Genomic DNA, 121604 nt, shown 5'->3' on the forward strand with positions numbered 1-121604 from the left:
GGCAGAAAAATCCTGAGACTGGGTCTGATAACAGAAAGGCAGCATATTGCTAACACACAATATGAGGAGGTGACGATGGTAGAATGCACTCAATTCCACAGAGCAGCTTCAAGATTGCACATTGTCCTTATGGTACAAGAGCTGGTTAGGAAACGATGCTTGCTGCTGACACTTTTGATGATGGGATGCCCATCAGCATCGCTATTCTTGCTCTCACAAAGCAGATGGAGTACTCCAGCTCTGCGTGGTACCTATCTGTGAAGATCCTGGAGACAGTAGCAGTGATCATAACCAGCTCTTCATGCGTGAAACTGTCAGTGACTTGAGCAAAAATTGGTCTCCCCATTCCTAAAACATGGATTAAGGAAACCTTGCATTTCTACACTGAGGCCAGACTTTGCTAGAAAGCACCTGAAATGAAGTAACAGGGGAAAGAAAAGTTTCTTCCAAATGCCTGAAACATTTAAGCAGGACACAGAAGTACAAATATGTAAGGTAAGGAACACTTAGCTTTGAGGGCAAATTTTCCCTTCCATACTTTGATGCAAATTGAAAACGATGTTCTTGATATCCATTCATGCTTCAGTTGTGTAACTAGGAGCAAACTTAGTGGACTATTAAGAATTATATATCAACTTTTATAAACACTTTTTGGTTGAAACTGTCTGAATGGGCCACATTCTTAGCCCTGTGGCACGGTTGCACAGCATTGGACTCCAGCAGAGCTGTATCACCCAAAATACACCTAATCTGCATGCTTTGTGATTACCTAATCCTATGCAAACTGGAAAACTGGCACCTAGAGAAAAGTGAGAGTTTTCCCAAGTGCATTTCAATTCAGGTTTGTTTACCGATTGGCTTTAACTGTAGGAATCATTTCAGGTTGTATTTAATAGTTTATGTAACAAATGAAATTGTTCGCTGCAAACCATACATTTACAGAGATGAGGCTGTGGGCTAGATTCAGCAGAGACATGCACAGAACTTAAGTGCTGCAATTATTTTTAAATACTCAATCCTTGCAAAAGGTTTATGTTATATCTTGTGGCTACTGATAGAATATGCTGGAAGTCCTTGGTGCCTCAGACTGGCAATGCAAAACACCTGCATCACAGAGTCACAAAAAGCAAGCCTTGAACACCGAAAACATGTGAAATGTCATCCCACTCCAGAGGCTAAGTCTGGGTCAGGATTGCCAGAATCTACCGTCCTGAATCCTCCTCCGAAAAACAGTTCAACGTGGTGCCCCTTGGCACAGTACTGAGATTATGTACAGTATAGAAAACAAGGCAGGAGCTAAGCCTTGGAATAAAACCTGGAAGACTGAAAACCTGAGCTCTAGACCTTGCTCCAGAGGTTGCTTCTGTGTATGACATCAGGAACGTTAAAGCACAAGACTGGGATATGGAGCCTCACCAGTAGGCTACTGTTATACCCCCTCTTGAATTCCCTCCCTCTCGTTCTTGTTCTGGTTTAGATACAGATGTTAAAGGACTTTTGGTACATAAAACCACTTTTTAATCCTGGTCAGAGTCAGTTCATTGCAAAAGTCTAAACTGGGGCAAAGCGGGGCAGAAAAACCACTGCACATAGGAAAAATACAGCCCTATGACTGACTGACCTGGACGTGCTTGGTGGAGGAACTGTAGCCGGCTTTTGACTCTGAAGCTGAAGACTGTTCCTCAGGTGTATGCAATTGCACTTGTGCAGACAGCAGGGATGCCTCAGAGAGTCAGGTGGCTCTGTCTGCTGACACATCCCATGAAATGCCTGGGATGTCAGCTGAATGCAGGACTGTAGTGAGAGAAGCTGATTTCACAGAAGCAGAGCATTCAGTAATTACAAATAATACAGGATTAGCTACATACGTTTGCTTCAGAACATGAAAAGGGCATGGTCTGGAGGCAAGAAGAAGAGGATGAATCAGATTTCACTAACAGGCCTTGCATTTTACAAAGCAGCAAGCAGCCCAATCATGGGACTCACCGTATTTAATAAGTAAAATGAAAGAGACCTGTTTAGTGAGACTTTCTACAGTAGTGCTCTCAAATAATTATGCAATGCTCCTGGCAGCCAGAAAGATGTGTTTTAACTTGTACTTTGGCCTCTCTCACATGTCATGTTGGTATGCTGTTGTCTTGACAAGCTCCCATGCTTTACCATCTTGGAGCCAAACCAATGTGTGGTGCAAGCAGGTTGAATTCCAGCTCAGCCATTGCAGAGATGGATTTGGCATCCAGCACTTAGAATTGTTCTTTTCTCAAGCCTGCTCTTGCACAGCCCTGAGCACCGACTTCTCAGTGATTGTAATGCAAGCTGAAAATCCTCAACCTTTTTTAGGATTGGACTTGAAGTAATTAAGATGATCTTGAAACCACCAACCTGACCTGACAAGTGGGTTTTCTCCTTCTGATTTCAGGCTTGGATATTAACTTTTTTGCTGATGATCAGATTATTGACTACGTTAGTAAGGCTTCTACAATCCTGAGTATACAAACAAACCAGTTACGCTTTTGGAAGACATAGTTAAACATTGTCACAGTTGTTATAAAACTAAAAATCTTTGCAGTTTAGACATAAGTGATGTAAGTATACAATAATATGTTTTATTACAGGGAAGGTTGTAGAAAATAATTTATTATATGAAAGGGTTCCCGTAATAATGCAATACTGGGTACAATCAACTTCTGGCAGTTCTTGCATCCATGTGCTAGCCTAAAATGTTTGAAAAGTGTAGAGACACTTAAAGAATTGAATGTTCCTATAAGATATTAGTCATGTCAAGCTGTCTTTCCCAAAGCATTAGCTGACTTCTTCTGGTCATAGAAGTGGAAGTATAACAATGTACCTGTAAAAGAAACCAGTCTGTCTTAGTTTTCATGCAATTGTTCATTGATGAGAACATAACTGAACAAATAGTTGCCTGACCAATACTTTTCTCTCTACTTCTCTGACAGTCTACAAGTTACTGAGGGTAAATAGTACTCTAACACAAGCCACAATTTTTCCCAACGGGACACCGCTATAGGTACTAACAGTAACTAACAGGGGTGTGGGAAAAAGTGTCTGGGATTCTTTATTTAACCATATCAGGGATCTGGATAAATTAAAGCGAGATTTGCTGCAGGTTAACATACCATCAAAACAAAACAAAAAAAATCTTCAAAATAGAGAGGAAAGATCACTTTGCATTACTCTCACGGTACTAAAAGCTTGGAAGGCTGCCGTAAAAGCAGGGAATTTCTGGGGAGTGTACGACTGGCACAATGACTCTGTGCTACACGCCTCTCTGGACTTTCTTCTGCTAGGGGGCACATTAGAATAGGGGAAGAGATGAGAGGAGGTATTTCCACATTTCCAGCTGCATTGCATTACAGGCAGTTGGCTTCTGTGAGAAACGGGTATTTTGAAGTACTGAATGGAAGTGTCTGCATGTGACATTTTGAGGCATCTCTCCAGGTTATTCCTAAACCGGAGAGGTCTTTGCAAACTGGAATCCGCTGTGCTGGGAAGAGCTCCAGGTGGTGAGAACTGAAGCGGCTCTGCAGAACTCCCTGCAGTCGTGGTTCAGACCTGCACCGGCACCGTGCAGCTAAACCTCACCCCAGCGCAGCGGCCCACTACTCGCTTGCCTTATTACTCACATAATTAAATGCCAAGGCTGTAAGTGGGCCAGAAGGAGCAGCACATTGCTTGACACTGCAGATGAGAGGCTGTCCACCCCAGAGGCAGAAAAAGGACATAGTTAAGCGTGTCCTGACAGCCAAGGCCCCAGTGAGAGGGAAGGAAATCCTGGTGAAAGCACCAGGACCTGAAAAGCAATACAGGAAGGAACACAGCCTGTAGGTGCAGTGGCTGCATCCTGGGCTGGTGATGGACAACTCTTCCAGGCTCCTGCAGCCAGACCAGCTGCCAGATGCTGAGCCAGACCATCAAGCCCCAACCTGCCGCTGCTGCAGCGCTGCCCTTCAGCCTCACCGCGCTGTGCCCTGCCAGGGCAGGCGTGCCGCGCCAGCCTGCCGGCTGCAGAAAGCCGTGCCGCCACGCACCCTAAATCAGCACAGCACCGGGGGACAAACCCCTGCCCCACCACACGCTTTGCCCAGCTACAGCAGGGGACAGGTCCAGCCAGTGGCGACAACCACCCCTGCATCGACCTCAGCACTGCCACCCTCAACCCTGTGGGACGGCTGGGACAGAGCCAGCTGCAAAAAACATGATGGAAAAGCTGTCCGAAGGCTGTGTGAGCCCTGTGCCCTTGGCACACTCTCCCTGCAGGGCAAAGATCAGGTTTTCCGTGATGTTTAAGTAAGCTGTAGGCACTGTGTTAGTCTTTCAAAGTCATCATGATGGTCCATTACTTAAATCTGGATTTTGACATGTGGGACAAACATTGCGTGTGAACAAAATCACACCCTTTCCCTGGCAGCTAAATATCCAAATATGTAATGTGCTCAGGTATAAATATGTATGTCACTGTATGCCTCATAAATATGTTGAAAACAGGTTGGAACTATGAGATTTTCAATTTTTTTTTCTGCATTACAAGCCTTTAACGAGTGATAATTCAGCACTGAAACCATGTAAAAGCTTGCTTTTTTTACTTTGTCAATTACAAAATAAGAACACAGGACAGGTACAGCCAGAACGTAGACCCTGAGCTCTGAATCCCACTTCTTGCTAGCAGACCATGTTACTAATCACTGTTATCAACTCAGGTAACCATAGGAGGGACAGCACAAGGTAGGGCTGCTGTCCTCATGCAACTCAGTCTCCTCTGGGATGCTCCAGTGGCAGGCGTATGTTCCCTTTAGAAAACTAACCACTCGTGACAGAGTGGGTGTATGACAATGATAGATTCTCTTATCACTGTAATTATTATCTTCAAGAGAGGTGGATCCGTATCAGACTTAACTAAAATAAAGAGGCATATTTTATCCTGACAGACACCCCTTTGGCTGGGCCAGCCGTCTTTGAAGTCACTAGAAGGACTGGGGACCAGCTGGGGATCCTGCGCTGGCCCCTTTGATCTCAGCAGCTCTGTCACACGGTAAGGCCATGCATGATTCTTGTCTCCAGAAATTTTCAGCACCTTCTGTGGCTGCTGGCACGAAGGAAGGTGTCCGGGTAGCCTCCCCCATGCCAGGGAGCTGGGAGTGTCTCAGCGATGAGGATGCAGCTCCACACCATCCTTGCGAGAACCAGGACAAGCGCTGTCCTTCAAGGAGTGAAATTCACATCTAGGGTGGCGGGGTCTACCACCCTTCTGGATGCTTTCTGGGAGGTGATCTGGCTGGCATCCACAGCTGCTGCTTTGCAAACTATTTTTATATTCCCAGTCCTCACACTTCTCTTATCTTTCAGACTGTCCTCTGCCACCTTCCGTCTTTTCAGCTGGTGTTTCTGTTTTCTCTGGCCATTTCCCAACCTGTGAGGTCTTGGCAGCTTAGGTGGACCTGAGCTAAAGCCCTGCCCTGGAAGGGGGACGGCAGCAGGGAGAGAGGGAGGAGGAAGGAGTGGATGCGTTTTGCGATGGTTTCAGGAAGGGTCGGTCAGGAGCGATGAGACCTGCGAGGAAGCGCTGCCCAGAGTGGCCACTGAGCGAGAATGCCTGCACGTCCTCCTCATCCATGCCCTGAGCCTGGTCTGGTCCCCATAACCCTCCCCCGAGACCGCTGTGCCTGCCCCCTCCCACAAGTTCTTGTCCCCCATCCACAGCAGGATGGGTCCCCCCCGGAAAACATTGCTGTCAAGTGATTTTCTGAGGCGGTTCCTCTTTCCAGGAGGCCATGGCCCCTTTTACAGTGATTATGCAGCACTGTAGTGAAGGCTGCTGAACTTTTCACCTCCCGGGTCACTCATTTTTACAAATCACGGCACCACTGCAATTCTGCATATTGCACAACCAGAGTTCTGACCAAGGGGCTTGCTTCCAGCATCAGGGAGAACAGAAAGAGAAATCAATATTCTAAAGGTTAAAACAGTCCTCAAAGGCCAAACACTCAGCAGCTATAAATCAATGCAGCAGTACTCACTATGGGAAAGCTTACGTCGGTGTAGGATCTGGCCAGGAAACAATTCAAATCATAGAATTGCAGCAACAAGATGGAAAAGAACGATTAGATCATCTCCTCTGTCCCTTTGGGCAAGGCCATCAGGCTATACTGAGTGCTTTGTGCCGCGGTCAGTAAAGCTGTAGCCGGTTCAGCCTCTGCTAAGGCTTTCCACTTCTGTTTTCCTAGTGCTTCTGTTCTTTGACAAGTGTGTTTTGAGTGAATAATTTATGCTTGGGATATTTAAAGAACAGAAACCTAAATCCTCTATTTACTGAATTCAAGCAGAGCTAGCCTAGAAGGAAACAGCTGCAATGCCTCATTTCCCATAGCCTCCTCCCTGCTGACCTGCTCAGGACCTTCACCCCAACCCAGAGACACTATCCACTCCAGGGGAAGCAGCTATTAAAAAAGTAGCCAAAATAATTCATAAATGACTGTGTTAAAAATGGCTTGTTTAACATGTTAGGGGTCCATGTGGGCTACAATATGTTTTGGTTCTTTGCGTGTTTTACAACAGAGATTAAAGACATGCTATATCCTCAAAAAAAAGATCAGAACTGTTGTAGTGAGTTCACATTATCAATTCCTGCAGCTCAAGCCTTGCCTCCCTTTCAAGCATGGACTCCAAATTATTCTGTCTGATGCCATCTGGTGAATCCACAGGGGATGAGTAAACAATACCAAACTGATTTCCCTGTGCACCAAAGGAACTTGGCTTGCATTCACATTCCCTTGGAGGTAAATAATTATTATTCTGATTGCTAACTCCGATTCCACTAAGAGAAGGAAAGGAAGGGAAGTGATAAAGGGATCTCCTTTTGCTGCATGGATGCAGTGGAGATCATCAAGACAAGGTGCAATAATAAAAGCAACATGATAGGGGCTGCTCTTTTGATGTGCCGGTGAATTTCAAGCCTCAATTTAAGCAAATAGGTCTGCATGTTCTTTGCAGATAAGCAAAGGGAGAAAAGTGTGGGTGAAAAATCTACTGATTTTTAATAAGGATAGGCAGCCAGTGCTACATTTTGTTCTCAGCTAAATTGTCACATAGTAAAGAAAAAAATAAAACAAAAGATACAAACTTGAAAATTAGGTGAAGCACATATAGAAATTTATCAAATTGGGGAGGGGGAAGGGATTTCATTTAATACATACTATATAGTCAAATTATTTCCTTTTGTAATTAAATCTTTGTGAACATTCATTTTTCAATCTACCAAAACTGTGCAATAACTTTATAGTGAGAGAGAGGGAGAGTTTTGGCTATACTGGGGCCTAATGGTGCATAAAGACAGGCATGTCCATAGGTGTCCCATCATGTAATTGGGCAGCTATAGCATTTTCAGAAGGTAACACAAAGCACAGGTATTGGACCACAGTCATGCAAGAGGTAATGGAGTTGGAAGGATGGGCAGAAATGTTTTCTTTATACCATACACATTTTCAGGTGAGGTCACATCTGATTTTCATTCATTCCATGGTTTAAGATATTAGTGCAGTGCTCAGGGGTGAGGTTCTCATCCAGCGCCTGCTGCAGACCTCCTGAGCAGTTTGGCACGTCACTTGGCTCCTGCACCTCATTTCCTGTCCATACTAATTGCATCTCCCTGACAGACCTACCGATGCTGGCAAGTCTGAGAGCAGTGACTCCAGCATGCCCCACACCCAACTAGCTGCATCTCCCCAACAAGGCCAGCACACCCCAGACAGCCCAGAAATGGTGCAGGCACAAAGGGGCTCTGCACCACACAACAGAAACAGATCCTGTGTAGGATACTGCCCAACAGTTGCGCACCACAGGCCTTGCTCTCAGCATGTCCAAAAGCACTTCTTCAGGATGGCTGCCCAAAGCAGCAGATGACAGATTGCTGCTTAGCACAGTGCTCTGTTGTCAGAAGGAGAAGGGTTGTGAGACATGTCCTACTTAGGGGATGAAAAATGCACCATCTATAGACACAAGGACTATATGAGTCATTATGGCAGATGTAGAATGAAACAAAAGTGTTCCTTCTTATTGCCATATTATGGGGAAAATGTGGAGAGAAAAAAATAAAAAGGTTGCTATGTCCTTGTAGGGACCATGCAAGCATCTACACGATTATTTTGGGGAGAAAGGACAACTGGCATTGTCCTGGAGTGCAAACTCCAGGTCATTGTGGAGACAGCAAGTAAACTGTTGGGCTCCTCACTAAAGGAAAGACATGGAGGTGCTGGAGAGAGTTCAGAGGAGGGCAATGAAGCTGGTGAGAGGCCTGGAGCACAAGTCTGATGAGGAGCGGCTGTGGGAACTGGGGCTGTTTAGCCTGGAGAAAAGGAGGCTGAGACCTTGTCACTCTGTACAACTACCTGGAAGGAGTTTGTAGTATGGAGGGTGTTGGTCTCTTCTCCCAAGTAGCAAGTGGTAGGACAAGTGGAAATAGCCTCAAGATGAACTAGGGGAGGCTTAGATTGGATATTAGGAAAAAATTCTTCACAGAAAGGGTTGTCAGGCATTGGAACAGGCTGCCCAGGGAAGAGTTTGAGTCACCCTCCCTGGAGGTGTTTAAAACATGTGTAGATGAGGTTCCTAGGGACATGGTGTAGTACCAGTGTTAGGTTAATGGTTGAACTTGTTAATTTTGAGGGTCTCTTCCAAGCAAAATGATTCTATGATTCCATGAAAGGGATGTTTCCTCAGTGTACCAAAAGAAAGCACTCAGAATGTGGGATTTTTTCAGCTAACCCAAGTGATAACAGTAATAACATGGATGAGAAAAAAAGAGTGTTTGGAGGCAGGAATGAAGAAGGTCCCTTACAAGACAGCAGGGCTAACATCCAGGAAGGACCGAAAAAATGGACGTGCTAAATCACCCAGGCAGCAGATACCAGGGAAAGAAAAAGAACCCTTGGTGTTCCCTCCAGCATTCACCTGCATCTCAGGTGGTGGCAGAGGGAACCAGTGAAGATAGGCCAGGTCTCCTGTCTCCCATCTCCAAGGGGGAAGGAGGAGAGGGGCCAGGATCAGGCTCCGTCCCCTCCACCACCCCGTGGGGAGCTGCTGCAGGCAGGGGTTTGGCAGCCTGTCCAGACAGGTCCTGCGAAAGGAGAGTTCTCCTGTTTCACTCCGGCTTTTTGTTTGTTTTTCAACACCAACAGTATTTCCCAGTGATTATACCCATGTTTGCACTCATTAGCAGCAGTTAAAACAGTATCTTTGACTTGATACTTGTGGATTCGTAACTCATCAGCACACCAGAAGCTTCCTTAGCCGTAGGGTGTTTGGTTTGCGCAATTCGGTTTAGGAAATCTCCCTGGATTTTCCCAGGTTTTGTATGCGTTTAGTTTTATTGGTGGTTGCACGCAGCACTTCAAACCCCTCTTTGCTTTTGATATGTTTTCGTGGCTCTGTTCTACGGCACTCAAAGGCCAGCCGGGAAACAAAAGGAACCTATGACATCGAAAAGCTTTCAGCTGACACACCAGCTAACGTGTGACTCAGCCCTGCTATAGACTTAGAGGAAAAAAAAAAAACAAACCTACCTGTTTCTGAAATATTTTAAGGAGAATTAAGTGATTAAGGATGTAACCTATATTTGCCTCTTTTTCACAATTTTTTTTTCCCTGCGTGTTGACAGCCTCCAATTAGAACAACATGTGTTAGCTAGGCGTGATTAACTTTAGGCTCTGGACATCACCAAGGCCTGCTAACATCTTCTAAAGCATTACTGTCCGTGGTTACACTTGTGGATTTGCATCTGATTATCGGCTAGGTCATGTTTTACATTTTCATTTTAGTTAAAACATTTAGTTGATATGGAGTCTATACATTTTCTAACGCAATGCTTCCCCACATCTCCTCCCCAGTACGACATTTATGCAGTTAGGGAGGCTTTTCAGTTAGTTCTTCCATAGAGAGAACGAGCAAAGTCCACGCTTCTGCCAGGGCTGTATCGGCGCGGTCTGGCTGGCTGCACAACAAAGGCAGGCAGCGGGCTGCTATGTAAAAACAAATTACAGGCAGGCATGGCTCAAATACAGAAATGGCTTGTCCGCTTCGCTGTGGCTCACCCGGCCTCCCCGCCGCCCGCTCCGCCGCATCCCCGCGGGCTCCGGCCGCCGGCGGGACGGGGGTCGGGGCGGGGGGCGGCGGGGACAAGGGGAGAGGTTTCCCCGACCTGCCCGAGGGCTGCAGGCCAGAGGGTATCCCCTCCTCCATTGTAACGTGCTCCGGGAGTGCTGGCTGTACCTGAAAATGTGCGTAAATTGGTGCCTGATTTCAAAGGGAAGAATTTGGTGCGGAATATGCATAACCATTAATCTTAAATGCTAGGGGAAACTGCCTTTTCACATGCAAGCAGACCGGTAACAGACAGGTCCACGTACATGCCGATGCCCTTCTAAAGCGGAGAGGATGTCACCATTATCAGCCTATCCTCTCCTCTTTTTTGTAGCTGGAAGTTAAGCTTTGATGCTTTTACAAGCCATAGCCGCGGAAGATTTTTGGCCATCGGAACCCTCACAGCATTGTTGCGTAGACTAAAAGCTTCATTGAAATTCAGACTCTCAGTTCTACCTGATTGTTCCAGCAGCAACCAGCAGAAGGTCTAACAAGAGCCAGGCAGGGGGCAGTCCTTGTCACTACCAGGTTAACACCTTTGTGTTTCTATGCTGCCTTTTTGGAAAGTGGCCAAGACCAGAACCAGAAGCACCAACATTCGGAAAACTGCAAATGTAACAAAGATATTTTTGGAAAATAAAAAAGCAGAAGCACTAATATTCAGACAATGCAGAAGCTCACAAAAGCAATTCTGAGGGGCCTTCTGGGCAATCCACATGCTGGAAGTTCCACAAATATCGTTTGTCCCAGCAGCTTGATCTCTTGCAGAGATTAAGTTCTTGGAGGGAGAAAGGAAATCTTCCCACTCTTCTCCACAGACTACATATACGTCCGAATGGCAGCCAGACTGACAATAGCACAATGTAATGCACATCTGTCTTGGAGATGTTTCTTTCTCATTTTGGCTAAAAAGGAAACATGTTTTGCAAATGAAAGGGCACTTCACCAGGCAGACAGAGCATCTCTGTGGAAATTCAAGGTTTCTATGTTGAACCACTACTCCAAAAAGAAAACTCCCCAAACCAAAATGTTATACTTTTTAAATGGTAGGAAAAGCTACTTTTTGCCACATCCTTCCTTCATGAAAATGGCAAAGCTGAGGGCAGTATTTTCTGCATGTTGCAGTGCCTCCTTCTTTAACAGTCTAAGGTTCATGTAAAAAACACTTTTGTCCCCAGTAACTGACACTAGACTCATGCAGCATGTAAGAAATATCATATTCATTCCTAAGGAACAGAGCTACATACCTCCTCTTCAAGAGTTAAAGTGCTTTTTGGCTGCTTACCACTTACTAGCAATTTATGTAGTTAACCCAGTGGGGACTGAGGAGTCTGGCTGGGGGTTGTGGTATGTTTGCACATGTAGGATGGAAGCCTGGCATTGTATAAAGAAAATTAAGATGGAGTAATGCAGAATGCTTATTTTAAGTAAGAACTTTATCCCTTTTAAGCAAAAAGGATCAAGAATGTTTATAAATAATAGGAAAGCAAGAATTTTAGACTCCAACATAACAGGCCAGCAATAAACAGAGATTTCTGTAATGTTAATTTCTGGTTCAAGCAGTAATTACACACATATGAATGCTGAGGACAATTAAATGATACCAAAATACTTTGTGTGGGGGCAAGTAATTCTTACCATTTTATGGTGGTGCATAAATAGTAAGTAATATTATAACATAACAGCTTTCTACAAAACCTGATCACACATCATTTCCCTCAATTTATCGTCATGCTGGTTCATACCAATAAGTTCCCAAAGGACCAGCATAGTTATCTGCAGACATTGATGTCTGAGCTCAGACTGCATCTTCCTACTATAACATTTCACTTGAGCAATGAAAATGCTTCTGGAAACTGGCAGTGGGGTGACACTCCAGCTTCCTCGGAAGACAACATTATGAGGCATTTACTGCTGTCAGCACCAATTCCATTTACAAGGCTGTAGCACATGGGAAACTTTTCTGCATTACTAATGAATAACACTTCTGAAAGATGGGAAATTAGTTTGATAAGCCACCCAAGCCCTTGCAGAGCAGGATAAAGGTACCCAGGAATGCATAAATAGGACAGCTGAGTCAGCAAGGTGAAACAGGAGAGCTGTCAGAGGAACATAGTCTCACAGGAGCAGGCTTTGGTTTTCCAAGAAGCTCCTTACGGAGCAGGTTTCCTGGGCCCTGCATGCCACAACACCAGGAGGGCACTGATTTCACTTCCAGCTTCATCTTCTTGCCTTCTCCACACAGCCCTGCACACATCCCTACAGTAGCAGTAGGTCTGGCAAGAGCCGGGAAGGTATCAAGAGCTTCAGACCTCCCTAATTAACTCCTTAGTCATCACAGCCGTTGATCTTTCTTGTATGGCCTGTCTTCCTTGTACTAATCCATGAAATCAAGGGAAGTGCTGACAAAAGTATAACTACTTGGGCTGTCGTTTCATGATAGGGAGCATTTGGCAGCAATACTGCCCGGAGGTGTTTCTGTTCCCCTTGCTCGCCCACTGCCTGCTCCTGGTGAGACGACCATCCAGCAGCCTTGCTGCATGCTGCCTGAGGAAATGGCCTAGCTCTAAAAAACCCAAAACCTGAAAAAAAACAGACACCACACCTAGGAGAAAGTGTTGTCTGTGGGAGAGACTGGGAATGAAGAGCTGATTTCAAGAGAGAGAGCCAGGAGAAGAGCTGTCTCAAACTTGGATTGTCACCAGACCCTCGATAGCCTCGTAACACACGAATGTTCAAGGAGGTTTCTCTTCCAGGAGGAACTCCCTGTATTTTGTGTGCTAGGAGACAGTCAGCATGGCTAGCAATAAAACAGCTACCAAGTGTGATAATATTTCCATTAAGGAAGATGCATTTACGTCGGGGTTCAGCAAGTGACCAAGTGCCTATGATAGCTTCATACCTAAAGAGTTAACAGTACTCCTTGCTTTTTATTTTGCACTCTTGAGTTTGATTGGTATTTTTATCTGTGAAGTTAGAGCCAAAATTATTGTTCTTTCTTTGTAATACCATGAAAGCATTGACATTTTGGCTTTGTGAGACGATACTTTATTTAATGAAAAAGGAAAATAAGGCATTTTATTATTACGAAGTCTAGCAGGAGGCAAGAGCTGATATTACCAAGCTTTGAGAACAGTTGCTTTCAGGAAAATCATTCTGCAAATGGGGGCTGAGGGCACTGACCATGGCGAACTGATCTGCGACATGTAATTTCATTACTTTGACTGGGCTAAGATGCATAAGCTTATTGCTGCCTTCCGCAGCAGAGCACATTGGTGCGCATTACTGCAGTTCTGCAGTGGAGGGATGTGAGAGGCTGTGAGGGTTGCTACAATTTTCTCAAGTGCTGTCAAAAAGTGGCCAGTTGGTCATTAGCTGGTCACCCTGCAGTTTAAACAGATCACATGCTACTGAGATCTGGAAAATACGCTGGTTAGCACTCAGGGCAGCACTGCTGTCAGGCTAGCTCTTGTAGAATTACCATGCATATAGGAAATCTGTTTGATTCCCACATGTGTTTCGTTTTCAGACTTACAGGCTCCATGGCAGGGTGAGGGGAAAACCAACAATCAAACCATCATTCCCTTGAGCTCTGTGGTGCATTATTTTATTGTATGCGATCTTTTTTTGTTTATGAGGCTATGTGTCCTAGGACAGCATTTCTTGTCCTTTCTGGTGCTTTGAAAGTAAGAGAGTAAGATGAGTAGCAATGTTGAACAGTGAGTATGTATATCTGTCTGTATACATTTATATGTGACTTTCATGTCTGTGAATTGTGCTGGACAGATAACCATGAAAACTTGACGGTCCCTCCTTCAAAGCAGTACTGTGAGAAGCAATTACATGCACTTTGAATACCAGCCAGATAAGCTTCCCACACCATAAAACACAATATTTCATTTTGAACCTGGAAGAGGGAGTCACATCCTGCCATCTATACTCTGTCTTCAAATAAGATTACCTGTACTGTGCTCCAGGAAAAAAAAAAAATGCTGCTTATCATTTGCACTAGCTGCAGGAAACCCCAGCTGAAATTCGCTGACCTCTGAGATACAAAGGGTGAGACTGAATGATCAATCATCTTTAATCCTTAAAATCTACGGACAGAAAGAGGCAAGTGAGCAGCTCGCTGCAATATGAGCTGTTCTGTTATCTATGGCACAAGCCCTAGTACATGAGGCTCTGCACTTTCTAAACTTCCTCATAAAATCCTGCATTTATAATGGGTGTCGGTACTGGGTATAACTAAACCAGTATGGAGAGTGGTTTAACAACATGTATAAACAAGACCAAGCAATGCAAATCACAATTCCTGTAACTCCTTTTGAGCTGTTCTTAGAACAGGGAGGAGCAATGGAGAATAAAGTGTGAAGAATCATGTTGGTTTTTCCCTTCTTTAGCTTTTCCTTCTCATTAATTAATTCATACTGTGAATTAGTTCTTGTTGGTGGATACATTTAGTTGTTTTGTGAGTCTGAGGGCATGTCTTACCTCCATTTAGATTATGAAATAAACACAACAAACGTGTCTATTGACTGGGTATCCATATTGCATTCGATCATTTAAGAAATCTGGTCCCATAAAGGTCAAATGGATGTCTGAGGACAGCAGGAAGGTGGAACTATAGAGGCTCACACATTGCACAGGGGTTGTCAGGGGACAGGAGGTGTGGATGGGCTGGTTTGGCTCTCCTGTCAATCTATTGCTCCACAGATTGGTGACAGCAATGTATTTACCTTATTTATTTATTTGGTTGGTTGGTTTTTTGTTTGTTTGTTTATGTATCAGGGAATATACCTGAATTCAATCAGATTCAAGTTGTCATTAATTGGCACTCCAAAACTACCTTTAAGTCTTCACGCACTACTTGCTGTAAGTCAGTCACCAGGGCTGTCTGCAGAACACAGGAAAAACTTCTTGTGTGATTTCTTGATTTAATTTCCTGGGCCTGAGACATCAAAAGGAGTGTTAATTACATGGACAAAAATCCTATTTTGATTTCTCAGGGTGTTAATGCAGGTTATTAAATTTGTCTTTTTCCATAAGTAGATTTCTAGCTGGAACAGGTAAAATTAGGGAAAAAAACCTGGGAACTTTTAAAATTATGGCATTGTCTTGTGTTGCTTCCTTCTGTGCAAAACCTCAGTGAAGAAGGCTGTCCTTGCCAAGATTTTTGCAAATCCTGCTGAGAAGGGAGGGGTCACCCAGGAGGAACAGGTGGTCATCCACATCTGTGATTTTTGCCAGAGGTGAAGCAGCCTGCTCTGAGACTTTGTTCCTCAGGATCAGGTCAGGATTTTGCTCAGCTTGCTCTGGTGCAGATGCCCCAGGAAAAGGGTAGAGGGGCTGTGATGCCCTGAAAACCTGGGAGAAGGGGAGAGGAGTGACGACACTGTGGGGCAGAGAGGTCTCCCTCACACCTGTAAGGCTCAGCACGGCAAGGGCAGGTTGTCTTGCACTGCCCCCTGATCTAATCTGGTTGATGCTCAGAGAGCTAGGAGCAGATGAGACCCTCCTACAGAAATTGTTGGCCAGGCTAATGTGTGAAGACCGCGGAGAGGAAGGTCTTTCCGTTCTGATGAGATCAGCAAATGCCATCACAAGGCCCAAAAAGGGTCCTTCTATAATACTGCTACTGTTTGCCTTGTCATTTCATTGAAAACAAGATAATTGGGCATGACCCAACAAGGACACAATAAAAGACAATGACGCCCCACAATTAAGACACAGTATTAATAGGCTTAAAATCCTGAGAAACAGCTATTGGTTAACCCTTTTTTTTGATGTGTTAAATAATTAGATGACATTAAGCTTTAACAAAAACATGGTAGAACTGGCAGTTGTGCCACTAGTCCATGGCACTGATGTTGGAGATAATGTGGCTTCTAATCTTGGTCCCTTCCAACACAAGCTATTCTATGACTCTATGTTTTGTCCAGCTGAGAGGTCAAAGCAAAACTGGGCATGGAAAGCAATAAATACCATTTTCTTATGTTTTGCTATAGGGTCGTGTACTTTTTTTCCAATAAAGGAGTGTATACAATAGAAACAAACTGAATACACAATGCAAGAAGACTACGAGTTACTCTAAAAAGCATTCCTTTAAAATGCATGGCCCTAGGCATATCACGCAACAAATCCCAAAAGGTGGAAACTCCAGGCCTGCCCTAACGCTGAAGACAGATATAATAACCAGAAACAACAGGCCTTGAAAGCAACTTCAAAACCCTAGAAAGTCTGGGAGTGAATTTTCTTTATTGCTCCTAAGTACAGAATATTCCTTATCTTCCTCTTCATGTCAGTGCAAAAACATATTTTATATGTGAGAAACATATAAAAAACTGGCACAGCCGAGCCATTACATTTTTCTAATGTTTTTCTCTGATCATTTTTTCTCTACCTCTTTTTTTTCCCCTTTCTCTTGGCCATTTTTTAGTAAAGTTGCTTGCTTTCTGCTAAATTATTTTTTCTCCAGCTATTTTCATTCCTAAAGCCAAAACAAACAACGGTGATTATCAGCTGATAATGTCCTTCATGATCCGTTTGTTGACATTTTTATAAGCCTTTTTCTTATCTCTGTTATCCTGAAATAATTAGAAATTTAAAACATTAATCAAATAAAAAGAGTAAATATTATGTCACCCGTCCTTCGGGGTTAGTCGTGAGGTAACTATAGTCAGAGCACCTGACTGAATTTAAAAGAGGCAGGGTGTCTCAGCAGTTTCATTTTTGTCCAGCAAATAAGCCCAAAGGTGCAGCAAAGCTTTCCCATGCTCCTTCCTGCCTCCTTCTTTACAACAACGCTACAGCAGCTCTGCAGCACAGCAGGTACCAGGACTGGTCCAGCTGGCAACCAACCCACATTTTCATCCAAGGAGATTTTCCACCAGATCAGTTCCTCGACCTGAGCTGCTGTGCAGCCTCCCAGGTGTCAGTGCCAGCACGAGAGAGGTGTCGGGAGAACGCTGCAGAGGGAAGAGGGAACCGGCTGTTTGGGTGACAGACCATTTTAATGGCATAAAAAAGGGATGGAGAGTGTTGAAGCAAAATCACTGTCACAAAATCATGAGATGAAAATGTGAGTGATGAACAGACTTTTATTATTTGCTATCTATCGTGCTGTATTACCCAGACGACTACTATGAATCTTGCATATCTACTGTCTTGCCATAGAAAAGCTTCATTGATTTTAAAGCATTACCAACCCAAAACCAGAAAAAAAAAAACCAAACCAAACCAAAAAAAACAGGAGAGGAGAGGAGAGGAGAGGAGAGGAGAGGAGAGGAGAGGAGAGGAGAGGAGAGGAGAGGAGAGGAGAGGAGAGGAGAGGAGAGGAGAGGAGAGGAGAGGAGAGGAGAGGAGAGGAGAGGAGAGGAGACGACGTCCCTTCCAACCCAAACTGTTCTATGACTCTATGATTTTATTAATAATTGAAACTGTTTCTTTGTAAACGGTTTTGATGTTAACCAATGGAGAATTTCCAGGATTATATAAAAAAATATCCAAACTTGTGCTACAATAAAACTTTTGCTTCCTCTTCTTCCAAGACCTTTTTTTTTTCCTTGTCTTTTTTTTTTTTCTTTTTTTTTTTTTTTAAATTTCTCCATATGGTCGGGCAGTTCTGCAGAAACACAAACAAATAACTTCTAAGGAGGATGATGTTTTAGACAGCCAAAAGACATCTTTTGCAGATAGCCAGACTGCCTAGCACACATTAAATGCAGTAACTTTAAGTTTTCACCTTTGTTGTCTTTCCGGGGGGACGGAGACGTACAGATGTGAATTTTGATATTGTGCACTTCTACTGGCTGGGATTGTTATGCAAAGCCTAGAGAAGTTAGAAAATGTTCCCAATTTCTGCATGCTTAAAGTGATCTTTTCTGTCTCTGTAAGTCTCTTGTCAAAGACTGTCCTTGGGCCCTTCCACCCAATCTTTTATTTGCCTTTTTGTTACTCTCTGGAACGGACAGCTGTGTTCCCAAGGGGGTTTTGTTAGTTGCAAATTGCTCATATCAGCTTAGAAAATCCCATCCTGTCCTGTACTGTGTGTCCTTTTATTTAATTTATAATAGGGAGGCAATTGGATCTTTGCTTTTGTCCTCCATACAAAATAAGAGAAACCTAATAGGAGCAACTGGTAGTAGGGAAAACCTTACTGTAGGGCAGGAAAGAAATGTCCCTGTAACATCACACTGGGGAATCATGACCTCATTTAGCTTCAGCAAAAGAGTGGTTATTAGGGCAACTTAGTTCAAGCAGTAAGTTACATCAGGTTTCTGCATTCTTTTGGAGTGAGAAGGACAAGGGATGTCAGCACAAAAAACCAAAACCAAACAAAACACCACCAACAAAACACCACAAACAACAACACACTGAAAAAAATAAGAGAGCATGCAAGGAGAGGAGTCTGCTTTCACCTTTTATCCATGGTATATTTCTATTGCTGTGTTCTCATTTTGCGGGTTCGTGGTTGACTAAGCATTGACAGGAATTAATTAGCTTGTGCATTAGTTGAGGCAGGTGCCCACAAGAACAGCAGCAACTACAAGATTTTTCTGTAAAGCTAATATTTTCTTATCAAGGTCCAAACTTGGAGTCCACATGATTTAGCTGGATAATTCAGCTGAAGTTACAGGCATTTGTACAACACCAAGAATCTCACCAGTCTTGTGATCCTCTTGGAGTAGTAAACTGAGATGTGTGGAAAGAAATTGGATTAACATGCTATGCTACATGACAAAAAGTCAAATTCCTCACTCATTACATTAAGGAAACAGGTCTGTGGCTATTAACTTTTACAGTCAAGTTTATCACCAGACTAATCCCTTATTATTCCATTTCTTAATTTGTGTTTGTGAAGTATGATATGAAGTTACTAGTCTATAAAACTGATTGTGGAAAATGTGAAAAAGTCATAAGGTCTTGTAAGGGTGCAGGCAATAAAAATGTAGGGCTCATATAGGAAGACTGCGAGCTTAGTATAAAGTTCATAAATGTCTCAATCCGTTACTGTCAAACCCTACACTTGCTTTTCGTGCATTCACAACAAAACATATTTGTTACCTCTCTGGTTTCGTACTTCTTCATGACTAGCACAGTTACCCCAGACCAATAGTTTGATACTGACTTGCATGAAAAATAGGCAATCAGAAATAATTTCTGCGATTAGTGATGATTCCATTTAAAATTTTTCATTAACCTTGATCTTTATGGAAATGTAATTGCATTTTTAAAAAAAAATATGAAAAACAATATATTGAGTTTTTGTTTCTTCATTATTCTTCATGTACTACATTATTAATGTTGCCTCATTGACCTTGTCCCTTGAGGCAGGCACTGCTGACACCTTTTTTATTATTTTTCTCATTAATAAACATGTTGTGCCTCCTCCACTAGCCCATGCGCTTCTTCCACTATGTAGAGTGGATAGTGTCTTTTATCATTCATTGATTGTTGATCTTATGTCCCTCCATGCCAGCTTCTGATGAAAAGACCACTGAAGTGGTTAGAGTCTTCATTTTACACCCACACACATAACTTAGCTGTTTCAATAAGAACTATAGGCTCCAAGTTTGGACACTGATAAGTGAAAACTATGAACATAAAATAGTTGTTCCAGTTGTTAGTATTTTGTCTAGGACTAAAGCATGTCAGTAATGTAATCTCCTAGTGAGTTCTCATTGCAAAATGTGAATTCTTACACAGAACAAGAATGAGGGTAACTCCTAGCAGTTTTGCCATCCTTCCCTAAATTCACCCTGTCCCGCATCCCTTTAGCACTTTTAACAGCCTTTGCTGGGAGATTTTACGGAGACTGGACTGCAGATATCTGTTTTGTCCAGTGGTTAGACACTAACCTACAGTGTAGCTCCACTAATCTTCATTCCAGATTAGGAAGTAAAAAGAAAAGAAAAATGTTCTCTGTGGCCTTTACGGGATTCTTGGTGACTAGATCCACCAAAAGAGGAGAAAGAGATCCTGCTGTCCCATGACATCCAGCCATGCACTTCCTCTGCACTACATCATCCAAATCCAGATGTCTGTGCAGCACCTACTTAGCTCTCTCTCTTTCTATCTTAGACAAACAAACAGACACATGGTAAATACAGGGAGAGTTTTAAACTCTTGGAGTGAATCCTCTACAAAATTGCCATGTTTATCCATAATGATATAGGAATAGTTCAGACAAAAAAAAGCCAAAAAACACAAAGTTAGGAGATAACGCCCCTTGACTATTATAATTTAGTTCCATTGCCTCTGTAATTGCAAAAGTGAAGGCAATGCTTTTTCTCTGCCTGATGGGGAAGATACAGAAGCAAAAGGTCAAGGTTTTATCTGTCTGTGGTTCTGCCACTGACTTACTGTATAATCTTGCACAAATCACTTTGAGCTGTTGTGTATTATGTTTCTAGCTAGGATAAAAAGTTAATAATATTTTCCTACTCTGAAAATAATTTTAGGTCTATGTTATTTCAGCAGTTTAATAATGTTAATCAACATTAATTTACTGGGCATGGCTTTTAAATGCCTTTCGTATGCTTATTTTACTATATTAAGGTTTCAAAAAAGTTTTTATTGTCATGACTGTAAAGTGCATTTAAAATTTGTATTTTTATCATGCTGTTTTTCCTCAGATTGTTAGTTGAAAGAGGTTGGGGTTTGTTTGTTTGTTTGTTTGTTTGTTTTCAGGAATGCATGTTGTTTTCCTCTAGCACTGATTGATATCCATGACAAGTGATCTGAACAGCTATGCCATCATAGGAGTATAGCAATAAAACAATGTAGCTTGAAACTTTGGCTTTGTTCAGAATTGTTCACATAGTCACATTCATTCAAGCCAACTGGTTTATTCTTTTATCCTCTCATCCATTCATTCTCTCACATATTCTGCTACTGACGTACTCATTGCATTATATATTGGTCTGCCAACCTCCGAGCACGTTCACTGCCCTTTTCACCGGCTTACTAAATACCTACCACCTGTTCACTCACTCAATCTTGGACTGATCTGCCCTCAGCCTCAGACCTGGCTTCCGGGCCAGCTTCAGTCTTACTCTCATTCCCTACTCTCCTCTGGTATCTTCTACTCTGCAGCTTATTTCTTCCTGAGTTTAATTAAGGACTTGAGGTTTAAGAACACAGTTAGTTGTTACAGCTTTCACTTTTCCTTGCTTAATTCCCTTTATTTTTTTTTTCCTGGCACAGATTTAACACAGCTTGCCTAGGCTTAAAATACCCATGTGTATATTCATCCCTCAACATGATTTCTGAACGACATATATTATGACTGAGGCAGCCTTTACATATTATTACTTCACAGAATGCATTAGGTGTACTTTCAAAGATTATACTTTATTATGCTTATGATGGAGGTTTTTAAAAGTATGTTTCATGCATATCTTTGGAGTACCCATTATAGAGTTGGTGTGGACATGTATCAATAGTTGTTCATTATATGATCTCATTGCCACAGCATGTAGTATTTGAAACATTATAATAATTTTTAGCAAAACAAATTCAGTTGTAATTACTGTGAGGACCAGTGTCTTTAGCCCTACACCACTAGTCCACATACAGTCCAGGCTAATGTTACAGACCTTTGGAAAACCTCCCAAATTTGTTTCTGTCATGCCTCAGAGGACATTTGTTTTTAAATCCTGCAGAAGATCTTATTTATAACGAGAACCGATAGGAATCTTCAGTTGTGCAATTTATGTTACTTGCTACGTGTTCCCAACACCGTTACTATCAGGGCATTTCTTTTTCTCAGCAAATCCCCACTGGTAACACATTTTACTGGAAAGAAGATCCTGAATGGGACGGAGAATCTGGTATTTGACAAGGTCCACATATCGGTTCCTTGTTTTACCTCTGACCTTTCAGTCTGCAATACTCCACAGGTTTTACTGAGAATGGAGATTGAAAACTATGCTATACAAATGAACAATATAATTCTTAAAGGTCACGAAATCTAACCCGGATAGAGACAGCAGAAGTAATGGAAATTTTGTCTTGGTGCTAGCCTTTGCTCCAGTTCCTTTGTGCCGCTCTGGGTTTTTGGAAGCTTGTGCAGACCACAGGCTCCCTGGGGAAACCTGACAAAACTCCTGTGATTATTCCAAGCTGAGAACTGCTCTAGCCTAGAAATCGCACAATGCAAAACAGATTTAAAAAAACACCTTTGTTTCATCCCTTGGAATATCATTTCATACCTGTATCCCTCAGGAGATGCTTAAAATCTTGTCTATGCTAGAAAGGTTTTGCTGGTATATTAATACCAGCAGCTAGCCCCAGTGGAGATGCAGCTTATTCCTCTGCTGTAAAAAAATTACAGCAATTCCCCAAATAAAATACTATTTTTTTAATCCTGCTTCTCTTTTTGCACTAGGGATTTTCTGGCATTAGTTCAGCTTTTGATCCATTTTCATGCTCCTGGCAGACACAGGTAAATCGTCGTAAGTGGTTCTCCCCCTTCCCAGCAGACCCTGGGTCCTCGGCTCCTCCTGCTCTGCGTTGCAGTTGCTTCCCAGACCCGTCTGCTCGTGTGACTACTGGCTTCTCCACGCCTCACATCTAAAGTTTTGATGGTGTGTGACCCTATTACATGTTAACAGTGTGATGGACACTGGTGGCACAGTGTTAAGCCGGCCTAAGTTAAGTCACCATTTTGAGAATGAAATGAGGGGACGTGGATTTCCCAGTGTTTTCCACACAACAACAAACTTCATTGGCTCTGCTAATATCCTCCTTCAAACCCTGCAGTCTTAAATACCCTGAAATATCAAGGTAGCCAGGTCTTGCCTCACATGTGAACTTTCTTCACCTGTGGTTATCATCATGACTCTATGTCTCTAAGAGACTCTATTTCCTCAATATTCGCATTTTTACAGTAGTTCTTAGCTATAGTTAATGTGAATTACAGATATTAGGAATTGACTGTCATGTTATTGTTTCAATACATACATGTTGTGTAATGCTGGAATTAGAAGGTCAGCCAATAAAGCAAATGCCAGCATCTGATAAACTAAATATTTTGTTCAGTCTTGCTTAAATGGCTCCTGTTAACTGAGGTATAGCAATGAAATGACATTGGATGTAACCTGTTCCACAGTAATAAGAAAACCCACAGCCATCCATGTGTTGGTTCCTATCATTCATCGGAACAGTCACCACAGGCACGCACAGACATGACGGCAATCAATAACTCATCAGTGACTCAGCAGAAGCATCCTGGGTGAGTTCTGTACGCTCGCTGACCTACTTTCTTTCCTATGCCAAGCTGTTAGTTTGATATTACCAAGCAGTAACCTACGCGGGCCTCTGCTTTCAGGTGCAGTAATTCCACTAACGTTTGCTTTCAGTATAAATCATTCATATTTCCGCGGTGCCCAGAGGCCGCATCCCGGGTGCAGCATGTGCTGCGGCCGCAGCGAGTGGCTCCGTCCTGCCCGGGACGAGACGGAGCAGAGGAGCGCGGCAGACGGCAGCGGGGGCGAGGCGAGGCGGCTGCCGCGCGGCCCGCTTGCATTGCGGGGGCATCGCGTCTGCTTTCGGCAGAAGCGCCTCGACACCCCTCCCAGCCACGCAGCCCTAAATCATTAGGGAGAAGCCATTTGCTGGTGCCATTCCTAGGGGTGCCGTCGAGTGGGCAACATCGAGCTGTTGCCTCTCCGGGCAGACCCCGGAGGGGTGCTGCTGCCGCTAACGGGGGATGCGCTGGGGTAGGGGGGGAGAAAATAACGAGTTTGTTGAGGAGGGCGCGGAGCAGCCCGGCCCGGCGACCCCCGCCGGTGCGGGGGCAGCCGCCCCGGGCCCCCCCGCAGAGCCAGGGCCGGGCCCGCCCCCCGGCGCCCCGCTGCGGGCGGGCACCGCGGCCCTGCACGCCCGCCCCCGCCGGCCGCCATACTGCGGGGCAACCCAAACTTGTTACACGGGCACCAACTCCTCCTCCTGCTGCCGCCGCCGCCCTGCCCCCGCCGGCGCGGGGAGGAGGGGGCTGCGCCGGCCCGGCCTGCCGCGGGGAAGGCGCCGAGGCGGGTGGGGGCCGGGGCGAGGGGAGCGCCGGCAGAGCCCGCGCAGGTAGGGGCGCCCGGCAGGGCGGGCTGCCGGCGCCGGGGGAGGACGCGGCGGGGGGAGGAGGAGGAGGAGGAGGAGGCAGCGGCGGCGCCCGCCGCCGTGGTGGTGGAGGCGGAGGCAGAGTCAGGGCGGTCGCCGCTGGGGCGAGCGTCTGGCCGCGCCCGCCGTGCCTCCTCCCGCCGAGGTGGGTGCAGGGGCTACCGGAGCGGCGGCGGGGCCGGGGTGTGCGGCGGGGCCGCGCCGGGCGGGGCCGACACACCTGCGGAGCGGAGCGGGGCCTCCTGCCCGGCGGGGCCGAGCCCGCCGCCGGCCTCAGGGAGGGGGCGCGGGCGGCGGCGAGGTGGGAGCCGGCGCGGGTGCGGGCAGCCCCCAGCGGCGGCGCGGAGAGGAGGAGCCTCCCGCAGCAAATGAGCGAGGGCTGGCAGGTTTATAAATCTGCTTTTTCTCCCACCGCTCCCCAGCGCTGCTGACCGCGGCGGCAGGTCCTCGCCAGCCTCCCCGCCCGCCCCCTGCGGCTCCCCCAGGTGCGTCCCGGGGCGGCGGGCGGGAGCCCGGGCCCCCGCTACTGGTCCCGGCTGCACCTGCGGCAGCGGCGGGGCTGGGCGGGGGCTGGGGGCACCTCCCGCGGCGGGGCGAATTCGGGTGCGAGGCGACTTCGCTCAGCCGGGAGGCGGCCGGGTCGTTTCCCAGTGCCAGCCCGGGTTGCCATCGGGGCGTCCGGGCAGCTCAGGCATGGCCGCTGCCCGCTGGGAACCGCGGCCCCGGGCTGCACGGGGAGCAGGGCGCTGCGCCGGCCGCTTGCTGTTGGGAAACCGGCTGCCTGTGATTTGAAGAGCTATTATATGCTGGTTTATTTTTTCAGCTGTCGGGGGAGTTTAAATGAGGTCTGCGCGGAGGTTTGCAAGGGACGGGTGAAGTGACATAAGAGTTGCCTGTCTATTCCTGTCTGCCCTACAGCTAATTGTAAGGGGATGTCTTTTCTGCTTCGTGGAGGTGTGGGCCGTTTGGCGGCGTTTTCCGCATATACGAAACCATGCAGCATCGGTGTTTAAGGGAGGAGGATTGAGTGGATGAGTGCAGCGATTGTAACTTTATTGTTGCAGCTCGTTTCTATTATGTGACTGCCGTTAGCAGGGAGGGCAACAGGGGCTTGTTCCTCCGCGGGTGTGGGTGGGAACCTGATGGATCTGTAGGTTGAGGAGCCTGTTCGTGTTTGCTCTTTGGTTTCGTGCTGAAACATTTTCCTGCCTTCCTCTTTTTTTATCATGTACCTCTTGCAATGAGATACTTAAGCTGAAAAATGTGAAACGACACCTCTAAGTCTATGGCACCCAAGTATTTCTAGTATGCTCTGGAAATCAATGTAGTAGTAAAGACACTCTTTTTTAAAATTAATGTTTCTACAGTAATTAGCCATACGCTCTTGACTGCTTTATGACTGTCAGGCTCAGAAATAGCTACTGATCTCATACTCTCTTTTGGATACCTCTACGGAGGTTTTGTTAGAGAAATGTTTAATGACTTATTTTATTAGAAAGAGTGCGAGCTTAGCAGTTATACAAGTGCACCCAAAGGAAGCCGTGCTGCCTGCATGGCTGTGCGGATGGTGTATGTGGAGGCAGTGCCAGAGTGGGAGTATCATTTACAAACTGGGTTAGGAAGGGGCAGTGTAAGAAAGAGAACCGAGTAGCCGGCGTAGGGTGAAACACTCTACATGTCATGTTCACTGCTGTGCAGGGAGGTGTGTAAGTACAGTGTGCTGTCTGGGATGAGCATGCTGTGGACAGGCATTCGTAATTCTTTGAGGTATCGGACATGAGGTGCAGGCAGCTCTTTCCCAGTGAGAGCAAATGAGCAGCAAGGGAATAGATTTCTACATGGATGTTCATCAAGGGGGAAAAAAAAAAAAAAAAAAAAAAAAATGAAGGCTTTGCCAATGTGAAGCTGCATTGACAGATGAAATCTCTCCCTACTGGGATTTCTTGGCCTAGAGAGGAAATAATTCACACACCCCCCCTCTCCGAAAGCAATTACTCTCTGTACACTTAGTGATGGTCATGGATTGCTACAGAGTCTGCTGATGAAAGCTGCTTGCATTTGTACCAACCAAAACAGGTCTATAGCTGTTTATGCCTTTTTTTTTTTTTTTTAAGAAACAAAAGCCATTGTAGTTGGTGAGGAGGGTGGTAGCTCCTTCCACAGCGAATGAAGAGTTTGATGCGAGTGGCTTTATTTCAAAAACTGGAAGACTGATTCATAGATTTTTTCTGGACACTGTAGGTACAGGTGTGCCTGGAGACGTCGCTTAATGTGCTGTGTTGCCTTCTCTTTGCTGGTGTTATGATTCAGTCCCTCTCCTCCCCCAATATAAACAGCTATTACATTAAACACTTGATAACCTTTTGTTCACCTGCTTGCGTGGACACAGCTGTGCTCTGCCAAAAGCGTGTGTCTTTATACCCCCCAGAGGTCCTGGAAGAAGGACAGATGATCTGGATGCCCTGGCACTTCCCACGCTGTTCTGCCTCCTGAGCCACTGAGCTTCAGAGATACCCGCTTTGTGCAGTCTCTTGCTGGGGAGGAGCTGGAGACATCTCCAGAGGATCTGTGATCTGCCCAGGGCCTCTTGGCTGGAGTTGGAGACTGCACTGTGCTCACCACTGTGCTGCTGCCTGCACTCGTGCTCCCTCCCAGCTGTCTCAAGGGGCGCACGTCGAATGAACGTTATAATGTTAAAATATGTTGGCTTACATGTTTTCTTGCAGTGAAGTAAGTGGAGGTCTCTTTCAGTCGTGCCAAGATTACTTCTTGGTCTGGCTGCTGTCACTTGATCTAACGCTTGCATATGCCACCTAGTTTGCAGAAGGTGTTGGATAAATTAGTAGGTGGTTGTGCCTTACTCTCATTCTGAGAATGATGATCCAAAGTGGGACTCTTATTTAAATAAGTGGAAATAACTATGATAGAAATGTGCCAAGATTTTGTTATCTCTGAACATCTCAAACGTTCAGTTTTTCACTGGAAAAAAAATGGAATCTCACGCCACAGTTGTTGCAATTTTGTACATCACAAGAAAATCAAGTATTTCCCCTGAATGCGCAGGGGTGTGGTTCTTTATCCCAGTTTTTGCTATGCAGAGAACTTGAAATGAGTAGTGATAAGGAAGGAAAGATGTAATTGCCAAGGTTGACTAACATTTCTTGTAAGCCTTAAGTGCTTCCGAGTGTTGGATCTTGTTCATATTATTCTATGATTTAAATGAGTTGAAAAGGAGATTCTGTACGTGCATGACCATGAAAGTATTATGCATGAATGGACACTGATCTACAATGCTTCCCACTAAATTGAGGTTTAATTACTTGTAGACATGACTGAGAGAATTTTTCATAATGTTTTAATTTTAGATAAATGCTTGAAACAGTAATACATTCCAGGTAGCATTTGACAACAAGGATGGAGACTTAAAGGTGACAACAAAAAAAAAAAAGCAAAACAGGTCATAAACTTCCCGGAGTTATCCTTTAAAGTTTCCTTTTTTACACCTATGTATAAGTTACTGTGTTGGAAGTTTAAAATGAGAATTCAGATTTTCATTGTTGTGGTAATATTAAACAGTTTTGGGGTGTCTTATGTTGTGCCTGATACTCAGGTGCTCTGTGCTGTGTTTAGTTAGCTGGAGAAAGGTGTGCCCAGTTGTGAGGCTGTATAATAAATAAAGGAGTTCAGAATTGCTTTTGGCTGTTTCGATTTTTTTTTTTTCCTCTTTTTTCTTTCCTCCTTCCTCTGAAACTTTCTACCTTCTCCTGTCTAACGTGTCTAGGTGGATAGGTAGAAAGTATTAAAAAGAGTGAGGGAAGTCCCACTTGTATTACAGGAGTCTCAAGTTTTGGGACGATGAAGCGGCTGCAGAGTTTGCTTTCAGTGTAGCATCATGTGTCAAGAGGAGCCTGTGAACGCAGAAAGGATGCTGCTGCAGCTGCCATTTGAAAAGTTAACTGTGTGTTGATATAACAGGCTTGGTGGAAGCTGTTTTCACTGTTCTCCCTCTGATATGCAGCTTTCATCTTTGTTTCTCGGATGAGTTAATGAAAGGAAAGAAGATGACTTGTGTTCCCACAACCGCTCAGTTAGAAACCAAACGTCGCACCTCATGTTTTAGGCTCGAGTGTGCCATCATCCTGGATGGGGAAGTTGCAGGTCTTGCTGTCCAGAGCTGGACTAACGTCTTGCATTTAATTGCATCCTGGCCAAAAGGCTTTTATGTTCTGTTTATCTACCTGTAAATTTCCAGGAATGCAAAGGGCTGTTCGGCTTCCCAGCTGGAGGCAGTACTGCAGCCTGTAGTATGAAGGCTGTTGTGCTCCACTTCCTCTAAATTTGGGTGTCCAGGAGCTGCTCTTTTCCCTCCTGCTCCCTGTTTCGGTAGTGTTCATGCTTTTCTATGATGGGATGGAGGGAGAAGAAAGAAAAGACTACTTTTCAGTGCGGGGGAGTGCATTCATGTTATTTGTAGTACGGTGACTCAGATTTTTGACAAGCAAGTGTTTTAAAGCACCAGACGGCAGACTTCGAGAGTATGTTCTAACAGTGCCCGAGGGGGAAACAAAGCAGATGGCAAATTAATAAAAACTTGGACTATAGATGCGAACAGATAAGGGAACTTTCCTAAGGACAATAAATAAAGTTAAGCCCATGTATCAAGTTTAGAACAAATTCGTTAGTAATCTAGAAAGAATATCCATTTTCCTCTATTTCCCTCCTCTTCCACCTATGTCTTTTTCTGCCTGTTTACGTACAGCAGTGAACTCATAATCCACCAGGCATTTTCTGCATTGATCCTCTTAAAAAATTAGTATTAGTCTATATATGAGGCAGGCCAAAGAGGATTGAACACTGTGCTGCAAAATTAGTACCTGTTGGCCTCGTTGCAAGGACAGGCAGGTTGCATTTTATTTGTTCCCTCTCTGTGGAGAATGGTTTTGGTGCTGTGATACAGCACAGGCTTGTGAGGAGAGCAGGTGATCGTGCATTGCGAGGAGCTAGATTTGTATGTTCTGTGCATGATTGTGCATGCTGAGCAGATGTGTACGTGTTTGAGTGCTTACATGAAATGTATGGAATTAGCAGGCTGGGAAATCATGACGTCCTTAATGCACCCGATTACTCAACTGAGCTGGGAGACAGAAGAGGATATGCAAAGCAGAGGAAGATTTATGGAGGCAGGCATTTCTGCTGGGAAAGCAGGCAGGATAGCAGAAACTTCTGCAAACTTTATTAGCTCTTTGCCGGTATGCAACAGAGACCAAGTGGTGTGAGGAAGGTAAAGCAGGAAGGTAAAGCAGGTCTGACACGACTTCAGTGAGAGAGCTGGTGTTCCCCTGTGCTTGAATAGGGCTGGGCAGGCCCGGCCAGATTTGCATGCGTTGCAAATGGCAGAGGGGGAGGAAAAGGGGGGGAAAAAAAAGGCATGAAACGTGATTATAGTTCTTGGTTTGTTCAAGAGTAGTTTTCGAGAGCAGGCTTTAACTGTGCTTCTGCTGAGTTTTTCCTCCTTTCCCGATATAAACCAGGCGTTCTTCTTGCCCCAAGTGATTGTGTTTTATAAGTATATGCTTGGTTGTGCTTGTGTGTTGTTTTGTTTGGTTTTTTTTTGCTTCGAAAACAAATAATGCTCTATGAACTTTGTCGTTGTATATACAAAGAGATGCATAGAAAAGTGGAGCCTGTTTTTTTTTTTTAATAATGTCTTTGTTCTCATTTCCACTGAAATAGAAGATACGTTATGGGTGGTTGTTATTGGAAAAACAATGCAGGATGTAGGGAAGAGATCTAGAGATGTGAAAGTTCTTGGATTTGTATTTGAATTATCTCAGTCTAAATTTGATGTGTTTTGGGGAGAATGGAACAATATAGACTTCTTTTTAAACAAAGTGCACGATGAATTTATGTGTTAAATCAGGTGTTTGAGGTTGTGCTTGGCTTCATTTAGGATTGTTGTTAAAATCCCAACTTTGAAGTACTTCAGAAGGAGGTAGCTGTCTCTTACACTGTTTAGCATCAAATAGGTTGGTCAAAGTTTGTGTGAGAACACATGAAATTGGGTAATTTATCCCTGTAAAATGCATTATTGTAACTTCCCAATTTGCAAGTTGTCTCTTTTGACAGTAGGAAAAAATAAGCCTGCATACATGTTGTGGTGTTTGGGACTGTCACATACACGTGGATAACACTGATGTGTTCTGTGGAGTTATAGCAACTTTTAAGTGTCAATATAGTATTTTACAGATACCTTTCCCTCTGCTTTTAGTTCATCCAGTAATGCTTGAATTTATTCAGAAGCCATTTATTAAATCACATTTAAGAAATAAAATCCTAGTTGTTAATGCAAGCAAAACACTTGCTGTTTGGTGAAACCAGATGAGATTCTTCTCACTCACTGGAGGATGAAGGAAAATGGAATTTGTGGAAAGAGGCTATACCTTTCATTGGACCAACTGATGGAATTGGGAAGGTGATGTGGATATAGACAGGCTTTTGGACAGTCAATCTTTCTCAGCCTAATCTAATAAAATATTTATCACCCTTCCCTCTAAGTCCCATCTTGGATGTCCTTGGTGGGCTCTGTAATTCTTGCCAGACATTGTAGTGTGTGCCATCAGATATTTCTGTGTGTAAATCTGTATTTAATTTGAGTGCGGTAAGAATGATCTGCAAAGCATTTACAAGAAGAGGAGTGTTCTGCACACAGGAGTTTGTCGTGAAATCCCTGACCTTGCTAGCAGGTTTGTGTGGATGGGATGTAGCTGAGATTGGGTATGTGCCTGCAGAGGTTTAACTGTAGGACAGGAGAGTTGCACAAGCATATTGGCCTGACTTCTCAAAAAAACAACAAAAAAATTAAGATAGTTGCTGTAGTAACAGGGCAGTAATGCTTTGTCATTTTGCATATAGAAATTTGCTGGAGCAATGTTGTGCTCATAGTTTTTTTCCTCTCCCACATTTCTGTTTTTTCTTTTAACAAAAAGTGGGTAAAATGGCCAGAGGCAAGAAATTATGCGTTCCTGTTTTCACTCAGCAATTGCATAATTACTCAGGATTTGCTAGGGGTGCATATGTATGCGCACACAGATCGCCTTCCATATATTTGTGAGAAAATTAGTCATCCATCAGAACTGTAGGTGTAAAGAAAATAAATACCTTTGATAGAACTAATATTCTGCCCCAGCCCCTACAAGAACTCAAAACAACAACAACTACAAAAATCCACAAAGCCACTAAAAGTATCTGTCCTTTACTCAGGACTAGGACTTTTTTTTTTTTTTTAAACTGGTTAAAATCTAGTCTTTATATAGATGAGAGAATGTCTGCCTTTTTCTTCTTGAAATTATTGGAGTTGTTAAAAATCAGCAGTTACATGTTTAGATGCCCAATTTGCCATATTGAAATAAGTTTACTATTCAGTTGAATCTGGCTAGGTTTTTACACCAAGTGTCAGGGCGATTGATAAACTGCCTTGGAAAGTCATCCTGATTATTTCCTAAGTGAGACATAAAATAGCCTTTTCATTTTACTTCTTTTGTGCAGAATGTAGTTGTGAGGACTTGTGCAGTAAGTACGTAAGACAGACCTTTTCATGGGCTTAAGAGCTTTTCTGTCTGTGCAATTCTATCTCCCCAAATAAATATATAAATACTACCCCAACCCATATGTATACATTCGCAGCATATCAGTAGTTTGAAATATTTGACTAGCTATTTTCAGTGAGGGTAGACACCAGTGAAATAGTGTTGTCTTCAAATATGCAAATAAATAATTGTATTTTGAATCTCATACTTTATACGTCAAAGGGATTTTTTAATTGCAATGGCAGAGGGTGTGTGACAAATCTATTTCATACAAACATATATGGCTGTGTAAATTAAATATGTGTATTTTAAAGCTAAAATTAGTATTTGCTCACATATTTAAGATTCTTGGTAAGGAGACATTCTCCAGTGGTTGAATTTGCCTATTTGGAGTGGATTTTTTTTTTTTTTTTTAATAAAGGCTTTGCTCGCATTTGCCCTGAAATGGGCCTCCTATGTGCATAAATTCATTGTGTATCAAATGGTGCATGCTGATATTCAGGAATTCCACTGAGGTTTTTAAGAACTTCTTTTTCCTCACTTTAGTACTGACAGCCACCAGGGGAAAAAGTGACCATTATTCAGAGCCTGTCTTCTGTTCTCTAATTTAATTGTTGGCTTTTATGAGTGTTCTGTTCCTGTCGCTGCACGTCTGCCTCTGTTTTTCTTCATAGCAGTGCCTTCATCGTCTAGAATAGGATGCAGATTTATTATGTCAATTGCTTTGCAAAAATATATTTCTCAACAGATGATGAAATGATGCTTTTGATCAGGTGAATCATCTGATAGCCTTTGCACTCTCTGGTTTCTGCTTAGTGTTTGCCGAGGAGGTTGCGGGCATTGACGACCAATTTGCCGCTGTATGAAGGATGGTGCTGAAATAGGTGTGGGAGCGTGTCCAGGGGAAGGGGTGAGTGCAGCAGAAACTGGGTTGAGCAGGAGTAGTTAATGTTTGTCTGTGGAAGGTGAATGGAGTCAGCTGTGCTAATTTCGATGCAATAAATGGGCTTTGGGAGTCAAAGGTGTTAATGTGACCCTGTCATTACATGGTGCTGGGTAGTGAAGGGAGCTTTGAGGTTCCCACAGAGAGATCCGGGCCTGCATATTTCCATGGCAACTGCCATCACTTAAACATTTATAACCTTGGATTAAAGATACGAAGAGGAGGGGAAAACCTTTTAAACATTACAAATGTAAAGCTTTAACTAGGTCTTTCATTTTAACAGTATCCCTTATTTACATTCCTTGGAGTGTGGAGGTTTTATAAGGAACACAGCTGTCCCTTCCCCATTTGGTAGACTTTTGAGATGACATTTCAGGGTAAATGCAATGTTCTGGAGATAGCTATCTGACTTTGATCATAGCTGCACTGACATCACTCCACCAATTTAGTTGCTATTTATTTACATTAGTGTATTTTTTTACTAAAATTGTACTTGAAGTCTATTATGCAAGGAGATTTGTGTCTCTGATAAAACGGTTTGAAGAAAATAATTAATTTTGTGTTGAATAAAACTTATTTTTAAAGAGGAGGAACATGAGATATACACAAGATTATAGTCTCAAGCGATATAATGGCTGGTACACAAAAGCCGTATGCTGGTGGGGAGAGCAAGCCGTTCCTGCAGAAACCGAGGCTTGCTGTTGGCTTGCAAACTGTGTGGAAGGGCACGTTTATGCTTCATGCATCTTCTCATCCTTCCTTCCTCTCCCTCATGCGCGTGTTCTTTCAAGTATTTTACTTGATGCTATGGTGGCCAGGTAGCAGTGCTGTGAAATAAATGCTCTCAATTCAGGTCAGGTATTCTCACATCTGATGCTCAGGTGCAGTGTGTTACGCTTTCGGGGAGTTTCTTGCTGCTGAAAAGCAGTGGAATTTTGGAAGCAAATGGAATAATTTTCCATTGTATTTTTCTACTTTCTTTTTAATATTTTTTTTTTCCCCACTTGCTGCTCTTTCTGAGTCATCCTTGGGGAGATGGAAGAAATCCTGAATATGCTAGTGGATGTCATGGTTATGCTACCAAAAGTTAATCTGTAATTTCAGGACTAGCACAGCAGGAGCTCTGAAGAGGGGTGAAATAAAGCTGTGTTTCTTCTGTTCCTCTGCTTCAGGCAGCTGAAATTTAGTTTTGCTTTGTACTGATCAGTACTGGCTGTAGGTGAAAGCAGAAGTGGTACAACTGGGTCAGTGAAAGAACATCACAAATGTAAAAGTCGGTTTTGCTAGGGCTGCATGCTTCAGCATTTCACCATTACTACTTTTCTTTCCAAAGGAAGAGATGTATAGATGCTGCTAAGCTGATAGCTGGTGATTGGTGGTTTAAATGGACAGGGCTGGCTACGGTTGCCAAAACAGAGAGTTTTACTGCTGCAGATGTATTGTTCCATCTGAATTTCTAAGGCTGAGCAAATTGTATGGTTGTTAGTAGTCTTGCGTTGCTTCTGACTGCGAAGGGCCCTTCGTGCTGCTCTGGAGCAAGTCCTTGACATTCCTCAAAGAAGTTTTTAGCACTGGAAGATCTGGTTGTTTACTGTAGAAGGTTCATAACGACTACGCAAACACGACTGGAAGGTTCATCACACTGAGATATTTGAAAGCATGTCCTCCATTACAGAAGAGACAGAGAGGAAAAGAAAACTTGGAGGAAAGATGAAAAGGCATTGTGTAATACTTCTTTTAAATCCAGGCTATCTGTCGATATCAGTGCTGTTACTAATCCGTGCAATTTTAGGTTGGGAATGATTTTTCAGTAGCTGTTGTGATAGGAGTAAGTACTTCTGGCTACCCTGTGAAATAAGAGAAATAACTTTTCTGGTGACATGTTGCCTGCTTGGGATCTAAATATGCTTTTGAAAAGCAGCAGAATACAGAGGTCATTGTGATATTGGGGCTGTATGCCAAATGGACTTCTTGGCATAGTTACAGCATTTCCTACTGTTTTCATGAATCAGAAAGGTGGGATTTGTGAATAGTCCTTTTTTTTTTTTTTTTTTAATAATCAGAGGATGAACGCTATGCAGCCCGGTCTCAGGAAACAGCCCAAAGTGCCCTCTGTGTTGAAGTGTGCACGCACTAGCTTGATATTACATATTCTTGTGTTGCATTTTGTATACTTCCTTTCAGTAGACTGAAATGTTTGGATCTAGTGCACATTTTATAACAGCGATGTCATTGTGAAACGGGTTGGCTCAGTTGTGAGGATTGTGAATGCACAGGTGTTACTAGTGTTAAGAAAACTTGGAGCTGTGTTTTTAGATAATCTACAAACAAAAGATGCTGTTCTTCAAAGTGATATATTTTTCTTTAATTCCTTCTTGTCTGATTCCTTTATTCCACTTTTCCCTTCCTACCTTTAAAACAACTACCCATCTGTGATTTTTTTTTTTACATACCACCAGCCATTCTACAGCTTGAGTGTCTTTTTGTGAAAGTGGTCATTTGTCTTCAGATGGAAGAATGCTCTCAGTGAAACACCCAAGTCCCAAACCCCGTTCTGAGGGTGGTTTTGTTCTAATGGTTACTCACCAGAGAAGGAAAGCCATGAGGTTTCCATCTTTCCACTCACATACCTGTCCTGTGGTGCGGAGAGTTGATCAGGTCAGTGCTCATGGAAAGACAACCATATTTGTCAGCTTGCTTCTGTGTCATTTACAACTAAGACTTTAACCAGTATTTAGGGTCCTGAAAACTTGTTTACGAGCTTGTGAGTGTTTATGTCCCATTTCATCACTGACAGAATAACAAGAAGCGAGGTCCAGATAAATAATACTATTTGAAACTTCCGAAAAGGCGGATAGAGATGTGTAGAGATGGGGAACGGAGTTGTCAAAAATTAAAGATTTATGAAGTGCATGTTGAAGTTTGAAAATGGATACATGAAATGTGGGACAGACCCTCAGCATGTGTCTCCGGTTGAGAAGGTGCTGCAGCAGCTCTAAACTTGTGTGTTCAGACCATGATGTCTGGGGAGTCATGGTGATCAATCCATACACCCAGATCCCAAAGTGTCTGTCTGCAATAGATATGTATGTAGGAGATAATATTGTAGCCTCTGCTAAGAATGTGCATGTTTTATGTTGGCTTTCAAAAAATGTTTCAATGGTCTCACTAAAAAGAGCAGTGTGCATTTTTGATGCAGTACTTTCATTACAACAGCACCATGAAACTGTTTGTTTAGATGTCCATGTAGGGTTGTGATTGCTGCAGTGACTTTAAGAGTTCTTCACGTGTAATCAACTGGCTTCAGTGGGCTTTTTTGAGATCCTCTTGCAGTATTGAAAGTCCTTTGTGATTACCTGAGTGCAAGATGGTCAGGCCTTGAGTTTTAAGATTTTGTACACTTTAAAACTGTAAATGTGGCATTAATACTGATGTGCTATATTTAGTTATCCAGGCAATATGCTGTTACTTTTTTTTTCTTTACACATTGCCACCTGTGAGCGTTCCTTCCCTTCACAGACAGACGAACCTTTGGTTAGGGTTAGAATTAATCAAATAAGGTTTAACTGCCAAGATACTAGCAATAATGATGCCTGTTGATTTCAGCATTTGAAGAGGAAAAATACGGGGTCTTGAGGCACTGCATTCACTTCAGCAAGCCATTTTTTTGAAAACGTATTGGTGGAGCTGTTTGTACTGTTGTGAGCCAGAACAATGTCATGTGGGTACTGCCTGTACTGGAACAAGCAACTTTATTGTTTCCTGAATCATCCTGACTATAGGAATGTGAAGGCCAAAACTGTAATAAACCCGGTTGATTACTTCTTTTCTCTCAAAGCAAAAAGCTGTAGCTAAAATTCAGTTCCATTTTAATTCTTGATGTTTCATTTCCTTTACTTCCAAGCAGTTGATAGAAACATAGTCGATATTCTGCTTTTAAATGTTCCATAGGACTTAGAATTCAGGCTTCATTAAAATTAAAAACACTTTGGTCTAAATTTTAATGTCAAACTGCTTAGAAATGGTTTTAATCTCAAGTTTAATATCAAACAGCTTAGGTATTTACATGGGTAGGGCAAAGTTGATTTATTTATTATTTATTATTTTATTTTAGTGACTAGCATATTTAGGTTGTGTAACTCAGGTCATACCTGTAGCATTTCTAACACTTACGACAAAGAAGAATGGCCAGTAAAGTTTGCTTTTTGGCTGCCTAAAATTCATAATGTACGACAAATATACACATAGCCGTCTGTTCTCTTTGCGAATTACGTGCTACAGATAGCCACAGTGGCACAGATTTTTCCAGACTCATCATGCTGACCCAACAGTGGGATGTGTGCCAAAGGGTTAAAGTGTGTAGAACAAGTGGCATGGCATGCGATATCCAGCAGACCACCAAGCAGTGTTACGATTGTCTTCTGTGGGCTCTGTTGTGATCCCTAAAGTTTGTGCAACAATCCTTCGAAACCTTGTGTTTATGTTACTACTTTCAGTGCCTGGGTTTGTGGCAGAGACAGGGAGTGGGAGGGTGAAAGTTGTTCATTTTCGTAAAATGCACAGCAAACCACGAAATTCGGCTGAGGCTCTGTCTTGTTAGCCCAGCTGCCAGCCAGTGGGCTCCTCGCCGGGGTGAAGTACTCGTGCTTGTTTGGGATCCAGCTTTGTGGCAGGTGGGGACTGGATTTTGCTGAGATGGCCGAGTGTTTGCTGCAGTGGTTGTGGAATGCTTCTGGACTTTGGCTGCAACCCCCTGCTCAGCTCTTTGGCAGGAGGACAGAGCGATCTGGTCCAGAGCCTGAGGTCAGCTTACTCAGGCTTTTCACATCTGAGAGCTGTGTGGAACAGCCAAGCCCTGAAATCGGTAAAGGGGAAGAAACCATGAGAGCAGTGAATATCAGTAATGAAGCTTTATGCTTCTTGTTGTGGCCATCTGCAGAGTCGAGAATGTGCTTGTGAGCTTTGATGCATGTTAACAGCTACCTTCATACGTGGGAGTCATGTAGACACGCATCATAAAGCAGCACATGGTTTAATCCAGGGAGCGTTCCAGTGTGAGCAGGAAGCTGTTAAACCCATGGCTTTTCAGTAGCGCTTCCCCTTCTCTGTCTCAGATCTGGCTGCTGAACTAGTGCAGTTCATTTGCTTCTCGACTTGAATGTTTCAAGCACTCAGCAAAAGTTGCTTGTAGTCACGGTTTTTGCATCTGCTTACCTTGCTGCTGTGTTTTTTCCCGCGTTAAGTTTCTTAACATCCCTATGATCATTTTAAGGATATAAAGCATTTCTTATTTCAGATCTCCCAAAGCAAGGATTGCTTTCTCAATTTTCAAAACTCCCTGCTTTACTTCTAATACCTAATTACACTTGTTTTTCAAAGTTTGTCTGAAGAAGTTTAAAGGCTTCTGTGTGGCTGTGATGTAGGATGGACCCAAGGCAATTTGATCATCTATATATAGTTGGTGAAAATGTGAACTTTTAGAAATGTTCAGGGAGCAGAGACAAAAACAAGCTGAAATTTAACCGAATCTTTGAAAGGTTGTGGAGGAGGATATGAAGGCTCCTGAAACTTTCATCCCAACAATCAAATGCTATCTTAATATAACCAAATCAGGTAGTTCCCTTTGTGTGGAGAGGAGGAACTTTGGGGTTGGGAAAGTTTGTCACTTCTCAATTAAAGATTTTGATTTCCTGCATAATTTTGAAGCTGCTGGATGCAAGAGTTATTGATGGTTTTACGGTAGTACTACCAGGGCTGCTTGCATTCTTCTGGCATTCAAGGGCCCCAAACAGAGCTTTGGTGTGTTAAGAGTTTATGGTATAAACATGTATGGGAGACATGGTCCCTTCCTTGGGAAGTTTGCAGCATAGTTTGAAACCAGAAGAAAGCAGGTCTTGTGGAAGGAGGAGAAGCAGAATTTGGAAGGGCGGGTTGAAGATAACTTGCGTGATCCTGCTGCATCCAGTCCTTGAGCTGTGCCTTTGCCTGTAGTATCAGAAGATGATTTCCTGGAAGTCTTGCTGCGAATGTGGATCTCAAACACATGGAGGAGAAAAGAGGGGCAGTACCGGTTAGCTTACTCATTAAGTTGCAAAATGGAATGGATTTGGGGCAGGGAATACAAAAGTCTGCCACGGATCTGAGATCTGGCTACGTGTCAAACTTCAAGAGTGGATAACTAGCAAGGAGGAAGAATTGGGAACGGTGGAGAAGTGGATAAAAAGAAAAAAAATTATGGGATTTAAGTGTCTTTACATAAAAGGTGATTTTGGATGCTCTTTGAGGATGGTGAGGATTACATCTAGATTTTCTTTTTCAAGTAAATGTGTGATGTGGGGAAGAGAAGGTGGCTTGTTCCGAAGAAACCTACCCATGCAGTTTCCAGATGCTGATGTTTCATTCTGGAGTGAAACTACAGCGTGTGTTACTGATCTTAGGAAGGTTTAAGTTTGTATTATTCTGATTCATACATCTGTTTCTTGGTCTACCACCTGCAAGTCTATTATAACAGCCTACGAGCATGTTTTTTTCTCCCCATCTCTCCAATTTATTGAGAAACAGAGATCTAGTTTTATTTTTCCAAGATATTTCTGCAGAGAGGTAAATTCATCCCATTTTGTAAATCTAGTGTAATTTTACTGGCATTCTTCCTCCGCCAAGGCATGAGAACTTGCAAATCCACTGGTGCTTGTTATTATACCATATTCACACTGGTAAGAATTTAAAGATAACACAATTGATTATTGCTTGCATACATGTATCTAGGTATACCAAAAGTGCTGTGAGTTCATTTCAGCAAATGGATTTTCCCCGAGGTTTGCATGCAGGCTGCACTGATTGATCCTTGGCAATAGCTGTATTGATAAGCTAGGTCCTAACAGGCAGCTGGTGTAATAGCGCAAAGTTGGTTTTTGGAGGGTGACCTTAGTGGAATATGGTTCTCATTAGGGGAGAGCACCACATTTAAAGTCATTTTAGTTCTTGATGTTGAAGTACTGCCTTGTGGAGCTGGTGCGATTACTCCAGGGAGAAGGTGGAAATGCCTCACATCACTCAGCTGTCCTCTAGCTGATTAAGGAGTGACACTGTCCGAGATGCCTTTTGGAGGCAGGCAATTATTTTCAGACGAAGAGATGTTAACCAGGAACTGAAGCCTTAGGGGAGGAAAGCCTGAGCAGGGCTGGAGAGGGAGGGGGACACTCACAAAATATGTAGCATTTAAAACATGCTTCTAAATGTTGGGCTCTCTTTAGAAAGCTTTCCCCATTTGCATGGTGAGGCTTTTAGTGCGTGCGGCTGACTGCAGAGCTGTGTTCTCTTATTTTTATACTTTCTTAAATATACAACAGCTTAGTGCTAATTTGCATCCTGCTGTGTAGTGAGACCAGTACAGATGCTTGTTATTCTTTCTAATGTTTTCAGATAGTATTGGGCTTTTTGTTTTGTTTTTTTGTTTTAATATTGATCCAAAATCTAGTTTTAAGCAGTGAAGAGATTTGTATCCAGCAGATTGCTACCATGCAGTCATTATTTTTATGGCAGACTCATTACTTGATAACAGAATTCAGGCCATTGCCTACTGCTCAAGGCAACCTTTTGCTGTGGTCTTTGTAAGAGAGCTGTGAGAACAGCCATGCAGCTTGGCTTACAGGTAAGAAATTATTTTTGTAGCTATCTTGAAAGGGAATGTAAGTTAAAAGCTCATTTAAAGGTTCTTTATCAAGTAAATTAGTTGTCACAATAAGGAATAACTTTTTAGCAGCAGAAAATAATTTTCTTAACTTGCAAGATACTGTAATCTAGGCTCCAAATGAGAGGGGTTCGTATAGTGTTCTCACTGTTGACCGATTTCGTTACATCATAACCAACAATAAAGCTGTTTGAATTACTCAGCAGATTGAGCTTTCTTAAACTGACTGTGAGTCATATTGCCTACACGGAGATTAATGGTAAATGACCTTATTTTTATGTATACATCGCAGAGGGATCTCTTTCTCTGGCTAGTGTTAATTTCTGTAACAGCCTTGGTCCAGCTCCAGAGTACTCGGATGTACACATGTAGGTGTAGCTGCTGCAAACAGCGATGACTGAACAAGTGCCTCGGTGGTTGTGTGTGATACAAGCTATTGGGAAGATGCTTTTTATTTGATGGTACATTGTATATCGATACTGTATGTTTTCTCTTGCCCTCCAGCTGAAATACGGAGAATTAACAAAAAAAGTCTTTGATGGGTATATTGTATAAATTGTAGATGAACAGGCAGCCACTTTGTTTACATTGTGAGTGTGCAAAACTGTAGTCTGAATCTTGAGATCTATTTTGAAGACACTAGACTTTGAAGTGGTCTGTATTAATGTATACAGAATAATCTGTGTTTATATAAGTAACTGGCAGTTGAATATCAGTATTTTCCTCCCAAAGAACAGCTGTGCTGAAGTTAGACGAATAATTGGGGGGGGTGGGCACGGGTACAGGGACAGACCTCAGTTGTGGTCATGCTCTCAAAGGTATTATTAGGTATTCTGGTTATTGCTATTAAATCATGCTGATGCTTTTGTTTTTTATTAAAACTTAGTGGTTGTGTTGCATAACTAGTAAATGCTTTTTTCTTTTTTTTTTTCTCTTTTTAAATTTACCTGTATCTTGATTATCAGCATCACTGAAGCTCGCTTGAATAAATGAATGAAACTCACTCCATGCAAATCCAAAATCAGTAGGGTGTTGTTTTGGACATATTTGTGAACAAAAGGCAAACCAAGAGACATAAGAATGATCTTTCATGCTTCTAAAAGTTATATTTTCCTTAATAACAACGATCTATTAAATATTGAAAGGTTGCTGTTATATTTTAATGACATCGATGCTTTGTCTAAAGAGAAGCAGAGAAAACAAAAGGGGAAGGGAAGTTTGTGAGCATTTTGAGAAGCTAAGACTTGCTTTATGTTCAATTAACAGTTTGGGGTTTTTTTTAAACTGATGGAACATTTTATTACTTTGGTTAACATCTAAGGGAACCTATTAATTCTTAATCTGGTTTTTTTGGATTTGTTCAGGAACAGAATGTCAGAACTGTCACACTGGGAAAAAAGAAGTGGATCAGGAGAAATAGACCTTTGTCACTTGGAGCTGCTTTGTGCCTAGCCATGTAGTGCTGAGGCTTGATGTGTTAAATGTCTTTTCGCCTCCTACTATAAAAAAAACCCCAACGTATATATGTATATATGTGTATATATATACATTTGTATCTGGGGAGATGAGCAGGTAGACAGAATAAGAGCTGAGGATGTAGAGTGCAAAATGCGGAAGGTTTTATAGTAAGTGGGACCATGGTGCAGACCAAGAACGGGATATTTCTCTCAAGGAATTCCACCTTTGTTGAGAAGGGTGGTTTTCCTGAAAAACTTTGTGGCTAATGGTGGCCATGGGTCAGGGTGCACCGAGCTCAGACGGGTGCTGGTGTGAAAGCAGCATTTGGCCCTGGAGATGGTAGGTCCTTCAGAAAGAGTTTGCAGCAGCAGTCTTTGTTTGGTTTTGATTTGGCTTTTGGGGCTGCCGGGAGATAAGGTTTATTTTCCTGGGTTCAGGTGGCTCTTCTGTTCAGCCTAAGTGACTTGAGAGAGTAGTCCCATCTATTGGTAGGAGACATGTTATGAGACAGACCTGCTTTTTTCCTGAAAGGCTGAAAACTGACAAGTGGCTTAATTTTGGGGAATGGTAAGGCGATACGTCTGATCCCAAGTAGCTGTCTTTGGTGTCTCACTCTGCGTTGGTGCTGCTCTCCCTGTTTTTCTGTCTGGGTATGTGGCTGTGTCTGCTTTTTTCCTCTTCCGTTCTTTCTGTTTTTAAGCTAATCTGATGCCATGTGACTGGTGTCTTGTGTAACTTGTTCTTTGTAGGCCTGCTTTATTAATACACTTCAGTACAGACTATTCTGCCTTTGCTTTTGTACCTGTCCCTTAGGCTGTGGTGAGTTTTCCCCTGAGCTTTGCAGGTGCTGGAAGCCAGGGGCAAAGGTGCCAGTGCTGGAGAAGTGGCTCAGTGGCTCCTCTGCTAACCTGGTGGCAGCGGCTGCTGCTGTGGGAGCCTCGGCAGGGCTCCTGCCTGCACCTCTTCTCCCTGCCTGCGTGCAGGCTGCCTGCCCGCTGCACACAGACACCCAAACGGGATGTTTCGGAGGCTTCACAGAGCCCAGGCTGTCCAGGAGTGAACCTCAAGTAGCGCTGGCAAGGAGAATCGAGAGCATTCTCTCTTCTTATGCAAAGCATGTATTGCTGGGGCTTTTTTTTTTTTTTTTTTTTTTAAAAAACCTGCAAGCCCTTGTATTTGAAAAGTATTTTTCATGATGCAATTTTTAGTTGTGTACTGAGACTTAGTGCTTTTTAGTGGCAGAGTTGAGCTGTAAGCTGAAAAAGTGTAGTTTGAGATTTGGAGTGGACAGCGTTCAAATTTCCTTTTTCATTATTCTGTCTAGAGCTAAATGGTTAAAACAATGAAGAGAAGTTTCCAGTGGCCATATTTGTATCAGTTGGCTGCATATTTTTCTTATTAATGTGGCTAACCAAGTAGTTGGCATCTGCCATGAGAGAGGGTGAATAGGGGAGGGAAATATCAAAGATCGGTTTTATGACTTTGCTTTGTAGACCAGCTATTTAACACAGTGCAGTAAAACTTAGCAATTCCAGCCATTCAGAGTGATCCTGGTGTTTCCACGTTGCTTTATTGCATGAACAAGTAGCTATTGTTCTTCTGGTTGTTGCTGTTTGCTTTCATCAGTGCAAAACAGGGTCCACAAGAACTGCTGTGAAACTAAGGATCTCTTTTGAACGAATCACAGACCTTTGGGATTAGTCTAGCATTGCTTCAGCAGCGTGAACAAGGACCAGATGAGGGTGTGTAGCACGGTGTGCTGGAGCAGGAGCCATTGGTGCATGCTGGCTTTCACGGTTAAAATGGCTTGTAAACATAACACCGACAAAGTCATCCCATTGCATTAGCTCCCAGAGATGCAAACTATCATGAGGCTTGGGGTGGGCTGCAAGGGCTGAAGTACCACCTTTAGTTTGACCTTTGAGAAAGCTGTGGCATAACCAAACACGAAATGTAGAAGTGTGTGTGAGCGGTGGTGTGGTGTTGGTTTTTGTTTGTGTGTGTGGTGTGGGTTTTTTTTGTTTGGTTGGTTTTGTTTGGTTTTTGGTTTTTTAAGTTTTATGGGGCTTTGGGTGATAGCCACATGATCGTGAAATTAAGTTAGGTGGACAACATAAATCTGCAGTTTGAATCTTACAGCTGTGAGGAAAATTTTCAAAAAAATCTATGAAATGCTTAAATTTGCATGAAAGATCAAAGTAGAATGAGTGCATAACCTGACTTCTATTCCTGTTACATTTTCTCCTTTTGAATGAGATGTTGCTTTAAACTTTAAAGGCATTAGTCAATTAAAAATGTCTGTACCTTTCTAAATGTTTTATATTACCTTATTAATATATATTATAGTACCAAACATAGACATATGCTAACATACATTATTATAGGTAATTATAGTAATTACATTAATCATAAATACAAGTTCTCTTGTCTGGAAATGTAGTAGAGGACAGGATCCCTATTTGCTTGAAGCTCAGATGTTATTCTGAGGATGCATGAGGAACTTCGAGAAGAAATAACAAGTTATACCTGTTTCTTTGATTTGAAAAGCTACTAGTTACAAGCTCGGGAAGGTCACAGCTCTTATTATAGTATCTGCCTCTTGCTTTGGATTTATGGGTGACAGAAGCGAGATATTTCAGGAAGTCGTCAAGGATTGAACAGGGTGGCTGCTTGAGCTCAGTGCAAACTGTTCAGGTTTTGTGCATCTTTGCAGGTGGTGGGGATTAATTATTTCCTGAAGGGACTACCTGTGCCCATAAGGCTTGAGGCTCACAGGGCTCCTGAGGAGTATGTTTAGCTGTACGTCAGGAGTAGCACTTCCACATCAGGCTCAAGATCAGCGGTCCCGCTCTGCTTGAGAATTTGCAGTCTTGTGGAGGGAAGGACTGGCAGCGGAGGAAAGATCCTTACGTTGTCCTGGCACATACCATTGGCTTCAGCCTGGCGGATGGTTTCCAGAGCAGTGGGTTCTGCTAGTGTATTTTCAGTAATCCTTCAGCCTGTGTGTCTTCCTCAGAGTAGTAACAGTGGCAGTGCAAATGCTTTGGTTGAATGATAATTTGGGCAGAGATGTGCAGTATCAAGCGGGATGAGAGAGCTCCTGCAAGTCACATTGCTACTGTAGGCAAAACACCACATATAGCTGCTCTCCTTTTGCTCCAGACTGTCCCAGATGGTTTCAGATCCTGTGTCAAGTTTTACGAGAAAGTTTCCTGAGGTTCGATGTGCATGCAGAACACAATGTCTTGAGGCTGAAATTTACCTTCCCGTTAATTTGATTTTACAGTCTATCGCTTTTGTGACCTATGATAAGATTTTTCTCCACATGGAATTTCTCATAAAGGCTCTTAATTATCATGTGCAATTTGGGGAGTTCCCTGTGCATTACCTTCAGCTGAAGTTCTGTCAGTGTACTCACGTTGCATAATAATCTATATTGTATTAGAATTGCTGTTTATGAATTGCCCCTGGACTATGCTAGAGGTTATCTAGAAATTGAGAAGTAAATGGCATAGCACAATGTAAACATACCATATGAAATAGATGTGTACCGAGACATTTCCTTTGCATTAGAACAAACTGTCTCTCATTAAATATGCAAAGATATGCAGAAAGAACCCTTGTAATGAAGCCATGCAAGGCTGAGGGAGAATATACAAGGTTGATGGAGAACTTGGATTGAAATGATTTCATGGGAAATAAGAGCAGATCTAGAGGAGTGTGGCTTTGTGAAGGAGACTTTTTGAGATCTAGGTGGGATTTTTTAAAGCTGGATAAACAATTAAGGAGAAATTGAAAAGAATTTTTTTAAAAATAAATTTCAGATAGGTGACTGAGTGGAGCTTTGCTCTATGATGACTAGATGTTTTGTTTCCAAAGCATGTATGTACTGATGCTTGGCTTTAGCTTCCAACTTGGTAATGGATTGCGCAGAGTCATAATGAGAAAAATCTGTGCTGTAGTGCTGAATCTTTTCAGTACTTCATTAAATGAAAGACCATGCTATTCAATATCACCTTTTCCTATAAACTTGATAAGCTCCAAGTTGCTTGCATGTTGCTTAGGCTGTAACAAGCCATTTTTTTCCTTAAGCAAATGGTTTACTGTTTGAAAGCATTGATCTCTGTGTTCAGAGACATGTATAAATGTCTATCATTTGTAGTGTTAAAATTCCAGAATATAGTGTTGCAAAGCTGGAAGTCTTCAAATATTGTAAAATGAGATTACAGGAAAGAATAAATGACTGAGCAAAATCAGTAATAAATCTTGGTGGTTGGTGGTGGTATTTCGTGTTTGTGTGTGTTGTTTTTGTGTGGTGGTTTTTTTTTTTTTTGTCTCTGACTCATGAAATGTTTTAAATACAATGCTTACTAGCTCACCACCTAACTAATACTAATGCCAAATAACTGGGAATGAATTTGTTTTTATTTAGTGTGAATAAAGAGCTGTAGTAGTTGCATGCTATATTAACATGAAAACAGTGTTTAAATACAGGTGGAGTAGGAATTTCTGAACCAGCAAGTGCAGCAAAACTTGAATCAAGCTTCCTGTTCAATTAATTGTATGTTGGGAAGTGTATACTAACCTGTGAGCTGGAGCAGCGTGCTCTGCTGTCTCTCCTCACTGTAAAAATAAAAGCAACGTGTACCTTCTGCAAACTCAGCCCATGTCTGATTTAAGTCTTACTTTTGCTAGGAAGGGGGAGGGAGGTGTTTTAAGGAAGACGAAGCTCCAAAGAGAGCAGCAGTTGACCTGTGATGGGCAGCAGAGGCTTGAGGCAGCACACTGCAGCTGGCAAGTGTTGTATGTGGTGGCTGGATTAGGGTCCCCAAAGATGTGAGGTGGTGCGAAATGAGCGTGGTGCATTGCCTGTTGGTATGCTTTGGCAGTGAAGTACACGCAGCAACAGAAGTCCTCGCTGTGGAGCAACAAACTTTCATTTAGTTTTTCTATAATTATTTTAGTATAGGGAACAGTTCCTCTGTTAGTGATTACCTTTTTTTTTTTTTAATGGATCTTATCTTAAAGTGTGTTTCTGAACCTGGGAACCAACCTTGGTTAGTTCTTGAAATGCTTTGCAGAGAAGTATGTATAAAATCAGCTTAGGAGGAGGAAACCATTGCTAGCAGGTGATGCTGACTTGCAATGAAAACGTGCAGTCCTATACTTATGCCTTTAACTTCATGATGCTGACGTGCTTAAGGGGTGATTCTCATGAGTACGTTTCAGCCTCAAGTGTCCCCCTTCACAGTAGCTTTTAGTGACAGTCTGGTTTTCAGCGCAATTTACCTTGATGTTTAGTCAAGGGTAGGCACCCTTGAGTAGGGTTTTCTGTTGAAAAGGGTATTTTCACTATCTTATCGTAACGTTTACAAAAGAATTGCATTTAATTGCTCACGCTGAAGTGCTTGCCCCTCCCCACTTGCACACACTCTGCCCATGAAATGTGTTAATCCCTTCCCGCCCTCCCCCCATTGAAGAAGCCTGATACGTTTCCTTTTGCATTAGTTAGGTCTTCTGGGAAATACGTGCAGAAATAAAAGGCTTTTCTATAGCCCTTTCTCCCTCAGGAATGCATAGAAACCAGCTCCTTGGATCTGGTCCACAAACTTGAAACTTGATTTTAAGGGGCGGGGGGAGGTGGATCTATAATCCTGAAGCACATGTTACTAAGAGAGTCCTAATCACAAATTGAGGTAGAGGTATAGTATCTTGCGGTACTTTAAAAAAACAGAACAAAACAAACAAAACACCCCCCCCTCAAAAAAAAAAAACCCACATGTTCCTTATTTTGCAATCTCTATGTTGTACCGAGATTTCTGTCCAAAGCAGTTATTTGAAACTCTCTTAGTTTTGTGACCTTTTTTGTCCTTCATCTTTGTTAGCAGTGTGTACCCAGGCAGTCTACATTACGATGCTTTTTTTGTTTACAAAGATTACTCAAGTATGATGATGGTTTCTGAACCACCAGTAATACTCAGACACTCCACCTCAACTATAGCAAGAAGTGTGCCCTTTGCCTTGGCATGACTCTTTTTGCATATTAGTTACATGTACACAAAAACCCATGAGAAAAGGTGCTGCAGGTTTTTGCAGTGTTTTACGGGTTTTTATCACTATATTGATAATATATATGAGTACTGCACCACAGGCAGGAAGGCCAGGCTGAGCCCAGTGTAGTCTACCGCACTGTGCATCGGGATGTACAGGAATGCCTGCAGCTTGGGGTGGACTGACCATCATGTAATGAAGGACCATATTTGGGCTAACTATTCGCCTTAGAGGCTCTCGGGGCATGTAGGTGCCGCACGCTCCTAAGAAAGACCTAGTGAGGAGCTAAGCTGGGGTTAGCCATGGTGGTGCTGCCAGGGTAGGGAGAATACGCAGTGGTATGGTGGCTTGGGCACATGGCCTGTCCGTGTCATTAGAGATGTGCTGGTGTCTGTGCTCTCCTCCTCCGGGCTAAGTCAGATGTCAGTGTGGCTTGAGGCTTGTGGAGCATGAACACAAACCCTTACTGGAAGGACAGTGTAGTTGTTCCAAACATAGGCTTACCTGTGAGTCCATCTTTATCATGGGTGAAAACAGAGTTGCTCTTTTCTCCGCCATGATTTTATGTATTGTTTGAATGTAGCTGGAAAATCATGCAATAAAACTGTTTTATTGTGAACACACATGCTTATATTTAATGTCTCTGCTTGCTCGTTAGACTAGCTAGAGTGCAGCAGTGGTGGTGTTCTACATGATTCAGGTGGTCATCACATTCGTGGAGGCTTGCGCTTCTCAATGTTGGTGTGCCACTGTCGTTGCATACGCCAGAAAAGCCAGCCTAAACTTCTTTTGCCAGTTCCCACTCCTTCTCCTTGCTCACATGCAGCCTCTTGGGAAGCAGTGGTGCAGCTGCTCGCCTGTGCCACGTCGCTGCTGATGGTGCAGCCCCCCAGCGACGGAGCGGCACCCTGCACTGGGGCAGGAGCTGTTTCAGCTGGTTTTGCCAGCAAGAGGAGTCTTGGTGAAACCACGGTGTGATCCGCGCTGCGGTGAGCTGGGGCATGCAAATGGGCATCAACAAATTAGGGGTGAATCCGACTTCACTGAAGTGACAATTTCTTTCAGCTGATAAAAATATTTCATAAACACTGGTTTTATTTCAGTTGTTATCTAGTGTGGAATTGTAGGTCATGTTCCTTGGCAGCCACCAAAGGAGAAAATAATTTTAATTCCCCTCCTCACCTTGAAGCAAGAGATTATGATCTCTGTGATGACAAGTTGTCAGGTTATCTCTTCTCTCCCCCGAAGTTTTAGGATGGAATTGCAGAGGACGGGGTGTAGGAGACCCATTGCACAATGTCCTCTTCCTTTCATGCCAGTGTCTTTGCCTCATGGCTTGGTGATCTCTGCTCCTTGGCTTCTGTTACGGCTCTGTTCAATAACAGTATCCAGCACCCTAATGTCTCTTGCTGACAGTTTCTTAGAGCAGGCTGTGTATTTTGTTTTCCCTCTGATTTTCATTTCAGGTTAGCAATCGATTTTGTTCAAGCACACATTTTTACCCTCTAGTTTGCTCTCAGTAGGTGGCATTTGTTCTGCAGGCTGTCTTGTTTTAAAAATGGACTTTCGTCATAGAGGAGGGCTCTCCGTAAGGTAAGCAAATACGGTGTAATCTGGTCTGTAGGCTTTTGGGTATGCTTTCCAACACTGACCAGCTCCCTGCGATTAATCGCTTTACTACCAGTGAACTGGGGGGTGTAGTCTGTGTTTGTGTTCTTGTTGGCAGGTGGTGCTTTTTGACCACTCACATTCTGCTGCTTAGGTAGTTTCCCCAAGATTTAATATGCTGCTTCCAGCCTATATTCTTTTTAATTATGTTGAGCAAGTTGCTGATTTTAATAGGCAATAGTCATTCAGTAATTTGCAGACAGTAGGCAGTGGTTTGCTACACAACTATCTTGCTTTAGCTCACCCTTATGTGACTGTTGCCCTGAAGTTTGTTGGTCTAGTTGACTTAATGCTGGACTACTTATTAGGTAAGTAGGCTAAAAGCAGAAGTTTCTGTATTATTATAATTTCTACTTTCTGTGGATTGATATACTTTTCAAAGAATCATGTAGTACATAAATATAGCATGATTGGTCTTATACGAGAGCATTGGTTGTTTTTGGATGGTGGAAAAAATCTAAGAAAAAGTGTTAGAAACCACAGCTGTTTAATTATGAGGGTCTTAATTTACTCCTTGGTTTGACGTGTTTATTTTTAGGTATACAGAAACCTTTCTGTATCAAAACTTGCATCATAGGGACAGAATGGTGTACAGCTTCTTCTCTGTAGTCATCTTCCTGAAGGAAGGGATGCTATAGGCATCACGAGTCTTGAATCTGTGTGTTGAAGAGTGCCTGAAGAACAAAATGTACTTGAGTATGTTTATCTAGCACTTTAAACTCCTAATTGGTTGTCTTTGTACTATTTGAAATAAAACCAGTCCAAAGAATATGTTTGTGGAGTAAGGTTTGGGAATGGCGAGTGTACCCCCTCCTTTTACAAGGTGTATACTGTTGTTATGTGTTCATGGGTCAGAAGAGTGTGTAGATCAGCTGGGTTTCTTCAAAGCTGGAACTGGTTAACAGTTGGGGTTTTTTAGCCTTTTTTTAAAAAATTTTCTTTATTCTTAGTTCAAAAAGTGTTTGTCAGTCAGGTTCTAAGTGAAAGGCAGAGTTTGGAGGTATAAAATGTGAACTGTCTTTGTGTCCCTTAGGAAAAGAAAGTTGATCCTTAATGTGAAACACACTGAGTTAATGTATTCATTATGGATAAGATGCCTTTTAAGGGTCCAATAAATCAGTTGCATGGTTTAATATTGAAGAAAGCTGTTTCTTAAAATGATAAAACTGTCTGATACTATGCCTAAATCAATGATAGCTGATATCTGCAGACCTCCTTCCTTCTTCTGCGCGGTATTTTAATGTCTGTTGTGTAGGGACCCTGGTTGTTGCAGTAGTGTTGGCCAGCAGCTGGTGGCTCAGTGTGGCCAGAGTCCTCTGCATCAACCAGAGGCTGATCATGGATATGAGATGTTGTGAGGACCTGGGGTGGCACCAAACAGAAACACGGCAGGGCATCCATCAAGGAGGGTGTAATTACCGATGCAACGGCAGGCTCTTCCAGTTTGTATCATCTGAGGAATTTTTTTGGAGAGCGTGGGTTTAATTTTCATTCTAAATTAGGTGTGGAGTTACTTAACCTTCTTGCATTCGACAGTGATAACTTTTTGGTATCGTGATGCTAATTTTTTGTCCTTCCTCGTACGTGTGTGGATTTGGACGTAGCAAAGTCAGCCTGCTGGCAGCAGGCTGGCCTCTGTGGCCTCTGTGCCTTTCTCGCAGGCGTTGAGGGACAGGGAGGAACGGCCACCGGAGAAGAATGGCCCTTCCCTGCTTGTGGGTGGTGTGACAGGAGAGCCGTGCCCCCGCAGCGCCGTCTCCCTGCCATGGAGCTCTGACCTTTGTGAGGGGCTGCTGGACCTGAACGGGGCTGGCAGGACCCGCTCCGGTCTGATCAGACTGATGGGCGGGAAGCATGTTGTTTTCCTTCCCCCTCGGTTAATGATTGAGAGAGGTGCAGTGCTGCTGCAGCTCCTTTCAGCACCGCTACAGAAACGGCCTTTGTTTCTAGTAATTTGTGCCTCATAACAAGTTTTTACGCGACACCGTGTTTTCCGTCCTGAGCGCCGGCTCAATGAGTATGTGTCCGCACACCCCTCTGCTCCCTCCCGGCCCGCGCTGGCTGCCAGAGGGAGCAGCCCCTGAGCCTCTGGGAGGTGAGAACTCCATCTTTTGCCCTCCTTGTGGTTTTCGGGGGAAGGGTGTTGCGTGACGTGGTTTGACTTGTGTGGCGAGCAGCCGACATGGCGGTTTGTGAGCATGTGGATCCAGGCTGGCCTGTGATCCAGCACAGAGGAGGGAGAGCGAACAAACACCTCTGGCGCAGGGCTTGCTCCTGCCAGCCCAGGGAGGTGGGACTGTGTCCCTCACAACACCCTTGGTGGCCTGTCTCCCCTTGGTGAAGAGCTGTGAATGGCCTCTGTGTCTGTAGAAACAGGATTCATCTAACATGGCATCAAAAAGCAGGTTAATGAGTAAGATGCCTTCTTGGAGGAGTTGGGTGTGGTAGCAGCTGATGACAAGACCTGTCATGAGAGTTGGGCTCTGTCACTTTTGGGTAACAATATCATTAATAAGGTTTTCTTTTATGTTATTTGAGAGTATTCTTTGTCCAAACTGATGGGTTTTTTCCAAATGCTAACTCGTGCCATCTGGACCATTAGGTTTCTGCAATTTGCTGGGCTCTCTTACAATACAGTATTGTGTAGGATTTTATTTCTGCTTTTCGCATTTTGGTGTTGCTGAGCTCTTTCCTGAAATCCTTTGGCTTCTGTAGCCTATTTTTTTTTTAGTAGATACTTTAACCTGTATTATTGAGGAGCTTTCTAAAGCAGACATGGTAGCTGCTACCTTAAATCCCCATGGCCTCTGCCTTCCTGAGCCACTGGAGTACTGAACCGAGATGACGTCAGTTACTTCTTAAATAAGCCATATTCTAAACAAAAATGGTCCCCCAAACCGGGAAAACACAACACCCTTTCTCTTCCCTTGTTGTCTCCGCTCTGTTTTGGTCCCTGCAGTGCACAGGGGCTGGATCTAGCAGGGGACAGGGGGTTGCGGGGCTGCGTCGGGGGGCATATGCAGAGTTAAGCAGCATGGTGTGGGGGGACCCCAGCCCCTCTAGCGCTGTGTCTGGGCTCCCTTCACCTTCCCACCTGTTTGTACTGAAATCTTATTTTGCTCTTGTCCATGTAACATTTTGAAACTCAGCTGAGGGGAAGGTGCTGGGATCTGTGCTGCCTGAAGAAGGTAAGTGCAGGTGGTAATTAAGCCGAGTGATTTCTGCTGAGTGATGAAGGCAAGAGGTTTGCTGGCTTGTAATGGATGAAAAGGGAAGAAGGAAATGAGCCAGAAGGCTTAATTTTTGTTTTTCTTGATCCCATTTGCTTCCCTTCCCCTTGGAAACTTTAATGTATTTTGTAAGTTATGGGAATAGGAGGACGAAGGACTTCTTGTTTGCATTTTAGCAATATGAGGATTGGGCTCAGCTTGAGGAGAAGTATGTGTATTCATGGTATGGTCAAAGTTGTGTCATGAGAAAAATCTGTTGTAACTGTCTCAGTAGCTTATCCCATGGCAGTACTTAGGCAGAAGTGCCCTAAAACTTAATTTTTGCTTCCTGCTGTAGGAGTGCTCTTTCTGTGCTGATCTGGCTAAAGTTACATTACTTAATGAGAAAGGGGAAAAAAACACCACCAAAACCAACCAACCAAAACAAAACAAACCCGCAAAAAAACCCCAAATAACACCACCACAGTAACAACAGCAACAAAACACAAAAAAACCCAAAACAATGACAACAAAAACCAACAGAACAAACAAAAACCTCAAGATGTGGCCTTACTTATGCCCCAAGAGCATCTCTGTGTCTTACAGATTCTGGAGAGTAAATGCTTGCTGGAGGCTTCTTAATTTCAGTAATTCTAGAGCTGCCTAAGTTGCTTGACATCAGAGGAGCCCAGTACTGATAGCCCTGGAGGCTGCTGGTCTGAATCATGACTTTTGGGAAGATGAGGTCTTGGACAGCCATTATCTGAATGTCTCAAAAAAACAAATTTAAAAGCTGCTGCCAAGGACAAAATTGAAAGTTCAGGTGTTTGGGTTTTTTTTTTTTTTGTAGTGTCTTAATCATTGTGAACTGTCTCTATATATCTTTTTATTCTGTCTTGCTTGTAAGGCATATCAATTTAGCTAAGCTCATAAACAACTTGATTTAGTCTCTGGCTATTATCTTGTTTGCCTGTGGACAAGTACAGGGTATTACCCAAGTCCTGAAGGGTTGTTAAGTGCTAGAAAATGTAGTGGGACAAATTCAAGAAGCGCTACCCATGTAATTTAGCAAAGAAAAGCTAATGGCCATAAATTGGTAAATACAAATGATGGGGAGGAGAAATTTAGGTGGCTCCTCAGGGTGAGGTACGTAGGACTCTGATATTTGAAAGCTGAAGGCAGGCATTTCAGACCAGTAAAAAAACCACCCTTATGTAGCAGAAAATTGGTGATGGATTCTACCTCTGCAAGAGGCTGTATGCTGGCGAGTGTCTCCTTTCCTAAGAACAGATTTTCAGTTCAGCTGACTTGTGGAGGAATTCAGCAGACTCTGTTACCCAGGAGGGCAAGCTGATTTTCAGTGATGGGTTTTGGCTTTGTAGCTGCATGTTTCTTCCATCAGTGTTTTCCATCCTGCGAATGCTTAACAGGTATAATTGTCCTTTGTGGTTTTGTTTCATTGGTTACAGGTTTCTCCCTCTCTAATTCACGGCGGCTGTGTTACCTACCTCTGTGTTTCAGCTTCATACATCATTTCTTCTGTACTCTAATTTAGAAGCAGAGATGTTTGGAAAGTGAGAGAGAGAGATACTTGAGAGAATTACAGCTTACATCTGTTCTTCTGATTTCTTTTGGTTTATTTTGAAGACAGCATTAAAGCACACCTTCATAAACTTAGGGTCATAAAGCATAATGAATTTTAAGCCATTGTTTAAAGTCTTCATCTGTCATTTTCCTCACTTACAGGCACTTGACATCAGCCAGCCTAGATCCATATTGCTAACTGGAAAACATTTTCTCCCCACATGAATTCCTAAATTGTGTGGGCTCATTACATAAACTGACACTAACAGTCTGTGATAGAATAAATCACTATCATTAGAGGCCCTTTACTTGTCTTACCCTGTTATTTATTTTTGTTCAGAGGTTTCTTTCTCTGCTCATTTCTGAAGCTTTGGAGGTTCTTTGATCTGTTTTGGTCTTCTCAGGAAAAGTGGGATGAAAGTATTTCTTTTGCTCTTTTGAGTTGGTCCTCACGTTATGGCAGCAGTGATTGCTGTTTGTAGTTTGTGTGGTTGATAAAACATCAGGATTTAGAAACAATGTTGATATCAATATGAATTGATTTTTGTTTTTAAATGCATTGTACAAATTCATGGAACGCCACCACAAGTTTGAAATCTCCCATACATTTCTTTATGCAAGGAACCTTCTCCTTGCCTTCTCCTTCTGGTAAGTGTTTTGCAACTTCTTGTGATGTCTATTTTTTGTTAAAGAATAACTGTTGTATCACAAGTGTTTTGGAAGGAGTGGATATCTCATTTCTTGAGACATTTGTCTCGTATTAAAATGTCAAAATGTCGTATTTTATTCATATGTTTGAGAACTTGCAAAAGAACACTAAATGTGACAACTTCGGAGGAGGAAAGGAGGGTAAGCTGTCCTTCCTTGGGAGGCATTTTGTGCTATTTTTTCTGATAATGATAGTAGCTAAGTGGTATGATGTTGAACTTAAACTGATGATGCTTTTGAAAGGGTGCTATTCAGTAAAAAAGTGACAATAGCTTTTTTCTTCTTCTAAGGTTTTCACCTCATCTTTCAGGGCAAGATATTTTTCTTTTTTTTTTTTCTTTCTTTCTTTCTTTCTGGTGAGTTTGTTGAGAAGCAATGTCACCTGCAGAAGTTCAAGTCCTTGTTGACTGTACAACCATCACCTTTGTTCTGCAGTTGAATATGTAAAGGAAAGACTAACAATGGTTTCATTATGTGATGGCTCCTGAATGCGCTGTTGCCTGATGGGCAAAGAACCGTCAGCTTTAATTAATGGAAAGTCTGTTAGTACAGTGGAAAGTGTTAGTACAGTTTGTTCATTTGAACTGTGCTAGCAGGCCTGTCGCTCAGTGATACACTAACCTACAGGAATATTTAGTCCTCTCTGCCTTAGAAACCTTTCAGACTGGTGTATGAATTGCAACATCAGAAATCCACTGATCGGCAGAAAAGTTAGACTCATGCCAGAAGCTGTGAATGATGATCTCTCTGCTCTCAAGCTCCACTTTTGAATGACAGGCTTAGCATCCATCTCTTGCGACAGGGAAGTGAATGAGTACTGTCTACCCTTAGACAGGCTTTTAATCACAGACCTCCTGTTTCTACTTCTCAAGATGGTAATACCCCACCTAAATCGACCTTGGGAACCCCTGATGGTGTACATTTGTAGTGAGGTAGACATACCTTTTGAAATGAAGTATCACATATCCATTACTCAGAGGTGCATAGCATGAAGAGTAAAGGTTAATGAAATGCCTGTGTGTGAAGATCTTGAGTTGTATGTTAACTTTTTCTTTGGCAGCTCTAAGCTTTTGTGACTACGGCTTTGGTAGGAAGCAGCATTTTCTGTCATCTTCAGCTGCTGTGGCTGTACCACACGTCTTGGTCAGTCCACCACTGTTCATTGATCTGGAGAGGGCAGCCATTAGTTACACATTGCACTACCTGTTTCTTCAGCAGTTCTGCATTTAGGATCTTCTGATGAGGATACCAGTCTAGCTTTGTGTGACTGAGATGGACGTAGTGGATTAAACGTTAGTTTATTTCGAAATAGTTTATTTAATTTTTCTTCTTCAAGGAATTGTGTTTTTCGGATAGATTTTGTTTGTTTGTTTGCTCTTGCACTCTGTACTTGCTCCCTCAAGTTGCATCAGGGTGAGGGCTGTGAGACTTGTGTAATTATAATGCAGGTCCTTTGTGTGTTTGCCATACCAGTTGCCTTGGTTTTGTAAATCATCCTGTATGGTACATTCTTGGTCTTCGACATGTGGCGAGTAAAGTTTAAACATGCAAACGGTGCTTGTTAATACTTCTTTCTGTGATATCCAAGTAGCGAAACCAACTTGTGGTAGAAATTGTACTTGTAGACTTGTGGTTCAGGGGTTTATCTGCTCCATCTCACAGCACTCAAATGGCTTTTGGCATTCCAAAGTCAGTGAAGCTGGAAGACAAACAGAAGTAAACAAACAGGCTTCAGCTCAGGAGACTTGTCCCTTTCTCTTCTCCTCAATGGTCCTTTTTGGGTCCTGCTGCTGTCCGTTTTGAAGCATTAGGTCTCTGCCACAGGCTGGTAGCCTTCACCAGCATTGGAACTGAGTGGGGCTGTGGTGAGACCTGCCGTTCAGTGATTTGTAACCCTCTGTGAGCAGCTCACCTCGAGGCTGGTGCTGGGAGTGGAGTAACAGAGGCTGCGCATCTCCCGTGCACTGCTGCAGAGACAGGCTTTGGAGGCACCTAAAGCCCACACTGTCTGTCCGCTTAAGGGACCGAAACAAGGCCTGGGGTGGGAGGAGAGCAAATACGGCATGATCTGTGTTAAAGCGTTGCTGTCTGAACTCCAGATCTTCTGCTTTTTAGTGCATCTGTGGTACAGGCTTTGACATGTTGTCGATACTGTTGTAGATCAGAAGCCTTTTAGCTGTGGGTGATGAGCGTGTTTCAGTGATGCTCAGGTTGGTGTTTTTGAAGTAGACTCCTACCTGTGTGTCACAGAAGCACAGCTCCTGCATTTGCACTCGTGTTTATTCAGTCCTCTGGCATTAGCATGGGACTTTCAGAGCCTTTCTGTATGCTTCTCACCTTCACTGGAGCTCAAACACAAGTTTACACAGAGTTCAAATAAAATAAGTTGGTGTTTGGCAGCGCTTTCTCACTTGCTTAGCGAGAGTGCCCTAGGAGCTGATTAACCCCATGTGTGCTGTGAGCCGAAGAGGCATGCTTCAGAGTTCATGTCAAGTTTCTTGTGCAAGTGCCAGAAGGAAAATTATATACAGGAGACTGAAAAGGTACCCTTATGCAAGTACAAATTAAAGAGTCTGGTGGATCAATGGAAACCCCATCTTGTAAGGAACGCATTAAAGATGCTTTGTTCCATGGCAGCAACTAGTCTGGTAGCTTCCAATCTATTTTCTCAGGTTGGCAGAATTTCAGTCAAAGCCTTAACGCTTTCCAAAACTGTAGTTCTGCACAGTGAAAGAAATAGAGCATATTTTTCTTGAAAATCTGCAGTTAAATGAGTTCTTACTTGTTTCCCCATACTAGTATTAAAACTTGGCTGGCTGTACAGTGGCTACATTCGGAAACTAATCTGGCTGAAAAATGATACGTCACAACCTCTGTTTCTCCCCACAACAGCAGGTGGCTTAGTTTTTCTGTTGCATAAATTTCTTAAATCAACAGAAACTTGAAATTTACTATTTTCATTTGTCTCTAAGAACAAGGTGGGGGGGGAAAAAACCCTGCACACACGTAGTTTTCTGCATCTCTCATACTAGCATCTAAGCTACGTAGTTTCTGCTGTTGAAATGTCATTCCAAGCACTATCGGCCTGGTGGCTGTATACAGTCTCCTATGAATTTTTCTGCTTGTGCGTCTGGTCCTGTTCTTTTGGTCCCTTGAGTGATGACATTCTGTACCCGGTTGTGGAGATGGAAAGGTGATTGTCTCTGCTGCTGGCAATTCTCTGCATCTCCATTAATACTCTCCTAATACTTGTTCAAATTCTCTTTGCTCTCCTGCCTGACACACTTCAAACAAGTGAGCTTTGGGGTTTTTCTGACTGAGCAAACTTCAAGCAGTTGGTAGTTTACAACCTCTTTAATCCTTGATAAATAACACTGATCAGACAGCAAGGGAGGGGAGGAATTTGCCTATGCAGATGTGATTCTAACACTGGCCTGGAAAATGTGTTTTTTGAATAACTTGTTTTTATATATGCCAGAAGGATATTCTCCAAAACATGTCAGGTATGAGAATGGCTAAAAGTAGCAGCAGTATGGGTTCCTGCCTTAATCCTTTTAGCAAGGATCCCTGGTTAAAAAGGAGGTGTGTGAGGGGGAGCACTCTTTCTGCTGTGTTTGTAGGGAAAGTCACCTTTTTTCGCATGTAGCCGACGCTGGCACAGTATGTCGCAGGGGATGATGCTGGGAATTTCCTTTGTATGTGAGAAGAGGAAGAGGAGTTTAATGAAGGTGCTGTTTGAGCAGTAATTTGCTAAGTAGCCACTGTCTACCAAGCACAGACTCCCATGCCACCTTTGATGAGAACATCCCTTGCTTCCCTTCTGCACAGTGATGAGGTACGTGTTTTTGACTGCCTGTTGTCTGACCTGAAACCAGGAGTGTTTAGGGACTGCCATGGAAATGGAGGGCACAGCGTGTTGGATGTATTTGCAGTTCTGGTGTCCAGATCTGTAGCAAGGCCCATCCTGCCGTCTGTCTGACAGGTGTGCATTACCGTATAGAGGGTGAGGCTGAAGCGGGTCAGTAAGTAAAGCTTTTGCCATCAGAACACAATTTCTCAGGCCACTGCAGAGGAAGAGAGCTGCGCGTTTGTGTGTAGCAAACGCTCTGCTTAGACCGTTTCCCTCTGATTTGTGGGGTGGTCTCGCGGCTTGGAACAGGCGATGCTGTGCATCTTCAGCATCCATGGCACCTTGTTGGTGCTTTCTGCTTTGTTTTTCATGAACCTCTAGTTTCAGGCACTTAACGTGCAGAATGAGGAAATGGCACCGTTTGCAATAGGGAGAACTGACTTCTCATAGAAGTTGAGTTTTGAGCTTACAAAGTCTCTTTGGTAGCTTTGGCCTAGTTTAGGAGATGTCTGTGTCAGAGACATATTATTTCAGATGAGTTAGCTATGGCTGTGACAGTAGCAGCACGCTTGCTTTTGGAGAATCCCAGAGCCAGGGTAGGGGGCGGGGAGGTGGAAAATAAAAAGATGCCTTAGTCACTGCAGTACCATTTCTACTTTGCTTCTCCCTGCTATGAAATCTAAAAATGACAGCCTTGCTTTCATTGCTCTATGAATGTGGAAAGGCCAAAGTTGGAAGGCACACCTTTTTAATAAATACAAGCCAAGGACTGTTTTTTATTACAGAGAAATCTGGGAGAAAAAAATGTAAATGAGATCATTGTTTCGTTTTCTTCATGCTCCAAGAGGCTTGGCTCTGTGAAGAAGCAGCTATTTGACAAAATGTTCTGAAGTGTGAGCACAGAACTGGGATTTTGTCACTCAGTGCTGCAAGAGCAGAGCAACTGTTCACACTCAAGTTTTGGTGTGGAATTTTGCTGAAATTTTTACAGCAGCTTTACTCCGATTTTTGCCTATGGTACTGCCGTAATTGTCCTTGGCACCAGATGATTACTGAAATTTTGAATATGTAGTCTTAGTATGTTAGGTGTGACTCCCACTGAGAAACTATGCTTTTTGAAAACTGCCATTAAAAAAAAAAAAAATTAGAAGAGAGATTCTTCCCATTTCTTGTTCCTTGCCTCCCAGAAAGTCTTGCTATGAAAAAAATGAAACTCAAAACATGCATGTTATGTATTCAAGCTCTTGTTCTTGGTTGGTGTCTGTAGGCTCTCCTGCCCTGCAGATAAAGTTCTCTGGTTTTTATTATGCTCTTCATGGGGGGGGGTTGTGTATTTTTGGTGATGTTTTGTTTGTAACTGAACACAACAATTAATTGTGTTGGAAAGTGATCTAGAAGCACCAGGCAAAATTGAAGGCTCCATTGTGCTTGGTACCGTGATGAATGCATTTTCTGTTCCTAGATGACTTACAGCACTATTAATTTCAGAGTCGTCTTGGAAACACAATGGAACAGGTTTTTACCTTTTTGAACTTGCATTGTGAGTAAAAAATGTATTTTTTCAGTTGGAAAAGCACACTTGTGCTTACTTATACTGCCAGGTGCAGCAGAAGTTAATCCTGTGCTGCAATATATCTCCTTGAAAAATCGTGTTTTAAGTCTGCTGCCAGAGGGGTGCTAACAGATGGGAAGATGAAAGTATGGAAGTGTTAAAAGTCAATACATGTTATGTGTCTGTGCTCTGTGTAAAAGCAGTAACTTAATGTAGGAGACCTATCTGTGCTCAGGGTTTGTTCTCACCCAGGTGTGCCTCTTCAGTACCCTGATCCCGTACATCCCTGTAGGACAGGCAATATCCTGACAGCTGGAACTGGCCGTCACAGGTGTGTGGCAGGTAAGTGGAATGAGAGCCCTTTCCCATAGCCTGTACAGCAGTTGTTTTAAATGTCTGTCTCCTGGTTGGTATTTTGCAGGTGGGTTGGATAGAGATTTTGGAAACTAGATGAACATAAGTTCTTCATTTCTTGGTTGTGCTTATATGAGGCTGTAGCACTGAGGTAATTTAAAAATATGGATCAGTTAGATAGCTTCCTTGATTGGACATTTGTTTACTTTACCAAATAACATATTCAAATACTTAAAAACAAGCGTTGCAAGATTCAATTTCGTATGCACATTGCAATTTACTATTCTATTGTGATTCTTTAAAATACAAATATTGCCAAAATGTTGTCAATAATAAGATACCTGCATATGATATATGAAGATACTGAAGCATTTTAACATACGTAAGAGCAAAATGTTTTCAGTGATGTTTCTTTCTGCTTCTTGCTTTGCTTTTTGCAAAGGCTGTAGCTTGGGATGCTAGCCAGGCTTTGAACTGTAAAAGGGAGCATGAAGAATGCAGGATGTTTTTAGAATAGTCTCAGCCATGAGCAGATGGCTTCATTAAATTCTCTTTAGGAGCAAGGAGAGCAGTTGCTGCTTTTGGGTGAAAATTGGCTAGAGCAACTGCTTTTACACTGCGATCCCAAACGTGTGGCAGGTAGCAAGAATATTTGCACAACAATTTTATTTAAAACAATTGGTCCATGTACCTTCAAACAATAGGTGAAGAGAGTGGTGCCTCTGTTATCTAAACTGATGGGCATGAATTAAAGCAAAAGATTGAAGATTTAATAGTTAAACTTCCCGCACATGATTTAAATCTTGGTAAGGTCTGCTAGCTGCTTTGCTTTTCACTCCTCAACCCTAAACATTTCATATAGTTCTGTTCTTTGCCACAAAGGCCATGAAGATGATTAAGGGAGTGGAGCATCTCCCTTATGAGGAAAGGCTGAGGGAGCTGGGTCTCTTTAGCTTGGAGGAGAGGAGACTGAGGGGTGACCTCATCGATGTTTATAAATATATAAAGGGTGGGTGTCACGAGGATGGAGCCAGGCTCTTCTCGGTGACAACCAATGATAGGACAAGGGGCAATGGGTTCAAGCTGGAACACAAGAGGTTCCACTTAAATTTGAGAAGAAACTTCTTCACAGCGAGGGTGACAGAGCACTGGAACAGGCTGCCCAGGGAGGTTGTGGAGACCCTTCTCTGGAGACAGTCAAAACCCGCCTGGACGCCTTCCTGTGTAACCTCATCTAGGTGTTCCTGCTCTAGCGGGGGGATTGGACTAGATGATCTTTTGAGGTCACTTCCAATCCCTAACATTCTGTGATTCTGTGAAAATCTTCTGGTTTGTTTTGCTTTTTTGCCTTCTTTTCTGGAGAACACTGAGGGAAACTATATTTATAACTAAATGTAGTTATAAATGCCTAGTGAATGACAGTGGTATACATAAGGTAGCTTTCTTCCTGTGAAATTCAAAGACTTCTGGCAGAAGCATATCAAGAATCTGGTTGCTCACGATTTCAGTCTTTCTGTGTGGATCAAAGTTAAGCATGGACAGCATGAGTGTTTATTTTTACTTTGCTTGGACCTAAGCTGTATTTAGGTACTTTATGTTCAATGTCTTCTCTACCCTTCTACGCCTAAAGTTAAATGCCAAATTTCTGAGGTTTGGGTCAAGGCAAATACTCTCAAGTTACAATATCTTTCTTTTGCAGCTGAATAGCCTACTAAAAGTAGAATAATATCTGTTAGGCTTTAAAGATGGGAATAGATTTAAGGAGTAGAAATTGACTCTGGCTTTTGTTCTTGTAGATGAGAAATCAGAGATGTGGAAAAAATTCTGTACCTGTTAAAGTCCTTTCAGAGTTGTGTATTTCCTTTAATTTGTTATTTTAAAAATTACATTTGGAAGCAATAGACCTGGCAGCAGGGAAGACAGTATCCTGCTGAAATTATAAATTTTATCAGTATTGATTACTGCATATTCATTCTTTTGCCCCTTTATTACAAATTAGGTATTAGCCTGTCTTAGTAGCAGAGGAAGACTGGTGAGTCCACTGCTGGTACGTCTGAACACCTGTATAGAGGCTAGTCTGTTGGTATATGGTATATCCTGGTGAAGACCTGGGCTCTGACCAACCTGCTTGTCTGGTTTCAGCTCCATAGTCTGTTAAGATGCCTCTGGCAGGTAATCTGGGACAGTGGCATTGAGACGCATTTGTTGTTTGACATCACTGAGTGAGGGGAATGCCTTTATTTATGAAAGTGGTTGTAGATTGATTTGGTTCACCGTATTGAACCAAATACTTCTGTGTAATAGTTGTGCAGGAATTTGCATGTGCATGTGTACATGTTTGTGTAATACAGCAAGTTCATGTTTTTTTCCCCAAGTTGCATTTTAAGGGTAAATTTGTAGTGTACACGTGTTGCAGAAACTGTCTGAACCAGACATCATATTAACCACTATTGCTGCAGGAAAATTTGTGCTTAATTAGGATCAATACATTGCACAATGAGAGAAGAAAATGACCTTGTATTTGGAAGGATGAATTACCGACATGTTATTGGCCATGTTCCGAGGTTTTCACTGCATTATTCTCACCCCGACTTCTGTGCATGGTTGGACTCGATGATCCTGAGGGTCTCTTCCAACTGAAATGATTCTATGATTCTGTGATTCTATGAGTCTGTTAAGTTTTGTATGTCTATGATACTTACTTTTAAAAGACTATTTTTTTGTGTGTGTTCTCCGGAACTGTGTGGTACTAAGTGGAGCTGGATGGTACTATTATTCTGATAGAATTAGGTGAGTAGAACCACTATAAATACAATTCTGGCCTTTGTTATCTCAGTACTTTTTGGACTTATCCTCTTACACTTTTATCAAACCTGACAGTCTGTATCAAGGCTCTAAGTGGAACACTTACCCCCACCCCTTGGGGTATCGGATGTTTTCCAAGACTCTTGGGATTGGCAGCATTTTTCATATGTCATTTCTGTGCTCCATTTACTCGTTGCTGAGAGGTGCAGCAGTGCTGCACAGGGGCAAGGGAACCCTGACAGGCAGGTCTTTTACAGCCCAGGTTGTATCCCATCGTCACCTTTCCTTTGAATAAGAACTGAACGTTGTGTAACTACAGTTATCGTACATCAACAAGTTTAGCAATATGTGCCACCAAAAATAGTCTTGTTAAACTCCAGGCCTTGCACGTCTGCTGGACAGGAACTCTGTCATGTATTTGTGTTTGTCTTTTTTTTTTTTGATGTTTTGCAAACATCTCACAACAAAGACTTCTAAGCCATTCAGACATCTGGACTGAATCACATTTAACCAGCTTATGTGAGCGAATGTTTCTACCCATTCACATAGTGAAATGTTAGCTGTGAAGCCTGGGACGCTCTGCCACAGAGATGAACAGCTTAATGTGGTTATGATTAACTAAATTCACTCAGCTTATTCTGACTCTGGCTTTTCCCCATGAAGGCAGAAATGATTGCCACTCTGCAGTCTAGTTTTTTTTGAGTTTTAGAGTCATGGAGATACTCTATTTTTGCGCTTGCTCAGTTTAGCTTTTATCAGCTGTAGAACCTTAAGAAGAAGAAGAATAGGGACGACTGTCTGCAGACGTGTCACAGATCAGGCGCCTCCTGTGTCCAGTCAGCCTTGGTTTGGACCAAATAATACCAACATCTGAAGACATCTTTTGTTGGTGATAATGATGTTTTTCTGCACTGGTAGAGTAAATTATCAGCTTCCTTGAAACTAGTATGTCAAAAAGATAAAATGTAAACTAAGACTGGAGTATAAATAATCCTTAGTTGTAGTTGCAGTTTGTCTTGTTTCCAGAGCTTTCGTAATGTGCAGCAAAGGAAAAGGGACTGATGTTTTCACGTTCGCTCCTGCAGCTTGGAGCCAGTTGTCAGCACTGGAGCTCATAGGTAGGAACAGCTTCACAGTTGCTGTGGGAAGTGACCCCGGAGCCAGGCAGAAGGAAGGCCACTTCTTCAAGAATGCAGCCTTAAGTTGTAGCTTCAGGTTATGCCTCATTCAGTAACTGCAATTGACTGTTCCTTGTCTTGTTCCTCCTCTGCTGCTTCCCTTGAATGAGATCTTAATGATGATGAGACTGTAGGGTGTCCCAGTTAAAAACGTATTCTTTGTCTTGTTCTCCTGAAATAGCTTTCCACTGAAATAGCTTGCTGATTTAGTTTTTATTTATTTAGTTTTTATTTTCCTTTCTATCCTCACTATACTCTGTGGCTATCACTGTGTGTGGGATTGCATGCCCAAGCAAGCTGTGCTTATTCTGTTCTTGTATTGCAGTGTCCTCTTTAGTGCTGAATGCAAAGTCTGCTGATGAGCAAGAAGTTGTTTACTGTCCGGGTTAAAAAAAAGTGAGGCAGTTTTACACTAGCTTTCTTGAGTCCTGGTTGATGGGCAGCATCCACTGTGTAGGTTGAGAGTCTGAGCTGAGGTCTGTGCTCCCTGTCCTGGATGCTGTCTAAACCCTAGCCTGGCTAGAGTCTTTTGTCTGCAAGAGTTGACTCATACTTGACTTTCCAGCCTGTAGATTTGCCCTACCCTCTCTGCTGGTGGTCAGCCCTCTGCAGTTTTGTGGATATAATTGTCACAGCCAGGCCTTTCAAAAACTGACCCGTCACCCTTACTCATCCAAATGAGTTTGATCTTTTGGACTGTGAACGACTGACATTATTGAAATGGGGTTTGACAATAATAGACATTCTGTAAGCATTTTTATTTGCAATCTTCCATTTAAATTTGGCAAACCAACAGCAGAAACAACCTCCCATGCTCTTCTGCTGTACTCTGCACCTATTGATTTGAGTAACAGGATTTGTGTTTTGGTCATGTCTTCCAGTTTGCTTCAGTGTCCTCACACATTGAAGTGTTTGCTTTGTCTGCTTTAACAGATCACTTTAAGATCTTGTGATCTTATTTATCTCAGTTTCACAGCTGTCAAGGGCAAGCAGTGAAGGACAACGGGACTTTTATGTTATGAGCCTTTCACCTGAGAAACACGGTCCAGCTCTAGAGGTTGTAGTGGCTTTGTCCTGCCTGGGCAGTGAAGTGATCCAAATGATCATGTATTTTTCTTGAAAACATGTGTCTTTGCCTGTTGATGACAGCAGGTGTCCCAGAACAGGCTATGCACTTTGCTGTCTGAGAGACAGTTCATCTTGTTGCTTGTCAATCTTAAAATTTATCACCCGTCCAGGAGTCAAAATGGTGAAACAGGACCCTGTCACAGTGGAAGAGAGTTGCCCACCTGGCTCTTGGCTCTTCTATCAGCGTGGGAGCCAGTGGAGGAGCTGGCATGGGGCCCTGTCTTGCACCTGCACCTCTTAGCAGAAGTATGTGGAGATGAGTTTATTTAGGGCACAGGGGAAGTCTGAGGTTGCTGTTTTAGCCACAGCTCCTTGGGAAGCAGACACACTGCTGTGTCAGCCACTTCTCTTTTATATGTGTGTTATCCTGATGAGTTGAGAAGAAGGTAGGTGATACCCACTCTTGTAAGGTGGTGGCAGAACTTGATCGCCGCTGCTGCTGTGATATTTGTATGCAGTGCAGTGTTAGTCTGCTTGATTTCCATGTGGAAGCTGTTAAAGACCAGCCTGTGAGAACAGGCACTTTTTCAAACCTGCTTGTATTCATATGCATAAGACTGTGATGTCTTGATGGTGTTTTTTAACCTTGCTTGTAAATACTGAAAGAACAGTGACCCAGCCCCATGGCAGGCGTGAGATGTTGGCTACAGCTGACAGAGTCCTGTGGTGGTAAAGGAGTGGCTGCTGGGACAAGACAGCTCTAGGAAGCATGGAGGATGGTGGGCAGCTAGGAGATCCTTGCAGGCTGTGCCACCAACTTCTCAGCTTGTTAAGGAGCCAGAAAAATTTTATTAGATTTGTTTTCCTCCCTGAAACCTTATGACGTGGCTTACATGTCACGAGAAAATTGTGTGGTGATGGACATAAACATTTAAGTGTTTAAGCTGAAAGTGGTGCAAACTGTGTGTGGTGAAAAGTCACTGAAAGGTGCAAATCGTAGTTTTTACAAGAGACACAAAAATCCTTGTTACAGTGCTGTGGATGTCAGTAGGCAGTCCTCTCACCTTCTTTGTAATGGAGTTGCTGAAGGCTTTTCAAGTCTTCCTCGTAAGTGAAATTTTTCATATTTAAACTGTCGTTCCTGTACTCTACTGAGAAGAGCCGTTTTGAGTCCACTGTAACACTTCTCTTGGCTTCCCGAGCCTGGCTTTCACCAGGAGCCTCTGGTGGGGCTTTCTGCTGAGCAGCTGTTTTCCCGAGCATGGTCACCTTCTCGTGGTTTTGCAGTTACCCTGCTTTTGCACTCTTTCTCAGGCATGGAACTGACAACTGCACTGGCACGTGTCAGGGAAGGGTAAACCTGACATACGTCTGTGAGAGCTGGAAACCAAAGTGTTGGGCGGGAGATAAATACCATCAAGAAGTTCTGGACCTTGAATGGAAAGACCCGTCGCCCACAGGGAGATTTAGTCAGCAGCTCATCTGGGTCAGGATCTGACCAGATTGTCTTTAGGACATGCTTTCTAAGGAAGTGTCCTGTGAAACCTCACTCAGGTCAGGAAGGACTCCTGTAGGAAATCCTGCAAAAAAAATCCTGTAGTAGGGGGAAGGAAGCAACCCATTCTCATACCCTGGCAAGCAGCAGGAGGTAGGAGATCTTTGGTTCCCTGTGCATCAGGAGTGGTGTAGTGAACCTAGGTGAGCGTCAACAAGGTGAACCATCTCACGTATGTTACAGCAATGACATAAGTAAACCTAATTTTTTAGCTTTCCACTAGTTTGTCTTGTAGAAGGTTGATCTCAAGCAGTACTTTCAAATGTTAACGTTTGTGTTACTCGTTTTATGTTAACAAAAAGATAAGTAAGCAAGGGCTTTTCTCCTGCTGAAGGATGGTGTCAGTTCATATCATCCGAGATGACCTGCAGTGTGACAGTGTTTTGCTAGAAGTCTGGAGGGATGGGTCAGCTGTAGTGAAATTGCATAACCGTAGGCTGTCACTTAAATGTTGGATGTGCCACCAGTCTTTCAAAGCCTGTTAGAATTTTAAGAACTTTAACCTATTCAGATATATTTGAAGTGCCATGGCTCAAAAGAGCTAACAGTAAAATGCACGATACCATGTTAGAAAGAGAAGCTGTTGAGCATAGGTACTTGAGTGCTTACGTTTTTTTTTCCTGCAGAATGACTTAGTTTCAGAGGAGAGTCATGGAAGTTTTGGGTCAATGGGGAGCAGCTTGTGTCGTGCCTTAAGGTGTACAGTTGGCTGACCTTGCCAGTGGACTTCTCAGGCCATTGCACGCAAACTGTAGCGCAGTTTCTTGTGTGTCACTGAACAGCGAATCTGTTGTTAAAGACGACAAGCATTTTTGCCAAGCAGAAATATGTCTGCAGCCTTTAAGAGCAAGGAAGCTTCAATGAAGCTTGCTATTTAATATTTGTTGCAATTAGTGAGGACCATAAGCAAACAGTCCAACAGGAGACAGATAGTGCAACAAAAATAATGAGAACTGTCATTCAGAGAAGAGCAGTAGCAAAACAGTTAATAAATGGTTGTTAATCTGGAGTACTGATGTTCATCTAGCGGTCTATGTACTCCTGGGTACTGTGGATTACTTCTAAGAGATCTGCAAAAGCTACTTAAGAAAAGCAAGCTGATTGTTAGAAGATTTAAGTTCTCAATGCTAGTCAGCACATCCTGTAGGAAACTTGAAGATAAGTGTTTTTCAATTTCTAAGAAAAAAATTTCTAGACTTCAAGAAGTCTATGTAATAGTTTGCTGGGAAGAAGATGGCATGTGAGAAGTTCCTCTGTTCATAAATAACACTACGTAGTTAAGCTCACGTTTTAATACTGGGGTATTGGTTTGCTCTGCTGTTACATAATACTCTCGCAGTAGTTTAAAGCTAGTATTCCAGTTAGAGAAAATTAGGGGAAGCATCACAGGAGAGTGAGAAGATAACTAATGCTTAGTAAGAATCATTATTTTGTTTACTGTGTTAACTCTGTTCTTAGTAAAAAAAAAAAAGGCAAACAAAACCAAGGCAAACCAGCAAACTTTTAGCAAATGAGCTGTATAACAGTTTAAATTTAGGAAATTAATATATCCACTGATAACTTTGAACTTAAAAGTTTAGTTGATTTGAATTAGTATGGAGTGATGATTTTTGTTATAGAAAGGGCCCATTTATTTTACAGGCTGTAAGGGGACTTTGGTTTGTTTCTTGCTCCATCCATTAAATGCACTTTGGAAGAGAAAGGTATTTTGCAATGCAGAATGACACTTAGAGTATAGACAATGACAATTTCTTCTTGAGTCCTGTCTCTGCCTGTTCTGGGTCATGTAGCAGGAAAGAGGGTATAACTGTCTCAAGGATGTTGTCTGTGTTTTTTCTTTTCTTTGTATATGTTTTGGTGATGTGATATCTGCAGCTGCCAATGTCAGAAGGTTATAAAGGGATATGGGGAAGCAGCTTGTGCACCTCTGCCAAATCTGGTTCACAAGTAACATTAGTTGCCACTGAATTCTCTGACGTACCTCTCTAGGCTGGGATTATTTTTTTGCATGTGGGTGAGTTTAACTTAATTTTTCCACCATGACATTTGAAATGTGAAAGCTGTGAGAGGTCTCGGGTGGGGATTTCTGTTTCGAGATGAGATGTGGATGGGTGCTGCTGCATTTAGAAGTCAGCTTTGCTGAGGAAGGCTTTGAGTTTCACTTTTGAACCCTGAACCTTGAAAGGAGCACATAAATCTTGTCTTGCCTGTAATGCTTTAGTATCATTTTACAGTTCTCCTTTTCTGTTATACTAAAATACGCAAATTTAGCATTCAAGGGCTAGAAACTTGCAGTAGTTACTTTTTGTCAAAAAAGTTTGAGGCAGAACCTCTGTACTGTGCAGCTGTCACATCTCTCTGATTCATAATGTCCTTAATGATAGAGCAAACAAGATTCTTAAAAATTAATCATGAAGTGTAATAAAGATTCTGTCTGCTACATTTCATTTGGCATAAGAAAAAGCTCATTTTAGGCTTGGCAGGAGTTAAAATCCCAGTAATGCTCATGAGAATGTTCTGCAAGCAAAGCTTCTGTTAATCCTGTTCTTGACATGCTCACACAGAATTTGATGTGAAATCTGAAGCATTTATACTGAAAGATCTGCACCTGTGTTCTCAGATGTACAGAAGGCAGCCACAAACTGATACCCCCTTACTAGCTAAAGGTCAAAGTGACCTTTGCATTGTTAATATCAACACAAGGGTTGTATTGAGGCAGGAGCAGCTATGATTGATACTCTACAACCTCATAGAATGGATGTAGCAGCATGTGATAAATCACTCACTTAATTTGTGTAAGTTCTCCCGAAGTCAGAGTTGTTTTTTCATACTACAGAGTTAGTGATCACTCACCCAGTTGTTGCTAACCAAATTCTGCCACTGTTTTCTGAGCTAGCATAACCTTAAACACAGCAAAACCCTGAACCTTTTAAAATGCTTGACAGTGAAGCTGTTTGCATTAGGTGTTTTTGTTATGGTGAAATGATTCTTTTAAAAAAATTTCAAGGCTATTTTACTGCATTTCCATGGTGCTTGCCAAGAAAACATGAGTTGCAGTCTGCTGTTGGAGATTAATCTCCTGTTGAGATCTTGGGTATTTAAAATGACGTTTGCAGTGTGGTGTGAATTCTGGATTTTGACCCTGAATGTGGTATATCCCGATTTATGTGGGATTTGCTGGGGCAGTCGGTTGTCTCATGGTACGTGCTCTTTGCCAGTCCTTCAGACGTGGCTGAGTATCCTGAATATGCAAGTAAATGTAAGGGTAACACCCTTGTGGCCAGGGTTTAGCTGATGAGAAGGAACCGTAGTTGGTTACTCACTGCTGGCAGAGCAAAGTAATCTGTTTTCATAGTGATGCTGCAGTGGGAAAAGAGCAACGTTTACTGTTGGGGATGTAGCCTTACCCTTGGGTGGTTCTGACTTTTGTCTTTTCAAGATCTCTTCCAGCAAGCAGTCCTGCAGAAGGTGCTGTCCCCCAGTGCATGCTGTGCAGCATCAGCGGGGAGAGCTGCATCATGTCCATCAGAGGCCAAATCCCAGACAGCCCTCAGTCCTCAAGGGTTTTTCTTTTCAGGCCACAGTCCCTCAGCTCTTTCTTGCTTTTTCTTTTTTTGGCCCTGAGATGAGGCTGGGGTTATTCAAAATGCACTTACGGGGTCTTCTACTCAATTTTTTTTTTTCCCCAACAAAGGCTCAGACTTAATGTCTCCAGTGGTGCTGCACATACGTTTCATCCAACGCAATCTAATGCTGCTACTGAAAGAGGTGTTGTGGATGGATTTAAGCTACCCTGACCTTTGCGCTCTCCAAAGTAGGCTTTAACCCTGTGAAAGTTGATCAGTTGACTTCCCTAACTGGTTCCACAGTGGCAGAAGTTAGGGCTGGTGGGGATAGATGGAGACCAAGGGACACAGAAGCGGCCAGAGGTGGCAGGTAGGCAGGACAACTTAAGTAAGCAGGCTGGCCCCCTCATAACTATAACAGAGAAAAGCAGTTATCTGGCTTGTTTCCTCTAGCCCTGTTTTGAGGATGCAGGGAATGATTTTTAAGCCATTCACCCTGGCACATAGCTGAATTTCAGATGTGTGTCTTAAAACTAAGATTTCTTATCAGTGTACAGTTGCTGTCTAGGACCTATGAAGCCTAAGTGTGCTGTAATTAAATAAGAGTATGGATAGAAAAGTGGGTTACCGCATACTACAAGTGCAATACTGCAGGGAGAAAGCAGAAAACAGCAGTGACCTGGTGACAGGCCAGGTGTGAGAGCCAAGCATGTCAATCTCTGCTCATGTCAGTGCAGGGAAAAGTAAATTGCTGCTTGGTGCTTTTGATGCTGCACCTGAAAATAAAACTTGACATTTGCTGTCTGGTCAGGTAACAAAGAGTAGGAAGGAAAAGTAAAAATAAGATGTTTCTAAATTTTGTTTCCATTAGTACGGGGATGAGAAGACCTGAGGGTGATTACCAGTTTTAGTGTTGTTGTTGTTGTTTATCTTTAACCTGTAGCAAGTTCTTAGTGGAAATGAATTTGGAAACTTAACTGGTTTTAGTTAGAGAAGTTTCCCTGTGCAGCTTCCATCCCATGACTGGTTGACAGGGAAGAAGGAATTGATGCTCTGTGTAACTCAAAACGCCCTATCTCTGTTTCTCATACAGAAACATGGGTGTTGAAACTTGCTGTAGAAAAAGTGGCTTTCAAAAACAACAGCACCTGTATGGAGGCACTGCCTTCAGCTCAGTACTTACAAAAGAGAATTGACAGCACTTGATGGTGGCTCTTCAAGTGACTGCCATACAAACACAATATTTTTCTTAATCAAGGAATAAAAAACTGTTTTGAAAGCGGGGATTTACTGCACCACCTTCAACATATGTACACACCCAGTGTAGGAAAAACCGCACAGCTTTTACTGTTTAGCCAGCGTGATTCACATCAAATGCAAAGCTGGTTGCAGGTGGTGGGCAGCAGAAGCAGCTTCATGGAGTGACAGGTGACGCTTTGGGAGCAGCGATGCTGCCATCTCACTGCAACTGGAAAAAAAATATCATCTCAATGCATCTGAAACCAAAAACTCAACATTATTATCGCAGATCCATTTGGCAGTTCCATGTTGTCTCTGTCCCAAATGAAACTGGAAATGTGACATGGTAGGATTCAGGAATGTATGCATTTCCTGCGGTCCATTCTCATGGCTTTGCTTTCGAGTGGGCATGTTTTTAAGATTATGTGAAGTATCACCCTAACCAGTCTAATGACATTCTCATTGTGTTATGACTTTGGGGCAATTGGACATAAGAGAGAGGAAGATAGCTTTAAAAGGGGTGTGTGTGATAAGGGAGTTGTAGTGCATGATCAATAAGATAAGCATATTCAGAAGCACAATAAATTTTACCTGTATTTGTAAGTCAAAATGGCTTTACATAACATGTAAAGCTTGAGGAAATCCCTTTTTATAGCTTTTTGGGAGGTTTTTTTGGACACGAACAGTATTGTTTTATTTTTACAAAAAAATGGGTAAATTCCATCTGTGAATTTTAATTGTTTTTTAATAGCAAATACCGCTGCAAGGTTCAAGTCCTGAATTTCATATATCCAAACACACACTGAAGTTTTGTTTTTATTATTTGTCCACTGTTTTGAATAACTTGGTTCAAATCCCTTATTTCAGCAACCTCGCACATCTCCCTCAGGGGCTGCGCTGTGACTTACACAACCGGGGAGCTGACTCTCTGGCTCCTTGAACTGAAGTCACCTGTTTTCTCAGCACAGAAGCCTTCTCTTGGTACGAACAGGTTACCTCTACCAGCACTACTCTTCAGTAAGTTGCAGAATGTTTTGTTGTGCAGGCTGTTTCTTTAACTTGTGTGCTGAGATGAAAATTGCTCTTCTCTTCCTCCTCCACCTAATGCTAACTCATTTTAGGAAAAATAAGTAAGAGGAAGGCAGTGGTTTGGACATACTTTTAAGGTTTGTTTAAAACCCGTCTTTGCTTTATGCCTTCTCACTGGGGGTGCCTCTGAGCAGTGCATGCTGTTCACAGCGCATAGAGTATGGACAAATTAGTAAGCGGGGTGTTTTCAGTGGGCAAACTGGCTGAGGATGTTTTAGTACCAAAAACCTCTGCTGTGTGGCCAAGGGGGCTTTTGCATTTGCCTCCTCTGAAAGTCAAGGAACTTCGGAGTCTGGCACCTGTCAGTAACAGGCATAATTTGTTAAACTGTCTTGAAAGCCTAAAAAACTGGAACCTGTTACTGAATAACAGAAGTTTTCTCCACTGTCATGTGGGTAAAAGGTTCTGTTCTTTATGCGTTAAAGACTCACTTCCGTATCTTCTCATTGGTTGCATTTTTTGTGCGTTTCTCAAGGTGAGAGTGAGAAAAATATAAAGTATGGAAAAATGCTGAATATGGAACACTGTGAAGTAACACCTTGGTGTTTTGTAATCTCAGTGTTCAGACAACTCTCTTGCACCTATCACCAGTAAACAGTGATAAGTGCAGTTTATGTAAAGAATCACAGAAAGTCAAAAAAGGATATGCTGGAGTACTAAATAGTTGAAAAGTGACTAAAGATGTGATCTAAACTCTTAAGAAATTAGGTGGTATAATGCAGCATATTGATTTTAGCTTTAGCTTTTCAGGGTTACTCTGTTGTCATAGCCAATATAGAAATACATGACGTTCTTTCACTTCTCCTTGTAACATTATGAGGCATTTCCACTTAACACATGTGTGAAGCAGAGCTTGCAGTGCAGACTTCTGGGTGGTTATTGTGTGGTGTGGTTTTTTTTTTCAACTCTTTGCTTGTAGTGTGCTTCATTCATTCTGTTAAAGAATGTTATCCAACAATACAGGCAGAATTTAAGTTTTTTTTCTGTTATTTTCGATTTAATGCTTTGGGTAAGATTTGGACGCTCGTCTGCTGTTTCTTCTTTAGGTTTTAGCACTGGCAGATCATTTTCTGGATTGCTCCTTTTCTGATAGAAGGACAGGGAGATCTTGTAGAATAATAAGGGGTGAAGCTTATGTGGTGAGAGGAGGCTTAATTTTCTCCTTCATACTGACCTTGTCGAAGTAAAAACGTGTTGAATATGAGGATGCTCCCAGTTACCTCTGCTCTTCAATGATTGTTATTTATTGAACAAAATATTCTAATGCTGCCTCTGAAAGAACGTTTGCTTCCCTAAGCAAACACACCCTGTTGTGAGTACGTGCATATTCTACATGTCCTTAAAGTGGTGTTTTAAAAAGTCCAATCTGAAGCCAAAGTACTGGTATTTGCTATTTTCTTTCTGCAGTTGTGCATCCTCCTTTCCCTTCTCTAGTGCTCTTGGTCTCAAACAGTTGTAGTGCTGGTGCCCTCTATCTTGATTGGGATTTGATTCAGAACCACTACCATGTTTTGCTTAAAATTTTATTAAAATAATCTTGTGTTGACATCTGTATAATATTGTAACTGCAGGAAAGTTAGAATTGTGAAATACACTCAAATAGTTTCCGGCAGTATCTGGGCCGACCTCATTATTTGTATTTTGTCACCGCGAGGCAGGAGGGCTTTGTAGCAGTCCTTTGCTCTCTGCCTCCTTGATAGTATCCATGCTCTTAGCTTTTTTAAGGGTGCTTGTTAGATCTGAGAAGTGTCAGGGTGACTGGGGAATTGGAAGCTGAGGAGTCCCCAGTCCAGTTTGGGCTAAACTAAAATCTGCCAGTTTGAGACATAAGAGGGCTTTTGTGCTTTGTTGTTCCAAAACCTGGTTTAGCAGGGGGGTCTGTTGCAGCTTAAAGCTCATGCATACAAAGTCAAGCCCAAGGCAAATGTGTCTTCCCATAACATGACGTTTAAAAAAGTTGGGGAATGTTGATAGGCAAAATAAAGATGTTTCTATGAAAAGTGAAGCTTCATGAGTGGGAAAGAGGAAAAACATTTGAAGTTTTGCTCTGTAGAGTGCGTGTTACTTGTTTTAGGTGATCAGTAGGTATCGACACCAGTCCCATCAGGGGAGGATGGGAACCATGGAAATTGGCTGCAGTCAGCAACAGTTATTTTGATATGGCAAATATCCAGTTATCAAAATAAAATAAAGTACTGATAATACAGTTCTGGAATTTTGTAGCCTAGCTTACCTTTTTGTGTAATTATTTTAAAACTCTTAAAACCATACATAGTATTAATGGGAACATTTTTAGTTTGCTGTCTCTGGGCAGCATACGCAGCCTCAGTTATTCATAGCTATGTATTTGCTTTACCTGTGGTTTCCGTCCGAGCATTTAAAATAGTTTTTCTAAGAAAACTAGCACGTACAGATTGTGGCTACCTTGAGGTATGGGTAGGAAATACACCTCTATTTGCAGTCATCAAGGTATTGATCTGGAAATTTGTGTTTTAGTAGGGTCAGTGAATAGTGGTGTAATACTACAAACATTCCCAAACTTATAATTTACCCCGTGGTCTCCCAAAGGGTTCTCTGAGTAATTAAAATTTGCTTATAAGATAGTTGTCTTCTGTATTTCCTTTCTCTTCCTTCTCATTTAGAATCCCTGGGACCTGGTTACAGCAAGCATATGCTTGAATAGAGGATTAAAGAAATGCTTCTGGATGATGATTGATATGCAGAAGGAAGTAGTACACGTTGTGTTGGGTTTTAGTGTGGTGGGTTTTTTTTCTTTTTTTTTTAATGCAAGTAGGCTATGACAGCCAGAAGTACCTTGTAATAGAGTAATATGTTTTGGAATTTGACAGATTAGAAGAAGATCCTCAAATAAATAAATATATGCAAACACACACATATGAAGGATTGTGGCTCTTTTATGAAAAATTTCCTTAAGGTGAATATCATGTTATTCTACCTAATATATTCCAGGCTGTCTTTCATTTATAATCTAGTAGGTGTTCTCTTTAATCTTTGAGGACTTAGTCACAGTTGTCAAAATAATGAGCTTTTCATGGTGTAATTTTTTGTTGTCCCTATACCTTCCCCCAAAGCTTAATTAATTGTTACCAGAAGAAACAGGCTTTTTCTCCCTTAAGTTTACACTGAAATGTGGTTTTCACTCTTAAAACCCAACAGTGTTTAAGGTTTGTTAGGGAGCTCCTGCGGTGCCAGCTTTAAAGGATCACCTGCAAGGATTGGGTCAAACAAGAGGACCCAAAAGGTGCCTGCAAACCTGCAGTGCTTACACGGATGTTAATTTCATACTTAAGCCCTCCCTGGATTAAAGGGTTTAATTATGTCATAGCTTTTGGCAAGCTGTGGGTAGTTACTTATGTGCATAGCGTGACTACAGGCGTTGTCCAGACAGGCAGCCAGTGGCACCATGATCAAAGCAGAAGAGTCAGCCCCTGCTTGCAAACATCCTTCACCTGAGCCCAGCCTCCCTCGCACCCAGCCCTGTGCTCTGCCCGAAACACCAAAGGTTAGTAGCCCCTTCCCGAGAGGCTGACCAAGGAGGGGTGCACTGCTCTTGGGAGCTGAGTTCTTGAGCTGAGGTGCTGTGACTTTGAAGTCCTTGTGGCTCTTCTGCCTGTCCCCAGCTCCATGAGATCCGGGAGCTGGCTGAAAACTGGCCTGGGCTCCAGCCACCTGGTTCTTGGGTCCCCAGAGGCCTCAGACCCCAGCTCAGAAACCTGGAGCCACTTGTTGGGATGTGGATATCTCCATGACAAGCCATTTTGAGAGCTAGTGAAGTCTGCAGGTCAGCTAATTTGCTGCAAGGGTTTTCATGAGCAGTTTGACACCTACTGCACCTATTTATTTAGATGCAAGTGCTTTGTTATAATGAAAGTGCTTGTACAAGCCACAGGCTGCTGTAAGTCCTTTCTCAGCAGAGGCAAAAGAGAATTTTCTTTCCCCCTTAAGGTACTTACTGCTAAAGTAGATTATTATACCTTTGTTCTGCAAGCAGTAAGCCATCAGGAAGCACGCTGGGATCTGAAAACTCCAGTTAATGATAGCGACTGTGGTGATCGATGGCCTTTTGTGGCAAGCAGCAATTTTTTGTAAATTTTAACTCTCCACTTAAATAATTGCATAGCTACAGCCATAGAGATGATCAGGTGTAAGCTGGTTAATGGAGAGCTTCATAGATGGTTCGATGATTCACAGTTTGCCTGGTTTGTTTTCTCCAGTAGAATGAAAGGTATACAGTTGTTTATACAGCAAAAATCAGGCAGTTATATTCTGCTAGTGCTTGTGAAAAATGTGAGGCGGATAGTAGCTTAGATAGGCAACAGATTTCTGTGGACTATGTTGTTGAGAAAATGTTGTGGGGGGACCATTAGACTGAATTCCCTCCTCTATAATGCAGAAGGACCAAAATATTTTGAAAATGGGTTTTTTTGTAGGCAAAAGTAGGTTTGATGTAGCTGTTTGATACCTACTACTGTACTGGCAGCCACAAAACATGCACTGTTGGAGGACAGGGCAGACATAGTGCCTTAGGAGACCCTGTATAGGCTCTCCCTTTCCTTAGAGACCTGCAATATTGAGCTGTTTCTTGTAATTTTGTCTGACCTGTGTCTTTTGGGGCCTTCTGTCTTGTGAGCCTTTCATTATAATCTTCTAGGTCAAGAATGAAGCCTCCAGATGTGCATTGAGATGTTTTTTTTTTTAGATGCACCCTCTTTCCATTTGCATCTGTGCGATGTTGACTTCAGTAAAATCCAAATCAGACCTGTGCTCACTTGCAACTAAAAACCACTTTCCCTTCAGGTAGCCCACACCCTTCTAAAAGCAGCTGGGTGAACAGTAGGAAGTATATATGCTGAATACAACCTGATGTAACGGTATTAAAAGTCTGCATATTTAGGATTATGTTACCTAGAATAGCGTTAGGATGAATGCATTGTGTGCCCTGTTGTGACTGCTTCGGAGTGGCCCCCTGTTCTGCTTTGATTACACCAAGATAAACACGAACACTCAAGGTTTCATTGTAAAGATCCAGATATTCTTGTTCTAAGCTTGTGTGTAATGCAGTTGTTCAGCAATGCAGGAGAGTATTGGGACTACTTTATACAAATTTAGTAAAGGTAATTGTTTGTGGGGCTAGATGATGTCTAACCTTTCTGAGCTTTCTTTGTACATCCCATACCTGGACAAGAGGGGTCCCAGACTCTTACCAGGGTCAATAATTTCTACTGCACTGCAAATGATGAACAATTTTGTACAGAGTAATTACCAGCTAGCACGGGATAGTGGAATCAAATTGAGTTTAAAAAGGGCTGATGTGTATGTTTATTATCAGGACTGCTTATTAGTTTTTTGTGTTAAGTGCAGCATCAGGATCCTGGCCTCGTTGATTGCAAATGTATCAGCTCTGGTTTCTGTCAGAAACAGTCTGTCCTGGTAATCTGGGAAATAAAAGCCAGACTACTGGGGGAGGATTTATTATAATTCCCGTATCAAAACTTGCCTTTCGGTTTTATGTGGTAATGATGTCAAACCCAGTTTCTTATCTCTTTGCAGAAAGGACGTGTTTCTTGTGGCTCCCCAGCTCCAGGGGTGTGCGGGCGGCTCCAAGGGGCGGCAGGTGTGTACAGTGAAATGAGGGGTACCCTCCTGCAGCAAGGGGGCTGTGGTGGATCCATGGTGGCTGTGTTACAGGTGTCTTTGTTAGTAAAACAAATACACTGCAAGAACACTAGGGACTTAATTCACATGGGAAAACTTAAATAAGGGTGTAATGATAAGCTTGATTTATTACTTTGTTTTGCTTCAAGACCAGAATACTTCTCGAGAAACTTATGAGTAAAGGGACTTTTTTCACTCGGGGTCATATTGTATGTTTACCTGTGCTTTAGTTACCACTGAAAGGTCCTGTTCAGATTTGCAGCTCTCCAGTTTTATGCAGTTTATCTGTGTGAGGGGGTACTGGGCTTGCTTTCAGAGTTTATATCTTTCTGGACACATAGGATAGTTTGGTGGTGGTGGTGGTTTGTTGTTTTGTTGTTTTCATTTTTGGGGTTTGTTTGTTTGTTTTGGTTTTGGTTGGTTGGTTTTGGTTTTTTGGGGGTTGTTTTTTGTGTGGGGGGGTGTGGTGTGGTGTGTTTATTTTTTTTTTTTTAAAGCACGCGTGCTCGTTAATTTAGACACACAGGTACTTTTGCAAATGCCATTCGTTGCCAGTGGGCATTTTCAGATAATTTTGAATGACTGACTCAGTCCTTTGAGCACAAGAAGAAATCAGGAAGAAGCTGAGCAGTACTTTTTATTGTGAAAGTATGTGTAAATGGTAGGGGAAGATGTACTTGGAATTTCAGGGACTTTATTTCTTGGTCATTTGATCAGTTTTCACTGCAACACTGACACTGTCACAACCCAGGTTCTGTATCTGGGAGAACCCAGTGAGGCAGAAAAAGATTTTAAAACACGTCTCTCCTCTGGGCAGCTCTTGAATTCTGAATTTGGGATAGCCCAATATCCAGGTTAGCAGGAGGTGCTGACATGGGAGCTGTTGTTGGGTCCCACTGATCATCCATGTGGTTTTACATTAAAAATTTCTGTGTAGTTTGTTTCTATGCAGCCAGACTAAGGATCCAGGACAGTGCTTACAACCTCTGATAGCTCAGAGGTCAACTTGTTCAAGGCCAGAGCTGGCTTTCTTTTTCTTAGAGGAAGGCAAAGCAAGCAGAAGCAAACCCAACTGCTCTTTCCTGTTGCTCTTTGGAATTGAAGGCCAACATGATATTTCTAACAATCCACCCATAATAATCTAAAAAATAAATTTTTAATCTCCTATTTGTCGTGTTGTAACTTTTGCCTTTTTTTTTTTGGCATGAAACTTTGTCATCTTGTAGTCTTTGTACTTAAAAAAGTGCATGGTAGTAAAGAAAAGAGCAGGAATGTGAGGTTAAAAAAACCCGATCTCTTCAAGTATTCTACTGAAGATTATAAATATTCTCTGCTTTAAGGTCAAGCATTAGTTTCCTGAGTACTACCTGATGGCATATTTATCATGCAGAATCAGGGTATTATTAAATATATGTCTTTACAGGAGATTTCAGCCTAAAACTGAGAATTTAATTTTCCTCAGAATTTTTATCCTCTTTTAGCACTTGTGCATCTCCTCCAGCATGCTTTGTGATTTAGGTAAAGGCCACATCAAGTTATCTTAAAAAGCTTAAGTCTAATTTGTAAGCACCTAGCAACTGCAAAGTATTTTTACTACAGTGTGAAATGTAAATAATCCCATGCTCTACCTGTATGTTAGTCATAAAAGGCTACTGGTCTGCTAGTTTGAGGTTCTAATTGACCTCAGCAGAAAATGAGTCCATACATAATGTATGGTAAGAAAAAGATTGTAAAGGCGATGTTTTTCATGAGACAGTCTAAAAATTGCGCTGTGCTTGAGGTTTTGAATGGGTGAGAACTAAAGCAAAGAATACATCCAGCCTGGTCTTACCAGTCTAAAATAAAGAAACTAGGTAAATAAAACTCAGCTGTCAAATTGTACACTTCTTACAGTGTAATTTTGCTTACTTAAAATACAAGGATTACTAACTTTTTCTTCTGTTTTTGGACACAAAGCTTTGGGCAAATTGAAAAAAATCAGGTTTAAGCAAAATTTCACAGTGGGAGTTCTGTGGTTTTTTTTTTGTGTGTGTGAAGCCTTAAAATCTTTACTATCAAACAGGCATCGATAAACATTGAAGCGGGTCTGTAGTCTGTTAAAGCTTTCAAAAGCCTTTGAAGAAAGTTATTTTGGGAGAACGTGCAATTTATGCCCTCTGACAGACAAATCCTTTAAAACCCCCCCACTCCCCGTTTCTGCTGGAGGAAGCAATTTGCTCGTAAATTTGCGTGTCTCCGCGTATTGACCTTCATATCTCTCATCATAGTAGCTTACAAGTTTTACAAATGCCTCCCCCCCGGCCCCCTTTTTTTTTTTTTTTTTTCTTTTAAATCTAAAAATAGCGGGGAAAGCTGCCTGGGAAACCCGCTGTATTTTTTTGGTCCTGGTGGCAGGAAGGGAGAGTGCCTTGCGTTGCTTGTCACACACTGTGAGGCCCTTGTTTGTTGTGCCTGGACAGTGACTGGCGTGAAAGTGCTATCATGGGGTGGAAGGGGAGAATATATGTTAGAAGGTCTTCCTTCTAGCCCAGAACAATGCAAGCTTGTGTGGCTTGCATCACCTGTGCGCACGTAGTTGTGCACTACTTGTGCTGGGGAGGAGGAGGTGGTGGCAGCATAAACACTGAGTAGGTGGGAGATTGCAAGCGAGGATAACCCTGGGGAGGAGAATAAAGTGCCACATAAAAGGGGAGGAAAACGATGTGGACACTTGGTGTGCCTGAGGAGTCGTGAAAGGAGTGAAAAGAGTGACGGGATGAGGCCAGGAGGGCCAGTGCTCTTCTGCCTTTCTGCAGGGAGGGGCTGGATACTCTGATGCTAATGATCACTTATTGGGAATCCCAGTGATAATGCTGACTGCTGTGGGCGTGTCAGCAAATTCTCACATGATTTTAACTTTCATAGAGAAGATGAAGCAATTCGCGTAATACTGAGCAGAATTCAGGAGTTTCACAGTGCAACTAAGTATTTATTAGCGGGGAAAAAAAAACCCCAAATGAACAGATTTCAAAACCAGGGTTGCAAAACTGGGCATTTCCTAACTTTGAAATTCCAGAATCTAGATAGCTTGTGCAAGTATTGCACATGCAAGATGCCCACCTGAATCCAGCTTTACCATGCTGACTGGGGGAGAAGACACTCACCTCTGGGTTTTTCATGTTGTGTTTCATTACTTCTCAAAAAACTAATTTGGTACTGCTAAGGGCTGCTGAATTGACATCTGTGAAAGATGACATTTTGTGTTCACAAATACCTCTTTGTGCTTACTTTGCGTCTGTGTCCTGCCCGATGGGAAGGATGCAGTCTTCTTCCCATTGTTGGTTTTTCAGCTTCTCCCGTGGCAGGGCTAGTGGGTTTTTTGCATTTTTCCATTAGGTGGACCAGAGCACTGTTAATTTGATGACCACTGACACAGGCGATGTAACAGCCAGATGTTTTTCGGTCTTGGTAACAGTCAAGATAAGCCATCGCAACTCCCTGCTTTCATAATTTGTGCTACTATTCTGTATGAGCACTTAGGCAGCCTGAAATTTTTCTTTCTAACAGTTTTGATTTTCTATCCTTTGAGAGCAGAAAAACTTAACTATTCTCCATTTCTCTGCTTATGTGCTAAAATTATGCATGTCAGTGGGAATGTTCACAGCTCTGAATTTCCAGCTGCGCTCTGCCGAACTGACAGGAGCGTTGTTGATTATTTCATCTTCTACAGTTGCCCTGGTTTTAGTCACCATAAACACAAGCATTATGGGAAACTTATTCAAGTAGTGTACATGTTATTTTATTTCAGTTTGTCATTAGACGTTGATTTTAAAATCAACAGAAGCAGAGTGCCTAAATTAAAATTTCTGGTTTAAATTTACCTCAGAAAATTTTCAGCAGTTTTACAGAAAGCAGAAAAGTAGACTTATGGTCACTTTTTAATTAGAGTTTACTTATGTAACTAAGTTTCTTTCTACTTCTTAAATGTTCTTGTTTTCAACCAAATTGTGGTTCATTTTTATTAGTAAAAGCTAAAGCATTAGGAGACCTAACTTGAGAACTGCAGAGCACTCAAATGTAATCAAAACCAGTGAACACTGATGGAGCTGAGCTAATTTGGAAATTAGGCCGTTGTCTGGGCTTTTGGCTTTGGTTTGTTTGGGTTTGGTTTTTGTTTTGTTTTTGTTTTTGTTTTTTTTTTTTTCTCCTTCTACCCCTTGTGTTATATAAAATCGCGTTCCTATTAGATTATGGATGACTTCCCAGTGGATGTCAGTGAAGGAGTTACTCCAGATAATTTTCAGCACAGGGAAGGAAGGGCAGGGAGAGAGTAATTAAGTTGAAGGCTAAATTAAAGGACAAGGTCCTGAGTGTATTTTCTTCTCTATTTAAACTAATAGGAATGAGAACAAAGTGGATCTTGCATGATTGGGCATGTAACGTTCACTGTAGTCTGCCTCTTTCCCTTTTTGAACATGCAAAATTTTACCTTAGATCAACAAATAATGTCCGACAAGTCAAACTTACTAATGTGAAAAAGGACCTGTCTTGCAAATCTGTACAATGGGAATGAAACTGGATTTCTGCTTTGTGTGGCCAGAGCAATTCTCTGGCCGCATACCAAAGTAGGCACTAACTAACCTGACCTGATCTTTGGTCTAGTTCAGAAGGTAATGTGATTTGTTTCAGAATTTTTTGTCGTTTTTACATTTTCTGAGGTAGCTGAGCTGGGACAGTACTGTAACCGTGGCTGTAGGGAGACTCAGGATTTTCCTTGATGAGGACATAGATTTGCTAATCCTATTTTAAAGTTCAGAATATTTACAGGACTTCAGAAGTCTTCTCTGGACACGTATGGTATTATACGTAAATGATTGTTGTTGGGACTGTTACTGAACAGTTCAAGATTTAATGGAGAATTGATTATCACATGGAGTTTTTTCAGTAACAATAGGTGGCGGGGAAAAAAAGAATTAGCAATGTGTAGATATAATGGCTCAAAGGTCTTTCTACACACTGCTGTTTTTCCCCTTATATTTCCTTTAAAATAAAATTGCTAAAATGTCTTGAACTTCATCATTGAACTACTCTTCGCTCTATGAATACTTCCCTGTAAAGCTATTTGCCTCATAATATATTTGTGTGATAACTTGCTCAGATAACTCTGAGTAGGCATTTTTTAACATGTTGGAGAGCAAAACGTGGAATTGCTTATGTGTGGTAATAAGCAGGAAGGGTACAAGGCAGACAAGCAAACCTAATAAGCCTAACGTAAACAATGATGGTTTAAAAACCAAACTGATTTATATGATCCATTATAAACAGTTGGATCTGATTCAAAGTGCTTACCAAATCTAAAAAAATATTTAAGTCACAGGTTCAGTTTGAGAAAGTTGTGGTTTTGTGTGGGGTGTTTTTCCAGTAGACAACAGATTTGTAGGAATAAAAGAGATCTTTGTTGTTTTTAAATTTGCATGCGATCATTTAGTAAAGCAAGTGTAAAAGTTTCTAGTGTATTTGTCCATCTTCTACTCAGCCATGTTACTTCTGTTTGTAGCAGATGGTGTTGGCTGCACTTCCCAGAGGTTCCTTGAGGCTTCTCTCTCCCCCGAAGAGCATCACATTTGTCCTTGGAGACATTCTTGCTGCATCTTCACCTTAGGTTTTTACTTCTGTCCTCCTCAGGTGCTGCCTCTTTCCCCTTGAACACTACTATGGATTTTGCAACCCTCTCTTGCTCTCATGATGGGAGTAACCTCTAGATATGGTGGTGATCTTGGATTGTGGCATGGCACTTAGTGTCACACTAGCGTCTCAGGCTGTGGCATGGTGTGAATCTAGCACCTCCTGTGCCCAGCTGCAAAGGACAGTGTGCTTTTCTCACGCCGCCCACCCCTACTGAATGCACAGCCCCCAGGATTTATCCATGTGCAGCAATAGAGTCATTGGTTAATGTGCTCACTTCTCCTGGTAAATACTTGCGTGAGTCTTGACTTGGGAGTGGTCGTGGGAAGACGAGAGTGGTGGAGACTCGCGGAAGATGGTGTAGAAAGCAGTGAATGGTTTCGTTAATTGCTGAGGGCAGAGCCCTTTCTGGGCCCAAGAGTAATGGGTGACTCAGGCACAGAAACTTTCATAGGACTAGCAGTTTTAAAATTTAAGCATTTTCTCCCTTTATTTTTGCACGCAGTGCAAAATGCTCTTTGTTTCTGTAGCTGTATTTCTTTCTAACCCGCACACCATGAGCGCGTTAGTAGCATGAAAGCGCTTTGCCTCAAATGACACTTCTGTTCTTAAGATCCCGAGGATGGGAGGTGCAGCAGGTTTGTATAACCGCTGCTTAAGATTGATGCTGCACTTCTCATGTCCTTTGCGCTCTGAACTTAGCCGTAGTGATTTTTGTTACCTTGGTTTATCATTTATCAGAGAGGTGGTATTTTCTTTGACTCACTTCTAAACTTAATTCAGATTTTGTGCATTAAACATAAGTGACAGTTCAAAATATTTATACTTGGCATTCTAAATTGCTTTCAATTATTGCTTATTTGACATTTAATGTGTGGCTTGTTTTTAAGAATAATATTTTCACCAGTTAATGTACTCTTTATCCAATTAAGCTGTGCAAACAGCTGTGGAAGCTTTGCAAGATCAGCTCATACAATGTGCTATTTGTGGCAGTACTCGGTTTGCTTTCTCTTCTACTATTTGCTCCCCTCCTCTCTCCACAGCATCATTTATTTCTGCAACGAAACAGAAGAATGTGCTCAGTTGTGCCTCTAAGCAGGTCTGCAGCTTGTGGAGAGTGTGGGCAGTTTCTGTGTGCAGCATCCTGGAAAATGTGCGTTCTCTTGAAGAAGTGACCTGCTGAAAAGCGCGTACTTGTACAGTTGTTCCAGCCTGCCTTGTTGCACTGCTGTTGAGGCCTGAAATGCCTGGTTTCTAATACTCCCTGGGATTTGCATTTCTTCTGCCGAAGAAACACTACCTGCCACATTTACCCAAGGAGCCCCGAAGAGCAAGGATGCTGAAGATGGCTCTGTGGGCTTTTTATGCAGTTTGGGGTTTGTTACTGGAAGCGGCAGTAGCATTCGGTCCGGTACCAAGGATCACTTGGGAACACAGAGGTAAGAAGAGAAACTTCAGTAGTGCGATATGGGACATTGCCACAACATCAGGGTTTCTGTGTGATCTAAAACACGTTGGTGCTGTGTGTTCTTCCAGCCTGCTTGCTGCAAACTTGGTCAAGTGTTGCTGGCTTTGCTCAGTTTATGGAGTGCTTAGGAACAGAATATTCGAAAGTGACTCAGGCACTGGGTTAACTGATTTCAGATCCTTCAAGCACTTGTGAAAATGTAGCTTTTTAAAGGAGGAATTTTGAATTTGGCTTTCTCAGCTGAAGGATCTTGCAGCTGAAGCTTCCTTCAAGAGAATAACCCAACACATGTATTTTGCCTTAATGAAATTAAAATATTAAAATGCACCTCTCCAGTTAACAATATTTTTTTAATACTTTCTTAGACTGAGATGTATTTTGACACTAAGCTGTAGTGTGCACTAAGTAAATCACAAAGTGAAGGAAAGATAAGCATTTGGTCCTCTTCTGATAGCATTATGTGGTGCCTAGAGTTGAAACAGTCTTTTTCACAGAACGCCACTTGCCTTGTGTTTGAAATTGGAGCAAATATTCATAACAATTAGCAGAGTCAGCAAATGTGGCACAAAGAGAAGTAATAGGGATCAGAGCAATCATAGCGGAGGAAAAGACAAATGAAGAATGTAGTAACAATAAGCTGATTAGAGATAACTGTAGTGTTTTTCCTGTTTATTGATACAGCAATTAGTGGGTTGCTCATGTGACTTTTCAGAAAGAATGGTCTAGACAAGGCTTGTAGTTCCTGCTTATTCTCCTTGATGCTCCTATCTTGTATAATAGTTAAGATATGGCACGTTCCTGTTTAATGGTATTATGGTAATACCCTGCAGACCCACATCCAAATTACTCAAAATAAATGAAATTTATTTTTATTCTTACTATTTCTCTCTGGGTTTTTTTGCTAAAGATTGTTGCATTTAAATATGGAAGCCTACTTTGAGTAGGAAGGGGAAATTTAGTCCAGTGGAGGAATGAACGTGTGGAGTTCTATGAACTGGTTCATCCATTTGGGGAAAATTTTCTTGCCAAGTAAAGGACTTTAAAATACACGCTTGAGAATCTAGTTTAAAATGAATGTTTCTGCAATATTATAATTAAAAATGTGCAATTTCTAACATCAGAATTTGGAGCAATAATACAATGCTGCCTGTATGGTAAAAAGCCACGCTTAATTAATCTTGTGGTAGTCTCTTGCACAAAATATGGTCTCCCAGCCTTTCAGTCACTTTTCCATTATGATTGTACATGCAGAAGATATATTCTTGTATATTAGTCATTTTGTGTCATCTTTCTCCAAGCCATTCTGTTCCAGTCTGCATGCTTCCTCATTCCACTGGCGTTTTCCCTGTGTCTCCCTCTTTCTCTCCGCTTCCTTTTCACCTTGATTTTCCCGCATGTTATTTCTTTCTGTTGTGTGCGTTTCATCTGTGTTCTCCGTTTCAAAATCAGCTTATTGACTCTCTGTAAATGGTTTCTTTTTAGCTTCTGTATCTCCTTTCTGCTGTGGTAATATACTAAGGTGTTGTCTTTTAAGGTGCAGGGTTTTTTGTGAGATTTGTTTGAGGTGGTTGTAAGGGACATGGTGATTGATCTGATTCCAGTAGGTAGGTATGTGGAAGGTAAAAGGTGAGGAAGAACCTGACTGATGATGGATGTGTAAAATGGAAGGTTAGAAAAAATGGAATTAACAAGTAGAAAAAAAAATGAAGGAAGATATGAGATATCACTACAAGAGGAAATATTTGGGCATTTGAACCAGACAGTGGGGACCAGTGATTTTGATGTTGATGATGGAATCTGCTGTTTCCGCTGAACCAAGCTCTTGAGGGATCTCTTGTCTGTTACATGGCTTGTCTGAACTAACCTTTCTGGTTTTGAAGATATCCAACAGCTATTAGACAACTTAGAATAAAGACGCATAAACTTGACCCTAAGTGATTGTGTTTCTTCATGTGGTGCTATTTTTCTTTAATTTCAACAGAGGTCCAGCTGATACATTTTCATGAATCAAAAGTGTCAAACTATTCAACCTTGCTCTTAAGTGGAGACAAAGATGTCCTGTATGTAGGAGCCCGAGAAGTGATCTTTGCATTGAATGCAGTGAATATTGCTGAAAAGCAGCACGAGGTACGAATTTTAATACATTATCATCCTCCATCTAAAAGTCATACTCCGAATTTGACTTAATTTCCTTGTATGAATAGCACTGCGCTTCAGGTGGTATGTCCATATACTATAAATTGGTAGGTAAGTTTTCTTTGCTGTGGTGGTGGCTTTTTAAATTTTTTTTTTTTTTTTAAATTCTCCCTCCACCCCTCAAGTGTTTTTCTTTCAAGTGTGAACGAAATTGAGAAGTACTTAAAATTGAGAAGCACTTAAAACAGTTACAGTTGCATTTCCCTAATGTATATGGTAATGGCAGCTTCCTTAGCAATTGGCGGGGAAACATCATGATAAACCCAGAAGATAATAGCAGATGTTTAGCCCCGCCTAAGGCACATGGAAGTGTCACTTCCCCAGGAAAGAATGTCTTTAAACCTTTGAAAACTACTTGGAAAATGGCTTGCATTTACTGCAGATAATTTTAGGATTGCCTATTTGTGTGTGTGTGTTACTGCAAGATTTTTAGACCTTGCCTTGAATTAAAGTGCTTTGTATGTGGCTCTTTGTTGCTTTGTTTTTTTACTTAGTTACACTGGGAGGTCACTGAAGATAAAAGGACTAAATGTGCAGTCAAGGGCAAATCAGAACAGGTATGTATGTTCATTGAACTTTGAGAACGATGTTGTATGTTTCACTTCAAGAGGAGTAATGTTAAAAGAAGAAAGGCGCCAACTGTTTGAAATTAAAATTTTCAAAGAATCACCTGAATTCTTAATTAACTAGAGCTTTAGAAACTGCAGCATGCTTAATCTTATTTTTTTAATTCTTAGTTCATTATTTCTTGCTGGTGAATATTATTTGAATGTTTGAAAATCTGAACACACCTTGATATGTGCATAATGTTACAAGTTTTTCCATTAAAATGATAAACCAGTATTACTTTCACTGAAGTAATTGGTACCAACTGTTGTGTTTTGTTATTGCAATAATTCCTTCCCAGCATTTGATTTTACAAAATGACTCATAATTTTGTTTGCTTTGCTTTTAGGGCATCGGGTTGATTTATTAGGCCAGTGCTGTACCACCACTGTATTTTTCACTGACCAGCATGTATCCTAATTGTAGTGCACTTAAGGTGGTCGACTGTGCGTGGTTGTACCTTTCCCCTTCTGTTGTGCCACTTAGTTCAGTGATACGGTAAAGTGAGGGTTTGCTGGGCAAGACCAGTGGTCAGGCTTTTAGCACAGGTTGGAAATTGGAAGTGTGCAAGCCCTGTGAATACAAAAAGTGATCCTACTCTATACGCTTGCAGCGGTTTGACATCGGCACCCCTGAACCCGCAAGCTCCTTGGCTCACACAAAGCATCCAGGGCTGATAGACATCTTGCATTTGTGGGGCTCCTCGAGGTGGGAATGGGGGCTCTCCCTTTGTTTCAGCTCTCTGCCTTTCCTTCGACTGACAACCATCAGTACTTCATGCTAACAGCAGCTGTGATGGATATTTAAGGGCCATTTCCTCCTTTCCTTGCCTCTTCAGGATGCCCTCAGAGAGTGTTATTCATGTTCTCCAGGTTCAATTGAGGTTACTAGTGATAATATTCACAACTGCAATGAATATGAGATGTGAATTTCTCACATGTGAATGCAGTTTAATAGATGGTGTGTGCATCTCCATCAGTCCTCTGCAGTGATTATTGGTGTCAGTTAGAAGGGATGTTAAACCCCACAAATAGGTACTTTGCCAGAGCTCCAAATTTCTTTTTTTCCCTGCCCCCAGTTTAGCAAGTCACACTTGGCACCAGCCATGCTTTTTCCTCACCATACTCAAACCTTTTACTAGTAACTTTTATGTTGTAGCAGTGATGTTTTGCATACTGCAATAGTTTCAAAAGTGTCAAGGTGTTAAGCCACTACTGGTACTTCTTACATTAAAATGGTCAGTCCTCTCCTCCACCCATCACCACTATGCTGTTTACTGCCAGCAAAAAACATTTGTGCAGCTGTTCAAGGACTTAATTTGACAGAAAAGTGGTTTTGCTCTTCCCCTCTCCCCCCCTAGTTTTCTGCCATACTGAGCTCAGCATACAGTCACAGAAACACCTGCTTTGGCTCATAAGAATGAAGAGTAAGGACAGTGCATATAGTTTGTTAAGTAGTTTATGGAACTACAGTACAGTGGTGGTATCTGGCTGTGTACCAGCAAGAATTAAGAGGTGGTGTTGATACTGATTTTTTTTCTCTCTCTTGCAGTGGATGTTGAGAGGTGTTTTTCTTTGTTATTATTCTGAAACTTTATCGTATCCTCGATGAAGGCTTTGCTCAAATTCCTTGTTCCATTTCAAAGCCAAAGGAATTAAGAAGCTTCCTTAGATGAAAGAGCAGTTGGTATTGAGGACTGAAAAAAAAGGAGTGACACAGCTATGTAGCTAATTTAGTGGTAATAGAGAGATCTCTTTTAAGAAGCAAGCTCAACTATCAACACTTAACTGTTTTTACTATCTGAGTAGAGGCTATCACTTACTGCTTCATTTAGGCTTACAAGGGATGGCAAAGTCTAAAACTTACTCCATATCTAACTAGGTGTTCCCATGGATTGGATGTGTCTTTGGAGCTTATGCTTTTGTGGAACAGCTTGAGATGCACTCTGCTGACCGTATGATACTTGGTCTTGCCACCCTGATAGGTATTCTGAGGCAGCTGTGCACTACTGGCTGTAGGAAACCAGATCCTGCAGGACTAGAGCTCCTGGAGATGGTGGGGTGATGGTGTCCCCGTGGTGATTGTGTCCCCCAGCCTTAGTGGTGTGGTGTGGCATAAGTAGCGGCAACAGGCAAACTGATAGCACAACTTTAATTGTTTATTTATCTTGGAATGTGAAAATTGTGGTTTATCAGACTGGTCCTTTTCTCATGCTCTACTACAGACGGAGTGTCGTAATTACGTGCGTGTCTTGCAACAGCTGAACGATACTTTCCTCTATGTGTGTGGAACTCATGCATTTCAGCCAACATGTGATTACCTGGTAAGAACGTACATACGTTTTGACTCAATAGCAACTATAACTTATGGAAATAAACCATGTTGTTTCTTTTTCAAAGTGCTTACTGGATTATTGATTAATCTTGTTTAATTGCGGATTTACGTCGTCTTAGCTTTCATAATTGTTTGTGTATTGTGTGTTTACATAAAAAGCAATTTCTAAAATTGAAATAACATTCTTCGCAATTTTCCTTCATTGCTGAATCTCCCTGTAATTTCTCACATTCTCATTTCTGTTTGTTTTGTCTCTGCTCCTGGATGTGCCATAGCTTCATAGTGCTGAGTGCTTCTGAGTGAGGTCTTGGCACAAAATCAAAACTCCGTTTTCTCACTGCCGACTCTTGTATCGTTCTCCTTACATCGACTCTTAACAATTCTGACATGGAGAAATCTTGTAATTGTTCTTCTTTGTCTCCCCCGCCTGCAAGGCTGCCTGCCATCTCCTCTGGAACATTGCCAGAAGCTGTTGCCCTTGGCCTCCAGTGTCTTCATTGCACAGTATAACCAGTTACTTCCCCAGTGCTGTGGCTGCAGTTATTCGTCATCTTCCTGATCCTCACTCCCTCGGTTTTTAAGGGATTTATAAAGTAGCAGCCAAAGTACTCTGTGGTTTTTAAAACGTAGTTATATTATGCCTAACCTCACAAATTTGACATAATCTCAAAAATTACTAAAATCAACTTCAGAAAGCCTTCTAAATTTCTAAAACTCTCGGTTTTTCAATAATTGTCAGCTCTTTCCATGTATCAGTCAACTTCTCTGCCTTTCCTGCTGCCTGGCATTTTTGGATGCTCTTTCTTGAGGTCTGTCTGGATTTAACTTTTTTGTTTTCTGTTCTCTTCTCCTCCCGCTTTCACAAATCATAGGATCACATTTCCTCTCTGTCTGCTGAAGTCAGCAAGATTTTCTGAAAACACATACGCCTTTTATAGTCTTACAAAAAATGCCTTTGATGCTGGAAGTTGATGATGTGTAGTCCATTATTTAGTGCTGGTTTTTCAGTTACCTTTGCACAGGTCAAGTGGCTGACAGAAAAAATGCTAACAGTTGTTTTGTGGTTTTCAACTTAATTTTTTGCAGAATTTAGTTTCGTTTGAGCTTGGAGGTAAAAATGAAGATGGTAAGGGCAGATGTCCATTTGATCCTGCTCAAAGCTACACATCAGTTATGGTTGGTAAGTTCAGACTTTGCATACCTCATTGTTATGTATAAAAATGTTCTGTCTTCTCTGCTGTCATTCTCCAGTCTTTCGATGTCAAAACAGTAGATTGCATCCATATTTTTACATCTTTACTATGTATCTAGGTAGATATTAAAATACTTACATAGTCAGCCTTTGGAAGCAACTTTTAAAATACAGTTTTTTAAATTATATTTTCAGATCTGTAACATAGTTAGTCCAGGTTGTCTAAATGTACTTTGGCTGTCTCTGTAGTACCAATTACTGTCATTTCAGTAAACTTAGAAGTAGATTTTTTTTAGCTGTCCTGAAGACATATCCATGAGATAGAATAGGGATGTGAGAGATTTATGGTAAGTATATTACCGCATGATTGGACTCCACTGAATCCTGATTTGGTGAAACCAGAGTTCATGTCTGTACCCTAGTGTCACAAGATCAGAAAAGAGAAGCTTAAAGTAACACGAAAGAGGAAATAAGGAAGAAAAGAGGATGCTCCCTCAACCTAAATTCTTAAAAGTGGAGTTTCAGTAATGGTGGCATAGAGAGTAAAATAATTACTTCCAAAACTTTTGTGGCATTTCTTAAATAAATTTGGATGATTGTACATGAACTGTAGGTTTACACGTTAAGTGTTGAAGTGCCACAAAAACAATGCTGACTTTTGCCAGTTGCTTGTGTTACAGCAATAATAAACCCAAGTGTGGAAGTGTTAGCCTTGAGAGTGGTCAGCAGAAAAGTAAATATAGGAGACGTGTGGGGGGCAATTTAGAGGAAATCCTTGTTTATAATTTCTTGTGGGAAGTTTAAGTTTACGTAGTCTCCTGAAATATTTATGTACCCTTTTTGGTATCCAGTGCCTAAGAAAGTCTGAAATATTTGTTTTTGTGTTAAAGATGAGGAGCTTTATTCTGGGACTTCTTACAATTTCTTGGGAAGTGAACCTATCATTTCACGGCACTCTCATCAGAGCCCTCTGAGAACAGAGTATGCAATACCTTGGCTTAATGGTAAGTGGGCGTGAGAACTGGCCCAAACAAATTACTTTTCCTTCTTCAGTGTCACACAGACAAAGGGTTTAAGTGTCTTACCTGGGATGAGGGGCAATTGTCTTAATATCTCAAAGAGAATTGATTTTGTTATACTGGCATACACTGACATGTGAGTGTGTGCCCTCCTGTGTGCTATCAAGAGATTTTGTTTTGAAACATCAGGATTTTTGTCGACATTGAGGATGTAAACATCTTCAAGACATACAGGCTTCAACTTGGTGTTAAAGGGCTACAGTTTATCTTACATATACTTGTTCATCCTTGCAATAAAGCAGCGTAGTTATGATATCGTATCATTTTGGTTTTCAAATTGAGCTCATCATGGTTCCTGGTTATTTCAGTTCCTGAATTTCAAAATTCAGGTTCTGTGAATGCTCAGATGTTTGTGGCTTTCTGCTGAAAAGGACTAAAATCTCAAAGTTAGCATATTCCAAAAGACGCATTGTGTCCAAAACCTACACAATACTGAGTTTTGTAGTACATGTTGTAATGATACTGTTGGTTTTAGTGTTTCAGCTAATAGCTGAAATAGAGGAGAGGCAGGCAAAGGAGGGTACATCTCCAGGCCCACCAGAAAGCTACACTTGAGTGTGAAGGACATTGAAGTAATGAAATATCAGACTATAGAGATGTCTCAGATATCTCAGTGCTTTCGCATAGGGTTTGAGATTTTGGTTTTTTTCCTATCTTTTTAGAAACGCTGTTCATACCGTGTACTGCGAACTGTGTAGGCAGATCAGTGACTGGAGAGCAGATAAATGCAGTGTGAAGTTTGGGTGAAAGAGGACTCCTAGGGAGACTTAGAAGAAATCAAGTTAGTAGTCATATATAATATAAAATTCTTCTCTTTGTATCTGTAGAGCCCAATTTTGTTTTTGCCGATGTGATAAGAGCAGATCAAAACAGTACAGATGGAGAAGATGACAAGATATACTTCTTTTTCACTGAAGTGTCTGTGGAGTATGAATTTGTTGGAAAACTGATGATTCCAAGAATAGCTAGAGTGTGCAAGGTGGGACATCTTTCAATTTACTTTTACTAATCCAACTGGAATTTTGTGTGTGTGTTAAAAAACATTTATTATTGTGGACTTACTGCCAGTTAAATGGAAGTGGTCGAACTCGGTGAATCTTAGTCAATCAGCAATTTCAATCAATTCTTCGGAACTGCGAAAGCCTAGTTGTTCCTTTGGGAACAAATACTTGATTTAAGTTTTCACAGTGGTGAAATATCAGTATATCTGAGTGTCCTGCCCACCACTGGGGGGAAAACACAAACCACAACAAAACGCAGCAACAGAAAAAGTGTCTCCTTTGGCTTTCCTTTTTATAGATATATTTTTTTTAAAATAAATTGAAGTTGAGCTCCTTGGGAAGAACTGACTTTGGTTGGAACTGGGCAGATAGGATGTTTGTCAAGTTACTTTGAAGGAGCTGTATACAAGCCAAACGGTAGCGTGTCCACAGAACAGCTCTTGACAGTGATGCAGCACATGGGACTTCCATGAAGCTGCTAGAGCTGCCAGAGCCTCAAGGAAAATGGTCACCAGCAGCCTGATTCTGTCACACTTGCAGCATTTAAACCTCAGTGTGTTAGGCTGGTTCATGTACATACTCGGGAGCGTTGGTTGAAAGTCTTGCTGATGAAGGAGGTATTTTTCCAGTAGAAAATGTTGATTGAACAAAAACCTTTTCAGTGGAATGTATCAGTTTCCTCAGGGGTTTTTTTTTGTTTGTTTCCAGCAGGAAATTTATCTAGCTGTTTCATTTTGAGGTTGAAATATTTTATTTTGACTTCACTGTTTCATATTTAAACACGGAAGTCAAAACATCAATAACAAGTTAGTGCCCTTGAGATTTCCATTAAACAAGCAGTTGGAGGCAGGTTTACATGGTGCTTATTATTATGGCCCTCTGCCCACTGACAGCTTGTGCACGCTTTAGAAGGGAAGTATTGCAGAGTATGAGAGCTTTCTCACTGCCATTTGTTTGAAATAGGAATCAGTGGCAGGCTGCAAATTTATAACCATTTAAATAAATTTTGCAGATTCCCTTTAATAACAACAGCGTTGGATAATGAATGGGCAATATTAACAACGTTCAAATATGCCTTCGTCTTGAAGAGAAATAACAGAGCTGTAGCTCAAGTATCGAATATTTTGAAACATTCCTAGTCAATGTATCTTAACTTCTTTAAGCTGTGGTACTGTGAATCTCTAATAAAAGTGGCAACTGCTTGCAAGTAAGCCATTGCTGCATTTCTTCTAATGAAATTACTCATTTTCCTGTGGCTTCCTTACTTTTCTGTTTGCGAATGTGTTAATAATTATTGCTGTTGTTGTAGATGAAATGTTAGAAAATAACAGGGTTCGGTAATTTCATGCTGTATAGCAGTGGTTTTTAAATGTGGCTAATTCTCCTCACAAACACCTTCTTATTTTTTTAATGTCAAAAGAGGGACCAAGGAGGATTAAGGACCTTGCAGAAAAAATGGACTTCCTTTCTCAAGGCCAGATTGATCTGTACCATCCCTGATAAGAATTTAATTTTCAATATTATCAATGATGTTTTTATTCTCAAGTCTCCAACTTTGAAGGAACCAGTGATATATGGAGTCTTCACCCCACAACTGTAAGTTCGGTATAGCCTTTTCCTGGATAAGTACTTTTAATCTCAACACGTCTTAACCACAAGAGCTAATAATTACTCCTGTGTGTGTGTGTTTGTTTGTTTTTTCCTTCCTGAACTTTTAGGAATAATGTGGGACTGTCAGCAGTGTGTGCATACAATCTGTCTACTGTAGAAGAGGTTTTCTCGAAAGGAAAGTATATGCAGAGTGCTACAGTTGAACAGTCTCATACAAAATGGGTACGATATAATGGGGAAATTCCTAATCCTCGACCCGGTGCGGTAAGTTTCTGTAATCTTGGATCTGATTACTAGTCATCTTTTTTAATGCTCAGGAGTACAGAAGCTAGAAAATACTAGATAACCTACTAAAGCTTAATTTTAGTTTGTCCTGAGCTGGATACTTTCTGTTTTAATGACTTTGTGGAAAAACACTTAAGTGATTTATTCTGAATGTTGTATCTGAGGATAAAAGTGGGGTTTTAAAATTTGTAATTGAGTTATTTGCTGATTTTGTATTTTCATTATTTTGTCACTAATTTTTTAGTGCTGAAATAGATGTCGGTATACACTCAGCAACATCAAATACTTTTTAGTTCAGATGAAAGAAGTATAGCAATCGTTGCATGTGTCAGTAGGTTCAGCAGGTTTATCCAATGCAGTGCATGGCTCTGCAAGCCAAAATGTTCATAGTACTGGGTGTCTTTCACACTTTTCTTACGTTCTCATGTTCCCTGCAGTCACCTTGTTGCTACTGCTGAATGAAGTGACAGTTAAAAGTAGTTAAGCAGGAGAGTCCAGAAAGAATATTTTCCTAAAATGTATCTCAGGCTCAAGATAAAATGTAGTCTGAACCAAAGGGATTAGTACATTGCAGAAACCAAAGTGCTACAAGACCTGAGAACCTTCTTTGGTACAATGAATGTAATGTAAAGGTGTCCTTACTGGCCAGAATAATGCAGAGAAAAAAAATGCATGTAGCTGCTGTTAATTGTTGCTATTTCATACAAGTAAATGATACAAATTGGTTGTCTCCTTTTGGTTTGTTCCCCCTCCGACCAGTGTATAAACAATGAAGCCAGAGCATCGAACTACATGAGTTCTCTGAATTTACCGGACAAAACATTGCAGTTTGTTAAAGATCATCCTCTAATGGATGACTCAGTGACTCCAATGGGAGACAGACCTCGACTAGTAAAACGAGATGTGAAGTATACCCAGATTGTGGTAGACAGAGTCAGAGCACTCAATGGCACCATATATGATGTTATGTTCATCAGTACAGGTGAGTTCTGCAAACCTTTAAGTGATACTCTGAGTCTTTAGGCTGAATTGCGTCCTAAGAGAAATTCTGAAGTTTTCCATATTTACAGTGCTTTTACACCAGCTAGTGTTTTTGTTAAAAAGTAAGGGACCATCATGAGTGGAGAATCTTACATGCTTTGAAAAAGTATTGCAGGAAAAGAACCGTGAAACTGCATGTGTACAGCAAAAACACAAATGAGATAATCTGTCAATCATTATTCTTTGTCTGAAAATGTTATTTCTTGCTCAGAGTTCCTTATGATAGCAGGTTTAATGGTTGCCATTGACACAGAGTTGTGTGATGTCTTCAGCTGAACAGCAAGCAGATTAGTGAGATAGTTTATAGCAATAGTGCAATATTTTTCCATGTCTTTCTGTTTTAAGGATCTTATTTAATATATTGTTTTGTTGTTCCAGATCGAGGAGCCCTGCACAAAGCTATCAGCTATGAAAATGGAATGCATATTATTGAAGAAACACAGCTTTTCCCAAACTTTGAGCCAGTCCAAACTCTCTTGCTTTCATCCAAAAAAGTAAGTGCTAGACAGCACTCATCTCATTTTGCATTTCCACAAAACTTTTTAGTACCGCCTTGTAACCATGTCATGGCGAAAGAAGACGTCACTGCGCACAGGGCCAAGGGCTGCATCTATAACTCCTCATGCTGCAGCAATATTGCCTATTGGCTGCTGCATTTCAGTGTGTTTGGTAGGCAGCAAGCTTCTGAAGGTATGTAGATGCAGGGAAGGTGGTGTTGGGGGGGCACAGGCTTGCAGGTCTTCATGTGGATTTTGTGTGCAGAAGAAAGCTGTAGGGTGTGTTAAGGTACCCGTTTTCGTATTAGGAGTCATGTAGAAATCCTGACCCCTTGTGGCCATTGCAAATCCAGGAAGAAAAATTCTCGTGGGTTTAGCAGGAGAGCGCTGCATCTTCCGGAGGAAATAGACCTAGAAACACAGAACAGTCTTGTCTAGCAGAGAGGCTCATAATTGTGTAACTAATTGGTTTCTGCCGTTCCAAATCTCTCAGGCTCTTGCATGCTCCATGTGTCATGGGAGCAGTCATGTTGGTGCACCTGGGGGTGAGGACCTCTGAGGTCCTGTCTGCCCGATGGGGCACCACCTGCATGTCCAGCTGGGGGACACAAGCCTTGTCGCAGGCTCCAAACCCAGCAGTCGTTTTGCGCTATTAATCGGTCGCTGGGTTTAATCCTGGAGTGATTTTGTGACAGTGGGGAGATAATTGCTGTGTGCACTTTGTACGCTAGTTAGGCTGCTGACCCTAGGTATGTTGACCTGCAGATCCATGAATGTCCATGAAATTATTACCCTGAGCAGTGGCTTGTAGCAGCAAACCACTCAACTGGTGAAACTTTGGCATCTCTTAAGGAAAGAATGACACTCTGGAAGTGTCTGGTAGGTAGTACTGGCATTCAGTAGCACTGGATAAATGCTCTGCAGCTAGGGATTTAGGAATACTGCCAGGATATCTTAGAAACAGGTTTTATTTTTGTGTGCTATTTAATAAAACTGTGCATGCCAACACGATCAACTCAGTGGAGGAGAGCTTTATGCCATAAATCTTTCAAGCTCATCTTGCATGCTTATTTGTCCTTTCATGCTCCTAATAGGAAGAAGTCTTGAGGCCAGAGTATGCCTCTGATGGTCAAATGAAAATCGGTGATTAAAAACTTCTCATAGATTTCAGTGGAGATGTTTGTATTATTTTTGTATGGTGCATCACAGTGGCAACTTAGTGTATATATGTGTGTGGGTGCATCCTGTTGGGGCCCATGGATTTGTGGATGTCCAGTTTGCCTAAACAATCTCTAACCTGATCCTCCTCAACCAAGGGAGAGACTTCCTTTTTCCAGACTTTTCTGTCTCCATGGTCTGGAATACCTGCGGACCAGCCTTAGCAGTAAAGGTGGAAGCGAGGAAGGCATTCAGTAGCTCTGCCTTCTCTGTGCCATATGTCACCAGGGATCCTACCTCATTTAGCAGTGGACCTACATTTTCTCTAACCTTCCTTTTGCTGCTGATATACTTGAACAAGCCCTTCTTGTCCTTGACATCCTTGGCCAGATTTAATTCCAAGTGGAGCTTGGTCTTCCTCACCGCATCCTTGCATCCTCTAACAACATTCCTATATTCCTTCCAAGTGGCCTGTCCCTTTTCCCACCTTCTGTAAACTTCTTTCTTCCACTTGAGTTTTGTCAGAAGCTCCTTGATCATCCATGCAGGTCTCCTGCTCCCTTTGATTTATTTCTTGCTGATAGGGATGCTCCGATCTCGAGCTTGGAGGAGGTGATGTTTGAATATTAACCAGATCTCTTGGACCTCCCTACCTTCTAGAATCCCATGGGATTCTTCCAAGCAGGACCTTGAAGAGTTCAAAGTTCACCCTGCTGAAGTCTAGGGTTGTAATTCTACTTATTGTCCTGCTTCCTCCACACAGGATCCTGAACTCCACCATCTCAAGGTTGCTGCAGTTGAGGCTGCCGCCAGCCCTCACATCTCAAGCCGGTTCTTGGTTTGTTAGGACAAGATCCAGCAGCACGCCTCTCCTTGTTGGCTCCTCCACCACCCGTGTCAAGAAGTTGTCATAAATGCTCTGCAGGAACCTCCTGGACTGTGTGTGCTTAGCTGTGTTGTCTTCCCAGCAGATGTTAGGGTGATTGAAGGTCCCTCACGAGAACCAGGGCATGTGATCATGAGGCTACTTCCAGCTGTCTGTAGAAAGCCTCATTAACTTCTCCCTCGTGATCAGGTGGCCTGTAGTAAACACCCATGACAGTGTCCCTCTTGTTAGCTTGTCCCTCTCACGTAAAGTGCAACTCCTCCACCTCACCTTGCTGGCCTGTCTTCTCTGAAAAGTACATAGCCCTCTGTCCTTTAAACCTTGACGCCCTCTATGACAACATTCCAGTCATGTGAGCTGTCCCACCACGTCTCCGTAATAGAAATGAGATCGTGGCCCTGTGAACATGCATAGATCTCTAATTCTTTCTGTTCATTCCCCATGCTACATGTGTTGGTGTACAGACACTTTAGAGAAGTAATCGAGCCTGTGGGTTTCCCAGGAGCGGTGTAAGAGGATCCACCATAGCCGTATAGTTATATTCATGAGGCTTTTTTCTGATGTTGAGACCAGAAGTCTGCACCACAAACATGATGTTTTTAAAGAGTATTTCTCTACTAGAAGTCTTTCTTGGATGTCTGCCTGTCACTTTGTGACCATATCCATCCTGCCAGTGTCAAGCATTCTCACTGGAGACATGACCCCTGAGTGCATTTCTGCATACTGAGGTCTGTGTGGCTGCCACACAGGCAAAGCCACTCTGTGCTTGAATCCGGCTCATTTGCCATGACAACTGCAGTAGGGTGCTGATAAATCCACTCGATATTCTGCTCAGGATGAAGCCAACCCACTGCCAAGGTGGGGTGTGCTGTTCAGCTTTGTATGCACAGCATCTCGAAAGGACTAGAGGCTGTCTCTGGTGGTTTTGGGTTGCAGTGCAGGCCCCTTTCTTGAAGGCTTTGTATAATAATATATAAGTTCACAATTTACCTTTAGCCATCGGTTTCCCTGACCTTTGAAATAGATGAATGAAACAAGGCAGCTGCCCACCTTTTGTGAGAAGGATGTTGGGGATGAGTGTGGTCTTTTTGCGCTGTGCTCAGAGTCAGACTTGTTTGGGATCCCCCAGCAACAGCCGGTGAGACAGCCCTTCTGTTTACATCCCCCTTTTCCTAGGTGCAGTGCCAGTGCTCTTTCCTTTGAATGCCATGCAGTGTTCCTCCTTGACTAGCGAGCAGGCAGCTGCACTTGACTTGTGAGGCTGGTGCTGATGTGAGAGAGACCTGACTGGTAGAATTGCTGACGGCTGTAGGGCTGCTTTGGGTTAACAGGAGCAGGTCCTGCACACAGCAAGCCTTGCCTGTGCCAAGCCATGCCGCCAGCACAGGCTTGCCTTGCCTTCTACAAGGATTGTTGGTGCATTGGTATTTGTGGAAAAAAAAGTGGGCTAAAGCTACGGTTAGACATCGTTATTTTTCATTCTCACAAACTCTATTTCAGGTTTTTTGCTCTTTTGTCCTTTTGCACTTCCAGCATTGCTGAATATTTTCAAGGTAGGTTTCCATTCCAGAAATAAAAGCTAATCAAAATGCTTGTTCCCCTCATGCTCCAGTTTTTACAAACATGGCTGTATGTATGCAACTCTTCTAATAATTTTTAAATTGTTTCATGGATTGGATTGTTCAGCTTTGAGAAGGTGACTGGCTGTGCTTTTTTTGTTGTGCCTTTTTTTTTTTTTAGGGCAGAAGATACCTCTATGCTGGTTCAAATTCTGGTGTGGTTCAGTCTCCAGTGGCATTCTGTGACAAGTATACCACTTGTGTTGACTGTGTTTTAGCAAGGGATCCTTACTGTGCTTGGAAACCCCTTGAAGCTTCCTGCGTTGATATTTTTAAAGAAAGCGAAGTGGAAAGGTAATGGTAGCCTTTGATTACCTTACATTTACAATTGATGTTGCATCAGTCTTGCCCCTTACCAATAGCTGGCATATCTTTAACTGAATGTTTTCAAATACAGACTTTTTCCTGTCCATCTATGTCTGCTTATGCTACTTAGATGAGTCTTTCTTAGTACAAGAGAATGGTCAGGCTGCAGGAAACAAGATTTGAAGTTGTAATACTTGGACTTCCTTTTACAGGAACTGGATTCAGAACATAGGTGGAGATGCATCGTGTTGTTCTGGTGAGTTAGTCTTTGAAGAGCTATTTCCATGTGTGGGTGGAGTAATGAAAGAGCTGTGTTTAGTTCAGCTTGGGTTTTGTGAGTATCTGGACATTCGTTTATATTTTAATAGGTGTGAGATTCTGCTTTGGAGTATTTGAGCATCCGTACAGCCTGCATGTTGTCTTAAAATGTCTGTGTTTGTATACATTGCAGTGTGCAGTGCACAAACCTGTGAAATGAAGGTGGGCCCCTCAACAGCGACTTCTGAATGAAAGCAATATTTACCATAAGTACTTCTAGCACAGGGGCCTCTGTCTCTGTGATGTAGCATTTGACATTCTACTGTGAGCTTTGTTAAGTGCTCGGTTATTGCTGCTGGATCAGATGAAATGATCCTGAAAAAGGCTGGTTTTATGGTGAGAGGGGAGGGGGACTCAGAACATGATACAGAGCAGCCGAAGTACCCTCCATAGTGCTTTAAGACAAGTAATCACAGGTCCCTTCTTTGTAGCGTGTGCTGCTACCACCAGATCAAGGAGATCTTAAAAAAGAATAGTGTTACAGGAGATTTGTAGTGCAGTAAACAAAGCTTAAGAGTTTGAGTTTTATCTGTTTTGGATCACTATGAGAGTTTTGCTTGTTGTTTAATTAATTTATGGTTTTATGTTGTGGGTGTGCCATAAGCACTCATATTTTTTTAGGAGAGTTTAGGTTGAGTAACAGCACTTCGTTCATTTTCTTCTTGGATATTTTGGAGTTCCTGGTTTACTTAATGCACTAATTGCATATAAAGTGATACCAAGTATAGCATCTTGTCTCAAACAATGACTCATCTCAGATGCATGCTCAGTTGCGAATCAGCAAGTTCTCATCTTTACCTAGAGGTGGAGGCTGTCTTAGAGTTTGAGCTGTCCTGTTTCTTAGTCTGTCTTGATGTCTTGCATGCAGCTGTAGCTTGGTATTTCACCAAGATTCTTGCATGCTGTCATCTTGGTCTTGTGAGGTAATCTGAATGCCGTAATCTTAATGTTTCTGTTAACCCTGTAGCACAGTCTCATGCAGCTGTATGGATTAGAGCAAACGGGAATCATTGCTGATACTCTGCACATTTATTTTGATGTTCCAGATAAAGTAAGAGAGAATTCCCTACAGCATACGTTCAAGCATGGGAGCACAGCAGAACTCAAGTGTTCTCAAAAGTCCAATCTGGCACAGGTAGTTTGGAAGTTCAAAGATGATGTGCTGAGAGTGGAGAGCCCCAAGTACCGTCTGCTGGAAAAGGCGCTGCTGATCTTCAATTTATCAGAAGGAGACAGCGGTGTTTACCAGTGTCTGTCAGAAGAAAAAGTGAAGAATAAGAAATTTTCTCAAGTGCTGGCTAAGCATGTTTTGGAACTGAAAAAGATCCAGCATACCACGCTGGGCCCCACTGCGGCAGCCGCACCAACAGAAGGTAATAGCGATGTGCCAAAAGTATCAGCTGTGTCAACCGAGGGGTCTGCTGCTCACACCTCGACCACTCAGATGGTGCCGGTGACGACAGCAAGGATAGTGACCAAGCCCATTGGCCCTGTCCTAACAAGTGCAGCCTCCAACACTGAGCTCTTCAACTCAATGCCTGACGCGGTCCCGGAAAAGACGATGTTCCTCAAGTCAAATGATAACTTCCTGTTGATGTTCCTCTTCCTCTTCTTTTTCATTCTGTTCTTGTGCCTGCTTTCCTACAACTGTTACAAAGGGTACTTGCCAGGGCAGTGCTTGAAATTTCGGTCTATCATGCTGCTTGGTAAGAAGAAAACAAAGTCAGATTTTTCTGATTGCGAGCAGAGCGTGAAGGAGACGCTGGTGGAGCAAGGCAGCATCAGCCACCAGAGCGGGGAGCAGCCGAAGCCGGCGCACGACACCGGCTACGAGACTGAGCCCGACTGCGGGAATGGGCAGCTGCAGCCTGGGGACTTGCCCGCGCCCCGAGAGGCCAAGGACAAGCCCTTCGATGTCAAATGCGAGCTCAAGTACGCCGACTCGGATGCGGAGGGAGACTGAAGGACCCGATTGCCCATTTCAGTGGTGGAAACTGGCTGCGGTCCTGCAGCAAGCTGGGCACGGAGAGCATGGGGATGACAGCTGAGCCACAGTGGGGTTTACGTGCTTAAGCTGTACAGCAAGCCACTTTGTGTTCAGATCTCACCAGATTAGAGCAGTGGTGTTCTTGTCTGCAGAACATAGCATCTTGTGTTGTACTGTCCTTTTTTTTTTTTTTTTTTTTTTTTTAGAAATGGCCAGTTTCAGATCACCATTTGTTTGTTCCGAATTTTTCTCCCAGTGAGCGCTTCGCTCTGAAGTTACTTGCTTGTTCTTCAGCCCTGTTCTTCCATAGGATAAAAGCAACCTTCTGATTCAGTTGGCTTTAAAAAGTACTTCAGTCTACACAGATTTTTAGCCACCATTAAAAAAAGACCTAGTTTCACTTTAATTCCAAATTGGAAATTAAGTTTAGTTTATCAGATTGGTAAATTATAGACTTTTGTCCAGATTGGGACATTTTTCTTTTTTTTTTTTTTTTTTTGCTTCTAGTGATTATTTTTAATGTTACACTTTGTGTTTTGACACACTAGGTCTCTTTAGTTGGTTAAAGTTAATTTTAACTGCATTTTAAGTATCTTAGACTTTAAGGTATAATGGGGATAGCATTGGCTTGATTTGTGTAAGACTCTCAGGGATAATCTTGTTTAAAGGCTTTTTTTTTTTTGCTGCTTTCTAGAAGTTTAGATACAACAATATCAATACAAAAAATGGAGTAAGTGTAGAGGGAGGGAGGAAATAATAGATTTAAGAATGCTTTTCTTTTTTCATTTTTCTTTTTTTTTTTTTCCCCTCTTAATCAGCAAGCTGGACATAGTTGTATTCTATTTTCTATACAAAACTGGATTTTTTTTTTTGTGACACAGTACAGGCAAGCAGCTGTCAGTTAGCAGTGACATGGAGAGAGGCTTTTTGCACTGTGGAAGCGAAACAGGAATCAAGAAGAATTAACTACAATAATTCAGCTAGTGACTTGCTGGAACGGACTGTTAGGAATACAGCCTGATGACAAAGCATTGCTGATTTTTTTTTTTTTTTTTTCCTTTATTTCAGATTCAGAAATAACTCAGCTTCTTTTTGTGACAAATCTTTGCAGTGTCACCCTTTCTGGATGACACCTTCTAGTCTCTGGTGCAACTGGAGGCTGAAACTGGAGCTGCTCAATCAGTTGTTTGAACTGTTTATTGTGAATCATGCCTGCAAACGTCAAAGTGTGCATTTGTTCTCAGCCTGGTTCACAGCAGCACTGTTTTGTCTGTAAAAGCATTTTGTGCGGTACAGTCCTGAAGAACTGTTCCTCTCACGGCATCTTTCTGTAAATATTGCTAGAAGTAGAGTACATTTTAACAGTAAATAGCGGTGTGCCTGGGCTGCTTTTCTATGTTGAACTTTCATGTGAACATCATTTTAGACCATCTTAGTGTAAACAGTTTATATTTTATAAGATTCAGTTTGGTTTTATTTTTCTATTTTTAATTATGTACATATAACAGAATAAATATTAAAATAAATTGTATTATATCTTGACTTTTATGAAACCTGACACAACGACACTGCTTTCCGTGTTGCAAGTACTAATGTTCCTTGTGGTTTCGTTTAAGGGGGAAAAGCAAAAACCTTTGTAATTAATTTGAAGCAGATTCTCTTCTCAGCTTTATTAGAATGGTTTATTACCAGGGGCGGGGGGATGGGAAGGATGGAGAAAGAAACGTAGGTGAAGGAGGAAAACTTTCTTCTCTAGGGGCCTAGGGACACTTCCTCTTATCACCCTCCTAAAATTCATTGTCTTTTTGCATTATTTCTTCAGTTTGTGATGTATTTCTTACAACTCTTTTCCTTAGTACCCTCTTTATTTTTCTTTTCTGTCCTCTTCTGTCACACAGCCTCATCTCCTATACCTTTCCCTCCTACTGGTACCTCCTTTTTGTCCTGTGTGGGAAGTGGTTCACCTTCACCCACCAGTACCCAGCCTGATGTGTGGTCTGGCACAGACCCTGTAAAGGTCATGTTGTTGCCACCTTTCCTAAGTGACCAGGCACAGCATGTTAGTGTCCGGGGACCCTTTCACCTCTTCTGCCAAGCCACAGGTAAGCTGGAGGACCCCTGTATAAACAGCATTTTCTGCATTACAGATTTAGATATATGTTGCTGTGTACTCTGTGTGTTTTACCTTTTTTTTTTTTTTTTTTTTTTTTAAGAGACCATTTCGGGATGTATTGTGAACGTGCTGTTACCGATAATCTGGCACTGTGAATTCTGTACTGTAAAATGCCTGCTCTGATTCAGCAGCCTGCTTTAGTACATTAGTAGTCAATCGGCTTTAAGAGGCCCACTCGCGTGCTGACGGAGTTCACTGAATCACAATTGCATATGGATGTGTAGCAGGTGAACATTTTCACTGTCAGTATTTATGCCATTTAAAAAATACGCTTCAGATGGATTCGAATTCAGTGTACTTTTCTGGACCAAGTCAGTTATTCCTTTTTAGTCTTATTTCAAATGGTAAAGTACTTACAGTAACGGCAACTTCCATTTTATGAAGAACGTGTTGTCTGAGGTGTATAGGAGAAAGACAGAGTTGTTGTGTGTTTTTTTTCCCTAGAGAAACTCAACATTTGTCTTTCAGCTTTTGTTTGGATTGCCTCTTTAAGCTAGGTGAGATTTAAAGGATCTAAACAGGTCTTAAAATGTAACCTTAATCCTTAAAAGAACAGACTATAGATACAGATTAATTTTAAAAAGTAGCATTGTTTCATAGTTGTCTGTGAATCAGTGTGTGTTAGTGTTACACGGGATCAGATCAAAATGCATAAAACATTATTAGAGAAGGTGTTAGCAAAGGCACGATTTGTGTTTCCATGACTAAAAAGGATCAGGGTTCTTTCAGCAATAATTTGTTCACTGCTGCTATAGACAGTTCAGAAACATTTTGTTGTCCACCGTGAAAAAAAAATCATAAAAATAGCATGAGTGCTACGGATCTGAAGTTTGTTTTAACATTTTCACCCAGTGATGTCTGTTTTACCATGATACTCACGTGCTGCTTTTTGAAAGCTGTCAGTATTGTAAGTTCTCTCCCAGACCCATGAAGGACTGGAATTGGTGTTGTGGATGGGACTTCTACTCCCTTGGGAAAAACAAGGCATTTGGCTGATGCCTCACACCCTTCTCTTACGCAGAATTACAACTTTATTCCACTGATAGGAAAAAAAAGCTAACCAGCATACCAAACTGATGTAGATCTTTTGAATCTTCTTAGGACCTGCATGTCAGGATGTATAAATTTATCCTGGGTGGGGGCTGGCTAAGCAAATGCTTTTTCTGGGAAGCTCTCTACTTGGGTTTGTTCACATTCCTTTAGTGCCTGTTGATATTTCTTTACATAAACATAGCTGTAGCGGAACTGTTTTTCTCTTAGCTGTGAATGTAAGGTAAAATGTGTTTGCAAGGAGCCGAAGGGTAAAATAAGACTGGCAGAGAGTTAAATGTTGTACCTCGTCTTCTGCATAAAGGATATGGTACCAGCAGCTGTGTGATGCAAATACACAGATTGCCACATCATCCTGTCAGAAACCTGCAGGTTGTTTATAATTAATTTCTAATGTCATTTTTTATGAGAATTACTGAATCTCTTCATTTTTGTAATTGTAAATGTCTGCTTCAAGCTGTCTGGAAACTCAGCAGGAGTTGGTGAGTTCTCTTACTCGTCTCTTACTCATCCCACATGTTTTAACCTGAAAGCTCGCCTAAGGATAATATTTAACAGCTTCGTAACTGGCTCATTTCAAGGATGTGAAGTTAAAGTGGATACAGCACAAGCAGTCACTTGTCACATATTGTTATTTTTTTTTTTCTGGAAAATTAGTTTTTCAAGAATAGAGTACTACTGCCCTTCCTGAAAAGAAAGGGATACATTTCCCCTCACAAATTGCCTCCCAGTTTCTCTCTACTACCCTGAAGAGTCTCACTTCTTTCACAGGTCTCCAAAGACCTGTCTGCAAGATACACCCTGGCAAACATTAGGTTTCCTGTATACTTTTTCTAATAGAATGTTTCTCTCCCATTACAGAACTTTTAAACCCTTTAAAGACATTTGAGGCAGGCTTCAAATAATATTAAGAAAACACTACACAATCTGGTGCAAGGGGGAGGCAGAGAGTTGATGTGTGCACCTGCTTCTCTGGGGTGTTCTGTTGAATTTAAGTAGGGTAGAAACAGGCTTTTTCTAGCAGTTTTGGTTCTGCTTAAAGATGTTTTTCTGACACCTGCTCCTCCAGCTGTAGAGCAGTACATCCTTGGCCATCACTTCACAGACAGTGACACCCTAGAATATCCTGAGTATGCTGAGCAACAATTTAAATGCATTTATAATAGGAAGCGGTGCAAAACATTATACTTTACATTCATATTTCTGACGTGCAGATTCAGGCTCTCCCTGTGTTCATGGCGTCAAGAACTCTTACCTCTTCCCTTAGTTCATCTTGAAACTGGAGTTTTTCTTAACCTTTCAGTCTCATTAAAATAACCCCGGGAGTGTGAACATAGAAGTTCTGCAAACTCAGCAATATACTTTAAAGGAGTTACTGTTTCATGGAGATACTGAGGTGGGTACCTGGTATCACCCACGTACCGTGCCTGTTCCGTGTGGTTATGCTGTCTTGAAGGAAGAGCAAGAAAGCTTCCCCATATCCGTGCAGGAGAAGGTCTGCAACTCGCAAAAATCAGAATCAGAAGTGATTCACTACAGGTTTTCTCATTTTGAGGAGGAGGAGCTTGTCCGGCAGGGATTGACTTGCCCATGGAAATGAGTAAGCTTTCTCTCTGGAAGTGGCTTCGTAAAGTCATTCTTGGGCAGGGTTTTTTAGATGGATTGCATCACCCGTGCTGCCCTGGGGGGGCCTGGTTGTTTGACATGGTGCAGCGCACAAAGAGCTCGGTCGGGAGAGGCATGGAGCCTGCAACACCCAGAGCAGAACAAGCCTGCGTAGGAAAGTGCTTCATGCCAGACAACAGATCGTTTGTCTAGGACTACAAATTACAGCATTTAAACTAGAGCATTCTAATCAGTATCTTAAAATGGAGCTTGCTTCGGTTGTCACTTTGTTCTACTTGCAGAAGAACGCAAATATCAAAGAGCCATTTCAGTTGCAGTTTTCCAGCTTTTCTTTCTTTTTGTGAACTGTTGTATAAAATAATCCCCAGAACATCACCTCATCCTACCTTTGTTAGTGTTTCTTAATAATTATGCCTGTGGACAGATGTATCATTAGTTTTTGAAACCTGGAAGTGGTTTAAATGGTAGCCTAGGGAGAAAAAGCTGCATCTCCCACTATAATTCAATCCACTGCACAAACATTTTAGAACTTTCTAAAATAATTTTAAAATTTTTATGCAGTATATTTTGAGATCTAGATGGTGGTGCTTTGTTGAAGTAATACTCCTGACTTTTAATCTGTATGGTTGCTTAGTAACCCGTGGTTGGTTTATCCTCACATGGGGATGCTCAGTTTGTACCCTGTTAAACAGTTCCATATCCCACTTTATAAATTATTGCGTGCTATCTGCATACAACTCACCTCAGCATCTTTGGCTACAGTAATCTGATAGTAGCTGTTAATTTGTAATTTTGTACCAGGGATTTCTGCACTGACTTAAAGGCATCTTGGTACGATAAAGCCATTCCTTTTTGTAGATCTGTGATATGCCACCTGGTTTTTATATTTCTGAGATGCACCTAGAAGATAACTTGAAAAATGAAGATCATTCCTTTGATATATCAACAGAAAAGAAGTTTTGACTTCAGGTTATAAAATCAAGTAAATATTGCAGGCCCTTTTTGCATAAAAATCACAGACATTAAAAGTATCCTTCTTGTTACTTCAGATTGCAATATCCTGGGGCTGTAATTGTCTTACTAGAACACTGGCACTTTTTTCAGACATCAGAGCCCGCTGTGACCCTCTTAGATCTAACTGCGTGCAAAACCAGCACCATCAAACACCTTTTTGAGAGTGTGGGTGTTACCCTGGTTCTGATGGTTTTTCTCCATGGTGACTTCTGTAAGACAATTGAAAATTAATTTCTGTAAGGACTAAGACATGGATGCTGCATTCTGAAATTTTGGCATCAACAGCAGATTTTGAAAAATTTCTGTAGAAATGTATTTTGCTGTCTATTTGTAAAGGCTATGGTCAAGCTAAGAAATATATGGAAAGGCATGCAGGAAGAACACTCTTTTTTTTAGTACGTTCTTTTCTTGTAAGGACTATAATAAGCTCAGGGTAAACATACTTCAAGCTTAAGGCACATCAAGTTAAAAAGGGGAGAGTAGGGAGGATGGGTAGAATCTTAGGGAGAGTAGAATCTTAGGGAGAGTGAGTGTCATCTTAATTCCTCTTCAAAATATTTCCTCCTTTTTTTTCCTGCTGGATAGAAACTTACCTTGCACAGTGTGCAGCTGGCTGCATTGATACAAATTTTTCCTGTGCCGTAAATAATAAGATGCAGTTTGGAAACCTCTTCTTGTGTGACTTCTGGTAATTTATAAATGCTTAAAACACATGAAGAGACACTAAAGTGTCTTCCTCCCCATGAGGAAATCAGTCCAGTTAGGACTAGTAGTTGTAGCCTGCAAGTAATTATTAGTGTTGTATTTAAAGCACTTCAAACTACATGCACGTTGTGGTTCATCCCACGCACACCAGTTAGTAAATGTTTTTGTACGCCCATTGTTGAATTTTTATCAGCTGCATCTCATGTCAGCAGAGGCCGTAGGTAAATTAAGCCCATTGCATGGTTTTAAAAGTTTTTGATTGGTATCTGCACAGTTTGGGTAAGTCATCCTTTTGAGAAAACTCTTTGTCAAAAAGTCTCTTGAGACGAAGGAAGACCGGTGGTACACACGTGAAGGAGCGAGTGCCTCTGTGAAGGAGCAGCTTTGCTGCTCAGTTGTTCCGTTCAGCTCTTCAGCTGACTTGTGGAATCAGGTGCTTCATGGACAGAGTGTCGCAGAGACAAACCGATGTGGTCACGAAACAGGCATTATTCACTACTGGAATTTAAGATACCCATGATTAAGGGGGGATTACAAGAGAGCAAGAAAAAGAAGTATTGCAGAGCCCATGGCAGCTTTTATAGAATGACTAGGTATATATAAAATAAGTTTGCTTCACAGTGGGCTCTCGGAGAACCAAATGTAATTTCTAGATGACTTTTGGCATGTATCTTCTCTCAGAAAAGAGGTTCACTTTGGTGTATGTTTGCTTCTATGCACCGTTTGACTGCAAGGTTTTACTTGACCTCCAAATTTAGCCTTTATTCTTTTGCAATGCAACATTTACACTGTTTTTCTCCTTGCTGATACGCAACAGTGATTCAGTGATGTCTCAGCCTGGAGCAGTACACTGGTACTAACTCCAAGACCCTGGCTGTGATTGAGAAGCTGGATTTCCCCGTCCTGCCTAGTGAGATGTGATGGGTTTGGACTGGTGCCGGAGTGTCTGGAGCATAAACTCACATTTATGCTTTTTTCCTCAGAACTCCTTGTTGCCCCCACCAGCCCTGTTTGCAAACTGACTACCTGTACACTTATTTTTCTTGTCTTCCCCATGAGAGCGACAACCTGTAGACTTGTAATAATTATTCCCTCGGTGTGATGGCTGATTAACTGGGTACTGATTTGGAATGTAGCTGTCACCATTTTTTTTAACTGTTTCAGCAGAAATTGCTTGCCGGAGCCAATCGGCTTTAAAATTCCATCCTGAGAGGGCAGATGCCGTGTCCTACTTTCATCTGCACACACGATGCATCGTCTCCGCTGGCGACCGGCTGCTGCTTCCAGTTTTTACGTGGTTCGCATCTCACAGGAGGCAGTTCCTGCTTTTAATCTGCCTTGATAAGGCTGCATCAGTTTGCGTTGTAGATGTTACACAAAAGGACTAGGAATTTAACAAAGGCACCAGGTTCTTGAAGGAGCATGTCATGCATTCTTCAGTGTGAATTATTTGGTGTTTAAAGTAATGTTCTTTGTTGGCATTTCCGAGACATGTGTTTTCCGTGACTTTTTAAGTGATATGTTTTTACTTTTCATTGCTGTCAAGCTTTTTCCAGTTTGTTTTCTAGAATGTGTTGTCCCTACAAAGAAAAGAAAAAAAAAAAAGACCAAACCTGTTTTCTTTCTATAGGCTTTTTTTTTTATGCTTGGTTTGAGGTTTTTGGTGTCTGAGATACAGGTTGCCTACACTGTACAGTATTTTCAGAAAACTGCGAAGAAGCTTGTCTAAGTTTAAAGATTCTTACTTTTACAATCTGTTACCCTCCTGATTAAATTTATTAAAAATAAATTTACTATTTATTTGTTATTTCACTAGCTTGTCAGCAACAGTGGCTCAGACTCTTATAACACAAGAAACTGTGACCAGCCTTCAATCTAACTTTTATTCATGCACTGGCTAGTGCTGGGGGTTGTCTTCCATATTAATGATTTACTAACCTTTTCCTGTGCTAACTTTGATCTCTGATTTCAAATAATCTTTCTGCACCCAGATTATACTGTCTTTTTAAAACTTAATCCCTGCTCTGCATGAGATAGCATCCTGTATGATCTTGGTTTTCTGAAAACTGGGATGCTTAGTTCAGTAGCATTCAGTATAAGCCAAAGCTGCAAGCTAGATAGCAAGCATTAAATCCAGATGATTTTTTTTTTTCCTTTCCCCTTTACTGCATGTTGTGAATTTTGAAAGGAGTTTTGATATTGAGGAATACAAGGGAGTTCCTTCCCAAACCTAAACCTCCTGTCACTGAGGATAGCCTCTGGCAGCAGTTCTGTGTCTGGAGGATAGGAATCTGTGAAAAAGACTGTTTCTTACCCTGCTAGAATTTCTCTGTGGGATACCTGTCAGTTATCTTCACTGGCTTTCAATTTGCTGTCAGCCTTCAGAGATTAGAAAAGCTTTAAGAGGTTTAGGCTTGCTGATGGATCATGCTCACCTGCCTCTATCTTGAAGCATTTCTCTGAACAATTTATAGGGAAGCCTTGTTTTAATATAACCCTTCAAGAACCATGTTAAAAACTAGGAAAACCAGTGTGCTAAAGCGACAGCAACGGGGTAACGCTTCCGAGCTTCGCAGGGCACAGGTTAGTGGGGTTGCTTTTGAAATGCCTCTGCAGCTCTGCAGGTTGCAGCATTTGGCGAGAGGAGCTGGCTTGGCCAGGGCTCCCCTCGCTCCCCCGCCCCAGCCGCGTGTCAGTCAGCTCTACTCAATCCATAATCTCTTGCTTTTAAATGCGTATCTCAAAGCTCTCTTGAATGCTCTATGTTACAATTTTTGACACGTATATGGCAGATGGGTGATTTTGCACAGTTTAGCAGGGGACATCAGCACACTGCTTGGAATCTGTAGCTGTATGCTAAAATTCTTACAGCTAGATTTATTGATTGATTGATTTTAACCTAAGATCAAATTTACACCAACACAGGTACACTGTGGATAGAAGTACAAGCAGCTGCAGTGTTTTTTCTAACTCTATCTATGGTGGCTGAAAATTTTCCCCGTGGAAAATCTTGAGGCAAAATAATCTGGTATTAAATACGTGGTTTGTGCAAACCTGCCTGACTTGATGTAGGTCAGAAAACCCATTTTGCCAGCAGAAACTACCTGTACAGTACCTGAGCTGTTAGTACCTGGGCAGTACCATTTCACTCAAAGTGCTGAAAGCAGAGATACAGAAAATGAAATCTATACGGAAAATTAGAAAACACTTCCACAGACACTGGAAATTATGAAGGGCTTATGCAGAGAAAAGGGGTAGCTCAGACAGTGCAGCAAGGCTTCTTTATTTTGTATGATAATTGCTAAACTTTCCCCTTCTAAAATCAAGGTGGTGAAGTCGATTATTAATAGCATATTTACTGAGACTGAAGCAACGTTTTGAAAGTTACCTGTTTGAAATATCTTTCATTGTGAATACACTGTGATTATGTACTTGCATATCTAGACTGATTTGCTGTTTCTCTGCTTGAATACTGTGTTTTAATGACTTTTTTTAAATCTTTCAAGCATTCTTAAATTGGACGGCAAAGTAAGTAGACCAAGTGTGTTTGAAATTCATATTTAAATCTTGCACTAGAGATGTAATTAATTTGTATTGTAGCAAATGCAGAATGTATGTTCATAATAATTTCCTTTGTCTTAAATTCAGACTCTGATGTAATAGAGAAATATTTTGTTATCTTACTCTGGAGTTGTACAAAATTTGCATTTAGTAAATGTGATTCAAAGTTTTTGTAGATTAAACTGTTTCACAGTGTATTTTTTTTTCTGTTGCTCAATCCTGAAAAGGAAATCAAAGTAGAGAAAATAATAGCACAGTGCCTGAAAATGAGGAATAAACTGCAGCAAAACACTACCTGACTAGTGCTTGAACCCAGATTTTGCTGTCAGCTAACTTGTGTGAGTTTTACTTTGTGGGGATTTCCAGTGCCTCTGACTGCACAGGAAACATAAGGTAGGGTAAAATTGTCCAGTTGAAACTTGTTCAGAGGCCAACCTTAGACAACACAGCTTGCAAAATTTCCCAGATGAGGAAGTTGTTGGATTTTAATCTTTTGGTGAAATGTGTGTCTAAACTGAACTGTTGGCCGATTTCCAGAACAATTGTTGTCTTTAGCACCAGAAAACAGAGCAGGTTCTCCGATGTGAATAATAACATTTGTAGTAAGTTAAAGGAAGTGGCCTGCACTGAACTTCCTCGCATGGCCCAAAAATGGCGTTTTTCAAGCTCCTGGTTTTAGGTAATGGCCGTATTCCCATGTGATGGAGCTTGAACTGCCGCGAGTAAAACTTGTGAGCTTGTGGCTTTACCCAGGCACCTAGCTTCTCGCTTTACAATGCTAGAGCAGTAACTCTGCCAGGCTTGGAAAGTTCATCCTGAGGCTTCTGCTGCCATGATTCCCTCTTCTTGTTGGTCTTCACTGTGGTCAAGTTGGTCTTAACTTCTGCAAGACAGCTTGAAATCTGCGAATGCTATTGCTTGATTTTATTTCTGTATTAATGCGGTGTGAGACTTCGGGCATCTGTTAGAAAGTATAATACAGGGTGGTTTTGAAGGTAGGTTTCTATTCTTCAAAGCCTCTTTTTTTTTATTTAACAATTTCTGTCTTTCTGCTGTGCATGTATTTCCTTACCATTCCTCCCATTTGTCCCAATTCCACCTTCAGCCTTAGTTTACTGAAATAATCTGTCCCTGGTTCCAGACTTCCCATGATTTTAGCAACACGTAACCTACCTACTGGTAATGGTAGGGTAGGTACAATCACCTATAGAACACTTTTTTTTTAAAAAAATGAGTTTGTGCTTGCCCTCCCCACTTGCCAGAGCTGTTGTCAGTCTTTCTTGAGAGATTGTGCCACTTCCCTCTCTCCCTTTTTCCCTCATGTTCTCTATCATTCACCCTTACTCCTAATTTATGTCTCCTTATTTGTAGTACCTTATTTCCAAAAGATTTAATCATTTAACACAATATACTGAAGAAGTGCACAGATGTAAAAGCTACCTTTTTTTTTTTTTTGGTCTGCCTGCATGATTATCTAAAATGTAATTAATTTTCAGGACACTGACCTAGAATCAAGTCTTTTTCTAGACAAAAGTGCCACATCGATTTGCAATCTGAAATGCTCACAGTAAAAGCTGACTTCTGTAGTAGGTTACCTGTCCTCTCAAGACATACTTGCAAAAATATTTTCTTTTTACCCTGAATTTCTCTTTACGTCTTCTCTTGCTAAGGCTAGTTTGGATCCTAGCCTGAGGGAGAAATAGACACGTTTTAAACATCAGAATTACTGCAAAGTACTGCTTGGCCTGGATGTCTTTCTTTCAAATGAAAAGGTTCTGATCCTGCCAAGTGTACTTCAGCCAACCTTGCTAATTTTCTGGGAACAGCTGTTCTGTCCTCTGGGCTACTGTCAGTCTCTGATTTATTCAAATTCTGTCCTCACAGGTTAAGATGAATAATATAATAGCAACAAGGCTAAAAGATTAGATGTTTCTTTGTTGTTGATCCAAACTTCCTCCACGTTCTCTCTTGCCTCATTGCCCGCTGTGACTAATGGTTCTGTGCTTTTTCCAATTCTGCTTCTTTCATTATTAATTCTAGCATCTTTGACACACTGAGTTCTTGAACTTTCTCCCCTCCTGGCCTTTATTTCAGATTTTGCAAGGCATGTCTCAGACAGTTCCAGCTTTGTACCAGAAGTTAGCTTGATCAGCAGGAGGTAACATAGCCTAGTTCTAATCATATAGGCAGATGGTGCTGATGTTCATCATCTGCTCTATCATGTTTGTGAGGTCAAAGTTCCCCCTTGTGAGGATCTAGACAGAATTCCTTTATATGATATATATAAGCTCATTTACAACTTTGGCTTGAACCTAATTTAACAGCACTAGCTCCTTTTTATCCCAGGTTTTTGGTACCAAGAATTTCAGCTGAAGAAACCTAAGAAACATTACAATCAACTATTTATGCTTTTGAGCCTAATCTTGAAGCCTTAAGCTTTTGTTTTCTTTTCAAAACCTCATATTTTCTTATGAAATAAGCTGACATTTTTACAGGTCCCAGTGACTCCTATTTTGTCTGGAAGAAGAATGGACGGAGGATGAAGGCTTGCATCACCGAGCAATCTCATACACTGTTTGATGGCAGAGTGCACGTTCTGAGTTGGCTGAAAGATTTGGTATCAGAAAATACAGAATATAAATGTTCATTCATCTCAAAAGCTGGGAATGTGACATCAGAAGTGCGCATCATGGTGGGAGAAAAAGGTAGGTTGGTTCTGTATGTGTGCCATGTTTGGCCTGACCCTGGTACAAGAAAAGCTCTGCACTTGTCACCCATAAAAGGTGCATATCTGAAGATGGTAACTCTTGCTTACTGTATTGATATCCAATTGTTTATGAAAAGATTTTAGAACCATAAGAATTCCTCCTTCCACCCACTCTCACAAAGGGCTAATGTACAAATTAGCAGTTATGGTCTGGAAAATAAACCAAACCTGCTAAAGTAATGGACACAAATTGGAAGTCAGATGAGTATTAGAGAGTTAAAAACAGGTACCCTGCCAGAACTCCACAGTTTAATGTACATAAATTCTTTAATGCCAAGGAAGTCAGATGGTGGAGAGAAACCCCCACCACCCAGGATTTTTAAAAATCTGATGATTTGTAAATTACCTGTAGCTGGGTGAGGTCAGTTCCTACCTCTTCAATCGGACACTAACTGGGCAGGAGGTCGGTTAGCAAACTTCAGCAGCTGTGCAAGGTCTTCAGGTACCAAGAACTGACCAATGCAACTTGAGTGTCATTCTCAACTAGATTTTGAGAACTTATCCAGGCATGGAGACAGTCTGAATATTCTTTAAAAAGACAGCAGGGGCAATGAAGTTAACAGTATGGATTTTCTTAGCAGGGTGAAGGAAAAAGTGATATATTTTTAACTACCTGGTTAATAACAGCTCTACCTTTTTTTCAGTGACAAAGAAAAGCAGTAGGAGTTACACAAGTTGTCTTGCCATCACTCCAGTTACTTTGAAGTCTGTTTCAGAAGCAGAATAAACAGCATCTCCATGAAACTACTGTAAATGTAAAACTGGGAGGTTTTCACTGTGCTCCAAAAGCATTATATGCTGTTGCTAGTGTCCCAAAGGATAACCAGAAAATATTACATTTGTGTATGTCACCACCACAGTGTTACACTCTCTGAGGAAAAACTGGCATACAGAATTAGAATTTTATCAAGATGCAGTAAAATAGCCCTTCTTAAGTTCTCAATGGAATGAGGAATAACTACATAACTTTACTGGAAAATGGGGAAATTACAAACTGGACGTAACCAGCTGTGTCGTATCGTTCATCTCCCCAGGCTTGGTATTATCAAACTGTAGTGTTCCTGTGCATCTTGGATGGGTTTAAACTCTTAAACTTGCAGGTCATATCTTCTAGACCTTGAATCACAGATACAGGCACTGAAACTGTTTACTCTGGAGGCTATAAAGTTTGCTGCAGAGGGGAAGCAGCACGACCGTTTGAATAGAACTTACTTCCAAATAACATGAGAGGAGTTAGAGCAAAATGAAAGACAAGATGGTGGGTTTTGTCCTTCTAGCCCAATCCTCCACAGGAAGTCCTGCAATTGAATAGACACCAACTTACTTCTTCATGACGTACTTATGTAATTATCCCATGTACAATTCTCAGATAGTGCTGGTCAGGATGGATGGACCAAAGAATTTGATACCTGGAGAAGTGCCATCAGTGAACACGACAAGATGATGCAAAACTGGCGGAGAACATGGGTAAGAATTTTTGGAAAAGGTATCTCCTATTGCTAGATAATGCACTACAGTCCCAATTTTATAAACAGCCTATGATGCTTCTGCAACCTGTTGGTTTAACCTGCCAGGCAGCTAAACACCACAAGCTGTTTGCTTACCATCCCCACCCCCCTCAGTGGGATAGGCAAGAGAACTGGGGAAGAGGTAAACCTCATGGGTTAAGATAAAGACAGTTTAACAGGACAGAAAAGGAAGATAATGTGGTGATAATAATAATAATAATAAAAGAATACATAAACAAGCGATGCACAATGCAATTGCTCACCACTTGTTAATCTGATGCCCAGCCCCTGCCCAAGCAGTAATCCTCCAGCTAACTTTTCCCTAATTTATATGTTGAGCATGATGTCACATAGTATGGAATATCCCTTTGGGCAGTTGGGGGTCACCTGTCCTGGCTGTGCCTGGTCCCAGCTTCTTGTGCCTCTTCAGCCTCCGTGCCCAAAAGTCCTTGATGTGGTATAAACATTGCTTAACAACCAGAATATCAGTGTATTATCAACATTCTTCTCATGCTAAATCCAAAACACAGCACTGTACCAGCTCCTAGAAAGACAATTAACTCTATTGCAGTTGAAACTAGGACACAACCCAACCTATTTATACAACAAAGTGTTAAGTGTTCCTGTACACATTGTCATTCTTGACCTTATCAGCAGTAAAATCTATTTTATCAATGACATATGTCAGCTTGCTCCTTCAGTCCACTAAGTGCTAATCAGTCAGTAGTTTTCATCCTGCCCCAAACTGTAAGTTTGTGTACACTGAATACAGTAGATTAATTTAATCATCTATAAACTAATCGGATTGCAGAGATTACTAGACTTCATAAATGGTACTGTCAATCAAAGCTGGCCTGCCTTTAAAAAAATAGTCCATACTTAGCTTTTAATGTTTTTCTCCAACAGTTAGAACAAATATTACTTTTGATAACTTTTGGACATGACAGATGCTTGTTGCATGTGGAACCATTAGTATAGGCAACCTCTAAACCCTGGTTTAATTTTTAAAGTAACATTAATACCATTCTGAACTTTTTCTTCTTCAGGAGAGCTGCAACAAGAAAAACAGGCTCTAGTGGACAAAGGAAGGAACAGGCCTGAAGGAGAAATGTATGCAAGTTAGAGTACCCAGTACTCTTAATATCACAGCATTCTAAGAGGTATTTACAAGCACTAGTGCTGGCATTAAAATTCATGTCCAGGAGAATCACCTGAAGCTTGAGCTGAAGAGGATATCCACAGTGCACCAAAGAATAACTAAGTTACATGCTACAAGAGAGGCCACCCATCCCATGCTGGAACTCTCTCTGGTTTCCTAATTAGTTTCTTTTCAGCTTAATGAGGAGCAAAGGTGGTCTCAGTAAGACTTGTGCTATTTAAACAATGTAATATAATGTCTGGCTTCTGTTTTGAGTTAATTAAGCAAACCAGTTAATTTGGGGCTTGAGGATCTTGGCATATAATTTATAGATTAATAGTAAGGTGTGGATCACATTTATTTAAAGGCACTTAAACTGGTCCATTTATTTTCTTTTCATGTGTTTGCCCTTATACTCTGTTCCCAGTGTTTTGAAGAGCATTCCTTTCTGGTGTCAGCAAGTTCATTTGTTCAAACACATTTCCTTTGGTAATAAAGTTTTTGTACCAAATAAAGAACTTCTGACTAATGCTCAAAATACAGACAGGTAACAAAGCACTAGAGTTAAAGCAGACTCCTGATTCTTTGCAGACTGTTCTTCTATATTTGAGCTAACAGTGGTAGCTTTAAAAAATTCTATGTCGAATGAATTCTAAGATGACAGTTGCATCAAGTTCACGTATTCCTAGTGAACAAGTGCAGACTGAAAATATGAGGACCTACTAAATCCACAGTGACACTGTTTTACTGCATTGCTGTTCAGAGTTTTGTCCTTCTGCATCTAATAAACAAGCCTGAGGTATAATTCAAGTTCTCTGTCTTAATTGTCTCAGTGGTTTTCAACAACCTCGAAGCAAGTAAGATGCCACCTAAGAATCACTGTAGCTTGCATCCATGGGGACAGCTGCTCCTAGCAACAGCAGAAACCTTCATACTTACCCATAAGTTATCCCCTAACTGGTAAGATTTAAATTTTCCATATTAAAGAAAGTATTCTCCTCCCTCTAAAACTTTCCTGAATGACCCCTTTTTTTTTTTTTTAATTAATACCAGACTACCTTGTGGTCAACACATACGGGGTGATAATTCTTTTACACAAACCATTTCCTCTATTTTTCACATTGGCAATCAAAATTTAATGCTGATGCAGACTTCTGACACCAATGCTCAGAGGGAATTTTTTCCCAATTGTGTTTCTTTTATGACATCTTTTACGGCTAAGGAACAACTATAAAAATACTTTTCTTGTATTGTGCCTCCCCTATTTGTTCAGTACATTTGGAGCAGATTTAAGTTTAGCTCTGTGGTGCTGAGTGGGAAGGTAAAGTGTTCTAAGATTGAGGTCAGAGTTTTAGATGAGCACAGCTAAGCTCTGCCTTCCCTCTGCAGCAAAGTACTACAAGTAGTAAAAAGAGGTTGCCAGATTTTTTGTTTAGCTCAACTTTGTGAAAACATATCTGTGTAACAGCTGTGCCCCCCCTTATAGTGAATATTTTTTCTACATTTTAAGAACAGGAAATAACTCCCTAAGATTTTGAACACCACATATTTCCAAAGTAATTTTCATGCTCTTCTACAGTATGACAAAATAGAAAATACAGCCAAAAAAACCAAACTCTTAATATGATCTTCAGCAACTGGTTCCCAATCTACATTGTGGTTGGGTTGACCTTGGCTGGATACCAGGTGCCCATCAAGCCACTCTATCACTCCCCTCC

The 121604-nt window shown here is 41.8% G+C and overlaps 1 protein-coding gene across 11 annotated transcripts; it reads left to right on the plus strand.

Annotated features, from left to right (window-relative positions):
- The first annotated feature begins 24074 nt into the window (after positions 1-24074).
- SEMA4D (semaphorin 4D) lies at positions 24075-120696 on the plus strand. 11 transcript variants are annotated; one of them, XM_065656592.1, is made up of 20 exons: positions 24075-24231; positions 73199-73348; positions 85804-86199; positions 88210-88355; positions 88919-88981; positions 91255-91353; positions 92451-92544; positions 93447-93560; positions 94463-94614; positions 96057-96232; positions 96355-96511; positions 97292-97514; positions 97952-98067; positions 101855-102027; positions 102252-102295; positions 103404-103730; positions 106243-106446; positions 116969-117178; positions 118610-118707; positions 119795-120696. In XM_065656592.1, the coding sequence occupies exons 3-20, from the start codon at positions 86097-86099 to the stop codon at positions 119822-119824; spliced, it is 2529 nt and encodes an 842-aa protein (XP_065512664.1). In that variant the 5' UTR covers positions 24075-24231; positions 73199-73348; positions 85804-86096; the 3' UTR covers positions 119825-120696. The 11 variants fall into 11 exon arrangements, 10 of the variants coding, with proteins under 10 accessions (XP_065512664.1, XP_065512665.1, XP_065512658.1 ...); XM_065656593.1 differs by lacking the exon at positions 103404-103730; XR_010607859.1 differs by lacking the exons at positions 106243-106446; positions 116969-117178; positions 118610-118707; positions 119795-120696 and adding an exon at positions 105413-105781 and having other exon boundaries at positions 103404-104433.
- Positions 120697-121604: the final 908 nt, after the last annotated feature.

This window comes from Caloenas nicobarica, chromosome Z (assembly GCF_036013445.1).
Source record: "Caloenas nicobarica isolate bCalNic1 chromosome Z, bCalNic1.hap1, whole genome shotgun sequence".
Classification (NCBI taxonomy): domain Eukaryota; kingdom Metazoa; phylum Chordata; class Aves; order Columbiformes; family Columbidae; genus Caloenas; species Caloenas nicobarica.

Excerpts from the sequence above, each read along its gene's own strand:
- SEMA4D (XM_065656586.1), top strand. The coding sequence starts at position 86,097 with ATGCTGAAGATGGCTCTGTGGGCTTTTTATGCAGTTTGGGGTTTGTTA. Across the intron at positions 88,356-88,918 it reads TTGCTGAAAAGCAGCACGAG|TTACACTGGGAGGTCACTGA; the intron begins GTACGAATTTTA and ends TTTTTTACTTAG. Across the intron at positions 96,512-97,291 it reads CTAATCCTCGACCCGGTGCG|TGTATAAACAATGAAGCCAG; the intron begins GTAAGTTTCTGT and ends CCCTCCGACCAG.